At 41.9% G+C, this 144179-nt stretch overlaps 3 protein-coding genes across 5 annotated transcripts; all 3 read right to left on the bottom strand.

The window, feature by feature from the left end:
* Nucleotides 1–57763: 57763 nt before the first annotated feature.
* On the bottom strand, nt 57764–86716 carry dbpa (D site albumin promoter binding protein a). Its single transcript, XM_051391081.1, has 5 exons — nt 86255–86716; nt 80963–81231; nt 80598–80808; nt 64353–64606; nt 57764–62119 (listed from the first exon to the last, which is right to left on the bottom strand). Exons 1-5 carry the CDS (start codon nt 86448–86450, stop codon nt 61904–61906), a joined length of 1146 nt encoding a protein of 381 aa, XP_051247041.1. The 5' UTR covers nt 86451–86716; the 3' UTR covers nt 57764–61903.
* A 7384-nt stretch (nt 86717–94100) lies between these two features.
* LOC127358177 (zinc finger protein 865) lies at nt 94101–105548 on the bottom strand. Its single transcript, XM_051391082.1, has 4 exons — nt 104906–105548; nt 104475–104576; nt 96199–100006; nt 94101–96076 (listed from the first exon to the last, which is right to left on the bottom strand). Exons 3-4 carry the CDS (start codon nt 99515–99517, stop codon nt 95379–95381), a joined length of 4017 nt encoding a protein of 1338 aa, XP_051247042.1. The 5' UTR covers nt 99518–100006; nt 104475–104576; nt 104906–105548; the 3' UTR covers nt 94101–95378.
* A 4881-nt stretch (nt 105549–110429) lies between these two features.
* shisa7b (shisa family member 7) lies at nt 110430–142364 on the bottom strand. 3 transcript variants are annotated; one of them, XM_051391075.1, is made up of 10 exons: nt 141975–142364; nt 141506–141584; nt 124597–127951; nt 122856–123098; nt 122561–122677; nt 121590–121735; nt 119838–119906; nt 116934–117176; nt 111643–112021; nt 110430–111036 (listed from the first exon to the last, which is right to left on the bottom strand). In XM_051391075.1, exons 3-10 carry the CDS (start codon nt 125010–125012, stop codon nt 110559–110561), a joined length of 2091 nt encoding a protein of 696 aa, XP_051247035.1. In that variant the 5' UTR covers nt 125013–127951; nt 141506–141584; nt 141975–142364; the 3' UTR covers nt 110430–110558. The 3 variants fall into 3 exon arrangements, with proteins under 3 accessions (XP_051247035.1, XP_051247036.1, XP_051247037.1); XM_051391076.1 differs by lacking the exon at nt 141506–141584; XM_051391077.1 differs by lacking the exon at nt 119838–119906 and having other exon boundaries at nt 141975–142362.
* Nucleotides 142365–144179: the final 1815 nt, after the last annotated feature.

The following is a 144179-nucleotide window of genomic DNA, read 5'->3' as shown; positions in this document are numbered from 1 at the left end:
TCCAACAACTCTCTCCAGCTTGACTGTGATTTCACCATGTGGAGGGGGCTCAAAGATACTTTAATCACAGAATGTGACAAGGTCCTGGAGCAGAAATGCTGAGTGTTGTGAAAGTGGGCTTGTAAATTCAACATGTCGTTTTTTACTTTTTGTTTTATTGTAGCTTCCCTGCTACCCTCCTTCAATTTTTAAATTCTTACGTCAGTACTTCTTTCTCTTTTCTACCTTTCCTCTTGGCATTTTAAAATTCTAGACTACTTTCCTTCTTGTTTCTTCTTCCTATCCCTCCTCTAAATCTTTGTCTTTCTGTGAAGGAATTCACACCAGCTCTATGTGCTAATTTATTCATTTCTCTGTGGTCCGCATAAAGAAATAATATGTAAATTACTTGCTTAAGTGTAGAGGGATTTATCTGTGTGTGTGTGTGTGTGTTTTAAGTCATGTGTTTGTCCTTGCACATTCCCCACATGCATACGCAGTTATTAAAAGTTGAATTTAGCCCATTAGGATGCCATTTGCAAATACAAAAACTAATTCCATGACCTTTGATTGTAGGGATTCTGTGTGTGTGTGTGTGTGTGTGTGTGTGTGTGTGTGTGTGCTTGTAATTCTTTGTGGGGACCCTTTTTTTAACCTTGAGAGTGAGGACATTTTGTTTAGTTGTCACTTTATCGGAGGGCTGTTTAGGAAATGGTTTTAGAGTTAAGGATACATTTATATGACATTGTGGAGATTTAGGGGACTCATGACCCTTCTGAGGACAAAAATCTGATTAACTATGAATTCCAGGGTTAAGTCCTGTTTTTTTTAGTTAAGACATTAGAGTTGGTTTAAGACTAAAGTTAGAGAACGGGTTGGGTTTAGTCATGTATCTGTGATGATTACCGCTAGGGTTAGAGGCTAAGGACTAATGAGGTAAATGTCCTTATAAGTGTGTAAATACAATTGTGTGTGTGTGTGTGTGTAATTGAGATGTGAGATGGTGCAAAAATAAGAACCAGTGTGAGAATTATGCTGCGAGCAAACTCCATCAATGTCTGTCAATTAACCAATAGCTCTGCCTCTTCTTTAATGAAACTCTCTCTATTTCCCCTCCAGCCAACGTCAGGGATGATGGATTTGATTTCCAATGAAGTGGTCGTGTCCCTGACAGATTGGCTCAGACGCTTTTTTGTAATACTCGGCCAAGATGTGGTCACAGATGTGGATCTAGTCCAGACTCAGGCAAAAATGTACTGTCATAAACGTTTTGAATAAAACATGAGGCATGCTTGATTTGTCTTATCTTGTAAGCGGACACAGGCAGTTTTTTGAAGCTGCTTCAAAGTCGGGCAGAGTGGAAAACATATATTAGGGACGCTTCCCTTGTATTGATTCGCGCTGCCTTTGCATGATTACAGTCTCACTTGTTTTCTTAAGGCTTAATATCCTTTTGAAACAGATTTTCTCTGCTTCATCTGTGTCAGCGTGGATCACAGCTCTTACCTGGATACACCTAAAAACTTTGAAAAAAATCCTTTTTTGATGAAAACAATCAAAATGGCTCAACCTTGGGAGCAACTCTTCTATCGGACGTACAGTTACGTTAATCGGAGTATAAACAGCTGCATGTAAAGGGGAAAATTAGTGGACTAATTATTTTAATTAGACATGTAAACAGCATAGTAGGAATATGGCAAAACATTGAATACTCTGTGCAGGTAAATATTGTCAGTGTTGCTAGATAGAATGTTTTAAATATTTTATTGAGTTCTGCAAGCTCCACAGAGTTCTACGTTGAGGATCGTCTGTGTAGGTCCGCATTTTGATATACATTTCATCATGTCCGTCCTCTTGCGGCCCAAAATTTGAGTGCACACTGTATGTGCAGACTGTATATGTGGATTGCATGTGCTGACAAATGTGAGCATGCCTACCTATGCAGACACTCAATATAATATAATTAGATCATATAAATGCTGTCCACATCCATTTTTGAGCTTTTAGCAGACCTGAAAGCAGATGATTACTTCAATCAGCAGTGTAAAATAGATACAATTCCCAATACGCCTCAGCAAGATCCATCCAACAAGCTCGAACAAAATTCCATTTACCTCCACGATGGCAGAACAAATGAATAGTTTAACAGTTATTTTGAGTTATTTTCAAAATTGTATATCCAGACTGGTGACACAAATGTAAAACCTTTATAACTAAAGCTACTTTTTGAGATCTTTACATTATAAAACTGGTCATTTTTTATTCTTTCAAAAGAGATCTGCATGTAGCAGGCACATGTTCCCAGTAGTTTAAATATACTGTATAATTGTACATTATATATATTTTTCAGGCTAGTTCTTATCTGCTTCATGAGCTTCCTCATCTTGTCCTGGTATTAAAGCATTATGGTACTTAAATTAGGTCATAGGGGTTTTATTTATCCATTGAAGATTGTGTGGGCACATTATTACCTGCCGTCAACTCAAATCAGATTCACTTATTTGGGCGCAATTACTCCCCAGAGCTGCCTGGGTTCGCTATCGTGCTCAGTGGCACTGCAGAAGCTTTTCATTGTGAATAACCTACATTCTTGTAGCTGCTCTGGGACTCAAATGGACTCTCTTTCAGTCATAAGCTCTCCTCTCTAACCTCTGTGTCAACTTTATAAAGATGAATTGAGCACCAGAGAACAAATGTGACTCCACAAAAAAAAAAAAACACATTTCCCTTAAGGAACATGTGTCTCTGCCATTTCGTTCCTGCAGTCTCACTCGATTCCCCCTCTCAAAACACCCGTCGCTGTTCTCTTCTCCGGTCTTTGGTTGCCTGCTCCCTTGACGCTGCTGCTCAGGATGTTTATAGATCTGAGGGGACTGCGTGGATCTGACAGCCATAGGGGGATTCAGGAGAGAGCGACTGAAATGGAGTCCCGACTGGAGCGACGGCTATAATGGAATCAGTTCCCGTCTCTGTGGAATAATGATCGCAATTAGTGGTGAATAAAGGGGAGATTACTGAAGGAGCTGCTGCTCTTAAGAGCATGTCTCGTTTTCAGCAGACTTCTGTGAGTTTAGAACCCAAACGTGATGTATCAATTCAAAAAGTATTTTAGATTAGTTTCACCTCTTAATTATGAATTTTAAAGTCTGGTGGTTGGTGTCTTATTCCCTGACTAGAAATGCGTCAAAACACGCATTGCTCCATCCACCAACATTAGATATTTTTTCCTCTCTTGTGCCTTCGGTTTGCTTTTTACATGAAGCATCAAAAATCAACCATATAGTGTTGAGGTTCATTTTCAAAGTTACTTCTCGCTGCCACCTGGAGCTACTAGTGTGTGAAGTTGCCCAGCTTGAAGTTGCTGTGTATCTTCAATCCACTCCAGCCCCAGTGGCTCAATCATTGTAAACTCAACACATCAAATATAGGAGGTTAATCTCAGGTAAAGGTGCAGAGAAGTAACCACAAGCATTTGATGTAATGATGCTGCCATTAAAAAACATGATGTTTTGCGTTTGAATGTTTCACTAATGTAAGCATCCTAATACAAGGATTACCGACCAAGCAAAGTCTTCCCTGGCACCCGAAATCTCCACAGGCCCAGAAAGGACCAGGCTTACTCATCAGTAACTAGTTTATGCTAATTGGAATTTATATGGTTCTTAAGAAAAGCCTTGTATTATTACCTGGTCTTGAGGCCCGGACTTCAAGAAGGGCGCCATGTTTTAGCTTTATGCTTACATGCTGCATATTCCTAATAATAATAATAATAATACTTATACCACATAGGAAATATGGTGCCAGGTAGTATTCCAGGGTGGAAACATTGATCACAATGCACAGAAAGTAGCATGGGGGTTTAACAGGGGCACATCTGTTCATTTTTGCCCTAGCCCCCTAGCAGGTTAATCTGCTCTCATTTCAAAGCAATTTTATGTTTTAGTGGATAGAGGATAGATAAATACATAGTTGTATGTGGTGTTACATGTGTACAGTTCTCTTTTTTAATTACTTTTCATTTTTACATTACTTTTTTTAACTTTACATCATTTGTCAATGGTTCTTTGAGGGGCTTAGAGACGTTGGGCTTGGTCAGGACCAGTTGAGGCCATGACGTGTTTGAGATTTCCAGAACAATCCTGCTTGCCTTCCGGTCAACGAAGTAGTCATAATAAAACAGATTAAATGGATAATGTAACTGTTTTAGATTTAGAAGCATGAAGGTATCTGGATGTAAAAGAGCCTGCAATCGCAGCATGAGTCAGTCTGAGGTCAGTTGTTATTCATGGAGCTTCTGTACAGTGTGACATCAGAGATTAGAGTATGTTCTTGCTTTCTACCTTTGAGAGAGTCCTTTTCTGGCTTTAATGGTATTACACCACCATGTTAGGTGGTGTTCAGCTCATCAAGACCTTTCTCACAACGTCACGTAACCTGGCAACGACTAAAGTGATTTGGCATTTGGCAATCTCTCATTCAAAGCAATTACTAGTATTCATGGTTTCCCATCAGATCGAGGGAAAACTTTTGTTTCACAGTAAAAAAGAAAAAAAGAAAAAAGTGGTCATTTCATTTAAGATCGAGCTGTCAAAATTATTCTTAAAGGTATCATGGAAAGTTCCTGAGTACTAGTTGTGCTATGGAGCAATGTTTTTTACGATGGTGTCCTTATGTCGTACATCCACAAGAACCGTCACATATGTACTTACAGCAACGTCATTCCTCTGTCTATGCGTGTTCCTTTGATTGGTGGTTAATGGCAGGAACATGCCAAGAAACTTTAACAATGGACCAGAAAAGGCAGGGAAGGACATGACTGTTGTGGGGGGAGTAAGACACAATGTGTCTGGTGAGAACCATTTAATGTAAAGAGGAATTTTACTGTTACCAAGATAATACCCAGCGTACCTTAAAAAGAGAAATATCCTATTTTGAATATAATAAGATGAGCTCCATTGATCCGGTTTAGTTTCCTTTGACAGAAATTCCAAGAAATTGCAGAGACCAATGGACCAATGGAAAAACAATAAAATATTCTCACACAACTTTTTGCTTTTGAGTTTGCTTGTTTTAAGTTCAAGGCTAGACTACATGTTAAGATTCCAGTCATATTTTTTTAGAGGCAGAATAGAAAACACTAAAGACTTCCATTAAGAGAAGAGTTTTTTTTGGGGGGGTTAGGGTTTGCACTGTACACAGATTCTTTTTGGCACATAATGTTACATGTGATTTTTTTCCTACAAAACACATTTTTGCTCTTAATTAACTTGGCTTGTCTGCTTGGATTTGAAAGTCTGCTTCTCTCACTCCTCCTAAACTGTGACGAAATAGGCTGCTTGGTCTATTACATATGTTGTCCCCCGACTGTCATAGAAGCTGCTATGCCAAGTATAAAGAGCTTGGTGGAAAAACAACCTCATTTATTATTATTTTTTATTCCTGATTTATTCCTTTTCAGTGGCAGTAAACACAACACATGAGCCGGCCAATAACTGTGCTATATTTAAAGCTTAACAAGATATTTAGGGCTGACCAACAATGTACAGATACACCACCAGAGAGCCTTAGTTGCAAAGGTCTATATGACATTTTCAGTTGCAAGGACAAACGGACATCCATAGCCCAAAGTAGAGCCCAGACACACCACTTTGGTTCTGCTTTCTGCAGTCTGTCAAAGAAGAAATTAGCATCACCTGGAAACTAGTTCACAGTTTTCAGCCAGCGTGTGGGCTGATGACTGGCTGGACTGGATCCCACCCTCATTTGCTTCCTGTCTGTGCAGAATTTAAGGTGTGTTTTGATCAGCTTTCCAGCCATAATCTCAGCATAACAGTGTTTGGCCCCTGACAACTTTGTCATGAAGTGTTGGTCTTGCTGCGTCTCCCACGTCCCAGCAGCGAGCTGATGACGATATCTACTGGTATTGACTGACATCTCTTTAAAAAAAAGGTTCAAATCCTATTTTTCTTTTTTTTTTTTCGAACTTTATTTCCAGGTAGCTTCCGGCACCAAGTACAGTCAAATGTTTTTTTCCCATGGCTTTGTAGGGGAGTGATGATGTCAAATATGCATGGTTATAAAACTGATAGCGTCTATGCGGCAACGTATTTCTGCCTTGTAATGATATAGTTTCACATAATGGATGGATGTAATTTTTTACTTTTGTTTTTTTCTATCAATCAGAACTACAATCATTAAAAGTTCTGGGGGCCTATAGATGGAAAAAAAACATGCATATTTAACTCCAAACCGCTTTAAAGAAACTTTAATAAACTATTAACAATGGGCAAGTCATGCAGTTTGACCCAAGGCTGATAGTCATCATACTAACAATCTATAAAAGAAGGCTACTAGCATCTTGATCACAGGTTCAGCCTTTGCATCGACCTCAATCACGCCCAAGGCATGTCCTTTTAGTGCATTGATCGCTTGCCCTGTAATGGCACCTAATTCACAGTTTATTCATGTACAAAGCACATATCCAAGCAATGGCCAAGACGCGATCAAAACAGCCAGATAATTTACAATCATTTTCATTTGAAGTTTTTTATCGACTTGACACAACACACAGTGAGAAATCAATGCAGTAGAAAAGTGGAAATGACAGAAAAAGGAAATGTTTAAATTAATCTAGATATTTTTATATACAAGCGACTGAAATGGGTTTCCTCAGGAGGGTGGCCGGCGTCTCCCTTAGGGATAGGGTGAGAAGCTCTGACATCCGCGAGGGACTCGGAGTAGAGCCGCTTCTCCTTTGCGTCGGAAGTAGCCAGCTTAGATGGTTCGGACATCTGATGAGGATGCCTCCAGGGCGCCTCCCGAGGGAGGTGTTCCTGGCACATCCAGCTGGGAGGAGGCCACGGGGCAGACCGAGGACCAGGTGGAGAGATTATATCTCAACACTGGCCTGGGAACGCCTCGGGATCCCCCAGTCAGAGTTGGCCGATGTGGCCAGGGAAAGGGAAGTTTGGGGTCCTCTCCTGAACTTGCTACCCCCGCGACCCGACCCCGGATAAGCGGATGAAGATGAAGATGAAGATATTTTTATATCTTATTTATTCATCAGTATTCATCACCTTACACTTAATGTGTTTTAATACCCATCAATTTTATGCCAATTAGACTGTAAAATAAGCTAATTTAGTCATTTAAAAATGTAAGATTATAAAAATGTAAAATAAAGCATAATGCTGAGATTATTTTTTTCTCTTTTTTTATATGACAGCTGTGTCAGATTAGGCATTAGAGTGATAAATTCTTGTTGGACCCCGACCAATCATAGCTCAACATCTTTCATGATGCACAGAGATGATCTGTAAGGTGGCAAAGAAACTACAAACTGCATCCTCTCATCAGTGAAAATGCTATAGCATGATGTGGGACAGGTGTGTGAATAGGAATGTATGCATCGTACAAGTCACTACTGTCACGCCCAGATTTAATCTATGTTTCCAATACCTCACATTTGTTGGGTCTGGACATTACTGGTCTGATACAGTATTGTGTAGTCTGATCTCAGCAGTCAGGTTTAACTTCAAGAGAAAAGTCACCAAGACAAGCATTCAGAAAATATTATTTCCGGCATTTTGAGCCTTTTAGATCACTAACCATCTGTTACATTATCATTTTCTTCATTAGCATTTGTTGTAAGGCTAAGGTTGTAATCCATGCAGCAGATCCACTGTGCAGAGAACTCTATGGTAAATAATGAATATTCATGTAATCAATAAAGCCATCACTGTAATCTGCAGATTAATCAAAACTGACTCTAAAAAAGAAGAGGAAGGTAGTGATTGAATAAAGCACACAGGTTTGTGAGGGCTAATAGAATGAATGACTCTCGGGCATTTAGACGAGTCCCTTCTTTAATCAGAGTACAAACTAATAACATGTCTGCAGCTAAAGACACAGGAGGATGAAAGGCACAACACCAACCTCTTTTGTTTTATTCCATCACTCATCTCGTCCCCCGGCACATTAAGGCACTCGACGCCCCTAACAAGCTCTCCCACGACATTTACTCGGGCTTAATGGATAGAAAATGTGTGTCTAAGAGTGAAGCACGTGTGTGTTTGCTTTTCTCTGATAATGAACACTATGACTTACCTAGACAGTCTAAAAGCAACATCTGAAAAGTCATGAAATCAGGGTTTTTCAATTACCCTAAGACGACCTTTGATGTACAAATAACAGCCGCACTACATACAGTTTAGTGCTAGGGATGACTTTTAGCTTTCTGAAGAATGTCATAATGTGCATCAACGTATTAGTAATAAACAGTGAGTGAATTTATCAAAGCTATAACATTTTTAAGAACCTGTTTTGGGCAATGCAGTCGTAGGATGAGAAGGCTCTTAATTCTATCTCTTCTGATACAGTCTTTAGCTTAGCACTAAAGGTAGCCACTGAAACTGCTAGCCTAGATTACAGTAACGATCACAGTTTCATGTCAATTCCGCGACCACCATCCAAAGCTTACATTATATAACTGCAGCTTGCACACCACAGCAGAAGGAAACTTAAATTTCTTTTCATTCAGAAAGTCTTCCAGCTGGCAAAGCGGCCAGTGAAAATGTAATTTTCCAAAACCTCCCAATCTCAGATCTGCTATCAGCCAGTGATAAGCTGGAAAGCTGTTTTCTAGGATTCCCATTCAGGAATAGAAGTTCTGGCTCCGGATTAATCGCTTTCTACTCCCTCAGATGGCCTGTGATAAAAAAGCAAACTAATTCAAATCTCTGCCGTGAAAAACCCTGGAGTTTGTGAATTAAATATGAAGAAAACCTGCCACACGGACAGACGGGTGGGCTGAAGAAGAGGCTGACAAGTTGGAGATGTAACCAAAGATTTGGACAGACAGACAGGGGGACAGGCAGACAGGCAGCGGCAGAGACAGGAAGACATTAACGGGGTGAATGGAAAACCGGCAGAGCGACACTCAGAGGATGGAGCAGCGGTAGGGAGGGAGACAGTTTGACAGACTCAAAGAGATGGACAGGCAGGCAGGCAGACAGACAGACAGCTGCGAAGGTCGACAGGTTCGCTTACAGTGAGACCGCGTTACCCTGGCAACGGACAACCGATCAGTCATTCACAGACCGCAGAGTTCAGTTCAGTCAATCTTTATTGTCCCCAGGGGATAATTAGGAAGGGCAAACCGGCAGACGCATGGACAGAGAGACAGAGAGGACAGACAGACAGAAGGACATGCAGAGGTATAGTGGCTCAACGCACTGCTGGACACTCAACACACACCATGCTCCACTGCTGTCATAACAACTGAAATTTAAATCCCACTTCAAAAGTCGTTACGGGAGGTGAAACATTTTGAGAGGGAATGAGTTTTTTCTGAGGTTACACATGTTCAGCTTTGTGTAAACTGCTGGGATAGCAGACGTAGGTGAAGAAGAAGAGCAGGGATGGGGTGAAGAATTGCTTTGGAGTTCTTGGTGCAGCCAAAGAAACATCCTCAGACTCTTAAACTCTCTTCAACGGTCTTAAAATCTGAATCCCATTCTGATTGAGAAACTGCTTCCAGGAAGAAAATAAGCTGCTCGTAGCCCTGCTAGCTATGGTTGTGTGTTGTGTCTACCTCATTAGTATGCCAAAGATCCCAATGTGATTGGTCGTACAGGCGGTAGATTTGTGTTGACGTTCCCTTAGACATTTGTAGGAGGTTTCAAAATGGCAAAAAAAGGAGAAAGAAATCAATAAAATAATGAAAAAGAATGAAATTGGTCTCCTGTGTGAAAGTCCTGTATTTGACCTACCTTGTCCCTATTGGACGTCTTCGCTCTTTATACTGCGATTGTGCGATCACGACCACGATCTTTTCCTAAACCTAAGCAAGTAGTTTTGGTGCCTTAACCTAAGCAAAGTGCAACCCTTTCACATTCTTAACACATGAGGTCCTTCTTGTTCTCGGGGACTGTGTTCAACAGATATACCTCTAATCCTCTGAGGCGATGTCGGTCACCACTGTTAGTCCACTGAGATATCTTAACAACTATAAGATGGATTGTCAAGAAATGTTGTACAGACATTTATGGTGCCCGGAGGATAAATCCTAATGACTTTGGTGATACTCTGACTCTTCCTCTAGCATCACCATAAGGTTGATGATGTGGTTCAGAGTGAAATGTCTCGACAGCTGTTGGATGGATTGCCATGAAATTCTGCACAGATGTTCATGGTCCCCAGAGGATTCAGGGCTTTAGGGATCCCCTGACCTTTCCTGTAGCGCCACCATGAGGTTAACATTTTAGTTTTATAATGAAATATCTTCATAATTGTTGGATGAATTGGCATGAACACACATTTCTGTTCCCCAGAGTATCATTTGTTAAAAGCATTGATCCCCTGACCTTTCATCTAGCACCAATAGTGAGTCAGTTTTTTTTATTTATCCTAAACTTTGGTAATTAGCGAATGTGAGCATACTAACATGCTAAACATACTTAAAATTAAGTTAAATGTAGCTCTCCTTTTGGCTCTGGGTCTCCACAGACTCCTGAGAAGATATTGTTCTCGTGTCTTCAGCTGCTAGATGTGGCACTACTCTTCAGCTAGTTGCTAACTTTGTCTCACATTTGATGCTGAGCAGGTAACGTATAGTGGCTTTATCACAGCTTCTTCCACTGAAAACAGTGGACAGCTGCAGGGTGGATGAGAGTGCTGAGGGTGAATTAAACAGTAGTTCAGGCCAAACAATAACCCAATCTTGATATAAAATAATACTTTTTATACTTATTTAATGTATTAAGTATTGTAGCATTTGATGTATGTTATTGCAAATCCTGCAAGCTTTAAAACGTGACACTTTACTGTTCTTAAATAACTTTAATTGTGCCCATAAATGTTTATCTTAGTCCAACATGTGTCACGAGTTAATGTAGACGCAGAGAGGTCTGAAGGTTAATGTGGGATCTGACAGACAAGTCGATGAGATTGACAGCCACAATGAACCATCGTCTGTAAATACATTATCTGACCTTTCACCCTGCATCGCCTGCGGGTGTCTATGACATCCTAATGCGGCATGGAAATGTAATCCCTCTCATTAGCATGCTGATACTCTGCTGACACACACACACACACACACACACACACACACACACACACACACAAAGTACAGTAAGTAGAAATGTGAAGTGACACACATGCAGGAATACCTCCACACTAACATTTGGAGGATGTGCACACAGATGGTTCAATGAAACACACACAGACTTAGCAGCACACACACACACACTTTCCCACTTGATTAGCATGAGCACCTGTCCGCCTACAGCAGCACACGCTTCGGCGTCCATGTTTACTGCTGCCATACGGACAATACACAGAGCTATTATAGCAGCTCGCTGACGAGCGACAAGGTAATTTCCTCCTCCCTCAGGCCTCCTATGAAGAGAAAAATAAACAATGCATGGATGCCTCTGGGAGCTCGATCTGCACAATAGACCGAAAATATTGTCTCATTCCATTCGCTGCTTGTTTTTAACATGCAATTGAGTTTAGATGGTTTTCCTACACACTTTTTTTGTTCTGTGTAAAAATAAAAAATACTTTGATCAAATCACTTGCTTTGAAGTTATCACCCATCAAGACCACTTTGTACCCATGCTCAGGATGAAACAAGTTGTACACCCACTCCTCTCTGCTCCGGACGCAGAGATGCTCTAATACACAACCATAACACACACAAAAAAGACCAGAAAAAGGTTATACCCATACAATATGTACCTATGAGTTCATGCACATATCCAGTGTAAATATTAAAAAAATAATAATAATGTAAAATATTTTAGTAACATTAGTCCTATAACAGTTAGAAATTAGCTCTATCTACAACAGTTAAGTAGTAATGATATAATATTTACTAGTATAACACACAGGGACATTTCGCTGACAGACTTTGTTGCTGTGTGATCTAGGTAAAACTGAGAATATAGGTTCAATGTATGTTTTGCTGTACTTTTTGTCCTCCATTTATGATGATTTCTTTTGGCTTGATGATTCTGAAAAACTTGAACTGTGCTTCAGGAAGGGAGCCTTTCCTGTAGCAAACGTTTTGTGCCGAGCTTGGGAGAGAAGGCAGAATATTTTGTTGAAGACCGAGCCGTATAATCATGTATAATTTGTAATTTTGTGATGGAATCAAATGTTGGATCACTGCAACTGTATTCTTTTTAGTGTCTTGTAAGCCCATGCGGGTTTCCAATCAAATCAAATTAAAAAAACAATTAGTGCTTACTCACTTAAGTAAATGAATATTTCTTTGGCCTCTGCTGTACATGGGGCATAAAGGACTCACACTAAACTATGTTTTAGCTAACTGGAGTAATGAGGTTGAGGTAATACCATAAAGTGAATCTTGCAAAACATAAATGGAGGAGGTATGAATTGGAAAGAGACAAAAGAGGCTTTGCCGAAGCAACGGTGTACACACACTGTTAGAGAGAAGTGTAACAACATTTATGGTTCATTATGAAACTATGGCAGGGTAAATCAGACCATGGCGGTCCGCCATAGTCTGATTTCACCCGCCACAGTCTTGGTAATTAATGAGAAATGCAGTTTTTGTGATCTTAGAATGAGCTGTTTTCATCTACAGAGGCCGCAAGTAGCCTTCCGTGGTTCTTTAAATACAGACTGTTTATCAGAGGTCATGTTGCTGTCTTTTCCGTCCATGTTTCCCTCTTTGCAGTGAAACTCAGTTCAGCTGAAGTAGCGCTACAGCTATGTGAACAACTCTGCAGCGAGTACACTGGGGATTGTGTCTCTTGTAGAGCCAGAACAAAACAATCTGCCCTCCTCCACTATGTTGTTGTTAGAAAAACATATAAGGGTTTTTCTGAACACAAAGCCTCATTAAAAATAGATCCAACAGCAGCTTTCTGGGTCTAACATGATACGAATGTTATTCTACAAGCAGATAACCTAATATATATTATTTTTGCCACAATGTACATGATTTTGAGTTAGACATTTCGAAGGGCCTACTGATCCACCCAAACTTGACAGGCAGATATATTTTTACTCTTTATATTGGAGCCACAGTCGTATCACATTCTTCATTTCATACCATGAGGACAAATAATGTAGGTGCCATATTGCTACCTCAGTTGGAAGACAGATTTACGCACCCCATAAAGCGACAGTCCATGATTCTTGAAATGCAAGAGGGTGTCAACATGTCCGTCCTTGGCTGGCCAAACTCCCCCGTCGAGCGAGCTCTGCATGGACTTTGTGCCGAGGCCGGCGTTTGCTACGCCTGGTTGGTTTGCTCTATTGTCAGGCACCACTGCCTCCTGGCCGTTCTCACTCGTTAATCATGATTAACATTCTGCTGGAAGCCATTCATTACCGGCTACCTCCCCAACACCTGTGGTTCTGGACCCCCGACACATCTCCATCAATTCCCCCTGGCTAACAGAGAGGATAAAAGGAGGCAAGAATGGAGGGCGAGAGAAATAAGAGAGGAGGAGAAGTAATCACACATCTATTTAAGTCGTCAGAAGAGGCAGAGTAAATGGTTACCTAAGCTTTAGTTTTAGATTGAAGCTGACAAAATCTAGTCTTTTTGTACTGTGTGTTCATCTTTTACCATTTTCATGTACAAGTGTGGCAAAAATTTCACCTTTTTACTCACAGATGTTGGAAGACTTCACTGTTTTCCCAGAACTATTTTCTTGTCAGAGTGGAAAAGCCTCTGAACACATCTGTCATGGGAAAACAAAACTGTGCACTGAAACCCAGAGAAAAGAACATCTGGAAGTGAAATAAAACTTATTACTGTTTTACAGACTGTTGTGCAGCTAATAAACTCTAATAAACTACTTTGTGTGGACTCCAGATAGGGGTAGTGGACAAATCAGGCATCAGGGACATTCTACAGTTTTCAGGCTTTTAGCTGATACTGTCACCCTGAATGACTGATAATAAGTCAGTGTATGTCAAAGTTGCTCGATAACACTCAGGATGGGACACAGAACAGAGATTTTTAGGTCCGTGGACACCTCCAACTTCAACTCATGCAGACAGACTGACAGTCAGTCAGGTAGACAGGTAATGCAGACCGACTCTGAACAACAGACGACTGGTGGCAGCTTCCAAATGGCTAAACTGACTGGCTCTGCAGTCTGGTTTAAATTTCCAGTCAGTCCACTTATACTGCAGTTTGATTTGCTGTTAAAGCAAATGTAATTGCTATTTTTATAGTAATATAGTGAAATTACATTGTGACAGTAACTGAATCTGCAGCTCCCGTCAAGGCTTTTAGTGGGTTTACTTATTTACTTCACTCATTGTAGCTGTCTGACCCACAACTGTTTTGGTTTACTCTCATGTTGTTTTTGGCTGCAGCAGGCCCTGAAAAAGCCCTTAAAACCCACAGTAGACTGTCTGCCTGCTGTGTCGTGTTGAGCAGGTACTGTCCACTAGACTCAAAATTTTGGTGCATTTCTGTATTTCCTTAACGGTGGGTAACTGAAGGGTATTTCAAAGCCATGCACTTTTCCATAAATATAATTATATTGAAAAAAACAGCAAGCTGGTAGTCAGACTGGAAACACAGAGTGTCCACTAGAGCTTTTACAGTCACTAGAAGCACATTCATACTGTTTGTGAAAGTTTCTGTGCGGTACCTGTGTTGTAGCTGAGCTACTGGCTCAAAAAGACTAACTCTCCAGTATGTGTCAGTGTCGGTCGGGGACTGTCGCATTGGAATCGAGGTAAAGTTTGCAGTCTGTTGGTGCTTCTACAGTCATCTAAGGCACAAGTCCCTCCTCTGACTAGACAGCGTTAACATTATTTTCATATAAATGTCATGATGTAGAGTCGCCCAAACGGTCGACAAGGTTCAGGGGGATTTCAAGCAGTAGATGGTATGTTGAGCCAACCCACAAAATGCAGATTTTCATAACTTTAGTAATAATGTAAATTTTAACACTAGCATTGATGTGTTTCATCACAGTATAGTCATATAATTCAGTTTACAGCTCGAAAAACACATTTTAATCATGTGGGGAAATATTAAACACCTTTTTAATTCACTTTTTTTAACTGTGTTTCTTTTTTTATCAACAGACAGTCAAATAGCCAAATTCTGAGATTATTGATGTACCACAATATGTAAATATCCCCTCCAGACAGGTATTAAGACATATATACAAATGGTCAATAATGTGTGCCTCAATGACATGAATACATATGAATGATGGCCTCATTAACAAAGCCCGGAACCCCCTTTGACACTAACTCTTATACCCACCCTGTATATATGCATTACATTAATGCACTCCCGTCTTCTGCACAGTTTTCTTTCTTTCTTTCTTTCTTTCTTAACTTATTTATTTAAGTACTTTATTTTTCTGTGCGATTTTTGTGTGATTTGTATATTTGTATATTTTATGCACCAAAGCACACACATTCCTCGTAGGTGTAAAAACCTACTTGCCAATCAACAATTCAGATTCTGATTCTGAAAAAAAATTAATTTGACTTCAATCAAACAACCAGAGTACAGAGACATAAAGGAGACGAGGCCCATAATCAGAAACCCCATGATCCTCTTCACTGTGCCTCCGGTTGTGGTGGTTACATTTTGGCATCATCCTCATCAGAGAGTTCTTCAGGTGCAGCTAATTGGACTGACAAAGAGGATGGTGATTAGTGATTGGCTCCTGTGTGGGTAGGTGAGAGACGAGGTCGCTTTAGGCCTACTTGACTGGATGAAGTGAAGCAGGAAGATGCTGCCTATTAAACATCTGTGCTACAAAGATAATAAAGGAAAGAAGGACAATGAATGAATAGCAGAGGTGTCACTAAGACGGAGGGATGAATTAAGGAATAGGATAGAGCAATATAATTATGTATAATCCTGTTGGGATATTGGTGTGTGATGGAATACTGTGAGTTTGTGTCTGATATTGCTTTTGACACCATATATGCTGTGTACTTTAAGAAAGGACAGCCTGTAGACTCAGCTTCCACCTTTTTGGTCTATAGAAAATATATTTTGTTGAATTATATGTTGTATTGTTTTCTACAGTCTTGGTTTGTCAAAAAATGTTGTTTTGCATATTTGTTAAAGATCAATATGCAAGTAAATCTCATTTTAAAATGTAGTTTGTGACAGAACGAGGTCAGAGTTGGTAGCAACTGTTATCGGTTCAGTTTGTTACAGAAAATAAACCGGATTATGTGAAAATAACTCTTGCTCCGGTTGACAGTCAAACTGCAAACGATTTTCAATCATCACTATGTTAAAAAATGTCAATGCCCACTCGTGTTTTATTCTCCAGCTGGATACACTCCATGCACTGTCTGGCCCAGTAGGTCAATGGGGTTTTTAGAAACATGTCAGTTTTTTGAGAGGTGACCTCTCACAGTGCACACAGGTTACACCTTTTCACTCCTGCATATGAAAACACTCTCTTTGTTTCAGTCAAACAGAAGATGAGGCTGCACATTCAGAATGGGTTTAATTGGCAGGTGTGTTTGACGTGTTTTGCCCATGAGACACACACTGTTTGACACCCACTCACAGAGTGACTGATTGCAACCAAATTCTCAGGGACTCTTTAAAACCTTGGCTTGGTGTCTTTTATATTGTAGAGATGCAGACTCATTACTTTAAGCTAAGGTTTGAGAAATAAATAAATGTGGAAGAGAGCATTTACAAGAAGTTGTATTTTATCTGACTTCATTTGAGTGGGGTGGAGTTGGAGGCGAGGGATGGAAGACTGGGGGGGAGTACAGGAGAGTGGATCTCTGGTAAACTCCTTTTATCTTCTATTATTAAAGTATATTATTTTCATTCATTTTATATATTTTTTTATTTGTAATTAGATAGTTAATTCTATTTGTTTGACATTTTATTTTAATATCACCTGTGTGCCTATTACTTACCCGTTTCCTTTTAACACCAATGGCACATGTCTTATTGTTAGGACTATGAAAATGAGCACTGGATGTACAAATGTAAAAAATAAAAAGTTGTTTGAGAGACTTGATTTGGTTTTAGGATATCGTACATACTGTGGCTGCAGCTGAATATTGAGACAATACCAGACAAAAAAGAGGAGCCGAGGCATTTTATTACAGCATACACATGCTAATACTTCCACCCATCCATCCATTTTTAATCTATTTTTAATGCTTCTTGTCTGGGCCACAGTCACGGTGCCAGCAGGGCAAGCAGAACAGCAGGCGTCCTTTTCCCCTGCAGCCTCCACCGGCTCCGGCACCTAATACATTATACAACATATACAATAAACACAGCAACACTATCCACAAACTGACAGCACAGATATATTTTGAGTTGAGCGAGATTGTGCAGAGGTTTGCACTTCTCGGATAAAAGGAGAAGCAGAACAAGAACTCTCCAACAAGTTCCTGACAATAAAACGTCATTCTTTTGTTCTTTTTTTAAAACAAGTTCAACACACTCGCTCGCCTCGTGGCGTTCACAGAAGGATAAAATCTCTCATTTGCAGTGCATCCCGGAGCCCATTATTACCTCCTCTGGGCAGAGGTAAACCAAATGAGACACATTCCTGTACATACCTTTGTTTAATCTTGGGAAGAGAAATGGAGAGAAAGTGCTGATGTGGGGAACTAAATGAATCCTATACATAACAGCTCTCCGGCCTCTGAAGGATCTCTTGTTCTGTGCCAGGAATAATAAGTTCTATTTACAATGTGTTCAAGGAAAAAGAGTTTCTTCCACCTCTTAACCCCTGCAACAAGACTTATACAACTCTTGCACATAAACCTGCATAGACACTCAGATACCTCATTAAGTTGACAAAAAACTGAAGAGAACAACGCGGCACATGAGTTGGTCAGAAAACGGTAGCTCTGGAAAATCATTGTTCTATACATCTTATTGAACTGAGAAATATTTGTGCTTTGCTTCAGCTCCACAGCCAACTCATTCCACAATTTTACCCCACATATCAAAACACGCATACTCGTCAAAGTAGTACGAACACAAAGTTTCTTTAAGTGAAACTCCAATTAAGACCACCCTCACTGTCAAAGAACAACAACGACTTAAGAGTCGGTTCCACAAAACATTTAAAACTGGTCTGACTGCAATGTTGGTTGAATCTATGTTGTGCTCTCAGATCTAATGCATGCATGCAGTTTCACGAAAATAAAGAATCACTTACTCTTAGCCTTAAAATGTTAGCCACCCCACCTACCGGCTAACACAGAGTTAATGTTTCCATTTATAACAATGTATGAAAACATGGCTAGTTATTTCTTGCTTGGTTTGCTAACAGTGTTGTGGAGTGAGTAATGAGAAGAGAGAGTTCATACAGAGCGCAGTAACCTGTTGGAAATATACAGCAGTGAAGACACAGTCAGTCAAGGAAACCGTCCTGAGCCTGACGAGTTACTGTTACACCTCACCTGTTCAGTTCGGTCTATTTACTACAGGTTCATTTGGGCTGCTGTGAGAGCTGTCAGTTGAACCCTAACAAAGAAAGAACCGAACCGAGACCGCTTGATAAGGTGTGTCTGGGTTCAGTTTGTTTGACTTCATTTACTCCTTTTGATTTGCTGTTGAAAAGCTTCTCTGAACATGAACCAGACCAGAACAAAAATGTTCCCTTGGTCTGAATCAAATGAACCTAACACCGGGTGTGAACGCACCTTAAGAAGCTCTGCTGCAGGTCTGTCTGTATGCAACTGGAACAACACTCCTTAAATGTCAAGTGAAATGTCCCTGTAACTGTTGAATTCTTCCAGAAGACATTTGCTGCTGGAGTGAACAGAACTCAGCGCTTTGACATGGTTGGTTGGTCAACAAAAAAAGTCAAGAATTCACAGCAAATGAGTCCCACATACGATATCCAAGAACTATACAGCTTTGTGCAACAGATGGATTTAGACTTCCATCTCTCTGAACTTGGACCTGAGCTCAGGAGTCAGACTTAATTCACAAAAAACAGGACTGCTGTGAGATTCACTTGGGACTTGACTTCCTAAACACCTGACTTGACCTGAGAAATTTCAGAGCAATAAAAAATAAGAGAGCATCAGTCAGAACTTGCGTATTTAAACATTTGACCAATGCAGGAAAAGGAGCTGGTTTCAGCTATATACAAATATTGTGTCATTTTAGTGACTTCTGACTTGACTTGCACACAATAGAAACACTCTCTGCACAGGTTTTTTTTAGCCCTCAGTGCACTTTGAAAGATCCATCAAATCCACAGCTTCTGCAAACCAGTAATTGATATAATCAATAAAACCACATTTTTTAAAAGAGGGGAAAAGTACAGTTGCAAATTAAATGAAGTGAAGAGGTAATTTATCACCATGCTATTTGCCAGAATAATATAACTGCTTTGTCATTTGCTTTTTGGACCAGACTTCAACACGTTTTAGCCTCGGAAGCAGAAATGTCTCCAGAAATGTCTCCACTTTGTAGCTAGGCAACTTCATTTTGTACAGCACATTTCATTACAGTTGCTTTACATTTTAGTGTATACAGTAAGACACAGAGTCATGGTGTAAAACAAAATGTATTAAATTATTTAATGACCAAATTAAGAGGGAATACAGCTTTAATAAAAATGAAATAAAAACGCTGAAAACAGCAGCTGGAGGTGGAGGTCGAGTCCTGAATGCTCACGTTTCAGCACCTGGTGAAGGACTTTGTTATTGGTCAAGAATTCCAGCACAGTCCACGGATCCTGCCATTTTGCCTGTGGTTTTGCTGAGGGCCAGTTTAAACCTTTTTCTTTTATATTCTGGCGACATTTTTAAGTGGACATTTTTTGGTGATTGAGGGTGTTGTGCCCGGCAGCTGACGTACGCTCTCTGCATATTTCTGATAAAGGGAAAATGCCTCTGAGGGGACTCCACCATTTACAGCAGGTTTGGGGATTCCAGTTAGAGTGGAGGGGCGGATGGGCAGGTGTGTGTGTGTGTGTGTGTGTGTGTGTGTGTGTGTGTGTGTGTGTGTGTGTGTGTGTGTGTGTGTGTGTGTGTGTTGTAATGAGTGCAGCTGCCCCGGGCCCTGAGCCCAGAGGAGCACACAACACAGAATCAAAATCACTTCATTCGACAAGCACAACTAATGAAGAGTTTCATTGAAAAAGAAGACATCTGCCATTTGAATTAGTGTGAGCATTTTGCTCATTCTGCACACATTTGTAAATCAATGTTGAACACAACCACAACATGTCAGACTTAATCCATTCAGTGCCATTTAGTTCCACTTTAGCCACCTTTACTTTGAAACTTTGAAGACCCAGTCAGGGAAAGTCGTAAAAATTCCTACTATTTATAGTAATAATTTTGTGACACTTTTTCTTACCAAAACAGTGAATCTCTCCTTCTCCCACTGTCCACCGAGAAGTCAGATTAAGAAGTATCACCTCAGGTGCTGTGAGAGATCCCTTTTGTGGACACTGCAGGGCAAAACAAGAGCTTGTGTTCAGGCATTGCATGCTGGTGCACTGTTACACCCAGAGGTGTAGTGATGTCTGCAGAAGTGGGTATAATCTTAATTTATGCCCCCAGAGCTCCCTGTCCAGAAAAGGATAAACAGCACAGACGTGTAACACTCTTCCATATTTAGCTCAGAAAATAGTAGTAGTATTTTTACATTGTTAATGTCTGCTGCTTGACTTCAGGGAGTAATGGTCATTATGAAATTAACATTAGCCACAGAAGAGGGTCCAGATTTCAGTCATCTACTGGTCCACAGACTATAGGATAAGACAACTATAATAATGCATTTTGAGTAAAATATTCCTTATTCCTTACTCGACAACCCATGAACACTACTGAATTCTGGGCATCAGGGGGGAGTAGGTCCTCCGTATACCTGCGTAAGCATTACACCACTGCTTCCACCGAATGCACACAGCATCCAACCGACAGAGCGTCTGTTCTTCGGCAGCCACATTTAATAAATAGTTTAGAGTTGTTTTTCCAACATCTGTTGTGTTGTACCAGCGTAAATAAATGTTTGCAGCTCATTTTGATGCAACAGATGCTTTCTGGCTGAATTCAATATGACAACCTTTTGTTGCTTCACACCGTTCGTCATTAATCATTTTAAATGTCAGTATAGCCGATTTGACGGCACAGCTGTTATTAGCCTGTATTCTTGTTTATTTTGTCTGACGATGTTGTGATCAGTACATAATGATTTTACCTGCAGCTCAGCAGTGAGAATGATGGTCAACATAATATGTATCAGCCACAATCAAATTTCATACCCGTTCCTTTGTCTGACAATAGGAAGATATGTAAATGAGAGCAGCTACAGTATATTGACTTACATAGAGGATAGCTGATAACTGAGTTTATCGTAAGTTCATCATCCCCCCGCATCTCCCTGCGTTACAGGAACTGTCACACAACCTTCTGCTGTGGGACCGAAAACAGATCGTTTTAAGCGTGTGAACAAACAATCAGTGCTGCTGTTTCTCCGCAGCGAAACCGCCGGTATGGCCCTTTAAGATCGGACTTCCAGCTCAGTGTTTCTTCTTCTCCCCGCTGGATTTCCCATAACACCTGTGGAAGTGAGTCGTGCTCAGAGTTCTTGTCCTACCTGCTGTATTTACCACCAATGTTGATTTACAAGGACATCAATACTCCACAGCATGCTAATGCTCTCAGCTGAGATTTACACTGATGTCAATACACAATGCTAATGAGGTTGGGTGATTGTTTACCGACAGCATGTCATGACGGCTCGCAGGAGATTATTTCAGGGTAATTTATCAAGGTGTCCTCTATAGCTAAACAGTCGAAGCAAGACTGTAACATTGTTAGGGTTTAGGTTCAATTCCCTCCGTGTAAAAGTGTTTTTGCTGCTGGAGGGTTCAGCCTGTGTGGACGTGCCCATGAGGCGGTAGAGCTTTCATTAAGCACTTCTTGAACTGTACATCTGAAATGCCTGGGAAATTAATTTCTAAAGGTCAGCAAATGGTCCCAATTTGCTGCTCTTGCAGCTACTTTTCAATTCAGTTGCACTGGAAGATTGATTTTCCATTTCACATTTCCCTGCAACAGAGAGTGCTGCTGGAAACTTCTCTCTCGTTAGTAGAATCACCTCACTGCTTTCCTCAGAAAGCTTGTCATTACCATATGTAGATGGTATGGTTTTATCAGGTATAACTACTTAAAAAGTACATTTAAAATATATTTGGATTAGTGTAATGAACATCTTCTGACATCTAGAAACATTTTAATGAACCATATTTTGAGTGCAGAAGTTCTCAGACTAAAAGATGATGACATTTTGGCCAATTTAGGTAAAGTACACGCTGTATCTGACAGGATGTCAGTCCGTGGGACGAGTTTACTTCCTACCCAACTCCCCCGACCCTCATCTATCTGTGGTAAGCTGAGGGCTGTGAGCAGACAGGCAGCCAGTCCCATTTCCATTTCAAGTCTTTGGCATGATTTGGCCTAAAATGGAAACATTAGCAGTGTCAGCACACATGCTGAAATTTACACAGTAATTGGAAAATTACCTTCCAAGATACACAGATGCTTGTCTTCCTACACGAATGTCATCTGTGGACATCCCAGCGCTTAAAACAGCAGAATGTGTTTTTTTGTGTGTGTGTGTGTGTTTGTACATATTAAATAAAATATTCCTGCAGCGTTTGTGTTATTTTTCAAAAATACATATTAGATGTTATATATTTGAATGCTATAATAAAAAATATGGTAGTTTTGGACATCGTTTTGGAAATATATATATATATATATATATAATTGTACGTGGACAATTTTCCTCTTTTTAACAAGTTACCCGTTAGTGTTGCAAGCCGTCAGTCTCTCAAACTGCCGGCCTGGGTGTTATTTTTATTATTTTTGTAGTTGTTTTCAAACTACCCCTTCATTTACAATTAAAATAAAAACACTTCTGTTTTAAAAATGTATTTCATTTGGTGCACAATAATGGCAAAGGTCTGCTAAAGTGCCATAAGTTGATAAGAAGAGAGCAGGTTGTGGGTCTTCATTTGTTGTTTGGCTGTAAACAACAAGATGGTATAAAATTATTATTTAAAAATGTATAGAAACTACTGTTTGATTTTTCTTGTGAAAAATGTTAGAAATGGAAATGTACGAATGAATGAAATGGAACAAATGTGAAGTTCCTAATTGTTTTCTTTTTGATAATTATAACTATAACTAAAGCACATATACACTAATTTCTTAACAAACAATTTTCAGAGATTCAAGGTCAGGAGAATTAGAAATAAAGTCTTAATTATTTGACAATTTAACTTATAGCTGTGATGTTTTTGAAACTTGAGTGCCCTCAACGTTCCAAACAAGACATCACAGTGTAATTTGCATGCAGTGAGCAGCGAGGATAATTATCTCAATCATTTCGTCCATAAGTTGCGTGCACCTACACACAAATAAGCAACAAAAACAAAAACAGAAAACACACTCTACCCAGTGGCAACAGTCTAATTTAAATCTAAAAACCCCACACACACGCTCACGCACACATTCCCCGACTGCGGTCCTCTGGTAAACAAAGCTATCATCTCCCATTAGCATCCTGTTGACCTGCTCATATCTGATATTAATCAGGCGGTGATTATGTGATCAACTGAAGAGCGCTCTCCTGCCAAAACCAAAAAAAAAAAAAACCCCAGGGCTCCCTTGGGGTTTTTCAAGGTTGCTTTCCCAAATGTTATCTGATTCTACATTATTGACTGTGTGTGATCCGGGCCGTGGATTCTTTTCTGCGCCGGTTTGCATTAATACACTTTTACACATTTACACATATGCAGTACAACCCCAGTATAACTGTATAATGAACCAGTGGTGGAAAGTACCTAAGTACATTTTCTTTAGGTACTAAAAGTTTTGGTCCTTTTCTGACAGTTATTTCACGGATATAGTGTTGTACTTGTAATCAGCTACAATTATCTTTTAGATACTTTCAAGATTTAGATTGTTATAAGGAGTTTGGTCTTGACCTGCTCTATTTGAAAAGTATCCTAATATAACTTCTGTCATGAATTGGCAATATACAAATAAAACTGAATTGAATTGAATTGAATTGATTGCACATGAGCGACTGAGCTTAAAGATTAAACCTGCGGTTCCTAGTATAGAGCCTAGTTTGTGTCTTCTCCTGTCCCAAAGGTAAAAAGACGTTATTTCACTGTGTCAGTAACAACTGAGAAATGTACCCAAATGTCAGACCTGCCCTTGCCACGCTGTTGTTTTTTTTTTAAAAGAAGGTCTTTAATCTTCTTTTCAACCTAATTTATTGACTCTGTCTCCATCCTCCTGGCAAGCAGCAGTTAAATCCATCTCGGGATCCACAGTTTATCTTTTGACCGCCTGCAACAAAGTCAAAACCGTCCCCTCCCGCAAGGTTTGTGTTGGGTTCCAGTCCCAGTGCAGCCCTCTAGCTCCTAATCTTTATTGGCTTGTGACCTCTTACAAAAAAGCTCTATCTACTTGAGGCCCATTGTCACCAAAGACAGATTCCCTCTCCAAACTTAAAATATCATAGTAAAATAATCACATATTTCATAAAAAAGCAACGGTTAGTGACTCCATCAACTATTTTAGATTCATCTGATGAACATTTCAGGTCTAAACTGAACTGTATAGAAAGTAAAAATAGCTCCACCTCCAGCCGCTCTAACAGTAAAATGCCTCTTTCACATCTAATAACAAGCGGGGACACCCTGGCCATGGCCCCCTTATACAATTGCTGTTCCCCCTAGTGAGTCACACAACCATATTATGCTTCATAGTAATGAGTCATGCATGCATAATATTCTATTCAAATTCATTTAAATGTATTTATTTTTCCGAAGGCTTCATGTGAAAGAAAATAATAAATTTACAGCCAGTGGTCCTTATGAGGATAATATGGGGGCGCCATCATTATGCGCACATTATTTTGCATAGTGAGTACTTTTACTGTTGCTACTTTAGGTACATTTTGCTGATGATACCTAGTTTTACTCAAGTGAAGCACTGAATGAAGGATTGTATTGCACAGGCACTGTATAGCTCTGGAATCGGCTATCTAATGACATTTAAAGACAACATTGTACTCTCCATTTGTGTTATCATGTACAGTAGTAATGAGCCCTAATTTCATGATGAACGCTTTCATCCCACAATCAAAACACTTTTACTCTCGTCCCCTGTTTTTCAGAGCAATTCCACAAATAAACCCTTTTTGAAAAACTATCGGTAATCCAATTTGATTACAGTGTAATCACGTTAGATGTGATCCACTGCTCACTGCCGCTGAGAGCTTCATTTTGTTTCACTGATTCAAAAGCCTCTCATCTTCCTCAGAGCACAACTGGAAAGGGACACCACTCATGTGAACATGTAGCTCTTTATTCCTACCTTAAAAGGGTCTTAAGGGTTGTATTTTTTCCAGCTTTAAGAGGTTTTTACCCTCTTAAAGCATCTCTACTTCAATCTCTGTTCATGTCTTTCTGTTTTTGTTTATATGAGCGTATGTGTGTGTGGTGTTTGTGCATGTGTGTGATATTTAATTAACCATTTTTAGAGCTGCACAGCAAATTTCATTGTACAATGTATGAGGACAATAAAGACATTGCAATGTATACATAAAGGAAGACCATGACATTTTAAAATCAATGTCCATTTTAAAAAGGTACACATTAATGTTTTCTGGTGAATTTAAGGTTTTTCTATCCTGTAATAAGAGCCCTAACACAATCATAAAAAACAAAGTCATCACAGACCATTAATTTGTCTTATATTTGGAGTAAAACAAATAAGTTATAAATAAACATCCTTAATTTGTTCTGGAATATAATTTCAGGCACAATCCCACCTATAATCACCTAAATAATCATTGAATATTAGAACAAAAGACTTCACCTGGATATTTTCAGGAAGGAGTACCTGTTTCTTACAGTTGCAGTGAGTCTCTACTTGGATTTGGAATCACAAAAAAAAAAAAAAAAAAAAAAAAACAGATCCCCAAGCTCCCTTAGCCTTCTATTATTAATTCTTTCCTCGGCCTCTCCCGGCTGCAAAAACCCCCTTTTTCTCTCAGAGGCAAATTCTGCTTTCACCAGGGCGCCATTCTGTGTGCGTTGCTGCTGCTGCTGCTTTGTGCAACATAGGCTAACCGCACAGAGTCCAGGGTAGATGTTTTTATACAACAAAGTTAAAAACAGGCCCACCCCAAGCCCCAGGCAGGTGCTTTTTTATCAGCATGGCACACTTTTCGGTAAGAAAACTCAAGCTGCCAAGAAGAACTACCCCTGGAAGTAACACACAGTACAGCGCCTGCTCACATTTATCCTCTGACTTACAGAATATTAGTGCCTTACATCAATATTGCATCACCAAAAAAATCATTCTGGGATAGGGAATACAGTTGTTTTTCGAGTTAGGATGGTCACACTGGTAATAAATATTCATGGAAGTAACATTCATGCTGTAATATGGTTAGTACACTGTTACTGTCTTGCAAACTCAAGCAATGTCTTTGGGGTGGAGGGAGTAGATTCTGGGCATTTATCCACTGTTATATTAACAAAATATATCAGGCATCGACCAAAATCTTGGGTCAGCAAGAAACCTCGAGTCTTTCAGGAACTGAGAGAAAGAAATCTTTAGTTTCTTTCACACCAGGTACGTTGTTCTCCTTAACAATACCAGACACGCTTTGAAAGAGCCTCGAAGAACTTGCCAAAGAAACAACATGGATTAACATTTCTGCATAACATACACTGCAAAAGATCGATTGTATTTCCAAAGACAAAGTTTTGAGGAACTTAGGGAATATTCTTGTTCCTTTAATCTCAAACTCTGCTATATATGCTTTGCATTATACAGTCTTGTGCTGACAGCTGCAGTCTGGCAGGCTCCCAGCAACACAGGAAAAATGTTGATTTTAAACTTACACTGCAAAAATGCTTTGAATAAACTATTCTTTATTTTAAGCATTGTATACAGGATATGAGTCCTGTGACGTATTATCGTTTTAAAGCTCACACTTTTCTTTTTTTTTTACCTGCATCTTTACTTTTTTTATTCTAATGGTGTATTAGTGTTGCTTTTATTTATTATTCTCTCTTCATAAGTCCTAATTTTTAGAGCTTGGATGGACTTTTATCTTTTATCGTTATCCTTCATTTTTTATCATTTAGTTGTTTGTTGTTTTTATATTTTTGTCAAGAGGAATGCCTTGTGTTTTACCTGCAAACTGAAAGAAAAAAGAAAGTTCTAAAAATCTTATTTTCTGATGTGAAGTGAAAAAGAATCCGTCAATGCAGAAACTGGAAATGAGTGTCTGCATCTTGAAACAACTTGAAACTTGAAACAATAAGACAGGTTGTTGCCCTAGAATCAAAAAAGAAAGTTGATTTGCATCGAAATCAAGTAAATTATTCTTACAGAACTGACACATTTGTTTCACTTGTTTTCAGAAAATAGTACAGAGGGACTCGAATCACAGACAGGAATGACCCAATGAAACAAGTTACTGCCGTGTATTTTTCAGGCAAAGCTGCAACTTTAACGAAAAGGTTTTGCAATAATGTACATCATCTTATTGGACAGGATTTCTTCATAAGGACAATAAAAAGGTGCAGTGTAATAAAAAATCAATATGGATTTGTGGTGTAATGTTCATGTACTGAAGGGTTTCTGCAGTGGCGAGAGGACACCAGAGGGTGGCAGCACTGTGCTGCAGTGCCACCAGAAATAGGATCAAAGGTACATATTGTGTGTGTGTGTGTGTGTGTGTGTGTGTGTGTGTGTGTGTGTGTGTGTGTGTGTGTGTGTGTGTGTGTGTGTGTGTGTGTGCGCGTGTGTGCCTGTGTAAGAAAGAGACTCCATAACTGAGACTTTAAAAGAGAAGCAAGGACAAAGTTGTTTTTCCATCATCAAACTTTTTCCATTTTCACACACACACACACACACACACACACATTCTTGTATATTTATTACCTTGTGTGTGGCACTCTGTTTGGGCAGGTGTGCCTAGATTTATGCACCTTCTGCACCTCCATTCATACATATTCCTGCACACTGGAGCATTAATACATAAACAAACACACACTGAAACCCTCCTGCAGGATTGATACGTTACAGGTAGGCTGTCGGGTCCACGAGCAGCACATCGGGGAGAGTGACTTCTTACACTCTGACACATTCACATCTGTGTACCGTGGCAACAGACTGACACCAGCACACGGCCACAATACACACACCTCTCTCTCTCTGTCAGCCACCTTCTCTCTAACAGATGGGATGAGGAGACGGGGCCGTTTGCCAGATTCGGCTTCCAAGCTGAAGCCTGACAATCTGATAGGTGTCAAAGATGAGAAATATGGTGAGGAGAGGGTAGTGTGAGGGACACGACTGAATGACAAAGGAGAGGAAAGACAGATCAGAGTGCAATGTCAGGGAGAGTGAGAAGGAGAAGAAGGTGATTAAAAAAGAAATCATCTGACTTACAGTTAGCTTGCTGCCTCCTAGCCCTGGTGTCTTCTCTCGTAGGCTTCTGATAAAGCAAAAATCTCTCTCTGACTCTTTTCCAAAAATTATTTCATGCATCCTATAAAACAGATTTCCAACCTTTGCCCCTATTGAGTAAACTAACGACCCCTAACAAAGTGACATATTTTATGGATATTTCATATTATATTCAATGCATAACATGAATATTGCATCAGAGATGAGTTTTTTTCTGATTTTAGGAACTTTTTCTTAAATATTTCTCTGTAATATGTAGCTTTGTTGTAATTTTTAACAATCATACATACCGACTAGGCTTCTTTTTTGTTAAGTTTATATCTTAAATAATAACCTAAATTTCAAAAATAACAATTTAATTAACAGAAGTTAAATTTTTTAAAGTTTTCTTATATTCCTTAAAATCAAGTGGGGACCAGTGGTATAAAAGATGAGTTACCTTCATGAATGTGAATGTAAAGCTTAGGATAATGTCACACCAGCAATAAAAATGTCAGTGGTGAAAACCAAAGAAATTGGCACCACCAGTGGATTTACTCATAGTGCAAAGAAATCATGCAGATTTATTATTTATCACCATGTTCCCCAGATTTATTTAATGGGAACCTGGTCCTCAGTTCTCAGGTTAGGGTTAGAGAACTTCAGACACTGGGAACATAGATACACTCCTGCATGTTCTTGCTGGCTGGCTGAATGTTAACTAATGTTAGCTCACCAAATACAGTGGTTTGCCAACAAGCCCTGCAAGTAGTCAGTGTGTGACCGAGCTTCTTGAACAACATAGGAAATTCTTGGGTGTGACCAGGCCTTCAGCTGAAACACTGTGAAATATTTGCTCATGGTTTAAAATATTGAGCTATAGCTGTTTTTCTGACAAGGGCTCAAACTCCAGTTTCTTGCATGTCGGAAATGCTACACCCCCATTCATCATTCCAGTCGTCGCACCATTATTATTTGCTTCTAAAGAACACCACAGAACCTTTGAATGCAATTTGTGCGGAGACTAGTAGGCTATTTTATTGTCTGTCGAGAATGTGTACAATTGCCACAGTTGTGAATAAATGAATAAAACAGGGATAAAGAGTGGGAGGTGAAGGTAAAATCAAGCATAAGTCAAGATTTTGCTGCTACTGAAGCTCCTGTGTCTTTCAGTAAACTGCACACTGTTCGTGTTCACCAACCTTGCAATGATCATGATGCCAAATGCTACGGATAGTCTTTTCTACCCTTAAAGAGTTTCCTCATTTGTTAACTTTCGATTTCTTACTTCCCGTGGGCGGACATCATTTCCCACTAGTGTTCCGACATTACCTCAGAATTTCATTTGTACAAATAGAGCAAATCTACAGGGTTTCAATTAGTTTAGAATGGACAATCTTTGCTGCTGAAGCCACAGTCTGTAATTTACGCTGATTGGATGGGTGTTTTATTTTACAAAACATCCTGCCTTCTGCAGCTGTAGAGGAAAGCAAGGTAGGAAGGAGAGAGAAATGAAAGAAGATAAAAAAAAAAAAGACACAGGAGAAATGAGACAGAGGGTGCTGTTTGATGTTAGCTGCTGGTGCTGAGGGTCCAGGAGGCCCCAGATACATTATAGAGATGATGAAAAACACGGAGAAGAGGCAGAGGACAGACAGACATATGGAGGGAGAAAGTCAAGGAGTCAAGGAGGAGAGTGACCACATGGGAGTGGAGCATTTTAAAAGAATGGAGAGGACAGAATCTGGCTTTGTTCGTGTTTATTGTTGTTTTATGTTCATTAATATTAATATTCTTATTCTTGGTGGTGCAGTAGTTGGCAGAAGGTTCCAGGTTTGAACCTGCCAAAAATCATGTTTTTTCATGGGAATTCAAGATTATTTTACCCGGCATGGAATCTATGTACAGTGTATGGTCTTAGACACTCTTCAAGTAAAGGTTTGTGTGTTTCTCATTCAGTTTATTCCAAAATTGAAGTTTGCCACAAATGTCAGAACAGCTGGTAACTGTACGGGTTCTTCACAATTTCCAAGACACCGTTGTAAAAAGATAGCAAAAAGTAAAAAACTGTACAATTCTTAAGACTGTAGGGAGACACTACTTCCCTGGATGCTGTCTAATAAAAACTATGCATCTTCAGGTTTGGTGCAGTGTTCCAGACAACCTGAAGGATTACGTGTTCCTTTTGCAGCTTAAGCTGAATAAAGCATTGAGTATGCTAAAAACAAATGCCACAAAAACTTTATCATGTTTGCCCTAAAGCACAGTGAGCTAAAGTGGCAAAATGTTGGGGACACATAGAAAGACAGTTCATGAAAGGAGAGGAGGGAGGCTTCAGCACCTTCATCTCCCTTTCAATCACCATGTTAGTGGCCAGCTAATGGCTTTGAAATGACAACCTCAGTGACACGCTCATCACACAGTCATTCAGCCACAGTTAGCAATGCAAATAAGGAAGGTAAGCAGGAGGTTGTGAGACAGAGAGGGGGGATCATTTACATGTTAAAATGTTCCCAATTGTCGAGATGTAGAATATTTCATCACACTGGAGACAGAGACGCCAGTGATGGAAAGGTGGAAGCCAGTTTAGCTTCTGAAAAGCCTAAATGAGCACAATTATGCACAGGCTGGTGCTGTGCATTAGTAAGCAAATGGGAGAGACAGAATTTATGCAAAGAGGGGTCCTGGAAATTATGATGGTTGCTGCAGAAGAAATACACAACGATGATGTGTTGACTGAATGTCAGATGGAAAGAGAGAGACAGAAGAATGTAGATGTTCTGTGGAGGACCCTGCAGCGCAATCAAATCAGTCTCATCACAATCGAATCATAATGGCTCTTCATAACAATGTGTGACAAAAGTGCAGCGATATGAAGGCAGTTTAATTTTGTCAGGAGCACAACTCTCATTTAAAAAGACGAGAACGCATCAAATGCAGCATAGGGAAAGGTAGCAGACAGATATACTGCAGCGAAGGAGGCAGTGGCAAACAGTAACCAGAAGAGGCGACCAAATGGGTTACATGCATTCATTCAGGCAAAACAAATCACAATGAAAACTAAATTGGAGACATAGATGTGAAAGAAACCAACTTGTTGACAGTGAAATCAACTTTAACTCAAGCATAAGTCCAACATTTCGGTAAAAAGGCTTATTCTCTTTCTTGCCGAGGAGGTAGATGGATGGATGGATAGATTCCTCATTTTCACTACTTAACAGAAGCAAAACAAAAAAAAGTGTTCAAAAGTGGCAACCTTGCGAGGACAACAAGACTCTGAGTCTCTTACTCATATGTCAGGTATCTGCAAAATCTAGAACAATGCACCCAATATGCCAATTGATTCCACTTTGACCACTACACACAGCTCAGCCAGCATTCCCATATTAATTACGTGAATGGCTCTTCAGAAGAATTGTTGAACAGCATCTAAAACCACCACCACCCACACCTTTCCAGTGTTGGATATTGGCGGGGATGTGTCTAACAATGTCCGTAACTTTCCGAAACCGACAATCCAACAATAATGGCCACTTCACAAAGAGGTCAGGTGTGTGAAAGTGAGAGTGTACGCAGGGTTAGAACTTCTCTCTCAACCTCACGTTTTATGTGTGCAACCACTATGAACTGATACTGTCTGCCATGTTTTTAAGAAACGTGAATGACCTACAAACAGTATTGTGCCTGAACTCATCGCATTCAGGAAGCTGGCCCCTCAACTTGTGCTATGACCGTATACGTATCTTTAGGGTCCCTCAGGAATTGTTTGACTTGAAATGTGGTGTCATTATGGAGTACATTTACTTCAACAGAAGATACAGTAATTGTAATGTTTCCACCACTGCATTCAGGCATAATGAGAGTCAGTGTGTGTACAGGACTGTGAGCAATCGTTCCGCAGATGTGCATATGTTTGGGATTATGTGTGTGCGTGTGAGAAAGAGATACAGAAACTATCTATTCATGGGTAATGAGCATCAGAAACATGTGTGTGACATCTGGCAACAATGGGCAGAACCCTCCAAAAACCCCTCTTCTCTCCTTCTCTCATCTGGCACCAGGCTTCTCCCATGAATCCTCTGCTTTCCACTCTACCACCCTTCCTCTTCCTCTCTCCTGGCATTCCTCCCCTCTCCTCCTCCTTCCACACCCCCTCCCCACCTCTCCTCACTGAACTCTTAAATCCAGCACTGGACAGATGTAAGCAGAGGGGAGTGACGTAGCCAGAGGAATGACGGAAGGGAAAAAGAGAGAGTGGAGGAGGCATGGTGGGGGGGACGTTGAAGAGAGGAGGTGGGGGGTGGCTTAAGATGAAGGCTAATGAGGCAGCATGATGAGAGGAGATGGTAAGAGTGAGGAGTCATTACTAGCGGAGAGCGAATGAAAGAAAATGGTAAAATCGTGAAGGGAGACGCGAGGAAGTAGAAACACTCAAAGGACGGGAGGCACTTTGAGGATCACAACAGGAGGAAAGTGGTGGAGTGAAAGCTGAGAGAGAGTCACACACATACACACCTCCTGTCTCCTCCCTGAAAGCGTACAGACCCGTAAATCCCTCCGAAGCCAGCAGCAATGCAGCTCAGCCCACAGCCACTGTATCCTCTCTCCATATTCCAAATCCCATGATGGTCTTATTACCATAATCGGCTCTGAACGGAAACACAACAAGAACACACACACAGCCAGTCACTCAGTCTACCAGCCATTCAGTGGGCCAGTCAGCCACATTCTCCATATTTTAGCTAAATCCCAAAATCCCAAACCAGGTCTCCCTAGAAGTTACGTACATGTCTGACAATTTTGTTATAGTTCAATGAGGACACGGAGTGAAGACACATTAACGTCATACAGTAAAAGTACGTAAGGTAAAAGTAAGACCCATGTTTGACGCATTATTCACAAACCTCCACCATGACATTATTACAGCCAGTCTGCAGCTGCACTGACACACACACCTCTTGTTAATGATTTCCTCTTCAGCCTCCTTCTAAAACACACTAGCATTCAAATAGCTACGTTTTTAAAGACGAGAAGAAGGTTTTTTTACCCGTATTTAACCAGGTGAGGACCCAGTGTGATCAACGATCTCTTTTTCAAGGAAGACCTGGCCAAGACAGCAACATAAAAAGATTACAGACAACAACAATGGCCTCAAGAAAACCTATAAGATATACATTAACATCTAAAGATTTGCCTCCTGTCGCTGCTTCATGTCCGTCATCACTGTAAATGAGAATCGGTTCTCAATTGACAAAAAGTTCACATTTGGTTAAAGTTACAGAGTAATAAAGAACAGTGCACAGCCACCTCCAAAAGCTTGTCTAACAGAAGCATCCAGGAATATAACCTAGGCAGACTAAGTATAAAGGAACCAGCCAATTGACACAAATCAAACCTGGGGGTTTTGGTCCCCCGATGGTCTGTGGCCTCGGGGCAGTCGCTCGCTGCCCCCGGTTGGTAATCCAGCTCTGCTCATCTCAAGCACAGAGTCAAGCACAGAGGTTTGTTAGGTTTTTTTATGTGAACAAGACTCAAGAAGCTGAATTCATTTCGATCCTGTAGGTGGCTGCGTTAAGGCAAACACTGTACAGCACTGTAGAAGCAGGTAAGCAGTTTAATGAGGCATGTGAACTCGACACGCTACATTTTCAGGTCCATCTTTCTGGCATGTTTTCTCTCTGAAAAGGTCTTAAGTCAGCCTGTGAGTCAACCAACCAGTCAGTCAGTCAGTCAGTCAGTCCATTAGCTTACTAAGTCACCACGATGGCCAAGCAGCCAGAGGGCCAAACTTTGCTCTGGCAGTCATTCTAACAGCTCACCTTGTTACACCTTCACCTTGGTGACATTACACACACACACACACAAACAAGCTCACACAGACTTGGCTAGATAACAAGGCCTGCAAATGAGGCTAACCTCGTGTAGCAGAGCAGGCAATTAAGACCCGGCAGCCTCGCGCTACACCGCCGCTGCTCATAATAACAATGATGATGGTGATGATGGCGCCCGCACCGCCGAGACCAAACAAGACGTGAAACATCGCCTGCCTCTAATCGCTCTTTGATTCCCCACAGAGACAAAAAAAACCAGAGGAGAGCAGGAAGAGGAGGGGTGAAGGGAGAGGAGTTGAAAGGGTTCACTGAGGCTTAGTTTAAAATATGCTTCTTTTTTTTCTCCCATGAACTAAATTTAGATGCTCACAGAGCTGTCTGGAGCTTAACACAGCGAGGTAATGAAGCATTCAAACCATCACCAACAGCTCCCCCACTATGTGATACTGTTATCTGGTAGCCTTTGGTATAGCCATTAACTGACTGTTAGTAGGTTATGGTGGGGGTTTCCAAAGATGTATATAATCTCTAAATATTTGAATCCTGTATGCCAGCGTTCAGGAGATGGCAGTCAAACCTCAGATTCAGGAGGATGTGGGTTGGTGCTTGTGGAGCACTCTTATGAGAACAATGTATGGGTCATGGGAGTTTGCTCCACCATTCTACATGTGCCCTCTTGAGCAGGAAGCTTACAACCACGTCCCTCTGGGTGTCTTCTGGGGATGGGAACTAGTAGAAGCTAAAGGGGTCTGAGCTCCCATGAAAGCAGTAAAATCATACATCTGTGGCGGTCGCTAATTTATTGCTTGGATTTAAATCCCAAAAAACGATGTATCCTCCGACTAGTGCCTAAAATAATAACACCGACTTTCATATGATACCAAAAAGGTTGGAATTGCATTCTTCCTTTGAGTGATGGTTGGTTTATTTCAGGATATTGAAACTTTATTGCAACATCACAGGGCAGTTTTGGGTTGTTTCAATCTACTTGATACAATTGTTGCTGCTGTGTGTATTTGTAAAAGTGTTGAACCACATCGAACCCTGTTTGGAAGAAATGATGCTGGGACTGTTGCTGTGTGCCATCCACTAAAATCAGAGTTAGAGCTGTGTCCACATTCTTGTCAATAAGTCAACGTCTTTTCCTGTAGTTGGGCTCGGGTACAGAATCTCAAGGGACAGGGAGAATTTGTTGACCACAAAATTAGATCTGCTTTTTGCAGATAAAGTTTGTATCAGACCACAAGCTCTGATGTGCAGCGGGACAGTTTCCCGTCAAGTGGGAAGCAGCTGGAATAAAAATTAGGACCTCCAAATTTAAGTACTCTGCCAGGAGCTTGGGTTGGAATCACTGTCTCTTTCGTGATGAAATGAGTCAGTTGAGGTTTGGACATCTCATTAGGATGACTTCTGGACACCTTCCTTTCCGGGCATGTCCAACTGTGAGGAGACCCTGGGTTAATTATGTTTGCAGTCATCTTTCACTACATTGCACCAACTGGACTTGCCTCAGCATTCTACCTGGCGACTCCCTGTGGTTTTACTGCCGGTGACAGAGGAGTCAGTCAAAAGCAACAAGGATAGAGACAGAAACAAGAGGATTGAGAGGATTACCAGTTTAAATACTTTTATTTATATGCTTTATTTGTCTCTCTTCTTTACTGCTGCTTGGACCAGACGTCCCCTCAAGGGAACAGTAGAGTTCGCCTAAATATTTCACACGTTGTCTTCAGTGTTTGCAGTGTTGGTTAACTCTTTAACCTTCAGGCCATTCTGTTCTATTCTTAAAAAAAAAGAACATGGGTGCTCTAGGAATTATCATACATAATGTTTCTACTTTATTCAGTTTTGGTATTATTAATATTGCAAGGCGCTCTCAATATGCACAAGGAAACAGCATAAATGAGTTGTTCTGCACAGATGGTTTCTCACTTTAAGGATTAAGGATGTTTTTGTTGTTGTACTTCTCTTAAATGTTGCTTTTAATCCAGCCGAAAGCATGAGTAGTGCTGTCATGGTCTTTAATTCTTTAGAATCCATTCTTAGCCAGATTTGCATTTTCTATCCATCCTTGTTTTTCTCAGATTGTCACCTCATTCTTCCCGTGGCCCTTCTCTGGCAGCTAAGGGCACGGTTACATGTACACACACACATACACACACACACACACAGCTCCAGCTGAGCTGCTCCCCGATGTGGAGAGGGAGCTTAAGTGTGTGTGTGTGTAAGCTCATCATGCCTTTAGCTAATGCCACCCACACACACCCACACACACACACACACACCTCACAGGCATGCAGAAAGTATGATTAGGTGGAAATTCAACATGTGCTGCAACGTCACTGACATGCATGAATATTGATGTGCGAACAGGCGGCTGCTGTCACACACACACACGTACGGGGCCAAAAACAGCTCTGCAGCACGCACACACAGACTCGCAACAGAATACTAATATAAAGGGATATGGTTGTCAAACGTGACAAACACACACACACACACACACACACACACACACACACACAAACACAGCTGAGCATCCAGAGGTGTTGAAAAGGCCCACACACTAGTCATAGAAGGTGACTGAGCAAATAATATCCTCTCTCTCATTATCTCTCCCTCTCACACACACGCTCATGGTGAGAAATCCATCTCACATGCATCATTACATGCACACACACACACACACACACACACACACACACACACAATACGCATGTCAAGTACAGCAGAGTTTTACACGCTAATCAAGAACAACCGTGCCTGAGCACTTAAGGCTTCACACACACACACACACACACACACACACACACACACACACACACGTGCTCATGCATAACAGAGCATCACCTCCTCCACCTCTGCAGGACGAGAGTCCCCCCCCCCGAACACCAACAATCCCCCCCTCCAGCAGCCGTTTCCATGACAGCATCCAATCGGCAAGCTGGTAAAGAGAAACAGCCAGTCGCCTTTGAGAGCAGAGCGAGGCTGATGAATTCCAATGGAGGGAGGGAGCGAGGGAGGTTAGGAAGTACAGAGTGCAGGGAGGGAGGGCGGGAAGGTAGGAGAGTAGAGAAGGGTGTGAAAGAGGGATGAGACCAATCAGGAAGGAAGAGGAAGTAAGGATGGATGTATAGGGAGATGAGAGGTGGAGAGGAATAAAGACAAATCATGAGAGAAAAGGAGGAAATTAAGAAGAAAAAGACAGTAGGGAATGTGGGGGGAAATCGGTAGGAAAGAGGAGGATGGAAGAATGAAAGAAGGAAAAGAGGAAGGAATAAGCGTGAGAGAGGAAACAGCAGGAAAGGAGGGAGGAAAGAAAGTTATGACGTCTAGAAGAGAGAAAGGGGAGAAAAAGTAATTGTGCATAAAGGAAGGAGGGAAGGGGAAGAAAAGCGATGAGGACAGGTAGAACAGGAAGGATTTGGGAAGGTGAAATAAGGGACAGGAGCAGAGGATGAAGCAAGCAAGTGGGGAGGGGGATGAAGGAAGAATGAAAATGCTAGGAATTTGAGTGTATACAAGCAATAAGAATCTGACAGAGAGCAGGGAATGGAAGAGTAACAGTGGGAGGGAATGTCGGGTCAAAGGTCACGTAAAAGCTAAGAGAGAGTTAAGTAGATGAAGGCGTGGAGATAAAAGGGTAAAACCTGTGATGTAACAGAGTAAGGCATGACTGGGCAGAACACAGGGGCCTTGTGTGTGTGTGTGTGTGTGTGTGTGTGTGTGTGTGTGTGTGTGTGTGTGTGATCTAACATGTGCAGAACATATTTACAGGGGTCCCTTTTTCCTAGAAAACCTTCGGCCCTTTCAGCTCTTAGAAAGGTATTTTCAGGAAACGTGCCTCTGACCAGCAGTGGGTCTGCTGTGTGTCTTCACCTGGCAGTTAACTCCTTCTTTATGTGGTCTGGGGCAGCATTAGCCACAACAGCAACGATCTATATACAGTACATTGAGACAAAAATCAATAGAAAATGTAAACTATACAAACACTAAAAGTAAACGGGAGCAGATTATTCCCATTTTCCCATGAGCTTCTGTGAGCTTCTGTTGCCATGGAGAAGAAGCCGTGCAAATCCAAGCTGAAGTTCAGAACACTTTGTCTTTTTGCTCTTCAATTGACGCAGAATCTGAAAGATAAGTGATTTAAACTGCTCAATGTTTTATCAGGTAACTGCGAATTGTGAAATGTCTTTTCTTTCATTTTTATGTCAACAGACAGCATCAAAGAGCCGGATCATTTTGAACATCTTTGGTGGCTCGCCTGGTGGGGCTGGGTCCCATCGGGTGGGACTGGGTCTTCACTGCAGCGGCCATGGGTTTGACTCTGATTGGCCCTTTGCTGCACGTCATCCACGCTCTCTCTCTCCCGTTTCCTGTCACTCTTCAGCTGTCACTATAAATTATTACAATTATAAATTAAACACTATAAATGTCCTGAATATATATATATGAAGATGCTTAATATTAAGACTCTTATGTCCCTGCACAACAAAACATTTATTCATAGAAAATAATGTTTAAAAACAGTGAGAACTACTGACTCATTTCATATTGCATTAAATTATACAATCAGAAATGTGAATGTCACCATGTGACATATTGCTGTGATATTATTACTGCTGTGATGTCCTGATGAAGCCTTGATGTTTCCTTCCAATCTCTCCGGCTCATGAAACCAATTAAACAAAGTGCAGCAAAGCACATCAAGCGAGCACATTTGCTTTTTATTCTCAGTCGTGACATTTTTGGCCATCACATGTTTTCACCCTACAACGACGACGATAAGCAAATTTGATTTCAAGAACTTTTCGTAACAACAAAGTCCTGACCTGCACCACTCCTCTCCTCGTTCATTTCGTTGGGCCGTGACGGCGCTGTAATTAGCCACAGAGCACGCAGTGGTGATGTAGAGGCCAGCGACTCTCTCAGAGGCAACACAACGTTAATTAGAGTGTGTGGAAAAAAACCAACACGATACACAGAGAGATATGGTTCAGTGGGCAAATGAGACGGCAAATGGGGCATACCAAACTGGATGAAGAACACTCAGCATATGTGTGTGTGGGTGGGTGTGTGTGTGTGTGTGTGTGTGTGCTGAAGGGTTAGAGGCCTCTATTTGTATGTTAATTTACATGCAAGCATACATACACATGTATCTCATGTTATCTGAGAGTGTGAACCAATGTAATTGTGTGACCATGTTATGTAGCCCTACTGTTACTGTATACTTTCCATATATATGTGTGTGTGTATGTGTGTGTGTGTGTGTTGTGCATGTGTTCGGGGGCGTGCGAGGCAAAAGCCAAGCTGGGCTCTTGTGAGAGAGCCCTTGTGTTTGTAGGAGGCAGCAGCTTCTTCAAAAAGCTTTTCCCATAAAGTCATTAACATTCATTCACACAGGCAGCCTTCCATAAACAGTCATTAGAGGAGGAACACTTACTGTACCGCCGGATCGCTGAGCCTGTTCACACATCACATCACCGTCTTATTCCTAAGTCACCAATTTAATTCGAAAATCTATCAGACGCTGTATGAAATAAATACTTTCAGCCTGTGGTGGAGCTCCAGTTTGCAAACTTTTTACTTGTAGAGCTGAGGACCCCTGGATAGAGACATTTCATGCTGCAATCACACTCTTTGTTTTCTTTGTTTTCCAGAGAGGAAACATTTATTTTGTTGCATTTCTGTTTTGGGCTTGTTAGCCTAATTACCGCCTAATTTAAAGTGAATCAGGGCTTGTAAACAGAGTTTTAGTAATTTCCCAGCGTTTCAGCTCTGAATAGAAGAAGATAGAAGATATACTTTATTAATCCCAAATGTGGAAATTCTGTTTTTCGCAGTCATGCACACGCAAATGTGGAGAGATAGTGGAGCGATTGGCGACGGCGCTCCAGGAGCAATTAGGGGGATAGGTGCCTTGCTTAAGGGCCAAGTACCTACAGACTGAGCTACTGCCACCCCTACATAGAAATAACTCTTTCTGAGTGTCTATTTACACCTGAGTGAAAATATTCATCTATTTACACCCGTCGCCCTAGTTTAGGTATGAACAGAGACAAAGTCCTCGTAGAGAGGAAGTTGTGGGGGGTGAAAGGCTTAAACACAGAACTTTAGTTTTGACTCTTATATGAAAACACAAGTTGTAATAATAAGTCATTTTTAGAATTAATTGACATTATTTTCTGGGGTTTTCTTTCAGTTTTCAGTCACTTTTTTGATTCAGTATAGGCAACAAGACTACTTGGTAAGGTCCAGTGTTTTAGGGGGCTCTATTTGCTGAATATGGCAGAAATTATATTTACTATTCATAGGTATGTCTTCATTATAATCTACAGAATGCGCAGTTCTTCTTCCACAGAGGCTGCTATGTTAAACCACCACGTTTCTAGACCCGAACAGACAAACCCAACACTGGCTTTATGTAGGACCTTTCTTTTTTTGACTGCTGTAGTTTCTCTTATAAATTTCCCACATGCCCCAAATACGTACTAGAGCGTCAAATGTGGATTAATCTGCTGCTAAAAATAATGCCCAACACTTGCTAAAAACTTAAGGGACCAGTTTAAAAAGACATATTTGTGAGGTGTTTTTAAAGATTTACATCTTCAATAGGAACCAGTTGGCTTCAGGGAAGTCAGAAAGTGTCGGTTTTAGTCTTTTCCTGGGTTTTGTTGACAATAGAAAAGATAGAGCAGTCGAGCCTCAGGCCAGATTTGATTTCATTCCGCTCAGCTCTCCAAGCATATGGACGAAGGTGTCAATAATCCATCATTTTCTACCCATAAACTCTTGTGTTTTGGGTCATTTCCTGCAGATGGCCTAGATTGCATTATCATGCCAAACAAACTTTTTCTTGGAAGCAGGCTGGGAATCACATTTTATACAATCTTTGGTGCTGTTGAGTTTCAGATGGCAGTGACCTCTCCTGAATAAATGAACTTCTTCAGTGGAAGTTCACAGGTACCATGGGGCTTTTTTTAATTTTGTTTTCATGCTGATTATCACCAAACAAATTAGTCATAAATTAAATTACTACACACAGCTAACCTAAAGCCTTGCCACTTTACCCAATAAGTAATTCAGCCTTGGTAACAGTATAAAACACAACAAATCTGCTGCTACAAATTGAAAAAAAATAAAAAACAAGATAGCACAAATAGGAGTTAGCCCAAAGGTGTTGTTAAAATGAATTAGTATGTTGACAAGGAAGTGAGATTCATAAGAGTATTGATTAACTGTCAACTTAGTTCCTTTATCCCTCCAGGCAGAAAGTATCACATCAGAACAACATGACAGTAATTAATCTGGTATAGATTGCAGTGTAAATGTGAGTAAAACAAATCAGCCCCACAGTAAATTAACAGCTGCAATGCTTAATAAGCAACATATTAGCCTCATAAATTAGTTTCAATTGGAATACAGTTGAAAGCTTAAATAATAAAAAAAAGAGCTACTTCCTTCTGCTCACGTACCTGCCTCAATCAAATTAGGCCCCTGTTGCGGTTTAATTACATAATTTAAGATAACAGACATTTTTAAACTCTTAACAAAAAAGGGCACCCACTGAAATTCAAGAACTGTTGTCAGAAGGAAGAAGAAACCAAATTCCACCCAAGCAGTCCTGGAAGCCCCTTTCAGCCTCGTTAAAGCAGGTGAGTGTTTTAAATGATGTTAGAAGCTCCTCTGTTTTTCTAAAGCTTGTTTAAAGGCCTCTTTTTCCACGTGAAGTGCCCCTGGCAGCTCCCTGCAGACTCTAACTTGGAGAGTGTATCCTCCCTCTCTCTCCGCTCGGAGCGATCCCTCTAGCCCCATTTACTTTCACTTTATTTAACTAGGATAATCCACTTGGTGTTAAATTGTTTCCCAGGGAGCTGTGCTCCAAAATTGGTCAGCTTGAACTTAAAATCTGCAGATGTGGTAAACAGAATAATATTGATGCGAGTTAAATCTTTCAGTGCTGCAGAAAGTGTTCATTTATCATCATATCAGAGTTTATAGCCTTTGGGAGGGAGAGCCTATAACACAGTGAACATATTAATGTATTGATCATATACAGTCCTTTGATATGGTCAGGGACTGAGACATACACCACTGACAAATGGATGTTTGTTTTTATAATGTTTGCTATATGTTGCTATTTCCATAACCAAACCGGCATTGACTGCTGGACACTGTATGTATCCTCTGGCGTATTTTCTAGACACGCAGGGCTCCGCAGTCGAGTTAGCATTAATAAAGCGACTTCCTCTCTGCTGTGTTTCCTGGAAGTTAAAGCAACCAGAGGTGAGCAACATACCGATACCTGGATAAAATGACTTCCTTCTCTGGGTTTGAACATTGTTGGAAACATTTTAGATAATGTAAATACAACTCAGAAAAGTATATAACCATCGTGCATGAACACTTATTGAACGTGATCATGTTTTTTGGTGAATGAGTGAGCTGAACGCACCAGTTTGCATTTGCATTTGAGTTAGAACTCAATTAAAACAGTACACAACAAAACGATTCCAGGCGGAACTTAAGTCTCACTTAAATTTTTCGCAGTGCAGTTATGAGAGGAAAAACAAAACAGTGGATCTTTAAGTGAATGATGATCACAAGCAATTGTTATTAAAACGTGAGTCAAACTTACAGCATTCTGTAAAGTGAACTACTTCATTTTAATCTGCGTTTCAGTCTTAATCAAGAGCTGGTGGAGACCCAAACAGAGCTAAAAGGAGAGTTAATATTGGACTCTACAGGACACGGCTCTGGTTAAAGTTTGCTCGTGTCTACTTCATGTGTAAACAGTCAACTGTTAGCTAACAATCTTTCCATATCAACTTTAAAAAGGTGCTATTATAGCAGTGTTGTGTTTCCCAAACAAATGTTTTGCACTGCCCCCAAGAAGCCAAAAAAAGTAAATAAAAGCAGGGCTTAAACTGTACATGGGTGGGACTAACATTTAAGCCTGATAGGGGTAATCAGAAGTTATTATAAGACTATCTACAGAACAGCCCTTAGAATTAAGCTTTCTGAACTATTATTGAATCAATATTTTATAAACCTAAATGAAGTTCTTGTGCAGTAGTAAAATATGTTATCTGCACCGGATGTTAGTTTCAGCCGAGGACTCACTCAACCATTACCACATTTAACCGGCTGTAGGAAACAATGTGATTACTAGCATCTTTTTTGGCCAGAGTTTGCGTTTTTTTATTCCACACATGGTGGCTTTACTAAACTGTCTGTAAGTACTCTATGTGCTGAACACCTTCAGCGCTGTTTAAAATGCAACTCAGCTGTCGGTCCATCACAAAATGATGCCCAAAAGATGCCCGCCGGGGGACTAGGCAGGAGTTTAAAGGCTTCAGCTGACAAAAACAGCAGCGTTTCCATCAGTTTGAACCTCTGGCTACTAAAAATATAACCTTCTGTTTACATTACAGCCTGAAAGGAATCAGTATGCCACCTTAAATCTCTTTTAAATCCCTTTCTCCAGAGTTTAAAATCAGTCTATAGCTAGATTTTATCTTTTAGTTTTTAATTAGATTCTTTGGTGTTATTATGTGTCAGGGTGGATTTTCACAGCACCCACACTATTATACATTATTATATTTAATTACACTGTATATAGCTTAAATCAACCTTAATTTAATACACTATAATAGAGAAAACTGAAGCTAATTAAAGAACTCTCTCTCTCTGCTGGTTATTTGCACACATGTACTTAGCCGCGCTTGATTTACCCATTTTCCTGCGTATAATAATGCTTTAAAACAAGTATTGGCAATATTCACTGTATATTTGGACCATTTTCAGCGGTGCACCTAATGAGGATAAATCAAGCAGAACGAAGCCTCCCACAGTTGCAGCGACACACAAGTGAGCTGCTCCATCACATCGTTAGCGGCCTCCGAGTCAAACCGAGTCAACGTTGTTATGAGGCTCAGGGGCAAAAGTTAGAGAGCAGGAGAGACAGGAGGACAATTGATTTATCTGTGTTCACATGGAGGGATCATATAGGGGCAAGACTGTACGTACGGGTGAGTTTGATTCACTGTATGTGTGTCCGACCCGGCTAAAGCCCTAATGAGCTGTGTTTGATTTTTCTGTCAGTTTGCTGTGGATGAAACCTCCATGGGGGAAAAAACATCTCTTCCTGAGCGTGTTTTTCAATATTTAAAGCCGTGATAAGAAAGATTTTATAACCAGAATACAGCAACACACAGTTTGAAAGGGGTTTTGATCAAAAACTCAAGCTTGACGTGATCTTTCACAAAGTGAGATTACGGGGCGAGCAAGGTAACTTTCATCTTAACCCCAGATGATTCTCTCTCTGATTTCTGACCCAGGTTAAATCACCATGGTAACCTTGCACTGTACGGCTTACCTGCTCCGAAGCAGCTCAGTTCAGGGGACCAGATCCGTGTTTGGACTGGAATAAAAAAAACAGTGTCCTACGTTACATGCACAAGCAGAATTTAGGGAAATGAATCTAGACTTTTTAAAATGGAAGACACAAATTAAAATATCCAGCAGTTTTATATTGTACCTCACACAGCTGCTCTGATTGCCTGAACAAGATATGAGCCTGTATTACCTGACACTTACAGTAACTATACCATGATGAGTGGCTACAGCCATGAGCAGTGGAAGGGCAAAAGTGGTTGCAAAAGAGACATCACAGGGGGCCAAACTCTTGTTTTCATTAAAGATAAACTCTAGTGTGAGCGTGCTGTACATCGCCAGGATCCTGCACTGTGCTCTTATTATCTGTGGTCTCACTCCAAAGTCGTCACATTCTGCTGCTCGATGTATGATCCAGAAAGTCAGCATACGGTGGTGGTGGGGAGGATGGATCCAGGGACTGAATCCAGGGGATTGCTGCTTGTGTCCTGGGTGAAACCAAACATAAACTTTTAAATAACATACTTGAGTTATGTCAGGTACGTTCCTGATCCTAACCTAAGTAGTTCCATTTGTGCTTAAACAAAACCAAACTGTGACCTTACTTTTTGTTGCTTTATTTTTAAAGTGTAACTGGACGTTGTATATTTATTATTGCTCACTCGACCACGGAGCTCCGAGCGTCCAGAAATGACACTAGAGGGGTCATATTTTGAAGCGTGAGGCCCCTGAACAAGGAGCAGTATTTGAAACAGTTTTAAATAAGTAAGAGAATTGACTTTTTGAATAAGTTAATTTAATATTGGTGATCACTGAATGAGATAATGAGTTAAATGTTTGACTCATATGAGAAAAGTATTCTGAAATGGACAAACATATAATAATGTCCAATATTGTAAATGTGTCTGGCTTTAGAGGTTGACTTTTATCAAGTAGAAAGTTGATCAAAGTTATTCAGTAATTTAATGTAGTGCTACATTTTACTTCCCCATTATCTCCAGCAGTGGTTGGTTGATCATTGCGTAATTATTAGTGTGCAGAGGGAATCTTTTGAATAAAGAGTCTTATTGCTGAATGCCATTAGGAAACAGTGGGCATGTTCTTTTATGCAGACAGTTTTTCATCTCATTAAGTTTCATTCTACAAAATTATTTTTTATTGAAACAGTCAGCACATGTCCCTTTGGGCTGCTGGGATATGAATGTTTTGGTCACATAAACTTTCATTTATGTAATCTGAAGTTATACAGAAGGAACAGTGTGACTTTATAATTATCTCCCTCTAATATAGTCATAATAACAAATTGTTCTTCATGATAGAATAATACAAATATCTACATTTACTTGCCATATCAGCAGTGTATATTAAAGGGTTTTTGAGGTAGGTTGAGGCTGCATGAGGTAGTGTATTAGCTGCATTAAACAGGGAGAAGCAGACAAGAGTCCCAGCAGGAAAGCAGAGCACCATACTGCTGAATTCAGGGTCAGCAGAAAGATGCATTTTAGCCACATAAAAAAGCTCTCTTTCACCTTAAAAATCAATAATAGTTCTCTCTGTACGCTATATTAAGAACATTTTTACCACTTTACCTTGCCTTTAAACAGCCCTCATGTATCCAGTGTACCCTCAGTATCAATCTGCAAAAGGTCTGCAGCATTTCTGCATCATAATCACTCATTTTTGGTTTCTTGTATTTGTTTTCTCTTCCATAAACCGCTGTAACTCATGTCCAAACCGTTGATCTGCAGCGTAATACACTGTGCATGGCACAGTTGGGAATACGGTGGTCAGAGGTTGAATACCTGAAAGGGAAGGGCTGTCTGACAGCAAGGTAGCATACACTTCATACTGACACTGACTGTCTAAGGTGGGAGATTTTTTGGGGGGGTTTTGTGGCTAAAATATGTTTTCCTGCTGACCCTGTGTTCAGCAGTGCGATGCTCTGCTTCCCTACTGGGACTCCTGTCTGCTGCAAGTAATACACTGATAAGTACCCTCATACAATCCCACTTCAAAAAACCCAAACTATCCCTTTAAGGCTTATATGATATAACCAATACTAAAATAATATGCTAGAACGTATATTATATGACTGAATTAATTCATATTTGTCATATTTGAGGTCTTATTTTCTCCTATATGGTTTAGTTTTGCTCTGTTGTCTTTAGTCTTTTATTGAATAATGTTATTTTTTCTGCAGCAACAACTTATCTGCACAGGGATCATATTTAAGGTTAAACACCCTCGTCTGGCTCTGATTCATTTGTTCTGTGAAATCCAGGGTTAAATGGAGAACCAGCTCAACAATTTAATGAAGTCATGACTCAAAGCTGGCCTGACAAAGCTCCCCGCAGTGTGAGAGATGCCGCTGCTGAGGCTTCTGCCTGTTTAAACTTTCAGGCCCACACTCTCTACTTTTCAGGCCGGCACTGTGTTTGGAAATAAAAATTCATGACCTATTGTAATTTTAAGACACTGACACTCCCCAGACTCTGCTGCACAACACAGCCAGACTGCAGCTGAAAGCATCCACATTTTATGTCCATAGTCTTGTGACACAGAAACGATCTTTTAGAATCGTAATAAACTTTTGACTTGAACGGGCAAAATCTGCATTTTTTTGGGTGTTTCATAAACATAAGTAAATCTTACACTGAGGATGAGTCAGGAGATAACTCCATCACTGATGAAGACCTGGAGATGCTGCTGAAAGCTAGTAAGTTCAACTCGAGTTGAGATTTTTATTTAAAACAAACTGCTTGCTTGGCTGAGAAGCATTAGCACTAAGGATAAGCTCAAAATACAATATATTAATATAAGATAATCCTTTATTGATCCTCCAGAGGGGAATTTCAATTTGATTGATAAGTAATATTTAAACCTGGTCTATCACAGTGTGGTTTTGCTCTGTCACTAATGCCATCTTTGCTCTTTGACTGATGAAGGGAGTTTACTCTTCTGTTGAAGCTTCCAAACTCACATCTCTCCGATTACTTAAACCTCAGTACTTTACCAATAACTTGTTGAATTAACCTTTTAGTAAACTACAAACCCTATTTTAAATTTATATTCTCTGTTTTTGTTGTACGCTGGTTGTCTGAAGGACGCCGCCTTCCTTTGTCACAGCTCTCATCAGTTCAGGGTCCATTTAGCGTAACCTGAATGAAGCTCATACAGCTCATGATATCCTCGCTGTGTACACGTAGGCGAGCGGCTGCAATGCAGAGAGTATTGTTCACATACTTTGCTGTGTACTACTTTGTGTGTACCAGGAGGAATAAAACACCTTTACACACGGTTAGGGACCAGGGCCGAATCATCTCTGGACATAATAATTCAATAAATGTAATGTTAATAAAGTGGTTTCATGGAAGCTTTACAAGTTACTCTTCAGTGTTTTCCACAGTGGTAGAAAGTACATTTACTGTAGGCCAACTTAAGTACAATTTTGAGGTACTTGTATTTTAATTGAGCATTTATACTTCTACTATATTACATGTAATGTGCAAAAATTTACTTTTTACTCTAATACATTTATCTGTGTAGTTACTTTTTAGATTGAGATTTTAAAAGCAAAACATACAGTTTTATTCAACACAGTGTTAAATGTTAAACCAGTGGTTCCCGACCTTTTTGGCCTGCCAATACTTAATAAGGTAAGGTAAAGTAAGGTAAGTACTCTTCGTCTTCAGATATGTGCCTTTTGGATGCCGTCACCAGTAAACAGTGGAATCTGATTTGTGTTACATCCTGAGAGAGAAATGGAGTCGGTGTTAATAGCATTACTGTGGCTAAAAGGGCACATAGTGAGTGTGCTCCTCTGTCAGGACAAACCACAGCGATCACATCTGTCTCCTCTGCACATCAGCACTGACGCCCTGCTGTTTCAGATTCACCTCCCCCTCCACCCCCCATCCATCTTCTCATTAATCACGCTTCACCTTTCTGTTAACTCTTGTCCTTCCAGAGTCTCCAGAGAAACCAGGAAATGTCAGCAGGCCCCGACGAGGCCACATCGCCACAGTGGAGATGAGACTGGGCTGAAATCACAGGGCAGTTAGGCTGCTTTAAAGCTAAGACTTCACTCTGACAGGTTGCTCGTGTCATTAAGATCTGACACCTAAATCTTAGAAATATTGAACTTTATCACACCTCGGACCTTATTTCTATTAAATAGAGTTGTTAAGTCGTGTTAATGATCGTTCTTAGACGTTAAGAGTGTTTCTTCAGTTTCTACGAGAGATTCCCAAAGCACTTACTCATAAGTACTTACACACACACCCACACGCCGCCGGGAGCTTCTTATCGCCGGCTGGCTGTGGTGCTGGAGATGATGCTGATCTCCGAGTGCAGCTGCAAACAGCTGTTCACGAGAGAGTCACCCGTGCTTCCTCTCCATGCTCTTCACAAGTTAGTCAACAAGGAGAAAAAAAAGTTGCATAATTAAATTATTACTCAAATAACGAACTGTTTACCCATGGGAAGTACCTAAAATCTATATCCATATCTATGCATTCTTTCTAATGGCCAGCAGGGGCTAATCTACTTTTCAACTGATTTATTACCTTTTTATTAAGTGCTGATCAAATATGAGTCAAGATTATGTTGCTGTGTAGCCCTTTTCTTGCCTAAAATGTTTTCAGGAACTTATTTTAGTGTATCTGTAACGCAAGAAGGTTTTTGACCAGGAAAGGGGAGTGAACACCAAGTCCCATCCGCAGTACTTTACACACCAGGTCCACACCCTCGTCCAGATATGGTCACTTCTGGCTCCAAAACACGAAGATGGTGACGGGAATAATGCCAGACTTGAGGCTTCAAAGCGGTTGTCCACAAACTAATGGGTTACGTCATAGTGGGTTTACACTTTACACTCACAACTCGAAACATTCTCAGGACTCTGTTATGCCCGTGTGTTCATCCTAATTATTAAAGTACAGCTGTTTTCATATTGTCACATATTGGCTGAGGCATTATTGCTGACATTTCAGGTATTGTCGTGTTCAGTTTTACTTCAAAATAAGTGGTTTTAAAATCTAAACTGTTTGTTAAAAAGCTGTTTGATGTGTTTCTGCCCCATCGGACTTCGCTGTATCGATGTTGCTGTGCTCCCAGATCTCAGCAATTATTTTAATGAATACAATGTTCATCTTTAACAGAGAGAAATAATGGAAAAAACTGCAAAAGTGGAACCAAAGATGCAATTAACCACAATTACCTGAAAATATGAACTCCTACTCCTCCTAATCACTTGCAGAGTGATTGCCGCATTGCATAAGATGTGTTTGTTTGTGTTTGTTTGTCAGTTTTATTCTGTCTCCACTAGTCTGATATTGGAGCAAACCCTTAAAGTTAACCCAGTTTCTCATCGTCTCTTCAAAGAACTTTACTTTATATATGTTTAAACCCCTCCACAGATTGTCAGCAACTAAAAAGGAGAGTTTTGTAGATTGTATGTAACGTTGGCAGTAGTATGCAACACAACTACAGAACATGTGCATACTGTATGTGAGCACAGACATACATTACATTGCCCAGCTTCTAACAATGCACGCATGGTGGCATTCATTAGCGAGATATCAGTGTGTAGACCTCACACTGAAATCACTGTGATCGAGGTCCCACAATGCATTTCTGTCTAATAGAGACCCCACAGAACCCCTGATAGCAGCAGCCTGGAGACAATTAGATCAGAGCGCCTGATTCCCTCATCAGTATGCTGCCACTGACATTTCACTGCCTGTGTGTCACACACACACCCCAAAACACCAGAGCTGTCAGGTACGGAGGGAGGTGTGTGTGTGTGTGTGTGTGTGTGGAGAGAGAGAGAGAGAGAGATGAGCTACTGTCTTTGTTTTTAGGATTATATTTCAGTATTTACTATTTCAACTGGAGTGATTCTTCTTTTCTTCCACTCTTGATGTTTCCCCACAGTTCACACTCTTAAATAACTCAAGAGTAAAGATGGCCCTGCACACCTGTGATGTTTCCTTTTCAGGTTGCACATGTTCCTGGTTGCTCGTGCCAATAAAGTCCCTTTCAGTCAGGAAGTTAGTCAAGGAATTGAATTGGTTATCCAGTTGATGTCTCTTAACAAACACACATGTAAACATAAAAGTTTAATTCAACAGTATGATATATACCACATAAAGAGGAGGTTCGGTTGGCGTAATTAGAAGCATAACATTGATTAAGTATCAAATATCAGGCAAAGTACCTTGATACAAGGGAAATATTCTACAACTGAAATGCACCTAGACTGTGAACAGAGCCAGGCCTCCTCTCCCATAAAAAGATTAGACCGTATTAGCAATAAGCAGCTCAGCTGTTGATTCTATTACGATACCAACAACCATAAACCAAGTTTGAGTAAATTCTCCAGCGATTAGCTAAGTAGTTTTCAAGAACCCCCTAAACTAACTACAACCTGCCAGAGGATACAGGAGTATTCAGATGCATCTCTTTGCACATTAGCAACAGAAAACACTGCAAGAACTGTTTTAGTTTGTTTTTCTTTGAATGCATGTGAATATAGAGAGTAATATGGAACATACAGAGACCGGACAGCATAAAGCAAACTGGGCAGCCAGCAGCAATAACACCTTCAAGCATGCAAACGCCATGAATACCAATAAGTCATGCTGAACAGCAACATCACAGCAGCGAGGCTGAACCGAGAACAACAACAACAACGCAGCCTCAAAGCTCACTGGCGCTGCCAAGCACACACAGACTGTATTGAGCCAAAACATGCAATACCACGAGTAATGAATGAAAACACCAGCAGCACAGCAGCAGATACTCATCTAAGAGCCCAAATCCAACCGCTGACTGCAGCCCTGTCCTGATATCTATAACTGTTGGACCAGCTGATCGCCGCAGGCAGCACCGCCATTTGTTATCAGAGCATCAAAGCCTTTTTATCATTCAAATGGATGAATTATATTAACTTTTTTTGTTACTTTTGGCTTCATTTGCCAGCCACAGATAACACACATAACTGTATATTCACTGTTCACTGTTAAACAGGTTCACCCATCTCAGAAAGGACATTTTGCAATACATTAGCACATTAAAATAAAATAACAAACACAATTACACAATTCAAGACTTCAGGGTTTGTTACAATGTGGGTTTTTTTCTTTCTTAAAACAACATTTGGTTTTATAATCTATGAGATTGTCTCACCATCAGTTGCTGAGGTCTGGGTAATGCAGCATGTCTGCAATGCAACAGACCTGGAACATGGATGATCAGAGAAGAAGCCCAATCTAACAGACTGAGGAACAGCTTCTTCCCCAGAGCTGCAGCCATAGCGGTGCAGACTGAAAGACTGTGATATCACCGAGCTTCTCTTCCACTTCCAATCCCTCCTAAATGAGGGTATTGACATGATTAATAGGGATGATGTCTAAATGTACCTAAATAAGACCCTGGTTGTAATATTCCTTTAATAAATGGGGTTCATGTTGACAGACTGATATTAGACCATATGACATGTTTCATTTTTATAAAAGTAAATAAATAAAACCCTTGGAGAAGCAGAGGTTAGTTCAAGGTTTGTGGCTTTTTATATTCCTTCACTGTCCTGCTGTTTGTGGGCAGTGAATACAAACACTATTTTGTTTGTTCCCACACACACACTCACACTCACACACTCGCCCGTCTGTGGACCTCACCGGGTCGGAGGAGGCGGTTAGTGATTGACAGCTGGCTGGGATCAGGTGGAGCTGCTGCTGAAGGTTTTTGAGGGCAAACGGAGCCTCAGAGAGACATTTAGAGTGACGTCCTCACAGCGAGACGGAGAGCGACACAGCAACAGATGTGACAGTTAAACCTCAATTTGACCTGCTGTCTGCGCGCACACACACACACACACACACACACACACACACACACACACACACAGTGATGGTATTTTTGATAATATCCATTAATGATTCAAGAGTCTCTCTCTCTCCCTCGCTCCCTGTTTTGGAGAGAAAAACACGTTTGCCAAAGGTTGACGTGGCCTAAGACAGCAGCCTTACAAAGTCTGTGCATTTGATAAAAATTCTAAAAAGGCCTTAACAGTTAGGAAATTAAAATATAGCCTTGAATGTGTCTTTCAAGTGTCTCGTCTGGGTTTCTTGCCTTGAAACCAAGAAGAAAACAACGTCTGCGTCTGATTAATTTATTTCTGCCAGTCCGGTCCATCAGGCTGCCACACAACAAGACCTTGAGCGTCACCACAAAGTGAGAGCCATCAACACATTTTAACACAAGCCTTCCATCTGTGTACACAATTTAAATGTGTATTGTTTAGTTAAAACTCACATTTTGGCACTTTGACAAAATCAAGTTCCAAAAAGCTTCAATTTTACTTTTTAATTTCATTCTGTTTCATTCAACAGTCATTCAACCTTCAGTTTCTGGTCAGCACAAAAATATTATTTGCCACCAGAAATGTGACTTAATGGTCATAATCGTAGAAATAAGCAGGAAGAACCTGCGGAAAGTCAGTTGATGCCACGCTTAAAGTTGCACTAATTTTTATATCAGAAATGACTATTTCACCAACCAAGAATTATCTTTCAGCTGTTTTCTGGTCCACAATCCTTCTTGCTCAGCACCAAACGTCAAACAGACACAGTTAGCGACTAGCTGGTGGACACAGTGGAGCATTTAGAAGCTAAAAAAGACAGATGTGTTTTTCTCAGGAGTTGGTGGAGACTAAAACAGAGCAAAAATGAGAGTAAATGTTGGACTTACACTTATAAAGTAGCCAGAAACACAAGTCCAAATTAAAGTTAGTGTTGCTTTGTGTCTACTGGATGTGGCTTTATAAGCCCGTCTTGTGATTACAGGTTGTTCCGCTGCCCCCAAGTGGCCAAAAAATATATTAAAGCAGCTTTAAGTCTGAAGACGAGTGGAGCAAATTATCTCTGGACTTTTGTCAAAAAAAAAGGGTATTACTATGAGAAAGTACCTCATTCATGTCGGGGGTGAAAAGTAGTTTTTAGGTGGTAAACAAAGAGCAGAATCAATTAGCCTCCAGTTAACAACTCACAGCTAAGGATGGGCTTTAATCCATTTCATTTGCAGTTGAGTTGATTACATAATTACTGCTGCTAAACTGCTCAAACTGCTCCTGAAAATGAGCCTGTCTTTAATTTCAGTTTAATTGCTGGTATATTGGCTTTGATGCAAGTTCTCAGTAATGATCTAATAGAGTTCACATCTCACACATCCAATTTGTGGTCTAAATTTAAACGAAAGAGCCACCACATTAGTCTAATTTTAAAACTGACACCCTCCTTTTGACTCCAGTATTGAACAACAATTCAGTGTTTGATGCTTCTTCTGTTTCCATCCTATTGTTGCTCTGTCCCGTCCTACATCTCCTACATGTACTAAATTTCTCAACATTATACTCAATTCTATGTGTTTTCCAACCACCAGGAGGCACTGCAGCTCCCCTGCATGATTTCAGTGTACGCTGTCTACGCTGATGATGACACTTCTAAGGCAGTAAAGTGAGTGGAAATTGGGGTGGGACATTTCTTAGAATTGGAGGGAGGATGAAACACACACACACACACACACACACACTCACATATATTGCCTGTGTGGTTGTCAAGGTAACCAAGGGGACTAGACTGATGACAGCAGAGTTTAAAGGAGGCAAGGGAAGAGAAGTGTGTTTTCTGTGTACAATTAAATGAGTTTGTTAGTGACTTTAATTGATTTTACTGTCCAAATTTGTAATTAAATCTTCTTTGTGGCCTGATTATGTCTCGTTTCCCCTAAATATATTTTAAATTATACTAATGAACTTGTTAAAGTAAATAGAGTTACAGGCTGATAGGGAAAGGTTGATGCAGATAAGCCTCGCTTAAATGGAACTAACTAGCTAAAAAAAGGAAGAAAGGCATACAGAGCTGCCTTAAACTGTGTGTGTGTGTGTGTGTGTGTGTGTGTGTGTGTGTGTGTGTGTGTGTGTGTGTGTGTGTGTGTGTGTGTGTGATCTTTACATCCGGGGGAGAATTGGGTGAAAGGTGAGTTCAATCTTCCACCTCGAGTCTCAATGGAAACCAGATGGCTGACATCCCTCTCTCTCTCTCTCTCTCACACACACACACACACACACACACACACACACACACACACACACACACACATGCACACAGACACGCACACACACAGGTGGACACACTTTCATAGTAGCGTGAATCTCACATGTATCTCCAGTGTGGTTCTAATTTTTGCCCATACTGACTCTCTGACTCTTCCTCGACACTCTCTACACATGGTGTCACTTTCTGTCTCATGTGTACACACACACACACACACACACACACACACACACACAAAAAAAAAAGAGAGAGAGAGAGAGAGAGAGAGAGAGAGAGAGAGAGAGAGTCATCATGACTCTTTTTGTTATTTTACTTGAAAAGCTTACAAACCTTTATATAAACTTTTTACATTGTAATGCGATTGTTTAACTCAAATGTGTTGAAAAACTGATCACATCAAAATAAAGTTTGTGTTATGTAACAAACTTCTACAAGTTATTGATTAAGCACCTTTAGTAGTACTTTTAAGTGACACTGATTAGTTTTGTAAGTTACTGTAAAAGTTGTGAAATCCCTGACAGACACAGCTGATACCACCTCAGTAATGTTTCTATCAGTCTCCTTCTCCACTCATCTATGAACATGTGATTAAAGCTTTAACACTGGAGGCTATTTGTTGACTGAGCAGTGATGTAAACTGTGGCTGAATAAAAGAAACAAAAGTTGAAACTTTCCCAACAGAACTCTTCAGGAATATCATTCATGAATATAAATACTGTTGCCTGGTGATTTGTGCCAATTAAATTTAGCTTAAAGGACCAGTGTGCAGGATTTAGTAGCATCCAGTGGGGAAGTTGCAGACTGACCTTCCTCTTCCAAGCGCAAAGGAGAAACTACGGTGGCAAAAAAACCAAAACGATTGCCCCTATCTAGAGCCAGTGGTTGGTTTGTCTGTTATACTGTGGTTCAACATGGCGGACTCCATGGAAACCTTCAGTGTCTGTAGATATAAAAGGCTCATTTAAGTAATAAAAACACAACAATTCCTATATTCAGGTGAATATACAATAATTAAAACATACCTTTTAATATTATATTCCATGAATGTGACACCCTGGACCTTTAAAACAAATAACTGAGAGATATAGCTGCATGATATGAAGTGGCCTTGTTCTCTGGGACTCCCCCTGGTCTAAATACATTCAGCAGTAGGGTTACAGGGAACTGGCACCACCCGGCACAGCTCGGCACAGTGTGGCACACAGCAGGCCGATGTAGCGCGCTTTGGCTCGGGGTATCGGCACCAGCTTGGGCAGATGGTCTGCGGCGTGACAAGGGGGGAGCTGGTGACGCAAACATCGGCGAACAGCTGAAACAACCCACTAGATACAGGTGGTGAGGTGATCCACTCCCACACACACACACACACACACAGAGGGGCGCACAGACCGGGTGAGTGTGTGTTACATAACTGAGGGTGAGGGGCTTCGCTGTCTTATCTGTGCAGGGAACCTACGATTCATAGCAGTAGTCATGGAAACACACACGTTAGGACACGCAACCATTCAGACACACGTGTTCAGAGAAAAAGCTCCCACGTAACTGCACTATACTGTACGCGCACTAACACAAACACACTGTCACTGTGGAGCTGATGTCTGGACATAGAAGCTGTCAGAAGGGTCTGAGTGCCTCCCAATGGTCTGCTGTTGCACTTTCTCTTCTTTATTATGAAATATCTCACACATACAGGCAGACAGAGGGCACAGCACAACATCAGAGGAATTAGGTACTATAGATAAAATGAGCATACTTCATGAAATATAAACTCAACTTTAATCTCAACTCGCACTGGGGGGGGACAAGAGGAAATTAATATTACATGTCAGGCTGCAGGAAAACGTGGATGTAGCATCTGTGGGGTTTTTGGGGGGGGAATTTACCACCCTCCACCGAATCCGGCCTTTGGCGACAGTGTGCAGCCTGGGGGGAGCTGAAGAGGGATGAGCACGCAGCAACCATGACGGCTGACTGTGATAGGCTGAGATACCACTCAAAACGCCAGTCACGGCAAAATGATGGTTATTAAAGGAAAAGGTTTTTTGAGTTGCTGTCAACAAATTCCATGAAAAGACCAAAACCACAGATGTAAATCCATCTCTCAAATCTCTCCAAACCCATAATGTGAATTTAGTTTATTTATTTGCATATTGCAGTAGATATATATATACATATATATATGTATGTAGATATATATATGTATATATATGAAAGTACCTCCCCTTTATAAATAGAATCATACTTTAAAAAGAGAAAAACAGATGATACTATAACAATGTTTACCAGATGAAATATATTAAATCCATGTATTGTTATGAATCTTTGCTAATTCAAGACCCTTTCATATAGTTTTATGAATAAAGATAATGTAGATATTGATTGTAGTGATGGAAGTAGTGTGATATATAGAAGAGAAGATAAATGTTTGTATTTTCTGAAGAGAGGAGCAGATGAGAGATTTGGGGCTGCTGGACGGTGTATTGCCCATTCACGCTAAAGAAGGAACGTGTTTCCCAGCGCAGCAGTGTGGATGATTGTGTTTTTAATAGTATTTGGACAACAATACAGCTATATGGCACAAGAGGAATAAGACACACAGGCAATATTTGTACAATTATTTGTTGGTTTTGGTCATTTTCTGGGATTTGTTGACAAGATGAACCAGTCTCATCTTTTCTTTAAGCCTTAATATCTTCCTAATGGAGCAATACACGTTATAAACCATCAGAAAACACATTAGAAGACATTAGCTAATGTAAATCTAACTTATAGTGTTTAACATTGTTCATTCATATTTTGTGTTACCTTTTGTACGCACCTCTCTGTGCTGTTGGGAGGGTTTTTTTCTACAGTCAACCTCTAGTTGCCAGGTACAGGTAAAAAGCACTTCCCACATTAGCTTCAACAGTGTGGCGGGTGCCGCCTGGTTTGTAGTTTCATATCACACAGCAAGACACCAGAAAAGCTCTGTCAGTGAGTAAGGATAAGCCTTTATTGGTGTTTGGAGGGAAAAGAAGCCAGAACACATATGCCATCATCCCTGTGGACAGCACACAATACTGGTGAGGAGTCGGGGTAGTGTTGCGCTCATGGGACTTGTAGTTCATAACAGTCACAACATGGAGAAGTTATCTGAGAATCCACAAAATTGAAGGAGAAATAACATGGCTGTGTACATTATTATTCTTGTCATTATTACCCGCAATGCTGTTTTCATCGTACAGCAGTAAATTGTCACCGCCACCATGTGAAGAGTGGGCCTCAAACGGCCGCCAGAAAAAGTTGCAACACGCTCAACAACACAGTTACATAGAAAAATAGCACTGTCAAAAAGTTTCTGAAACGTCTGTGAATCAAAAATCCCAGATATCAAAAAAGAAAAAAACACATGGCTTTCTTCTTCCACCAACAGATGGAGACGTAAGAAGCTCTGAGACTTTTCTTCCAGGGATTTAAATTCAAAAGTTTTTGTCTGTGTATCAGGTTTAAACAGACCCCCCCCTCCCCCCCCCCCAAAAAAAATGAATCAAACAAGAAAAAGGAAAATATATAGTGTGTAAATATATCGGGGATACAACTACAGCTCCCATAATACACCTGGGGTTCACTTAAGTCTGCGGATGGTGCCAACAGCAAACTCATGGGAAATCAAGTGAAAAGTTGTTCTGGGGAATCAAAAGGGGATTTATGCAAGAATCAAATCACAGCTTACTTTGAAGAAAACAAGCTGTTGCATGAAACTGAAAAGAAACGTATAACAATAGCAATTACAACACCAGCAACCGTAAAGCAGGCAACAAGAACTTTTAAACCTTTAAATAAGGTTTAGTTGCCATCTCTAAATAAACCGTTCACTAAGCCCCTCCCCCAAACAGCAACTGTCCAATCATAGCTCAGCGACGGCAACTTTTAGGGCTTTTTTTTAATCTCCTTTCCAAAAACTGTAACATTAGCAAGCATGGTTAACTACATAAAGAAGTCATTTAGAACTTTTTAAAGGAAATACAATAAAGCAAAACCAGAGCAACACTGCTCCGTGTCTTCCTGTGGTAGCCTCAGTGTTTCAGCATTACAGCCTGTATGTGGTGCATATTGATGATCCCTTTTAGAGGGGTCTCACCGACCTGGAAACATTAAAGGTCAGCCGGAGACAGAATAATGTTTTGCTTAATTAACTGATCTCCATCTTTTCTGTCTCATCACACATCATTACAGCACATTAGCATGATGTAATGCATGTAGCCGTTAAATGCATGTTTAAGACCCTTTTAAACATTTCTCATTATGCATATGAGTCGGTCTCCAGCTGCGTTTTTACAGTTTACGGCTGAGTAAATGTTAAAATATGTATAATGTATGTATAAAATCTAATGAGAGGCTGCTTGTCCACTTGTGTCTAAAATCAAGGTCCTCTTGTTTCAAAGAATACTAATGGTTAATCTGTCGCTGTGTCCAAAATCAATCCCGTTACCGATTGGTGTCCAAATTCTGAAAGTGAATTTTATTTTTATTTATTTAATATAAATTTGCACAATGAAATAGAAAAAGTTGCTTTCTGTATTGCGTCAATACATTTTTAAAGATGTCAGTGATGACAAAATTCATCCAAAATCTCAATTTCTTGCTCACTATTGAGTAAATAATGGAGATTTTATTATGTAGGGAATGAAGTGAACAACGGAGAGATTTCAGACGATGGAGTTGAGTTCTCATTTTAGCCGGTAATAAAAAGATCGTGGACTAGATCGAACAAGCTGCCTGTCTGACATTAAAGGAAATAATTTAGATTTTCGAGAGGTAAAACCGCCACTAAAATGGAAAGCTTGACGGCCGTAGCAACAGTAACTGAAGGGGGCGGAGCTTAGTGAACGGTCACTTGGTCTGAGGAGAACGTTTTCTGCCCCGTAGTGAGTTAGTAATAAACTGGGGTTTAACAGAGTCATAACAATAAATCCCAACAGCTCTGAAATGCAACAAGAAAAATAAAATATTACCCCCCCATCCCCAAAAAAACAAACAAAACAAACCACAGATTCTGTGATCCAATCAAAGACTTTTTTGCGTGTTTTTTTTTTTTTAATACGTGTATTTAATACCTCAGACAAAAACACCTGAGAAAAAACTGACAAAATGATTCAGATGGGTTTCTCTGTAATATATTCAATTATGTATATTACAACTATAATCACATAATTCAAGCATATATCATATACATATATATATATCTAGTGAGAGAATAGTTTAATATTCAATAGTACAGTTGTATGGTACAGTAGCAGTAGGGTGCATTTCTCGTTTCTCATTGGGTAAAGTTTGAAGGAGAGGTATAGACAAGTGTTGTGTGTAAATCTATATACGATTTATCGATACAATATGCAACAAAAAAAAGGAAAAATAAACTAAAAAGAAGGAATAAAAGACAAAGAAAGGGTATAGGCAGTTCAGTACTGTGTTTGAGATGTAGGTATGTCTGCACGTGTGTGTGTGGTTGGGGTTTTTGTGTGTGTTTGTGTGTGCGTCAGGTGAAGGATCAAATCAGATCAGCACCATAGAAGTCCATAACAACATCAACAACAACAATAAGGGTTAAAACCTGGGTGAGGACTGTGTGTGTGTGTGTGTGTGTGTGTGTGTTTGCTGTGTGTCTGCATGCTGAAGGTCTCAGTCACTGTTCAATCTGGGCAAATCAACCCTAAACCAGTTAGTATTTCATTTTTGCACTTCCTGGACAAATTCGAGGAGTAAATAGAGAGAGAAAGACCGCAACCGTGTCGTATTATTGTTAACAAATTGTGTGTCCGAGTGTGTGTGTGTGTGAGCAAGACACCAAACTAAATGCAAAAAACCTGCCAGCGAAATCCTCCACCTTATATTCCTTAAAAAACATCTGCTCACATCCAGCTGTTCTGATGGCTAATTACTTCCTTGCTTTCCTCTCTCTCTTTTTCTCCTTCACCTTTGAAAATAAAAAGCCCTGCGATTATTCAAAAAAAAAAAAAAAAAAGAATCAGACACGGAATCAAATAGAAGATAACGAATCAAGTTCTTCAACGAGCCCACAAAGAAAAACAAACGAACACAAAAATTTCTTAAATCTATACAATTTTTGTTTCACCGTCTTCCTGCTAACGCCCCGCCCCAAAGATGCCGAAAAACAATCGTTACTAAGATACCTGGCCTCGCCTCACACCTTGTAAAATACCTGATTCAACCGTGATACATTCTCTGTTGCGCCTCCTCGGCCTCCCGACTAACCAGCTCCGTGAGATCGAAAATAGATTATTTGTTGTTTAGCAAGAAACAGCTGGGAGGAAAAGCGTTTCGTGTGGCCCCGTGACTGTCCAGCTAACAGCCCCTCCCCGCCCCATATATAAAATATACAAAAGATTATCTCCAAAATCCTTCTCCTGACTATCTCTGCTAATAGAAAAATATACAATAATCCTATGTCAAAATCTCTTTGCGTTATGGACGAAAACCCTGCACCTCTTCCTCCTCCTCCTCCTCCTCCTCCTCCTCCTCCCTTTGCTGGACTAGTCTTGCCTTCCTGCCCAGTTCAAAAATATACATGTTTTTTTTTTGTCCTATTTATAGAAAAAAATTACACATCTGACCTCTCCTGGCTTGTATCCGTGCCTTGAGCTTAAAAAGTGAGATTTCACTGGCATAATGTGAATTCAACACCCTGTTTGAACTGGCCCGGAGCAGCGGCCGGGACGCACTACCTGCAAAAACGCCGTGCGACACCGACCGTAAGCACAGCACCGAGGGTGACGTAAAGCTGCCGAGGTGACACAAGGTGTGATACAGTACGTTGTGTGGGTTCAACGGAGCAGCATGTACAAAGAGAGTCAAACTGGAAAAAATGGTGTCGCTGTGCTTTCCTGTCGTGCCATCCTGAAGCACAGCGCTCACACTAAAACACACTTTTTTCGTGTTTGCGCCCGGTGTCGCACAGCGCTTACTGCAGATCTACGTCGGCCTCCTCCCCCTTCGCCACTTCAACTAAAGTGCTGCTGTTGTTGGGTTGCCTTGTACCCTTTTTCTAATTTCCTCCTCCCCTCCCGCCCCTTTCCTCCTTCATCTTCCTCTTGTTGTTCTTCCTCCTCCTCACAAGTCTCCGTGTCGACTCTCGTACTTGTTGATGATGTTCCTGCAGCGGCCCAGCTCTTTCCTCATGTCTGCCACCTCCTGGCGAAGGGCGGCGTTCTCCCGCTCCAGGAAGGCGGCGCGCACAGAGATCTGGTTCTCCTTCAGCCGCCGGGCGTCCCGCGAGCGCTTCGCCGCCTCGTTGTTCTTGACGCGTCGGCACCAGTACTTCTCGTCCTATCATCGGCGGCGGTGTATGGTATGTTGGGGTGTGTGGGTAGGAAGGTGGGGGGAGGAGAGAGGACAAAAAAAAAGAGGAGAGAGCGGTATGAGAAGGGTCAGTTGTGTGATGAGAGAGAAAGAATGAAAGAAGAAGAAAGAGGGAAGGAGGAAAGGTAGCAACAGCTCAATACTCATAACTGCAGAACACAAACACTACAAGCAGCTGCCCGAAAAGACCAAATTATGTAATTTTATACCATGGCAACGGAAAATAGTCAAACATACCTCTTGTCATAAATTACAGTGTGTTAAAGAAATACAGGTTGTGTGAAGCTAAGGCTCTTTGCACCTGTAATTGGTGGCCATGGTATAAGAGCAATAATACACTTAAAGATGTTCTAATCTAGAAAATAACGTACTCCGCCTCATCCGTTATTTTCTCATATTGGAACACCTCCTCGTGTTTTATTGCTTTAAGTACATATTGGCTGTCAACATGTGTGAACAGACACTAAAATCTCACATACACACACACAGACACATAAGGAGACCAGAGCTTAAAACAGTTTAAAAGTTCTAAAATCAATAATATTCAATAATTAATCAAAGGTGAGATGGAGAATGATAATGACTCAAGTAAAAATAGTATTAAAACATCTTCTGTCTCAACGCCGCTGTACAGTCCCGCCCTTCTGAGCTGCTCAGCTGAATGAATAAATACTCGGCGCTGCAGATACAAACACCCTGCAGCCTCACATAAGTCTGCAGCATTGTTATTTTCGGGGGCACGAAAGAAATGTGCTGGCGGATGAGGGTCTCACGAGAGGAAGATTGGAAACCACAGAGACTGTTGTTTTAAACTTTTGAACTGCGAGAGCAAAATACAAGTGCAAATTGAAAGTAAAACCTTGTAGAGATCTCTATCTGAAAGATTTATGCCAGTGGAATGACTGCAGGCCCGACTGCTTCGTAGAGTTTCCTCAGAGAGCCTTTTACAGGATCTGTTTACATCTGGCAAAGTTCACATCATTCCATAATTAAACTACATCATTATCCTTTGCATTTTCCGAGGGGTGATCGGTGCTTTGAGGTGAGCTTGTGCGCACTAATGTACTCTAATTCTCTTTAATGTTGGGATCCTGGAATACCTTTCACCTTTTGATCATAGCCAGAGTTTCCAACTCCTCAGTAGAAGGTATTAAAAGTGTTGAATCTAAAAATCATATTTATGAGGAGCTGCAGAGCAATCTGAGCTTCATCTCTAACTTTGGTCCAAGATCATTTTTCCAAAACCAGCGAACAAATGATTTATAAAAGCGGCTACGGCTGAACGAGGCAAGGTGATCGCCTTCATCTCTCCATAAATTACAAACGCCTCAGGAGCTGCAGCTGCTCCGCGCTGAACTATGAAAACATGAGCCATTGATCAGAGCTTCTCCTATTGTGCAATGAGCTGAGCATAAAATATTTTAGGACTCTCATCAGGAGGCATCAATACTAGTGGGCGTCACGCTCCTTTAGTTTTTTCCACATCAGTACGGGAGCTGTCAGAGAGCTGTGGCCTTTGTCGTGATGAACTTCTGGGTTTTTAAGCTTCTGCTGTGGCGTCGGCCTGAAATGAATCCTGAAGGAAAACGTTGACCTCTTTTGATCTGTGAGTGAGTCTCTATCTCTAGAAAACTTTAAAACACAGCGTCTCTCCCTGGGATCTCTTATTTTAATTTAAATGTTTAAATGGAAATTGCCATCGATCTTGAAACACAAAAGATTAAGGGAGGTGAAAAATGAAATTCAATTTTATAAAATACCCAATATAACTTCATATTTAGACTTTATCACTGGAAAAAGTTGTATTCTTGCTCTATTGCATTTTTTTATCCCAAGTAAATAAGATTTTAGGGTCTCAAATTACAGATTTCATAATATTTTTGAAGCTTTAAGACAAAAAAATCCTAAAAACTGAACATTAAAGTGCTATAACGTATTCAATTAAATATGTAGATTTCAAACTAATCATGAATCTTGACAAAGTTTGAAACAAGAAACAGATTTTCCTGAATCATCCATAAATATAAAGATGAGATCATTATCATTTCCACCTGCCTGTATTTGCCTCAGACAGATCATAAAACCTGTAGAGGCACAGATATGCGAACCTTCTCGATTACTGAATGGACAGTTTGTATTTTGGAGAATAATCACAAACACTAGTCTGTAGAACAGCAAAGAATTGTGGGAGATGTAGTACCTTCTGCTCATTCGGGACCAGCATCTTGCGGGCTTTCTTGATCATCGGCTGGGGTTTCAGCTCCTCGTCGGAGAAGCGGTGCCGCCGCGGGTCAAACGCCTCCTGGCCCGGCACGCTGGACAGCGCCAGGTCTGCCGGGTCGGGGTCAAAGTTCACCATGATGTCGCTGCTGCCGTTGGCACCCGCCGGAGGTCCGGGAGGTCCCGGAGGGCAGGTAGAAGTGGGTGACGGGTCCTGAGGCACCGCCTGACCACCTGAGAGGGAGATAGAGAGAGAGGACGACTGTAATTACCTGCAGAGTTCAGCACAAAATGCATAAAGCTTTCATCTCAGCCTCCTCCTGTAGGGTCGGATTGACAGAAGACATTACTGTCATGGGATTGTGTCTTCTTAGATACGACCAATACGAGCTGCCAGAGTCAAACTAAAGTGCTAAACTCGATAATATTCAGTCATTTGAATCTTGCAGGATGGGGAGTGTCAGCAATTAAGTCGAGTAAATGCAGTTCGAACTTGAAACGATCTCCTTGGTCATTCCCCTGATCTGCTGATTATTCTGTGCAGGCTGTTTTTTGTTATTATTGGCAATTTCTGATAGTCGAATCAATAAAAACACACATAAATCACAAGAAAAGAGAGAAGGGGGGGGAGGTCAGGGTTAGGTTAATTGCTGGTTTAATTGTCTGTACAGTTCCAGTGAATTATAATCTGTTTGACAGTCCATTTGGATGCAATAAACACGGAATCAGCAGGACTGGCTTAATTACTCGTTTAGCTGTCCAATCATCTAGTTTTATCTGCAGATTACAGCCCATCTGCCCTCACCAAGGACGGTTACATGTCAGTGGGCTAACACGCTAAAGATGGCGTGCTGATCACATCCAACCTCGACTTTCGGACGTGATCTCAGATTGTGTTTCAACCAGCGGAGCCAAAACATGGTAACAATGTTGGTGTGGTGTCATTTCCTTTTTACAAGGACTACAGCTGGCAACTGGAAAGGAGCAGGCTGTACAAAATAAATATAAATATTGTTTAAGGGCATTAAAAGTACTTGATTTAAATCTATTCTATAACAGCACAAAAATAAAAAACTGCCTAAAAATGAATAAAACAGTTACATAAAAGGCAACTTGTTCGTGTTTCGGGTCCTACTCAGATCAAACTCTGTACTATGAGGGTATGGGGTTGAACTCATCTACAGGCCGCTGGCTTCAAAGTCACATGTGCTGCATACTCGAGCCAAGAATGAGGCCCTCTGTGATGAGTTGACCATAAAGAGGATTACCCTATAGACAGCGGACAATATGTTCAAATTGAATTCAAAATGGAGGAGAAGGGGGAGGAGGAGGAGGAGGAGGAGGAGGAGGAGGAGGAGGAATGCGAGTGCTTTTGCTTTTCCATCAAATCCGCCCACATCTTCTCCCTTAAATGTTTTTTTTTTGCCCGTTTAATGACAAGTGAACAGCGTAAGGCTTCATATTCTCACTTTAAGGAAACTACCAGCTTCTTCACTCTGCTGCTGCCTGCAGTCGCCGCAGCGATGCTGACTCGCCACCGGGTGGCGGTGTCGAGCCAGAAACGCTCAGCAGGGCAGCGGGTTCACATCATGCTGGATTTACAACAGCAGGAAAGATCAGGTTTGTGTTTAACCCTTTGTGGTGCTTCATGGGAGAAATGGTGATCATGTCTGAACCACAACAAGGAAATAAAAGAAATCTGATCTGGAATCAGATCCCTTGTGCCTGCTGAAGCATTTAGCTCTATATATAGAAAATGTCAGAGCTGTTTTTTTCCTCATCTGTCAGATTCCAGCAGGCTTTAATAGGAAGATGTTTCATTTGTGGCACAATAATGGTGTTAAACATCAGTGCTATGGAATGAAATAAAATAAAGTTTACAATAGGAAGGATGAAGTAAAAAGATGATGTGGTGCATTATCAGTGTGACATAAAGCTAAATCAGTGCAAGCTATTCCTGAGTGCTGCTACTAAATAGTGTAGCAGCGAATGTAAAACTCCTCTGTGATGCTTTTACCCGGAAGCTATTCTGCATTAGTGCTGCTTTTCTTTTCCGAATATAGAACCAAGAACAGCGAGTCTATTCACAGTCGTACCTCTATACCAGCTTATACTGCTGCTAATGCTAATTCAATTTAAAGGTCTGATAACTGGGGGGAGGGAATTAATACCAAACAACAACAACAAGAAAACCAGATTTTTCCAAACATTTCCTCTTTGGAATACAAGTGTTAGTTGAGCAATCATCCAGAACCAGTCTGAGCTCTATTGTGGCAGCATTTGTAAGACGCTTTTTTGGAGCTCCGGGCTCCGAGCCACAGATTATAAATAACTGCAGAGCTGGTGACCAATATCGACTGAAACTGTAGTGGAGAGATTTCAGATACTTGAGCAAATTAAAACAGAAAAGAGACATGTTTACAGCACATAATTTGACTAGTTATTTTTTTTACCAGCAGAGATGAGAGGAAGTGATGTCGTCTCTTTGACAAACTCCTCCAGAATCCCTCTGATTAATGATGGACTGTAAAGATTCAGCATGAGTGACGCATCTTTATTTAAAAAAAGATCTAGTATCAAATCACAGAAGCACAGAAATGTCCTCAGCCGTCAGGGAACCGGAACGTTTCGTTAAATATCAGTCAGAGCGGCACGACTGGCGCTGATTTGCTACTTGACTGCTGCTGTGAGCTGTCAGTCATTTTATTATGCGCGTCGACCGCAGATACCACAACCAAAACCTCCACAGGCTCTGAGGAGTCAGACTGATGCTCCGTGGCAGGCGGGGGGTGGCACATTTGAGGGGAAGTAGAACGGTCGAAACACCCCCGTGTTCCCCCTGAAATCCAGCTGAAAACACTTGATTTCACACTGAGCGTGCAGTGCTTGTATAAGAGTGGGGAATTCTGGGTATATAAACTTTGTGAATGGTGGTTTTTGAGTTCAATCTCTGAGATAAAATCTGTCTCAAGTAGTGGAAAAAAAGCTGGACTCCTCAGAGACAAGCAAAGGAACCGACATTCACAGACACTTTTACACAATTTGTAAGTTTTGTGAGCAACTAAATAAAAATATAACCACGTTTCCTACTTGTGTCGACCACTAAAAGGTATATCTGAATGGTTTGTCTCCCCCAGGTGAGAGCTTGGATTTACAGAAACTCCAGTGTGACATGAATGCACCATCCTTCTCTAGAGTTATTATCCGTTATAGCTGGTTTTGGTCAAAACCAGAGTGGAAAAATTGACTTTTTTGTGTGTGTGTTGGGGTATTATGGGCTCCCGGTTGCAATTAGACCGGGGCTTGTCATCAAAAGTCACATGCACTCAGAAATACAGTAGCTTGATGATTGGCCAGAGTCTTGGCAACCTGTCGCCCTGCAGAGTTTGAGATTTTGGCAGAAGAGTCTAAACCTGATTCCTCTTCTCTTGAAGAGGATTTCCGAGCATTTCGGTGTCGTAATCAGATGCCACCGGCGTTCAGATGCTACTGTTTGTGCCAAAAACAAGAAACTGAACTCTGCAACCTGCAAATAAACTGCCCATGTGATTCTGCTCTTACTGGTCAACTTACTCCCAAAAAGTTACTGTAAACACTTACTTATTTATTTCACATGTTAACCCATTTCAGTCCTGAAGAAGAGAAGGAGACCTGAAAGCAACTATGACCCTACTACCCACCACTAGTGTTACCATATGAAGGTTTTTTAAGTGATTTAATTCCTCTGGTAACAATGTTTCCTTTATGCATGTTCCTGTTGTGGAAATTAAAATTAACTTTGTCCAAACTGCCAGAGTTTTTAGACACAACGCTCTATTGTTACAGTGAACTCAACGACATCTGCAGCAAGCATCACCTGTTTTTATTTTCTTCCCTGTAAATAATCTGCCCATCTTGAACCTGAATCTCGAAAGAAATCAAAAAAATATTCAGCAGCAAATTCCATTAAATTGAAGCTGCTGTAGAAATAGTTAGGAATGCACTGGATGACTGTGTATGTAGAAGGGGTAACTCGCACTGAAGAGCAGTAAATGTCTTATGTTCCTCTCTGCTAGCATTTTAGCGTCTTTCAGCTCATTGTGCAACTGTTTTGGCTCAGTGTTCCCGCTCTCAGCAGCCTCGTGTTCAGCAGCTGTTTTAAGCAAAAAGAAAAGCTCCCTGCTGAGCACCAAGTAGTGTAGAGTAGCTTGTGAACACAGTGGAGCATTTAGCAGCTAAAGAGCCAGATACTTCCCTCAAGAGTCGGTAGATACCAAAAACAGAGTGAATGTTGGACTTGTATTCATCAGGTGGCCAGAAAACATGACTCTAATTAAATGCTCGCGTTTCTCTGAATCTGCTGAATGTGTAAATAAGGAATTTGCACAAACACTTTTGCAAAATCAGATTCATTAGGTGATATTATGTCAATGTTAAGTTGGTTTCCGCTGCCCCGAAGTGGCCAAAAAAAATCCGTTATCGCAACTTTATGGCCTTTGTCAAGCAACATTTGCTCATTTCCAACGTGACTGTGAGGATTTTCTGCTCTTCTCTCTTCATGTACTTGGAAATTGAGCATCTTTGGATTTTGGACTGATGGTCGGGCATTTAATGGATCAAATAGTAAAAAATATATATATATAATAATATTTTAAAAAGTACAAACTGTACACATGTTTACGTGCATATTCACAAAATCACCATGAACCTCCCATAATGCAATGCGCCATATATCCCCCTCTTTATCCGTCCATACGTCCCCTGGTCCATCTGTTTGTACGTGAAGCAGCGACTCCATCGGATGAACTGCTGCTGGTTTGATCTGACTCTGGCAGCTGGACGGGGCTGATCCTGGATAAGTCTGTCCTAATAACAACCATTTTGGGCAAAAAGTTGAAACTGATCCAAGAACACGGATCCCGCTGCTGCCGGATAAACAGCCGCCAAGCGCGGCTTCGCCTGGCTTCATTTCCTGTCTGTGAGCAGGAGCCATTTGGACGAAGCAGCCGCTGACTCTCGGATTCTCTCTCTGCTTTCATTAATTTAGCTGAGATTATGTGTTTTTCTCTTTTCCGCCTGTCACTCTGCCTGTCGGTCTCTGCTTCTCGCCGTCTCTCTCTCTCTCTCTCTCTCTCTCTCTCCTCTCTCCTCCAGTCTTTGGTGTGTCTGTGAATTTCACTGAAAGCCTTGTTTATAGTAATATATTTGGATTAAAGCAACAAATTCTCGATTATTTTGCTTGTGTTGCCGTTTTCGTACCAAAAACATCGCAATGAATCCAGTGTTTCTACCAGAACTGCAACACTGAATTTCCCATATTAGCTTTGACGCCCCTCAAGAGTTGTCAAGGTCGTTTGAAGGTTTGGTGAAATTCAAGGACTGTACGGGTTCGAATTAGAGCCTTCATTTCTTATTCATATTCTTGTCAAGTCAAGAAATCCTGGTTGAAATCCTTCATTTTATAACGTCTGCTGTATCATCTAAATTCTCCATCACAGGATTCGCCTCAGGACGCGAATAGTTGATCCTCAGATGAAGCAAACGGAGGCATGCTGATGAAGTTGGACGATATATTTAAAACGGGAGGAACTTTTCCAGTCCTTTATCAGAAACTTTTTTTAAAAAACCCTTGTGAAGGTCCAACAGAGTTTGATGTCGTTAAAATCGCTAAAATGAGGGAAATGTTTGGGTTTGGTTTTTCCGTCCTTCAGAATCAAACAGCTTCTCTCTTGAGCTGCCTTTTTTTTTTATTGCAGTGTTCACAAAGCATGCAGGGAGGAATCTGCTGTAGTGGGCAGAGACGCCCACAGAGGCAGAAAATAGACAGGTTGAGGTTCGAGAGTCAGGTGAGCAACTCTTCCTCTTGACTAATCGCTCGCTTGATCTAACTATACACTTTTCACTTGATCCACCTACACACGAAACCAACGGCTGAACGCAACCAAACTCACCGCTGTTGCTTTCTGGGGGTCACGGGCAAGGCATTTTAGGGAATGGAGGAAAACGAACGCTTAAGTGGAAGTAGGCGAAGCAGGTAAAACAAAAGACGTAATTATAGCACAAAAGCCTCCTAAAATAACGCCATCATCATCCTCAGCTTTATTCCAGCTCTTAGAGCAGGCCCGCGCATTTCCCTTCAAATCTGTTTAAGCCTTTTTCCTGTTTCAGTAGGTTCTTATTTAATAAAGGGAAACAATGCAATTAGTGGGACGATGGTAATTATGTTAATTACGGAGGACAGAGGTAACAGTTAACTTCTATTGTAATTACTGTAATTGAGAAGATTTTGTGTACTTGTATTTTTTCCATCTCTTTTTTCATCTTCAATTAGTTTTTTTTACAGTGAGTACTTTTAAACTGCAATTACTGATTCCATTAGCTGTGAAACTGAGGCGTCCATTCAGTGTCTTTTGGCTCTGACTCGCTTTGTTTCATGAAGAGAAAAATGACTTTATTAAATCTCAACTATCAGATGAAATGCCTAACCCTTTCCCAAACAAACACTAATGTTAGGACTGTCATTTTAATGAACTTAAATGAGCTATTTTTTCACAACAAGTTTTTCAAAAACAGACCAAAATAACTGGAACACAAAAGAAAAGATTCAGAGCAGGTGCAACAATGGAAGAACAAACACGATGACGCACTACAACATTCAGCCATCAAGCACAACATAATGGGTACAGTTACATGATTGCTGGTGTCATCTAACCTTAATGTTGAATTGTGGGAAAACAGACTGACTCACGCTCTGCTTTAGTTTATACAGCCGTGAAGAGTCAGAGGAGTAACATTTCACACGAGCGACAATATTATTAAACAAAACCACTGATGAACCGCGCTGAAAACGGGTGTTATGTTTAATTCAAAATCAATATAAGACGGGCATTGACATTGGTGACCATGGTAACCATGGCGGTCCATGTCACTTGCAATCGTTTACCTGGATGTAAAAACTCATCTCATTGGCAAACACATTCTTTGTTTTTTCTATCTCAGTCTCGACTTGAACTCGAAACTCTTTGGACTCAGTCTCGACTAGTCCTGGTCTTGGACTCAACAAAGCTGGTCTTTACTACGGCACTGTTATTTACAGTAATGACAGTGCACCACAGTAGTATATTGGTAGTATATCGGTAGTATATCGGTAGTAACAGCACTACAAGTATTAGTCGTAGCCTTAGCAGTATCAGTATTAGCAGTAGTAATCTTAGAGGTTGCAGTAAAAGCAGCAGAACTAATAGAAGTGGTCATTTTGGTATGTTGGTGCATAACAAGTGCTTCAAAAGTCAAGAATCATAAAAACAGACAGGCGTGCAGTGTCCATGGGGCGGGATAACAGTATTATATAATAGGAGCAGTCGTCTGAGTATTAGTAGCAACATCAGCAGTAGTAATCAGACAAAGAGTCGGAGCAGCATTTCATTTCCTGTACACTTTGTTTCTGTCGTCTGACGACACGCAGATGAGCCGGGAGCTCCGCCAGCAGCTGTTTGTGCCGAAAAACACCGAGTGGAAATACAATACAGAGGTGGAATGTGATATAGGAAGTGTGTTACATAAAGAGGGCTCCCCTCCCTGTAATGTAAACACGGGCCGTGGCTGTGTGCCGCCATGTTTGGCTTCCTCCTCTCTATCTTAAACACATCGAATCCTTCCTCCACAACAGCGGCTATAGGACCAACTGTGAGCTTTTCCTTCAATTATATGTGCAAACAACAATATGGGAGAACAGCTGACCACCACCATGTATAGTAGAAACACTCAGTCAGGGTGGACAGTAATATTATATGCATTATTGATTGATCTTCCATTAGGTTTTTGATTAATATTTATTGTTCTGGTCAATATTAATGTATAACGCCCATAAAGGCATCTTTAATTTTGGTTTGTTAGTTTTATTTCAAATTGAGCTACAGTTTGAGTTTTCTTTTCTTTTAACTGTTGTACTATTATGTACTAGACGCCTGATTGCAATTCAAAGAAGCAGACACACACACACACACACACACACACAATAATAACAGCACTAGCAGTAGTACTAGTCGTAGTATTTGTAGTCTGTAGCTGTAGTGCTAACAGCAGTATTAGTGGCATTTACAGTAATAAAAGTACTACAACTATTAATTACTGCTGTTATTAAGTAGCACCAACAGCAATATAAGTAATAATAGTAGCAGCAGTAGTAGTAGCACTAGTATTATCTTTTTGCCCAGAAGCTGTCTTAATTCTAGTCTATGTGATCATTTTAAATAGTTTTACTGCATCTTTAACATCTGTTTTCAGTCTCAGTGTAACTTCAGTTCACAGTTACAGCACACATGTACACACCCAGGCAGGCTCGGACTCGCCTCTGCACACACAAACACACAGACACGTGCACCTTCACATGAGTGTGCAAGAACACCAGTGGACACACACACACATACACACACACACACACACCAGAAACAATTCAGTCCAGGTGACACGCCCCAGGAGACTAATGTTTCTAATGTCAACACACTGACTGGGAGTTGTGTCAGCACACAGATAGTAGTGACCTCCTCCCTGTTTCTCCTCTTTCTAAATCACTGCTCGCACTCTGCCAACGGTCAGATCACATTATTATGAGACCTGGTCACATGACCAAACGAGACATGTAAGAAGACCCCCGCCTAGTATCACTGCTCTCCATATGATGCAGGTTACACATTTTAAATATGTTACTAGTTTTAATGTAGACGTATAAGTATGTGCCGCATCAGGACGTCCCTGCTTTAAACTCTTTGACTTTCTAACAAAGATAATGAATTCAAACAGAAGATCTGGCTTCGCTCTGTGCCCACCGAGTCTATCCTCGCCAGAAAACATCAGCACTGACCGCCATTACGGCGTGATGTGAATATGAATGTGCACGATAAGTCGGGTAAATACTGTCAGTCAAACACTATCCGGACATACTGAGGGTCTCCTGCCAACCGTCAACATCGGTGTCTTTCAACCGTGATCCCGATTTCTCCCTAACCTTACCAACTAGTTTAAGTTACCATAACCAATCCTAACCAGGCGTTCAGACTGAAAAAGCCACTACGAGAGGACGGCACTGGGTGTTCCAGGTAGCAGTCAGATGACAGACAGCCCAGGAAGACCAGTTTGAGCTACAGATCCACGAGTCTGAAGACTGTTCACATTACAAAGTGATCTACCAGAGATGTGTGTCTGCATGTATTCGATTGGCCAGCACAGTGCGTTGTTGCAGGAGCTGGATTCAGCGAGACAAACCTAGTGTTGTGTTTATTTTCTGCGGTCAGTGGTCACACTGACATGAACGAGGAGGCTGCGTTGTGTTCATGCAGCGCTACTGCACACGTTGGCGCCCCGTAGCACACACTTGATGCGTAACACAGACGGAGGAAGTAGTACAGTAGCCGAGTTGCGAAGACTCGGGATACAAATAGCTGTTCTCTGGAAGAGCTAATGCACGTTGCTGCCGGGGGGGAAGAGCACAGTGGCCTCCGGTCAATCCTGCTTTTAACAATAAAGCTGGCAGATCAAAACAAAAAAGGTCATATGAGTCATTGTTAAAGGTCATATGCATTTTGGAAGACACTGACAGGGCACACACTCATGAGGGGCGAAGCTGAACCATTTATTCTGTTAGTCTGGAGGAGGTGAATGATGTCTAGTTATTCTTTGTGTAGATTCTGTGGCAGAGGAGGAGATTTAATATAAAGCTATATACAGATCTGCTTTAAAATTCAATTAAAATTCCTCTTCCTAACTCACTGCACAGCTTTGTCTCTTTATTTGCTTCGTCCTCAGTGTTTATTCTCTCTGTAATCTTCACTGTTTCCTCTCTCTCTCTCTCTCTCCCTCCCTCTTTATCCACTTTCCTCCTGCCTTGCTCTCTCTTTCCTCCTCCCGCCCCTCCCTTCCCCTCTCTTCTTCCCTCCCTCCCTCTCCCCTACTCCCTCCTTCCCTCCCTCCCTCTCACTTGCACGCTGGCTCTCTCGCTCTGATGCTTTCTGCAGCGGCACGTGACGTGGCGGCCGCACATGGCCTGAGCGTGTGAGAGACAGAGAGAGGGAGAGGGAGAGAGAGAGAGAGAGAGAGAGAGAGAGGGAGCGAGAGATTTCAAAACATGCAAAGCGAACACTCTTGACTCGCTCTCTCCCTCCAGCATTGCTCTCTCCCTCTCTCCCTCTCTCCCTGTGCAGTGTTACAGAGTGCAGAGTCAGTGTCTTGTTTAACCCTTCCCTCGCTGGGATTAATCACAGCCCTGAATGTTAAATCACTGACTGCCTTAGCCTGGCATTATCCTGCACTCTCTTTTAAAGAGACAGCAAATGAGTTCTCTCACTGTTTAATCAATTCACAGCCAGATCTGTCTGAATTCATCTTTTAATACCTTTATGCTGGAATTAAACTCTTCACTGTCTATCTCATCTCACGGGTTGATGATTCCTAGAGGGTTTATCTTGGATTCTTCCAGTCTAGACGCTGGTATTTTGGTTTCTGTTTGAGGTGAAGCTCTGTGGTTAAAGGACAATACAACTCAGCTGGGGAAGTCATATGCCGTTCCTACGGCCAAGGACGGTCTAAACAGAGGTTGTTTGTCTGCGAGAGAAAGTGACTGCAGCGAAACGGGCTGCAGGAGTTTGCCTAATGAGCTTTTCTACTTAGGCTGCTTAGTTTTGAGATGTTTACCGCTCGGCAGTGAAAGCAAACACATGCAAAAGATCAAACATCTATATTTATTTTGAGAAATGCAAACAGGTAACGGAGCTGCTCTCTGAGGCTGATACTCACATCAGCATGCCAATATGCTCACAGTGTTAATGCCAGCGTGCTGATGTTCAGCAGGTATAATGTTCATCGTGTTAACTGGGTTATTTTAACATTCGCACCAAACAGAAGGTGCAGCTCAGGCTGATGGGAATCGCTTTCATTTTTTGGTTTAAGTATTGGACAAATCATAGCTTTGACCTAATGATGGCGCTAGAGGAAATCCTGAATATCTGCAGCAAACTGAATGGCCAAATTTAATGGTCCACGTGATAGAGTTTGAGATACTTTAATAAAAAACACAAATATCAACCACACAAACACATAGATTGAAGCCTAGCGAGATGGATTCTTGTGTTATATTGTGATCTTGCGAGTCTAGCTGCCTCACAAGGTTAATAATTTAACCTTAGGTCACCTTAGAGTACTGACTTTTTATTATACTCAACCTGCAGATGGTGCTAGCTTTATGAGCTAGACTAACCTGAGTAGCTAACAGTCAGCAGTTGAATTTATGGTTCGCAGACGTAGACTGTAACTAGGTTGTATGAGACTAAAACGACTGTATGTGCCATACATGTGTCTACTTTTAATCCTAGACAGCAGAGCCTCAGACTTTCCCTCCATACAACCCTCAAACATATTGTGGCCATATTTGCTCAATAGATAATAGAAACTGTTGTACAGGACTTGGAAATGACTGCGAAAGGTCTGAACTAGTGGATACATATAAATATAGCTTAAATAGAGTGTACCGTACTACTTGACAATTTTATATTCCCCTTGATTTCTGGGTATTGAAGTCCATTTTAGTTACTGTGGTTGATCACAGACGACTTGAGGGCAAAGAGACATCTGACAGCTGAACATCAGCACATTCCCACTGAAGATCCAACTTTGGATCAGCCTGAAAATGTTTTGAAGAAGAGGCCTGAAACCTAGCCGAGGATATAAATAAGTAACACCAAATCAAATGTAAACGTCAGTTAAAAGATCCTTTCTTAGCTGCTGTGTGTAACCTGTGGTTTGTTTGCCTCTTTAGGTTTCCATAAATGTGTAGAAGTATGGAATCCATATTTTCATGTTTGTTTTTGTGTGTAGTTCCCACTGAAGCTTCACCACTTCTGCTTTCACTGTCAGTCTGTCAGCAGGATTTAAAAGCTGTACAGATTCCCATGGACAGATCAGCCTCGGGGCTAAGGAACGACTGAGTGGATATTCAGATTCGGGATTGCTCTCCAGGTGACTCGTTTGACGTCAGTGAGTCAAAATTTCTTTTTTTATTCATGAAATTCTGTTCCTCGTGTATATTTTACGTGCGGTAATGTCTTTGCGGTCTTCAGTCCGATAAGTGTGACCCCCCACCCCCCCCCACCACCCCCATTAAGGACCGCTTTTTTGCGATTGCTGTGAAAAATTAGTGCAGCAGATGCTTCCTTCCAAACACAGGTCAATGAGTTTATGCGTCCCCCGGCATGCAGAGGCTCATGGGAATCTGAGGTTTAAAAGCTGTTTTCGATTAGGAAGGTTTCTGACTGAGTGAACTGACCTGAAAGTGCTGGAGCCGAAGCCCGATAACAGCTGATCTGAGCTACAAGTAAAGACGACTCGCGTTTCCTTTCCGAAGAAGACAAAGGGCTGATCTTTAGGGGGAAACGGAAACAAATGATCTGACTATATAATATAAGTCACAGTCATGTCACAGCGGTCTTTCTTTAACTTCTAATGAATTCTGCCAGTTTAGCATCATTAGTGAGTGTTACAGTACAGACTTCAACCTCCCAAATTCTCTCCTTCACTTACTAAAATATCAACACGATCGCTTCATGCAAGCAGAAGGGACAAAAGCAGAACTGACCGTTCTGGAAATTTCCTCTGAACTACCTAAAAAGAACATCTATACTCCTGAGAAATAAGCCATGCAGGTAGAGAGCTGTGTTTTATTTCACAGCTAAAACGAATAGGACAATAAAAAAATCCAAGTATTGCATTTGAAATCAAGGGGAAACTGCAAATGATAAGCTTCATTCGTGATGTTTGGGGGATTCGAGAGAAAGAGAAAGACATCAAAGCGCCGTTCTCCTCTAGCTCCTCGGCTCAGCTGATTCTCAGAGGAGGTTTTGTCGGGCTGATATCTCTTGTAGCAAATACTGAGCTTTCTGGGTTTAAGTCTGGTTTTGTGAGGTAAGGAAAAACAGAATATCTGTGTCCAGCTCGTACACTTTTATCTATGCAGCGTACGTCCGCTAGTCTTGTCCACTTTCAGCTACAGACCTCAGTTTGCATCATCACAAATTTACACAACAAACAGAGGGAAACTGTTATCAAAGCGACTTATAAAACCACAGCTTCATCCATGGTTGTTTGTGTTTTGCCTCCCCCTCCAAGCTGTCCATTTTGCCCAGAATGAATTAAAATGAAACCAAACATGCATGTGGATCAGATTATTAGAACCTGTTTATTTTCCATTTATTTCTCTGGTTGATTCTCTCTCTCTCTCTCTCTCTGTCTCTCTCTCTCCCTCCCTCTCTGTAGTAACACTTCAGCTCTACAGCGACCTGAGGGATTTCTGGCTGGATGCATCATGCTCAACCCAGTCACGTGTTTATAATTTAGAATAAAGAGCACACACACACACACACACACACACACACACACACACACACACACACACACACACAAGAGCATGCTCACATTAAAACCCAAACAGTTTGCATGCAAATGCCGAAATAAAGAGGACACTCTCATATGCATGTTTGAAGTTCAGCGTACTGCACAGACACACACTGATGGTGTATATTCATGGAGACTTGCAGAGGCACTCAGGCAGATAGGAACACACACACACACACACACACACACACACACACACACACACACACATACACACACACACTCAGAGCCTTGCAGCAGTATCCAGTGGTATTCGCTCCTCTGTAGCAGCTCTATCCTGCTTTCTTTCTCGCATCTCTCTCCTCTCTCCGTCTCATTTTCCGACAGTTATTTTTTTCTGATTTTATTTTATTTTTTCCTTCAAGCTACTCTGCATCTCTTTTTCGCAGTGAAAGATCTTCTCCTTTATTGTTTACGACACCGAATAAAAAAGACAAACACAATGTTCCAGTCAGATTTCTCAGAATGAGATCCTGCTGGGCACTTTATCTCTCCTTCTGCCTCTTTCTGTTCTACTCTCTCTGCTCGTAGCGTACACAACTCTGCATACTACATAATGTATTAAAGGAATGCAAATATTGTGAAAGCCATGAGTTGTCAAAAAGACCGCTATGAAAATATGAAGTGCATAGTCCCTTGAGTTTTGTGTCGAGTTGTTCCCACAGCAGTGACCCAGTCAGGTGACACTGTCTAAACAATGTGTCAAACAACAAAGCGGGAGGAGCCGCATCCGGTTAACATCCCAGCAGGTGGGTCCACCTTTATATATCGAGCCTGTGTATAAAGTGATGCTAGTGTCAGTTACAGTGTAAGAATCCCATAGCTTCAGTTACACAAACAAACAATGGCGTTTACACACATCAAAACACCAAGCCGCAACCTCGGTGGCTACAAATGAAGCCAAAAACTGCAGTCCCTCAAACGGCCACTTGAGGCTGGCTCCAGAAGTGAGTCATTCTCCAGAAGAGCCCATATTAAACATTACAGCAGAAATAAACATGTTTACAGCCACTTCAGACCACTTTACAGGGGGGTGAGTTTCTATATAACTCACCTGTTTACATTTTATAGAGGCTCAAACATTGTTGTTTCTTTGTCTTCATGTCATCATTTGTTGTTGTACATGTGTACATTAAGCAAAGCTGCTCTAATCAATATATTTGTATTAACACTAGATAAAGTGACTGTTAAGCTCTTTTAGCATCTTTCAGCTTATTGTTTTGGTTTTCCAACCAACCATCAGGAAACTATTTTCAGTGAAATAGCTCTTTAATATAAAACCTACTACCCAAATAGCAGAAAGACAAAGTTAGCAGCATCTAGCGACTAAAGAGACAGATATTTCCCTCAGGAGTTAGCCGAGAACAAAATGTACTTATACTTGCTCGGGTGGGTAAAAACATGACTCCAAATAAATGCTAATGTTGCTCCTTATGTGTGTATGATGTGTAAAAGGGTGACTGTGTACTAATGTAGTAGTTTTATAAGGTAATAATATGTGAATGTTCTGTTTACAGTTTACAAAAAAACCAGTGACCGCAGGTTAAACTTTACTAATCCACTGCATGCTTGCATATTACAAGGACTTTAGTTCCACAGTCATTTATCATTAATCGAGCCTCTGTGCCATTTCAGCGCTGTAAACCTGTTGCCCGGCAGAAGGCACTTAAATAACAGTCTCCTATGAGAGTAAACACAACAGATTACATGAGAGACTGTAACATTATTCTCACGTGACCGTTCCTAGCAAGACTCTGAAGATCTGAAGAGATTCAGATCTTTAAATTCTGCCCACTGGTGTGTAAAGAAGCATCACAGCCCCGCCTCTCTTAAATGGGTCCAATCTGATCAAACAGTCCGAACACACTCTTTCAGTTGGTTCAATCCAATGACGACTCAATGTCGAGATAATATTCATAACGAAGTTTTGTCTCTTCCTCTGCGTCCACACATCGTCAATACACCACACACTCGAGCACTCATTGTCTCAACCTTCCTTTAAATGTCTATACAACCGCCAAACATTTACAAAGACATGTGGCAATCTGTCATCAATAAATCATCATGAAATTAGCTGGGATGATTCATTCGATGGCTCACAGGATAAAAAAAACATGGCAGTCAGCGTTATAAAGAATGGGCTTTGTGGTTTCAATTAGAATTGGAAGTTGTCAGCCTTATGAAATCTCGAACAGAAAGAAAAAATAAAAGAAAGACAGACAGAAAAGCTCTTCTGATGTTCTGGCAGTTCTGGTTCACATCAAAAAAGCAGCAGAGAGAGGAAACAATAAATTATGAATATATAACGGATGAAAAAAACAAGCTGTTGGAGGGAGCCGAACGGGGTGTCAGCCGTTTATCAGAGAGATAATTAGAGAAGACCCTCCTTTGGTTATTGTTGAAGGAGTCCAGTGGTTGAACTGGGTTAGTTAATGTAATGTATCATGAGTCTGTGTGCTCATTAGTGCCAGATCCCATTAAGGCCTCTGCATGTACAGCCTCATATATGTCTGACTGCATTTGCTGGTGCACAAATGTTCTCACGTGACGATGTCAATTTTAATCTCGCCATCAACTTCTCAGGAACTACAGTGAGAAAAACTTTCTGATTTCTCACCAGAAAGTTTCCATACATCCCTACATACTTCTCTTACCAGCTCCGAGTGACGGATAAAGTAAAATATTCATGGAAAAAGTATTAACTTGTGAAAAATTCAATCAAATGTTCATCTAAATGGGTTAAAATGGAATAAAACTGCACTTAAAATCTCTTCCCAGCCCTCTGTTGATGTTCACATTCACTCACCGTGTAGACACTCAGGTCCTCCCATCATGCCTGGCGGCTGCTGCTGAGGTGGCAGTGGCGGCGGTGGCGGCGGCTGCGGCTGGACGGTCTCCAGTCCCAGCAGCGAGGAAGAGGAGGACGAGGAGGACATGGAAGAGGAAGAGGAGGAGCAGGGCGGAGGAGAGGTGGGAGGGCACTGGGAGCTCTGGTTGGGCACCGCCGACTGGGAGCTCTGGGAGGAGAGGGGGGAAAATATTTGAATGCAGTGAGTGACATTTAAACAGTTTTTACCTCCATAAAGGAGTTGGGTGTTCATTTTGAAAGGGGCTGAGGTTTGGGGGGTTTGGGTGAGGTTTGCATGTGTTTTACCTCTCTATCAGTCTCACCTGGGAAGGGATCTGGGCGCTGGTGGAGCTGGGCCCATTGCTGTGCATCCCCATCCCGTTCTCGGTCAGGAACTCCTCCAGGTCCATGTACTGCAGCTGGAACAGGCCTCCATCACACGGCAGGGTCCTCTCCCACAGCAGCGGGCCCAGGAAGGCCGACTGGGAGTTGGGCCGCAACGCACCGGACGCAGGGGCTCCTCCCGCACCGGCGGGGCCTCCGGCGTTGACCCCCACTGAGTCCTCATCAGAGTCCACGGGCTTGTCTTTGTCTGGAGGGAGGGAAGGATGAGGAATGTTTTGAGAAGCTCTTTCTGATCGGAGAGGGTAATTAAACTTTTCCTCCTCCCCTTCCCCCCTGTGTTTGTGTTAAAGGGCAAAAGGAAAGATAAGAACTGATAACGTCCGATATCCACTCTGACAGTCCAGCAGATTGACTCTCACCGCAGAGAGAGACGCTGATTAACCTCATTTATGGTCTCATTTGTTTACTGTATTGAAACTGTCAGTCTCAAACTGGTGGTGGTTTATTGATGTTTGTATGTACCGTACATTAAAAAAAAAACATTTCATGCCATTTCCACACTGGACAACGTGTGTGACGATATAAATAATTTGCTGCACTTGTGGAGAAGTTTTCATGCAGATTGATTACTGGGAAATATTCCAGCAGATACATATTTAGATAAAGTCTGTTTATGGCGTCCAGTGTGTGTTAAAGGACCAGTGTGTAACAGTGAGGAGGATCTATTGTCTCAGCCACCGTAGTTTCTCCTCCACACTTTACAATACAGCCTCCTAAATGTTAAACTCTGGACCCTGTGTTACCTTATGGAGACATAACAACTGTTTTCTCTTACAAATTAAAAGTTTAATTCATTGTTTAGGTTAGGAAGTGGAGGGTGAAGGTGAAATGAATAAATTAGCCTTCAGCCACATTCTTTGGATGTTGGATGCATAAATGTCACCACCACCGAGCTCAAGATTAGTCTTTTAAAGGAATATTTCTCCATTTTAGAAGAGAATAAAGAGGGGTTTTTTCATATAAAAATACTCAAAAATGATTGTTATATACACATATTTACATCTAAGAAGAGGATATTGTATTTCACTGTGTCTTTAAACGCATCACGAGACGTGTCGAAGGATGACCGGAGTGCATTACTCTACAAAATGGACATTTGTTTCCACAAGCTCTGCCTCTTTGGGCTGATGTCTGACTGACACCTCGCTTTGTTTCCCGATGTGATCCACATCTGTGAGATCAAGAAACGTCTTCAGCTGGAGCTCAAACGCTAAGCTGCATCACAATCGTGTCTATCTTGTTCTCACTCTGTCAGAAAATCATTTTAAAAGACCGACAACAATCAACAGAGAGCTCCAGAGGGCTGCATTGCTGTTTGATAAACACCGGCTGAGGTCTGCGCTTTCTGTCGGGCGTTTGTGTCCTTTGCTCTCTGTGAAGCACTTAGCTGCAATCATTAAAAGGCATCTATAAATAAAGTTGACTTGGCTGACCCTGCACTCTGACCTCCCAGGCAGGGAGGGGGGTCTGATGGAAAGATAGATATAGACATCAGGCATCAATAAACCATCACCAGCAAAATAAATGAAATTCCTGCAAGTCGACCAGGAACCAGATTTAATCGCAGCGCTGCACGGAGAGAACCAGAGTGATTGTTTTGTACCCTCATCCTTGGATAATATTATTCTAAAGAATTATGCCTCCAAAAGTGCATATTGAATAAATGGCACGCTGAATAATAAAAGCCAATAAAATAGTAATAAAAGAGCATATTTAACTGGGCTGGGAACGGCAGAGAAAGAGAGAGTAATGAGAACGAGAAGAACAAGTGGAAGACTGAGAGAGAGCATCAGGAAGGCCGGAAATTTAAATTTAAAGGGATTAAAGAACATAAAGAGGGATTACAACGTGAAAACAGCAGAGGAGGGATGGAGCAGAGAGTCAAGGCCATCATATTCATGTCCCTCATAATCTCTCTACTGTCATCATCTTCCTCATCTGCCTGCCAGCTTCTGTTAAATGTCTGTTCTTTGCTCCATGGAGTGGATACTGAGGGGAGGGAAAGAAGGACAGAAGACGGACAGAACGGAAACAGCGGTATTAACTGAACGATCCAGAGGATTCGCTTGATACAAATCTCATCTTTTTGAAAGTGTGGGAGACATTTAGTCCAAATCCAGACCTCTAAATCACTGCCTCAGTGTCCATTGATGGCTCTTTCCTCAGTTGGGTTTTTATCGATACACCAACTTTCCCACCAAATCTTAGAAACCTTTTTGTGATATTTTGAAGGTTTTTTTTGGTATATTTCCGCATTAAAATGTCTAAACACAATAGACCTATTAGACTATAAGACTTACTATAGATACTGTGTTGTGTATTTACATTATCCTAAATGTTGCCAACAGTGTTCAAACAGTGTTTCATTGGTCCTCAATGGCGTCATATTGTCTTTGCACATGCTTGAGCGTTCTTGTCTGCCAAAAGCTGCATTCAATCAACTTTCTTTTTACAAAACCTTTTATAAATCTTGGTTATTTTTGACTATATTTGAACCGGATGAAGGATTTTAGTCATTTGACGTCTGGATCTTAAGTTATCAGAGAAACAAGCTGAGTTAACGTTAGCAGCAGCTCGGCTCGTGGCCCCTCCGGGACGCTCTTTGTCTGCTGAACATCGTCTGAGAAACACAGATTTTTAAAGTGGAACTGCTTTATTCAGTGATTTTACTAGTTTTAATCAGCGGGTTGTTTCTGAAACTTTGGCAGACAAAAACCTCCTGAACACTGAAGGAATCCTAACCGGGAGAAACTGACTGCAGTTGACAATAATGGTGGTGAAGACAACAACTCCCATGATCCCACGCTGCTTCACGACATCAGCAAACTCCGTATTTTAGTTAGTGTTTGATTGTAAAGAAAGTAGACAATAAGAGAGACGAGTGAAAAGATGGCAAAGATAACGGAAACTAAAGGTAATTACAGATTGTGAACAAATGACTGATTAATATTTCCATGTCATCTAATGTCCAACTCATCCACTGTTCATTGTGCACGGCATACAGCTACAAAGTGGTGCATGAACCCAGCAGATAGCAGATAACAGCCTCACTGTGTAACATCATAATTGTATAAAAGCTGTGCTGAGAGGACCAGGGAAACAATATCAACAAGGAAGGAATGAATTCACAGCTGACAGCCGGCCACTAACGCCAGCCACAACAACCTGTAACGTCGCTCCTGCCGCAGCAACCCGACAGCTGATCCAAGACAATGAAGTGAGTTGAGAGTATAAATTACTAATATGAAGGCACAAGTTATTCATTTCAATGCACACATGTTTAAAATAATAAAATATCTCCTGACACCTGCAGGCTTCAACAAATGGGGAGATCCCTTAAAGGGCAGGAGGAAGAGGAGGAGGATGAAAAGAGGAGCAGGAGGTGAGACAAAAGCCTTAGAAAATGTAAATCAGCAGAGGGACGAAGAGAGAGAGGAAGACTGAAAGGAAAAAACTCAAAGACGTGTGAGAGAACGACAGACAAGAGAGAAAGGAGAGAGAGAGAGAGAGAGAGATGTGCTAGATAGAGTGGGTGTTTGTGAAGGCGTCAAACAAAGCCAGCCAGGGGAAAAAAGCAGGAGGGCGAAGGAGTGAAACACCGACTCTGCGCTGTGGAACGGGGGGGGGGGGATCGAGAGAGCCAAAAAAAAACATCACAACATCTCTTTTAACACCCCTGAATGCATCACCTATCACTGGGAGGCTGCGCGCTCTATAGGCCGCTGACAATGAGGCTAGCCGGGGCCTCTGAGCTGCTTTCTGAGTCCATGGTGAGCCTGTCAGCTGAGCTCACCATCATCTCCTCCTCCTCCTCCTCCTCCTCCTCCTCCTCCTCCTCCTCCTCTAGAGAAAGGAGCTGCAGTTACACCGACAGGCCACCAGGGGCCCCCACCAGCACTTAGACTGTGTGATTGCTTTGTTTTTCTGTCTCTCGGTGTTCAGTTGCTTCGACTCTTTAGCGACAGAAATGTCTTTATTTTAGGGTTTTAATAGAAGTTAAAACGTGTGTGTGTGTGTGTGTGTGTGTGTGTGTGTGTGTGTGTGTGTGTGTGTGTGTGACAGCAGCTGACTGGGAGTTATAACATCCCCACAGCCAGAGAGGAAGGAGAGGCAGCCTGGTTAATATTTGTCATGGCAGCTGGTGGATGGGAAACAATTCAATCCCAACCTTTATTTAAACAGATTCAAACACACAAACGAACTGCTGCTGTACTCTGATGGCATCCACTCCAGATTGTGTGTGTGTGTGTGTGTGTGTGTGTGTGTGTGTGTGTGCTCTCCTTTTTAAACCCTCTCCTCCTCCTCCTCTTCCTCCTCCTCCTCCTCTTCCTCCTGATCATTTCATTTCACCACCAAATGCAAAAAGGAAACGTTTCATAGACAAAAAAAAAACAATCCAGTGGGCCAGAAGGAGGAAGGCTGAAGTGTGTGTGTGTGTGTGTGTGTGTGTGTGTGTGTGTGTGTGTGTGTGGATAAGCAGGGCCTCTGTCTTTTACAATCACACCTACCCACTCAGTCACATGCACACACACACACACACACACACACACACACCGATGAATAATCACTGTATGGCTGGAGTACAGGCGCTGTAATGAATGCACTTATTGTTTGTGTTTCATATCAGGGCAGCAACTATTGATTATTGATTAATCTGCTGCTCATTATAACGTCCCAGAGCACCAGCTGACACATAATAATGTCCTATTTGAGCAATAAAAGCAGCACATGATCACATTCGAGAAGCTTGAACCAAAGAATTTCCAGCCTTTTTACTTTTTAAATGTAAAAAAATGTATTTATTATCCAAATATTTACTGATTAATCGACTTATTGATGAATTAACTTGTAGTTTTAGCTTTATTTCACATTATATCACTGAAATATTGCTATAATATTGCTTCAAATGTCTCTAAGGTGCATTTATAGGGTTAATTTAAGGTTTAAACCATCTTTAATGCATTTAATGTGGATTCTTTTAATCTCATACAGCATACATTAACATTAACTGAATGAAACTGTATCATTATACATTTTAATGAGCTTATAGGACAGTACAGTTCTCTGTGATACTCCTACTTGTTGGCTGAGGTATTTTCCTTACTAGCCCTTTAAGAAGTTTCTTCTTGCCTATAGGGACCTCTCACACACACACACACACACACACACACAAGAGAGAGAGAGACACACAAACACGTGCACACGCTCACCTTTCATCTCGCAGCAGTCCTTGGTGCCTCTCTGGTCGGCCTTGATTGGCAGCTGGAGCAGGGACTTCAGGTTGGTCATGGAGGTCAGGTGTCCACCTTGGGGGCCACTTCCAGCCGGGTTACTGGCCCCAAACTGGGGGCTGGTGGCCCCGGCAGGGAGATCCGGCGGTAGAAGCTGAGCGAGGGGCCTTGACATAACTTTAGGGGAGGTAGGGGAGCTGGGGGGGGGGGGGGGGAGAGAAGGAGGTGCAGAGGAGCAACCTGCAGATGGTTGAGTTCAAGATCGATATAATCCAATTAGTGACGCTAATTGACAGGCGCGCTGTCAAAAAGGTGCGCGGGCAGGTGACGCGTGCGCGCGCTCAATATCTCCACCTGACGTCCCTCTGGTGTTCCCGTCCCATGAAGGATAATGTGCAAAAAGAAGCGAAATAAAAAAAGGACTTCAAGGGGAGAGGGGGAGGGGGGTTTGGGGGGGGGGGGGGGGGGAGTGTGTGTGGAGGGACTTATCTCCAAAATGGCACCATGTTGACCGAGTCTAGTTCATCCTCTCGGAACCGGCGGAGCCTGCGGGAGTTCACTAACTCAGCTCCGACACAGGAAGACCGGATCCTGGAGGACTGAAGTCCCGGTTTCTGCTTTTTTTTTAGAGAGTTTGTGGAGATTAAAATAAAAACGGTGGCTCACGGTTCGGGTCCGGGTCCGCTGGTGCGTCCGTCCGTCGGCTGATCGCTCGGAGGATAATATATATATATAGATTATATATTATATTCTGTTAGTCCGGAGGGAGAAACATGAGCAACAGAAATAAAAGCAGATATAAAGGCGGATGTCTGTCGTCCCATGCGATGAGTGCGGGAAGAGGATCGAGTCTCAGAGACACCAAATAATAAAGTTGGTTTAAATATGAGCGGAAAATATAAGATGAAGGAAATAAAGAAGATCCCCCCCAAAAAATAATAATATCCAGTAGAGTCAGATAGATGGGACTGATGGCTCTTATTTTCCTCCCTCTCTCTCTCTCTCTCTCTCCCCTCCCTTTCTCTCTCTCTCTTTCTCTCTCTCTCTCTCTCTCTCTCTCTCTCTCTCTCTCTCTCTGTCAGCTGGAACCAACACGGGCCGCGGGTGTGACGTCAGCGCTCACGGGGGAGACAGGGGCTTTGGGGGCGTGGATCATTTGCATACCGAGGCCACGCCCCCCTCCTTCGCTTTACATCCACTGGTCGGCGTTCACGGCGCACGGAGAAAAGCTGGTAAATATGAGCTTCCACGTAAATATCAAAAACACAAATGAAGTAAAAACAAGTTTATTTATCCGGTAGGCAACTAAAATAATCTATTGCTCCTGCAGGTAAACAATGAAGAACAAGAGGAGGGGGATATACTGTATTAACTCCCTCTGTGTTTACACATTGGGCTTAGAGACATGAAACATGTCTGGTGGGCTGCCATATTCCAGCACTTCAGGGGCAATTAGTGTGCCTTGCTCAAGGGGGCATCGCTCCAGCTACCGGTTCAAACTCCATACTGGACTTGAACCAGCGAACCAAGCCATGTTCATCTGGGTGGAGATCATTCAGATTGATCAGGACACAGCTGCAACAAGAGAAAAATAACAAAGCAAATAATGATTTATTAAGCAAACAGAACAAACCTTTGATGCTTCTCTGTTTTCTTTGCTGTATGATTGTTGTCTGGTACTAGTACTTGTGCAATGACAATAAAGTTGAATCTAATCTAATGACAGTACGATACTAAAACCTCTGGGTGTCAGTCAGAGAAGATGTTTCCTTTGGGTTGTGGAAATTATAAAAGGAATTCCTCGTGTATTTTTAACATTTTATAGACAAAAGTCAAGAAAATAATTGGCTGATTAATCATGAATGAATCTGTAGCTGCAGCCACAGAACAGAGTGTAGTCAGTCAGTCTTTCATTACCTCGGCACAGATAAACATCCAGTGAAGTCAAACCCTGTTTAAAGCATTAATATTTGTTATTGCTGCCTCAACAATCTTCTTTTTTCTCTTTTAAAATTATCATTATTTGGGCTACTTTGTATGCCTTTATTTTGTATTACAGCTTAAGGGAGACAGGAAAGGGGGGAGAGACAGAGAGAGAGAGAGAGAGAGAGAGGAGAACAAGGCCACAGGCACACACAACAGGGTACCCACCAGGGAGCACCAATGTTTATTTTCTCACCAGATTCAGTAGATCTAATAAATCATAGCTGTGTAACAGACATATTCTGAGCAACATTAAATAAAAGAGACATTTAATTGTAAGCCAAAGATCCAAAACAAGGTCAAGTGAACACCAATTCTTTCCAAACGTGTCTCCATAAAGATCATTAGTCTCACAGACATACCAGTATTATATTTATATTTCCATTTTATTTTTGTTTGTTATACTTATAGATACCTCTCTAATACATTTAACGTATTATTTACATTATTTAACACTGTGTGAGTAACTTGGATCAATAAAGTATTTCTCATTCATTAATCAATAAAAATGAAGGCTGACAAATCTTCTTTCCTCTGAGTGAAAAACTGTTGCAGGAGTCGCTCCGGGCTGGTACCTGAACGCAGCACACATTTGCATATAACGCAACACCTCCGCGGCGGCCTCGTCCAATGGCTGAGCACCCCCTCCTCCCCCCCCTTCCTCCCCCCTCTGGATGGACCCCTGAACGCACCACGCCCCTCTCCCCTCTGCTCTCACGCTGTCATTTTACACAACGAGGCCAAAACAACCTGACCGCAGCCTGAGAGTGACTCTGCTGCTGAGGCGTTTGCTTTGTTATTGTTGTTGTTATTGTTGTTGTTGTTGTTGTTGTTGTTGCCCCCCCCTACCCAAACCCCAGCCACACACAGCACCCCCACCGGCTGCTTTATCTAAGAAATGTGGGAAAATGTGATTATTTTTTTACCACCAACGTGACAGAATAAGCAGCTCAGATAAAGAGTGTGTGTGTGTGTGTGTGTGTGTGTGTGTGTGTGTGGGGGGGGTCAGGTGTTCACATGTGAGCGGACAGACAGTCGCCATGAAGCTGCCATTTTGTCCAGTTTTCTACACACTGACAGTGAAAACAGTTCAAACCTCCATGTTGTTTGTTTACCTGCTGCACGAGGCGACTTCAGAATCGATTATTGGAGATCAATTAAACGGTTTTTCTTTTTTTTGTTTTTTTTTTCATGCAGAAACAATTTGTTAGTTTAATTGTATGAAAGCACATAAACACAATAAGAGGGGAGGCAGGGGGAGGAGGGAGGGAGGGGAGGGTGGGGGGGGAGGAACCGTCTGTTTTTCCTCCCCGGTGTGTCCCTATCTCCCTCTCGCGCTCTCAAACACCGGAGAAAGCACATGGCTCCGGCACGCGCCGACTGCTGCCTACCGGTGAGTCTGCCGCGCTGTGATTGGCTGAAACTAGGTCACTCGCTGCGTCTCCCGGCCTCCCATTGGCTAAAAATAGGTCACAGTCTCCGCCCACAGGTTTCCCCATGCTATAGCCGCGTGACAGGGAGGTGTGTGTGTGTGTGTGTGTGGGGGGGGGGTTGTGTGGATTAGTGCTTTTAAAGGCTGCAGCAAAGATCATTTCTTTATCATAAACTACTCACATCCATACAGTCAGCACTGCAAGACACTCAGAGGAATTCAAAACTGCATTTAAAACTGCAGCGCTATTAAAAGATGAATAAACCTGACAGATTGTGTTAAATGCCTGAACCCGGATAGTGAGAATAACGTGTGTATCTTGCACATTAGAAATATAATTAAATGTCACATTTTGTACGTTTCTTCACTCACTTATTGAAGTCTCTGTCTTTATAGTGGCTCTATCTTTATATTTTATCTTTATTTAAATGTTTTCTTGTGTGTGTAAAGTCAATATTAGGCCTCTTTCATTGCTGCCTTGCTGTTATTGTGCCTGTGGCTTCTCTTTATTTCACTCTTTTATGTAATTATCACTATTTATTCACCTGTTAATAGCAGCATAATGTAACAGTCAATATTAACACACCTCCCTTTCGCTGTTTTAACTAACTATGCCTTGTAAAGTACATATTATCTGTACTGATAACTGTATTTACTTTTTATTATTAAGCCACACAGCATGCATATATCCTGTCGGTGGTCTTTTTTTTAGGATTACTCTGTAAAAAAAATCCTTCTGATAAAAATAAATCATTAAAAAGTAGTTCATGTTTTTTTTCTTGGCCTCCATCTGAAAGCTAAAACATCAATGATAACGGCCTGTACAGGAAATAAAGGAGTAAATCACACATAAACACACAGCCACATCATGTGTTTCCTGTTGATTCATGAATCAGACGCCAGCAGCTGCACTGTGGGAACAACAGTTCCTGGAAAGGACCTGGAAAAGCCTGCAAGTCCTCTCTGGTGACAGAGTGCTGTCAAACTGCATACATGACAGGAATGTGCCAGTAGTAAGAGGCCAAAATAATCTCTGTCACTCACACGCTGGCGAGAGAGAGTGCGTACGCTGGCATGCATTGGGGGGGGGGGGAGTGACAAACAACAGCTTGACGCCACTAATGTGTGATTCGAGTTTCATGAGCTGTTTTGAATTCAGATTATTTCCCCCTGATTCCTTTTCCTGCAGCCTTGAGACGCAGCCATCGCTTCAAGTGTGTTTAAATGGCTCCATCTAGTGGTCGTTTGTCAGTACAGCAACCAAAGTGGCACCAAAGCTGCTTTTACAGGTGAGAAATTAAAGGGAAAAGTACTAAAATAAAATGAGGAGAAACATACTGGATGCAGCCACTGCTCGGTGCAGTTAGGCAATAAACATGCCGAGCAGGTGCAGTGGATTCGGGGTGTTACCCCTAATAACCCCCTTCTCCACGAGTGCGTTGTGTGGCGTGCAGCCAGAGAGCGGTGCAGGCCTGAATGCTTGAGGGGACACTGAGGGGATCCAGTGGCTTTCTAGTTATGCTCTGGGGGGGGGGCAGTTTGCTGGCATGGTTTGGGCCCTTTCAAGCAGTGGTACTCAAACGTTTCCTGTCATGCCGCCCTCCAGAAGGCGGGAAAAAGCTCAGTTTTTAGCAGTAATGAACAAAGAGAGGGGGAACTAATAAGGAATGGAGGAAACTGGCAACCCCTCACCAAGTGACATATTTAATGGATATTTTATATTATATTCAATGCACAATAACAGCACAGAACAACTGATAAACTGTACACTGAACCCAAATCGACCCGATACACAGTAACAGCATCTTTGGAGCGTTATTTAACCCCCCCCTCTCTACGACACGCTAGCCTGACATGTTTGGTCCTAATGGCTGTGTTATAGGTCAAATAGGTCCAAACGTTAGTGGTATCTCCACCAACTCTCCAGAAACTAGCACGTCCATTTTCAAAGAGATCCCTTCATCTCTGACCTCAAGATACCTGAATGAAAATGGGTTCTACGGGAACCCACGAGTCTCAGTCTTTCAGCTGACCCAGGAGGGTTTTTAAAATACTTTATTTAGCCTCTCAGGAACAGAAGGTGGAGATGGTTTTTCACTGGACAGAAAGAGTAGGAGAGAGATTGTAATCTGAAAGGTAAGTAGCGGTACAAGATTAGCCTCTGAGGTGCAGTGGGATGGAAGTATACAGTACTATACACTCAAATAAAGTACCTTGAATATGTACTGAAGTAAATGAGTACATGGTTGAGTTCCACTCACCTGGCTGCGGGTTCCAGGTGCACAACACCTGACCTCCTGACACTGACGTACGCCGAGCTGCAGCTCTCACAACGTCTGCTCTTATTGTGTGTGTGTGTGTGGGGGGGGGGCAGGCTCCATGTGTCAGAGAGAGGGAACCACTTCAGCGTCCCCCCTCCTCCCCCCAGTGGGAGGAAAAGGGCGGATAAAAATATACACAGTGGATTAATTATGTGAAACAAGCTCCGAGGGGATGGAGGTTGTGGTTCGGGGTCGGAGTTAGATAGCAGGAGACCATTTATATCCTGTTAGTGCTGGAAGCTGACGGGGGCCACAGCTCAGAGGAAGGTTGGTGGAAACAGACGAGTTGTTCTAAGGGAGGCTGTGTCTCAGTGTGAAAACATGTTGAGAATATCTGATCCAAGATCCTTTAAACGCCAAACAAAAGCAGCATTTTACCAAACCGAGTACATTCACTGGAGTATGTGAGGCACCTGTAGAGTCTGTTTCTACTCCACAGCACTTCACAGGGAATATTTGTGCTCCACTTACTCCGAGATACTGTACAGATTCAGATTAATGATACAAATAAACAAATAAATTATGTTTATTGTTATATAAACAGACTTCATTGACCCCCAGGAGGGACATTTATAAGCTATAAGTATATAAAGTAATATATGTATAAAATATCATATAAATTAAACTGTTACATGTCACTTTTACCAGCGTCAACATTAAAGTGATGCGCACATTAAAAATCATAATCAATAACATTTATATGATTCTGAAATTCTGCTAAATGAGTACTTTTACTTTTTGGTACTTTAAGAACATTTTGATGTTAATACTTTTGTGCTTTTTTTATAATTTTTAAATGCAGAACTTTTACTTATATCAGAGTATTTCTGTGTTATTGTAAAAGATCTAAATCCTGCTCAACACCATAATACGACTATTTAACTATAAAAATTCAGCTATTTTAGGAGGATAGGATATAAAACCTTTTAGAAATGTATATATTTTGTATTTTTAAACTGTGAAATATATACGAAAATGTATTTTCTTTCTAAAGCTGAAAGTAAATTAAAGTTTAAAATCAGATTTGGGAGTTTTTTTCCCACCAGTGATGATTTTTATCTGAATCAAAGTTCGCCCACGTGAAAAATAAGCTGTCAACAGTGATGATATTGGGACTATTTCTCCGGTAAGGAGGTAGTTGTCATGAGAACAGTTCTGTTCACCTTCGTTGTGTATTCGGCTGCAGGCAGAAACGTCAGAAACAAAAAACCTGAGCTAATCAACTCACAGCCATCTGCATGGTTACAAACCACTGGAGGGAAGTCAGAAAGTGTGTGTGTGTGTGTGTGTGGTTGGGTTGAACCAGCATGAACTCACTACTGTGGTTAGACAGCCACATGAAAGAGGAGGGGGAAGCTGATATTGAACCTCTGGAGCAGCATCTGCCAAGATAGCATGCATCTAACAGCACAATGAACCCAGTTGAACCTTTGTAGAAGAACTTTACTGGATGAAGGTGAGCTCCTCTTTCTGGTGGCTGCTGTTCCAACTGCTATCAGATAACATATCAATTACAAATCACTCATCTGATCCTTTGGAGCTCATGGTTCCTGTGTGTAGGACGTCCATACTGACTAAAGGGTTAGACGTTTATATTTCTGTGGAGGCGATGTAAGCGGCTTAGAACTCGCTCGAGTGGGCGACTGGGTGGGCTTTAAGAGGTTTTATACCTCCATAAAACTCCTAGAAAATCCACTTCTATAAAGACCAGAACTCTAATTGAGACCTGTGTTTATTTGTCACCTCTTAATGGAGGTTTTTTTTTTATAAAAAAAGCTGTAATTTCTGAATATTATCTTAATATTTACCAAGAAGTTTCCTGGAAAGAACCATGTAACTTAATATTAACAGAGACTGTGTTTAATTAGTCGCCTTCTAATGAATTAATTCACTTAGATAGTCTCTCATTACACTGCTGAACATCCAAAAATGTCAGATTTGTGTATAAAAAGGCTCAATTCCAATAATAAAATGAATTAACTTGAGTTTAAATTGAGCCTTACAGTGTATTACATTACCTATATTCCCCATTATGTCTCACTACCAATGAGGGAGCCACATTAACAACAGAGGACAGAAACATTTCAGATTTTTATTTTTTTTTATTTGATTTGAGGGTTTTCAACAACTCACTTTAGGCAAAGAAAAAGGATAGTAATTTAGTAATAATATTGTTTTAGTTTTACAGAAAAAAAAAAAAAAAAAAAAGAACACGTCTGGACAGGACCTAAGTAATGAACTATGTGTACACGCTTGTTACAAAAAATTGGGGCATAACTGTGTCAATGAGGGAGCAGGTAAAAGGGGGTAACAGGGAGGGGGCAAAAGAATATCACATCGATACATATACTCATCCCGCTGTTTTACAAAGATAGTCCCCCCCCCAACTCGTTCCCTCCCACCCATACAATACCAACAATGATAAAAGAAATGATACTTGGAGTAAAAAAAACAGCAAATAATCAATATATAATAAAATATAATACGAATTGTACAGTACACTCCGGTTTTTAATTTCTGTTGTCCTTTTTAAAATCCTGCACACATTAACAGTTTCTGAGTCGTGTTGTCGTCGTCTCCGTCCACGCCTCTTTTTAAAAAAATGACAAAAAGTAGTGTACATTAAAAACAAGGTCACCAACATTTCTCTGTTTTGTCCCAACTCTTTTTTTTTTTGTCCTTTTTCCGTCGCTTTAGCACGTCGACTGGTATATTGCCTTTTTTATGACACGAGACCTTTTCAGTGGTGAGTCACTTTTCATGGAGGTTTTCTTGGACTTTTCAGGTCAGGATTTCCTTTTTCTTAAAAAGATTGAATTCATCTTGAGGGGCAGATTTAATCTCAGTATAAGAGAGAGATTCTCCACTCACTGGGGAGGGAGGGAGGGGGGGTAACAAATAAACACATACAGAGCAAGAGACACGGACTATACTGTTTAACTGTGAATAATGTCAAAACAATTGGAAAAATAAACTGGAAAAAAAAAAAAAAAAAAAGGTACCTCACTCCTACAATCCAAATCCATATTTATGAGCAAACACAAATCAAATGATGGAAAGGAAACTGGATTAATGCGTTTGTCAAACAGCTTCTACTAATCGTCACGTGGTCTAATAGTTCCTTATCGGTATCTGAGGTGGTTTTTTTTGGGGCCTTTTGAAGAAGTCCACCTCCGCTGCAGTAAGTTAGGACCGGGCTGTGGGGATATTACGGTAGTTACACTAAAACCCTCCCCACTCTCCCAACTGTTAAAAACTCGCTAGCTCTTCGCTTTCGCCTCTTGGATTATTTAAAAAAAAATAAAAATAAAAACTAGTCTAGAAAACTTTTTTTTTTTGTTTTATTCCATTTTTTTTGTTTTTGTTTTTACTGACTGTACTCAGTCAGAACTGTTGATCTCTCAGGCTGAACCAGAACCGGGACCGGCAGCTGGACTGGTGACTGGTCACTATCCGACTGGTCACGTGACGGCGGAGATTTCATCTTCATCAGTGCCCACTTGGCGCTGCTGGCGGCCGTCCCCCGACAGGAGAACCTGTGGCGCCCCAGGAGGATGGGGTTCCAGAAACGGTGTCGGCATCGGCGGCATTGGAACGCGGCTTGTTTAAGATGCTGGCCCCGGTGTTTCAAGGCTTTGTGTAACGAGCTGGTGCGTCTCCCGCACACCAGGCACCGCAGACGGGCGTGGCGGCCTGAGTTTCTCGGTGGGTGCCTGATGGCGTGGTGCACCAGCAGAGAGCCCTGCTTGGCGTACGTGGCGCTGGGGCAGATCGGGCAGGGGAATCGCTTGATGGGGACGTCCATCGAGGTGAGCCCGGTGACTCGGACCGCGCCTCCACACCACGACTTCACTTTCATCACGCCGCCCTTTATCCTCAGCTGGGCCAGCAGCTTTTTCTTGTTGAGCTGTGCTTGCAGTTTGCCCCTCTTCTTCCTCAGGATCATCAGCTTCCTGCGGGTGTCTTTACTGAGAGGGACGCCCACCAGCTTTCCGTCTCTCATGATGCTGTGGATCACCACTCGCCTTTTTTTTTTTTGTGCTTTCTTGTCTGTCCATGCCGCTTTTGGAAGTTTTTTGAGCGGTACTGAAAAGGGTGTTGCAGCTGTTGCTGTTGTTGTTGTTGTTGTTGTTGTGGCGGCGGCTGTGGTGGTGGTGGTGGTGGTGGTGGTGGCGGTGGTTGTTGCGGTTGTTGTTGTTGTTGTTGTTGATGCTGTGGCCCGGAGGCCGCTTGCTGCATGTGAGAGGAACCAGCGTAGTTGGGACCTGATCCAGAATCATAGAAGAGCGGCGAGTATCCGGAGGGTTGGGACTGGTTGACGCGGTGGCCGCTGCGGTCGATGCCGTGCTGAGACAGCTTGTGGCGCACTAAACTGTTGGAGTAGGCAAAGGCTTTACCGCATACTTCACAGCGAAAGGACTTCTCCAGCCCGACTCCACCACCGTGGACAGTCTGTTGATGTGCCGTCAGGTGGAAGTAGTGGCGGAAGGATTTCCAGCACACTGTGCAGGTGTAGAGCCTCTGAGAGGGGGTGCCAGATGTTGGAGACTTTTCTCCCTGGGAGCAGGATGTGAAGTAGTCAGCGTTTGCCGAGTTGGCGACCTGACTGATGGCAGCGGCGGCAGCACCTTTAATCCTCCGCCCCTGGTTGTCGATCTCGCCCTTCCGGTGCAACTTCCCGTGTCTCACGAGGCTCTGTGCATAGGCAAACATCTTCCCACACAGATTGCATTTGTAGTTCTTTTGACCGGAGTGCACGGTCAGATGCTTGGTGAGGTGGAACGGCTCCCGGAACATTTTGCCACATACATCGCAGGCGTGAGGTTTCTCCCCCGTGTGGACGCGGTTGTGGCGCCGCAGGGTCTCCGCTCTTCTGAAGCGTTTGCCGCAAATGTGACAGCTGTACGGCCTCTCTGACCCGTCCCCCGCGGGAGCAGGGCTCCTTCTTCTCCTGACGATGGTGCTCGGGTCCCTTTTCTCTCTGGGCTTCCTCGGCCTCCTGGGCTTCGAGTGGGGCTGGCTAGGGTGGGTCAAAGGCATGGTGGAACCGTTGAGGTTGGACGTGGATGACGGTCCACCGAGGTTACCAAACCCCAACCCCCCTAACAACCCTCCGATGATATCCCTCCTCTCTCCTTCGCGGCTTTCCGTGTTTAAGTCACAAGAGGCCGCGGCGGCAGCGGCGATGGCCGACATCGCACTGCTGGTGACCTCGTCCTCCGAATCATCCAACAGGGAGGAGAGGGGGAGGTGTGGCTGCTGTGGCGGTTGGTGGTGGTGGTGCTGCGGTTGCTGGCTCTGTGGGTGGGGATGAAGCGTTGGGGCTAAAGGGGCTTTGCGGAGCGTTTGGCTGTTCATTTCAGAGGCTAGCGTACTCTCTGCGGAGTACAGGGTCGAGGATTGTGATCGTCTGTAGTCCTCCACCCCGCCGCTGTAGGACGACTGGCTCTGGTAGCGACTTCTGGAATAATCTGTTGCATACTTGTCATTAGCCATCGCTGCCCCACCACTTATTCCTACCCGGTCCGCACTGCTTCCCATTTTACTGCTGCTCGGATTGGATGATCCACCCCCTCCGGCACCGGCCCGGTTTTTTGAACTCCGGGGAGGTTTGCCACAGGCACCTGAAGCAGCGTGGTTGAGAAGAGAGGTGCTCTCGCGGAAGCAACGCCCACAAGCCGGGCAGCGGAACGGCTTCTCGTCGTGAATCTTCTCGTGTCTCGTAAGGGACTCTCGGCGGTTGAAGGACTTTTGGCAGATGTTGCAGACAAAAGGCCGGTTTTCCGAGTGGGTGACGCTGTGTTGGATGAGGTGACCCCTCTTTTTAAATCTCTTCCCACACTCGCCACAGCAGAATATCCTCTCTGGGCTGGGAGAGTTACAGTCTGACTTCCTGCTTTGGCTTTCTGGTGTCAAGCCGTGGCTGCGGAGGTGCCTTCGAAGGCTGGAGAGGTGGGTGAAGGTTTTACCACATTCACCGCAGTGGTAAAGGGGCTCTGGTTCGGGCTGGCCAGACGAACTGTTACTGTGGCTTTCTTGAGATTTGGACAACTGCGGGTTACCGTTGGCTACGAGAACAGAGGTGGAGTTAGAGGGAGGAGCGGCGGACGAGGAGGAGGAGACGGTGGAGGACGACTGCTGCGATGAAGAGGAGAGGAGAGAGGAATGTTGTGGCTCGCTTCCGATGCCACTTATCCCAGATCCTCCTCCCACGAGGCCCGATGAGGAGCTCTGACTGTGTCCACTCGAGCTGCTGTTGTGGCTGTGACTGCTGTGACTGTGGCTGCTACTGTCTGCTTTCCTCTGGGGCAGGTATCCCGCCATCGCTTTCTTTCTCCTGCTTCCCCCGCTCGAAGCGGACGAAGACGAGCTGTCTCCCGTCTTCCCTCCATCGTCTTTAGAGAGCGACAGGTGCAGGGGCAAGGGGAGGGGGAGGCCAGCCTCTTGCTGCATTAGTGATGCTATTTGGTTTGAGGATAGGACTGGAATGCCTTGGAAATCAAAGCCACCCAGCGGGGCGGGCTGGGGGGCCGGGTGCAGAGGGTGCGGGTGGTGAGTGTGGCTGTGTGGATGAGATAAGGCATGAGGGGTCAGCTGTTGTTGTTGCTGCTGAGGCTGTGGAGCTGTGTGGCTGTGGCTGTGGGAAGAGTGGAGGGCAGGGGGAGGGGCCAGGGCCGAGTTTGACTCACCGGCCCCTTGGCCCAGACCCAAGCCCAAGTGGTTGTGAGTGCCTTGCTGGACGAGGAACTGCTCCAGGCTGCTGTTGGTGGGGACGCCGGACAGGAAGTACTGGTTGGCGGCGAGCATGCAGCTGAATTGCTGGTGTAGGCTGCGGGGGTCAGACTGGCCAACTAAGGGGACTGCAGTGCTGCCAGAGGGGTTGTTAGAGGCTGAAGAAGTGGAGGGGGAGGGCGAGGAAGTGGGGGGACCAGGGGACGGCTGTGGGACAGAGAGACCTGGATGCAGCGGGGGAGGCGGGGGCGCAGGTGTAACAACGCCCCCGATGACCCCCGCGCTTCCCCCACTGCTGCTCCCACCAAAGTCAAACCGTCCCATCCCAGAGTGGAGCTGCTCCTGGGCCAGCGCGGCCTCGGCCGGGTGGAACGGCCGCAGAAACTGGGGGTATCCCGACGAGGAGCTCCCGCTGCCGCTGCTGCTGCTACTGCTCATCTTGCTGGATTTCCTGGAGCTGTGGGACGACGAGGACGACTGGCTCTGGTGGGAGATGGGCGGGGGAGGGGCGCTCATTTTGGCGAATAACGACGAGGAGTCAGCGAAGGCATTGCTCCGAGAACTCTGGAGGGATCCCAGGCCGAGGCCGGACAGGAGGCTTCCAGAGGTGTCCCCGGGGGGCTGGTGCTGCTGCTGGAGCTGCTGCTGATGCTGCAGCTGAACCTGCTGTTGGTGGCTCAGTTGTCGCTCTAATCCAAGGCCTTTGAACTGGTGTGCTTGGTGTCCACTTAGCATCTCTAAAATGTCCATGGGGTACTTGCTGAACTGGAACATCTTCAAAAAACAGCTGTGACAAAGTGTCACGAAGCCACAAATGCCTCGTGCACTAAGTCCTTAATTGCTGCAAACAGCAGAAAACCCTTGTCAAACTGACAAGGTGGGGTTTTTTTTTTTTAAAGAGGTAGTCTTGGTGGGATTTCTACCCCAAGCTTCCAACGCGCCGATATAATCCACCAAAAAAAAGCCGATGCTCGGTTTTTCTCACATAAAATGTATCACTAATACTTTCACTCTCCATTCAAGGGTGAAGCCTTCAAGTGCTTCTGTGGGATGTTACAAAAAAAGGGTCATAAATAGGCAATAAACTAAGTTATACTAAAAAAACAGAGTCTGTAGTGTTTCTTTAAAGTGTTCCATAACTGTATGTTCATTTTTTAAAATCAGGTCAGCAGTCCCATGAAGTAGAGCGTGTCCGTTATTTCAACGGAGGAGGAACCATTGCTTCACCGCCCTTCTGTCCCGTCATGGAGCTCTTCGGACAGCCTGGAGGGGGGGAAAGAGAGACAGGACACTGTTAGTGATTTAGTCACTTGATACAGAAGGAGATTGAACAAACATTTAGGCACAGAGGGTTTGCCAACACTGTGGTGCTTTTCTTGCCCTCGGAGCCTCAAAACCCCGATGCTGGAGGCCTCGAAAGGAACCTGCGAATAAACAACTCTGCTCAAACACAAGTAATTGATTTAGCTGTACATGAAACAGCTATGTTAAACATATTGTTTAAGGTTTGGTAGTCCATTTATTGGGCTGGTATTTCTTTATATTTATAAGAATGTCTAATGTTCACTGTCAGGTCGTTTTTTAGAAGGCATTTCCCCAAAGAAAATAGAAGTGTCGCTGTGGCCACAACATCTAAAATATTTGGCTAAAAATACTCACACATTGACAATGTCTGACTCAGGCAAAGAGGAAATTGTGTCACTGCCTTCCCTCTTCATACTCAGAAGCTGTATGAGCTGTGAAAACCTTGGAAAGCACTAAAATGTTTCTTCTTCAGCCGGCTTTCTAATATCAGCCAACGTCAACGCGATGAACCCGACGCCTGCTGTAAACTTATAACTCGACTCTGTGCAAGGTGTTTGTCTGGTTGCACAGCTTGCAGCCAGACTGTATTGCTGTTTTGGATAATGTGTCTGTCACTATTTTAAGGTGAGAGCAGCTTTAATTAATTAACAGTTTAGTTAATTAAGGAAATATGAGGCACAAAAAGCTGGTAAGAGAAATCTAAACACAGAACAATCAAGGAAAATAGACAAAATGATGATTTGCAAAAGCACATTTTATCCACTGGTTTCCATTTATGAAACAGAAACATTGGTGCAATAAGAAGAAAAGATCACACAGGTTTACTATAATCTTTATATTAACAGTCAAACAGTACAGTGTGACAAACAGAGCCTGCAGAAGGAAAAGAAATCAGAGTGGTGGCTCAAAACGCCACACGACTCCTGTCCAGCTCCTGCTGGAGAACATGGCTGCCCGTCGACACACACACACACACACACACACACACACACACAACAGAGCTAAATGCCAGATTAAAAAAAAAGGTGGTCTGGTGGACGGTGTCTTTGTGTCGAAGGGAGAAACAGGCTGCTGTGAATCAACACTGAAGCTCAGTAAATCCCTGCTGTCCACAGATATTTAGAGATTGGCATTTTCAATTAACTTCACTGATTATGTTCCTGTTTTATTTCTCAATGTCCAAGGTTTATTTATTCATTTTTAACCAATTAGGGAGAACATGTATTCTTTAAATGTGGGTCACTACAGGGAGCAGTAGCTGTTAACCCATCGAGGAACGCAGTACGAATACAGAAACTGGTGCTTGTGTTACTGCTACAGTCTGATTCCCAATCAGAAAACATAACAATATTCGACAATATTCTTATAATTATACACCGAGTGAGTTTCTATGGCTGCAGTTTTGATCCAAAACAAGAAAAAAAGAAACAGGTGTGCAACATGACAGCAACTTCTGTGACATTCACCTGTCTTGAGAATAATTATGGCATTAATAAAGACGCCTTCGCCGCCCACACAAATCTCCAGTGCTTCATTCTTTACAGCTATCTGCAAATATAAACTGCGACATCTTAATCTGATTACACCTTCTTTCCGTAGCTGTAAGTAACAACCTGCTGCAGTCTCGTGTTCTTGTGTGTCTGTGTTGCTAGGATGAAAAATATCTTGTTAAAAACTGAGGTTAATTCTGCTCTTTACTCTGACCTTCCTCTCGCTTCGCAGAGAGAGAGAGAGAGAGAGAGAGAGAGAAGAGAGAGAGAGAGAGAGAGAGAGATGAACGAACGACTCTCCCCCCCGAGACAGAAACCAGAGGAGCCAAACATCCTCATACGTGCTTCTACATCTGCGTACAGTCTGGAGCTCAGCGGAGCGACACTGGGGGACGACGCAGGCCCATCCCGTGTCTGAGGAATCTCTGGCAGTAACTAAACTATAACTTCATGATTATTTTCCTCTTAACAACACTGGAAACCCCCGCTGTTACTCAAAAGCTCTGTATGTTTGTGTCTGTGACAGAGCAGAGGGGGTTTTAATGCGGTTAGACAAGCTGATGAACCACAAGAACAAATGGTGATATTAAGAAGATACAGTTGTGCAGCATCCTCAGGCTTCAATAAGCACATTTACCACTTATAGACGCTGTTTTTAAAGATAATTCTTGGAATCAATCACACTCCTCAAACGTAAACCACAGAACAAACTCGGAAGTCAATCTGTTGCCCAACTACTGAGTACAAAAGCAAATAAATCTGAATTCTGTCTCACTGGGATGGCTCAAAACCAACAGCACACACTGACTACTGTTATCTTTATACTTTATAAGTGATATAATAAAAGAGGACACGAGGCAGCGTGCTGTCAAACCTGTGTTTCATTCTAGCTCTTCTACCGGGGAACTACTTTACACCTGTTACACCGAGTTAATGCAGGTAACTAACGGATAGGTAGGAAAACCAGCAGGAGTCTGAAAGCGACCTGATCTCCAGAGTCTGCAGGGTTTATTTCCAAGCAATCAGCACAGCGGCTAAATAACCGGTGGCATTTAAACCTATGCAGAAAAACCAATTAGTGCACTGCCAGCTGCTGATTGGTTGACCAATAGGTATATATATATATATATATATATATATATATATATATATATATATATATATATATAGTATAGGATTCATTTAAAGCGTGCAATACTCAGCTCCCAAAACTGAAGTCTGTTTGCTACAGTTTGGTTGTCAGGAGCAACTTCTCCAATGTGTTAAAATACGTCCAAGGTGACAACACAAACGTGTTAAAAACAGACTTATTGCACCATAATAGAGCACTTGTTACAAACATATGTGTAAACCTTTGTTTTAAACGGTCTGAAAAAAGCAAAACAGTGTTAACTGTAAGCGTAACTACAACATATTTCTGCACCAGGATGTTCAACACACCAACGCTGATATTAAAAGTGGTTTTATTTGTCCCAAAGACAGAGGGAAAACCTTTCTACCTATTTAAATCAACAGACACACAACAGTTATAAAATGGTTTTTAAATGCAACCGTTGTTAAATTAAAGACTTTCTACAAACATTATGAATTAAATGTAAGACCTATTTTACGGCCGTACGGGTGAAATAAAAGTATGAAGGAAGATCAGTAGTTTCTTTTTGTAGTTCGTTACAGCACAATTAATACAAATTTCTCCCCAAAAACACATAAAAGCCAGACTGAAAATACAACTTTATACGAGTAAGTTCAATCTTATTTGAGACATTTTAAAAGAGCTAAAATTCAGATTATATGATTTCCAGTTATGTTGGAATAACAAACTGAAGCTGCTCCCTCACACACTTTAATACTTTTAAATAATGCTTCCTCTACCAGGTAATGGCACATTTATTCTCTAAAGCAAACATTATGGAGAAAAACTGCCTTTCTAACGTTATCTGTAGAATCGGTGCCAGCGACCACAGAGCAGCTTGTGATCAGTCTCGGAGACATGTGCTTATTAAAACATCTTTTCTCTGCGAGTAAAAAAGTGTCACTCTCGTCCAACTTATGAAGGAAGAAGAAGAAAAAAAAGAAGAAGCATAACTTGTCAAATCTTAGCTTCTCCAATTTCAGGTCCCAGAAATCCTCCTGATGAAAACAATTACAGAGCTGACAGGCTGTCATGTGAAATGAAGTGTGACATACTGCTGCTTTATATCTCCAGGAGCACGGAGCAGCTCCACGTGGATCCTAGTGCAATATATATCTATACATTTATATTTATTTACAACATATTTACTTTATTTTACTGCGTTTCAAGCGACCCCACGTAGGCTGAGACGGCTACTCTCTGCTGTATGTAGGTTTAACTGATGCACAGATACATAAAGACAAACAACTGAGAGCTACATGAAAGCCTTGTACGTACTTGGGATACAGTCCAGGGTTCTCACTCTTTTCCAGGAGTTTTTTCCTGACAACACTTGCTCATAAACCTTTTAAACGATGAAGGGTTCATGAAGTTGGTCAGGGTTTGAGGGTTACAGTTTTCCTCTAAACCCAGGTTCATGTGGGTAATATGGCTAAATAAATAATAGGACAACAGAGTATTTCCAGGCTATTTGGGTCATTTTAAATCAATTTCCAGGTCTTTTTATGCCTGGAAAAACTAGTCTCTAATCATCCAGGTTTTCCAGGACAGGTGGGACAAAATATCTGAGCATGCTGTTTTTAAATCTTATTGATTATTATAATTACAAACATCTTCAGGTTAGAAGAAAAAACAATTATCTTGCTTAAAATAAACTTTTTTTTACACACACACACACACACACACACACACACAGAGTTTAAATCTCCTCTAAGCACACAAACACAACAACAAGTGACAACTAATTAAGTAATTAAAAAGTTTTGACAATCTGGGAGGAGAGTGATGTTGTTCTGCATCTTACCGGCTGATCCACAGGTCTGTGTCTGAGTGTGTGTATCCGGAGAGAGAGGGAGAGAAACGGTTCTCTGTCTCCACCGACAACCGGTGACCTCAGGGCGACAGCCTGAAACAGATGCACCGAAAACCGAGCAGGTTAGACGGATACACAATGAACCGCTGCCAGTCAACTCACCAGCGTCCAGCCACAGAAAGAGTGTTTTTATTAGCTCCACTTCACACACTCACACCTCCAGAGTGTTTTTAACAGATATAAAAATATGTTTTTTTTTACATTAATCGGCGCTGATATTAACAACAATAAAGCCCCCCCTCCCTCCCCCTGCAATAGCTTAGCACACTGAAGCTAACAGCTTAGCCGAGCTTTAGCTTCGGAGGCTAGCCCATTAGCTCCACATCCCGCTGCTGGGAAACGGCTTTTGTTGTTGTTTTTACCTCGTAGCATCCGACGGCGGGCTGCGGGGGCAACAACGGGCTCCAGGGGGGGTAAACACGGGAGTTAAAGTGTGAGAGCACCGAGCGGGGAGCGAGCCGTGAGAGCGGGGTCCCTACTGCCTGTCAGCGGGGCCTTTTTCTTCATCCATGGAAAAACACTGTGAGAGGCCTGGTTCTCCATCGGCCCGGGAGGGCTGCTGCTCGCTCGCTAACAAAAAACTATTTCCGCTGGCCCGGTCCCGATGGGTCCATTGTCTGCCGCCGCCGGTTCTCTACTGCTCCACCGACCCGCTGCTCGGATTCGAACCCGAAACGGCGCCTTTGTTTAGTTTCCGTCGTGTTTTTCCCTCTTTTCTCCTCCACGGTTGGCTGTTTTCCGCCCTTGTCGGTGTGAGGTGTCCCCCTGTGTAGACGACGGCTCCTCCGATGCTGCTGCTGGCGTTAAAATGGTAGTTTCCTGTCTGCATAATGGTTCCGGGTACAGCCGGGTACAGGTTGGGTCTGTCCGGGGCCCCGCGACCACCACACCGCCGCCGCCGCCGCTCACATCCACCGCTGATCCTCCGGTACACAAATACGCTTTCTATCCGGCATGCTGCTCGTGAATGAAGAAACCGTGTGTGTGTGTGTGTGTGTGTGTGTGTGTGTGTGTGTGTGTGTGTGTGTGTGTGTGTGTGTGTGTGTGTGTGTGTGTGTGCGCATGGCAGTGTTTGCACACCATTAAGAGATTTCAGTGTGTGTGTGTGTGTGTGTGTGTGTGTGTGTGTGTTTTCACGCCAAGTGTGTGAAATGTTAATGAGTCAATTAAAGATATCATTAGGGCACGTGCTGCATAACATTACAAGGTGTGTGTGTGTGTGTGTGTGTGTGTGTGTGGTACACAAACAAGCTGTTACTATATTGAAAAAATATTTAATCCGACACATTAATTAATTAACTGTTAATTAAATGTACAGTAACCTTAAATCCATGTATCTCACTGTTGAAGTAACGTGATTACTTTCCGTTACTTTTTGATTATTTCAACATAGAAATATATGTCAATTAAAAATGTTAATAAGAGGAATTTATATTATTTATATTTTAAAAGATAACAGATACATTAAAACGTTAAACAAGTTAATTAAATTATTAATTGTAGCTGTAATCTGATTACTTTTTTTTATCTTACTGCAATGGATTAGTTACCTTTTTTTGTATCCTGATTACTCTGTAACATGTAACTCTCAGTGTACATACATTTAATAATGAGTGCTCAGTGGGGGCACCACGTCTCACACACACACACACACACACACACACACACACTTTAGCTTTAATTCAAGCTTTCTTTAAGTAAATAGTTTAGAGCAGAAAATACACGTATATATTTATATATTTATCCATAAAAACATCTTTAATATATTAAAATATATTAAAATGAAATGTCAAACAGTATACGGAGGGTTTTTAGGGCAGTTTGTATGAATTGATTAGGAGATAATAAAGGTGTAGTAGATTATTAAAACTCTTTTAGATATTTGATTAATTGTTTATGACAACAGGTTGTTAAAGAAGTCACATTGGGCTCTGGGAACTTTTAATGTCAACTTTATACAAACGTTAAAGGCTAAAAATATGTAAAATAAAGGTCGGCTGCAGCCCTGAAAGCACTGCTGTTCACTGTTAATTATTATTATTATTATTAATAGAGTATTTATTTCATTAAACAGTTAATTATTTTGCCTTAAATGTCAACGTAATGTCTTAAAAATACTCATTTGGTCTAAAAAAAACAGTCCAAAAACTCAAATATTCAGTTTACAATCATATAAAACAGAATAAAAGCATCAATAATCAAAAAAAATAATCAATAAATCAGCTCTACCTATCTCACGTGATCCTCACACACACAAACCGAAAGGAGTCAAAATCTCATCACATAAAAAAAAACACACAAACAAGGTTTAGTGGGATTTTTTTTTTATTATTGTTATTATCAATTAAACAGTATGATGATTTCTACAAACGCAAGAATTGATCACCAATAACAAAAAGGGTTGCACATCTGTGAGACCTTCGTTTGGATATTCTTGGAAATAGACATATAAGGGGATGTAATAAATAAATGTATCATACAAGTTTGAGGTATGCAGAGTAATCCCCCCCTCCCCCAGTGGTTAACACACACACACACACACACACACACACACACAAAACACAGGCACACAGTTTTATCAGGGGAGCAATTAACTGAACATGGATTACAACATCTGTATCAGACCGCTGAAGGTGTGAGGAGAAAATGAGACATTAAAAATACAACGTGTCATTTACATTTCACCCCCTCGCCTCACCTCGCCTTTTTTTTTTTTTTTGTTGTTGCCTCTTTTCTCTTTTAAAAGATGTTTTCATTGTAAAAACCACAGAGCCTTTCCAGCCACAATACATTCTCCTCCAACAACAACAACAACAACCGGCTCAAACAACAACAACATGACTCTTTAAAAACGCTCTCGACACTCGGTACCTTTGAACTTCTCGTGCCCTTAAAAAGCTCCGTGGAAATGAGCACAAATGAGCAGCTGGTTCGTGGAAAAAAAAAACAAGAGTCGACTTTTGCAGATACATATTGAAGTCAGAGGGCGGCGGCGCGGGGATTTCAGGACGTCGTGAATGACTCGAATACCAAAAAAAAAAAACGCGACACGGCGTAAAGCCTTCAAGAATTTACATTTTTCAAAATGTTTGGAAAGTCCTCGCTTTGGTGAACGTAGCTCGACAAGAAAAGCTGTGATTGATCGACGTCTCTCTCTTTGTTCTTAAATTAAACAACGACAGGCCCTTTCAGTCTTGATATGAACACGTGGCGACCGCGCGGGTCTTTTTAAAAAATCGGCTCCCCCCCCCCCCGGAAGTTTGGTCGAAGATGAGGTTTCCGCAATGCGAAGAATAAGAAGACACCGACAGAGTTACACACACACGGGCAAACAAATGAAAACAGACGCATGTTACATTTACACACACACACACACACACACACTCCGTGACAACATAAGTCAGCGCTATGACATCATCGACACTGGCTTCTGTCATGCGGGTTTTTTCGTCTTTTCTCGTTGATTGCATCGACTCTTTTTCGTTTTTCTTTAGTCTTTTTTTTTTAATTCCACTAGAAAGTTTTGAATATTGAAAATCCAGGATTATACATTAAAATTCACAAGAGATTTAAAAAAATAAATACATGTTTAAGTAAAAGAAACAAAACAAAAAAAAAAAGGATCAAAAACAAAATAGTCGATTCATGATAAAGAGAGTTCATAGTCTGATCAAAGGGGGGGGGATCATAAACCATTAATGTGAACACATGTATCGTAGTAAAAGAATGGCCGGCAGGAAGCGTCGCTCAGTCATCAATCATGTCTGTCTTTATCGAAATGCAACTCCGAGGGGACGCTGAAGACCTCCGACGAGGCCTCACGAGTCCCTTAAACCCCCATAGAACGAGGAGATCCAGCCCTGGGAAGGCCAGAAGGTCCGTCTCACAGCCAGAAAAACAAACACAAACCAAAACAAAGTGTACAAAATATGACATCATCATGGCCACCGTTTTCTTTTCCCCTCCCACGACAACATAAAGTAACCATGGGTCGTGTGTTTGTACATGTTGGCACAGAAGTTCCTTTTGCATGTTTATATATTTTTCTCTCTCCACACAAAAATAATAAAAACCCGGTGAACACGAGCACGCCTTCCCCCGACAACCGACACGCTGAGGAGAAAATGAAAATGAGAAGCAGACACTGTACAGAGCACAGACACACAAAGATAATTCGGTATAGCCCTTGGTGTGAAGTGTCCGTTGTCCCCCCTGCCTCGAAACCCATACCCCCCTCCCTTTCCCCTTTCATATGAGGTGAGCAGCTGAACTTGCAGGTAACGTGTGGCGTCGTAGAAGAACGGGAGGGGAACGAAACCCCCCCCCCCCCCGTTGACTCTCCACGAACTCACAATGAGAAGTTTATAACAGTGGCTGAGGGATGTTTGGTCAGTCAGGGTCGGTTTTATAAAAATGTTTGCGTGAGGTTGGTGCTTCTTTGTGAGTGGTCTAATTCCAAAACATTATTTATTTTTTTTACAAATTATTACGCAAAAGGGTCACAGCACAATGTTTCATAGATGATAGACACCCACTTAGAGTTCACTGTACAAAGGCTTTAAGTTAGCTAAAATCATACTGCAAAGTCGATTTGACTTTTGAAGGCCCGGACACTCCAGAAAGTGGCACAGCGGAAATAAATCTCGCGCTGTGTTTTGCAACGTAAGAAGCTTGTATAGTGACTACTCGCAGGGCTAGTTGGTGAACTACTGTAACTCTAGCAAAGCAGGGAGACGGGGACAGTCGGTCATAATAGCTGCCCTAGCTTCTTCCTGTTTTCTCTGTGCTGCTGTGTCGTCTCCACTCAGTCGGTCTATAAAGAGATTTTATGAAGAAGAAAAGTTTCTGAACCAGCTGATTTAAAGTTGAAACAGTTCAAAAAGGCGTAGGCGTACCGTCGGCTCCTGTCCCAGAACCTCCCGTGGACCCTTTGGTGGAGCAGTTTCTAACTCCGACAGAGGAGGTACGAGAAAAGTGATTGGTGCAACACGTAGCTATAATAAGCAACAATGGCTTCCTCCGTTCGGCTGAGCTCGAACTCTCTCGTCACAGTCCGCCAAAAATGGAGGGACTGCAGCATTAATGGTGAAATTATTTAGGTTTTGGTGTGACTGGGCCTTTATAGCAGCAGTTTGTGTTGACGTTAGGTTTATATATTTGAATCTTTATCTAGAGTAAATCGAGCCTTAAAGGCAATCAAGTGACAGCTACTTGTCTACAGAGAAATGTGTTCATTACAGTCCAATCACAGCTAGAGAAAGAAACGTGTCCCAGCCTTTAAGTTACGAACCGTCTGGGCTGAAGGATAAATATGTTTTTAAACCAAGTATACACAAAGTCTTACAGGGCTCAGTACTGTTAATACTATTATCATTATCAGGTTAATTTCATACAAAAGCAACTCGTTTGGTTTTTAAATACTTTTTTTTTATAAATACAAAGACAAGCAAACCTGGTCTGTCTCTGTCCTCAGCGCTCTCCGTCATCCACAGTGGATTTAAAGACAGATGAATCTCTGTCAGAGCTCCCGAGGACTCAGAGGACAGTGCAATAAAACTCAAGGACAATTCAACAAATTTGACTCAGCAGGTATCCTTCAATAAAAGTCACAGCGAATACCCAGCAGCCTTTAAACTGCACTCGAATCGTTTCTTTTTTTGCTCTTTTTAAGTGGACATTTCTGTCTTCCCTTTACAAAGAATGGCTGAATATTCTTTTTCAATACACAAAGTGACGGGGAGAAAATCAATTGGCTATACTCACTACGAGATTAGTGTCGTCTTCCACCACTTTCTGTTTAATGAAGGGGAGGGGGGGCAGAGTGCCACCCTGTGAGGCAGCCAGCTCAGATCAAACCTCTTCTTCATCTCTTTTTATAGTTATAGCTTATCTCTCCACTTCATCTTCCTCACTAAATGCCTCTTTTCGGCTGTCTGTCTCTCCAGCTTCTTTACAAGCGTCAGCCTTTACCTCTCTACTCTTCATCTTCCTCTACTCTTCACCTCCCTCTTCCTCTCACACTGTCACCTCGTTCTTACTCCCAGTCCGCAGTCCCTGCACTCCTCCTCCTCCTCCTCCTCCTCCGGGGATGAAGTGCAGCTGTTCGATGGTGTTCTGCCTCTTGTTGGCGAAAGCCATCCGCCGGGCGTTGGGGTGGCCTCCGCCCGTCCCCGCTCCGCCTCCGCCGTGGCCCCCGTGGGGGTCCCAGCCGCCGTGCATGCCCATCCCGGGCATGGCGCCGGACCTGCGGTCGTCGTCGTGGCCTGGTGTCGGGTGGGAGTTCATCTTGATCATGTGGTGGCGGTCCAACGACGGCGTGGCGCAGATGTTCTGCTGCGACTGCGCCTTCTGGTGGTGGCTGAGCCGGCCCATGGTGGGCACCATCCCGCTTCCTCCTCCTCCTCCTCCTCTCTCGCCTGCTCCGACCATCAGACCCATCGCCATCAGCTGGTCCTCCAGCCGGTCAGGTGAGACCAGAAGCCTCTCGTGGGACCTGGAACCAGAGACTTATTTATCCTCTCTGATAATAAACTGTGCTCATTAAATGCTGTGTCACACCTGAACAACAGCTTCTTCAAAAGCTGTTAAAGGTTTTGTTTTACACATTAAAAGAGTTGTAGCTAATGTAATGTGAAATATAACAGAACACCAATTTAATGATTTATTTATGTTCTGATGTTTTATTCATTCTCACAGTAGAAGGTTTTTCATTGCCAGTGATGTTGCTGACAGTAAGTGGACCTCAGGTTGAGATGTTTTAGTCAACTGCTGTTTCCAAAGTCAAACATGAACTGTTCAGCTTAGCTTATCTGACTCATTTAAAAAAAAAAAAGAAAGTAAAATTCATAAAAAGATTACAGGTTTTAAATTGGACTGATTTAATTTAATATTGTTTATCCTCACCTTGTCAGACACTATTAAACATTACACACTCTGATTCATCTCTCCTCCATCCTCTCGTATCATCTGATATTGACATTATGATCTCCTCTCGTCTTTCATCTTCCTTTCTCTTTAGAATTTCATCTGCTTCTTTTTATCTGCTTTCATCTGCTCTCACCCTTCCTGCCCTCCGTCCTCTCCCCCTCTCCAGTCTTACCTGCGGAGCGTCTGTGAGTTAGAGCCCCTGCTGGTGCTCATCATGGCTTTGTAGTACTGGTGTTGCTGGTTCTTGGACAGGCGGGACAGCGTGCCCTCCCCGAGTGCAAGCAGCTGGTCCTGGGAGCGGACGCGGCGCGGCGGCCTGTCGAAAGAGGAGTTGGTGTACTGACTCTGGGCGGGCAGCGGGTACGGGTTCGGGGTGGAGGCAGGCATGTGGATGCGGGGCCGGGAGCCGTGGAGGGGCAGCGTGCCCCTGGACCCCAGCGTGTACTCGCCTCCCCAGGGCAGGTGGTGCTGCGAGGAGTGGAAGGAGGGCGGAGCGTTGTTGGAGCGACGTTTGGAGCTGTAGTAGCTGGAGTACTCGTCAAGTTCTTTCTCTGGTTCAGCAAAAGAGACAGAGAGTTGTGCAATGCGTCAGATTATTCTCTTTATTCACATGTCAGTTCACAACAGGTGTTTGATTGGTTGTAGCAGCCTGTGGCTTTAGTATAAAGATGTTTCACGTTGTAAATCTGATGCCTGACTGAAGTCCATCACTGAAATGTTGTGTCTCTTTTAAATTCAGTGCTTGCTGCTCGTGATTTCCTCTTGCTACACACCTGTCCACCAGGTAGATATATATATATATACAGGACACTCGGTTTGACATCTACAAACTGGGAACTGAAAGGTCCCAGCCCACCAGTGTCCTCAAACCAACAGTTCAAAACACAAAGATATTTAATTTCATCATCATAAAGAAGCAAATCCTGGACAAGGATTTTGTTGAACAATACTTTGTGGACTGTTTAAAATAAAGACAAAGAAAAGAGGAAGAGTTCTGAACATTTCCATGACAACTGGGTGATGAAGGTCATGCGATATGATGGAAAGCTAACGGAGCTAAATAGAGTTTGTAGTATGATTGTTTTCTCACATTTCTGACGTCAACACTGAACACTGAACCCAGAAATAAAAGATAAAAGTAGAGAGAAAAATGTCATAAAAGGACAGAAGAACACAGAAATGAGGTAGAAATTAAGACAAAGTGATGCATAAGAGAAGGATAATGTCGAGGATGTATGAAAAAGATTAATAGAACGTGAGCTGTCAGAGGCGGGGAAAGGAGGTGAAATACTTCCAAAGAATAAAAAAAGAAAGGTGGAATGAAGTGAGTTAGAGGAGCACAGGAAGTGAAGACGGAAAAAAGTGATATTAAAAAGAGAGATATGCAGCATATTGCACGAGGCATAAAAGAGTAAAGGTAAAGGAGTAAAGGCCGAGGCCGAAGAGAGGAGGAGCGACGGACCAAAAAGTGTTCTGCCTCGACAGAGAAGGATGAGACAGGTCGCTATAAACGACGTGAAAATAAAGAAACAGAGACGCAGAGTGAAGAGAGAGAGCGCAGACGGAACAGTTAGCGAGGTTCATTAATAGTGAAATATGGCGTTTCTGCTCTGTAGACCGCTTTAATCTTCAAAGCATTTCCATGGAAGCAGCTCCCCAAGACCCAATTTAAACGTGACCTTTAGCAGCCACCTCTCTACCTCTTCCTCCCCTCTTGCCTTTTCCTTTCTCTCTCTCAGTCAGGTCTCTTCCCCTCCTTTCTCCTCTCCTTCTGTTTGTTCCTTTGTCTCTTTCACTCCTTTGTTTTAATTTTTCTTTTTTAAACTGTCTAAACCTTTTCTTATTCCCTCTTCCTCATTTTCCTTTTTTCCCCTCCTCTCTTCCTCTTGCTCTCGAGGTTTTCTTTGTCTCTTTTTTTTTAACCACCATCTCTCTCTCTCTCTCTCTGTTTGTCTCATGTCCTCTCCCTCCTCTTGGTCTTTCTCCCCTCTCTCTGTGTACTCCCTTCCTGTAAGGCCAAATTATCTCGAGGTTTCTCCCTGGCTGCCGACCGCAGACAAAGAAGCCTTTATCAGTGTCCTTTATGCAGCAGCGTATGGGGAACTACATCAAAAGGACCAGGTTTCCTACGACGGCTGGTGAGAGGCTGTGCTCCCTCTCTTTGTGTCACAATGACAACATTTTACTTTGCTTTTGAAGGACCGTTCCAACAAAACTGACATTCAGGGTGGGTTTTTTCTAAAAAAGCACACATTTAATAATCAGAGAAGTGAAAATACTCCTCTGCTTTCAGTGCCACCGATTGAGTCAGTGCAACAGTGATTCAGCCTGTCTCTGCTGAAGTGATCAGCACCTGGTAGCTCTACTCTGAGAAATATCATCATCTGGAGCACAGGAAGTGATTTTGTCTGGTTTGGCTCAGCGTCATCAAATTAAGTCTGCGATAATATAAAATGTGCTATGCTTGTGCTATATATTTATATAAAGGCCTACCTATTAGGGATGTATATTGGCAAGAATCTGGTGATATTATATGTATCACAGTACGGGGTAATGATTCAATATTAAAAAATTAATACACTGTTTTTGAGAATCGATACAATATCACAAAAGAAAATATATTTTTGTATATTTCCTTACATACAACTTCCTACAAGGTTATAAAGATATATAAGCTATATATAAGTAAGTAGAACATGTCTAACAACACATTATGTAACACATTTTCACTTCATTACGTAATAACACCAATAGATTATTGCACTTTTTTAAATATGAAAATGTAATTATATGGTTTATTATGTAATAACCAATAAAAAGGGATGTCTACATCTGTACATGTTATATTATTAACAATTACCCTAAATTAAACTCATCTTACTCAAAATAAACACATACAATTATTATTATTATTAAAACTCCTGTTATCTTTTAAACTGATGAACAAGCAGACTCCTTGTAGACTTGATGAACTGCATTAAAAAGTTACAGCCACACTGACACCTGCAGAAACAGACGTTACAGCGTGCAAAATGTTTGCTGTATCTTTAAAAAACGTTTTTTAAAAATTGGCAGTGTGAAGTTAATTTGAGGTAGTGCAATTCTGTGAAGGAGAGATGGCGAGAGAGGGGTAATAAAGTAGAAAAATGTGATCACACAGAATGAAAGTGATGGCAAAAACAAACGAATGAAGGGAGGAGAATCTGTTCCTAGCTGGTATTTTCTTTAAACCACGACGATCTGAACCATAAAAAAGCTCCGGCAGGACGGCTGCGATGGATGCGACAGAGAGGCTGTTTCATAAAAGGAACAGATGAAGGAAGTGGGATGACCTCTGAAGGTCTGATGTGTAACGAGTGGAAGTCTTTTTTCCAAACGCTGCACATCGTCGTCCATCAGAGTGTTTCCTCCTTCTGATTGAATCGAAATAATAACGAGCCTCATCTGGACTTTCACCTCATTACTGCTTCCACTTCAACGTACGCGCGCGCACACACACACACACACACACACACACACACACACACACACACACACACACACACACACGATCCCCCATGTAGTAACCATCCATCACTCAGCCTGCAGAGGCGACTCCCCTCCCCCTGCAGTCTCCAGCAATCGCAGGGGGCGAGAGAGGTAAAGACAGGGAGAGGGAGGGAGGTTGCCAGCCACTGCCTCTCAAATGTCTTTTTTTTTTCATTTTCCCCGTCGAAGGCAGCCAGGCCCCTGCAGACCAGCAGCCAACGCCCCTCCCCCCCATCGCCACATCTCCCCTTCCCTCCGATCCTTTCTTCCTTTCTTTCCACCGCCTCTCCTTTCATTCTTCTCCTGCTGCTCAGTCGACCTCTCTGCATCTCTATCTTCCAGATTATCTCTTTTTTCTCTCTTCTCTTCCCGCTGTATCCTTATTTGCTTATCAGCTCTTTCACTGCCTCCCCCCTGTTCCTTCTCTTCTGGTCAACCAACCTCTTTCTCCCTTTCCTTTCTCCTCTTTGCTTTTTCACCCTTTTCTTTGCCCCTCCCTTCTTCATTACATGTCCACTCACTGTTTTTACATTAATGCTTTTATTTACTCCATCTTTCTCCTGGTCTTTTCCATTATTGCCTCCATCCCCAACCTCTCCTTTCTTCTTGTCATCCATCTCACACCATTTCTTCCTCTCTTTCTCCATCGTCTGCTCCAGTCCCTCCAATCCTTTCCCCCCCATTTTTTCTGTTTGAGTTTGTTTACTGTGCTGTTATGACTGTTTAGCAGAAACAGTTTACACATTCAGACTACACTGAGATGATTCTTTGGCTTCGCAGCTGAGTCACAAATCTCCTGGCGGCCATGCCTGCCTGCTGCCATAATGGAGGTTCGCTCGAGAACAGGCTGTGTGAAAGTCGAACTAACCGGGGCCACGAAAGGAGAAATGCCTGGAAAGGAAGTCATGTGGTGGGAGAAGACTTGAGAATAATCGACTCATAGTTTAGTTGGCAGGTACAAGGCCGGCGTTTGCGTGCTACAGCGAACCACTTCTAGGCTTTCTGACCAGATGCTGTGTATAACCCAACAGTAAGCAGACATTAAATATTATAGACATAAAGGTCAGTTTACCAGTCACGACGAGGACCACTCAGGCTTTACAAACATGTACTTATAATGTCCGATAAATAACGTCATATTGATGTCATCAGGGTTATATTAGAGCTTGAAGGATGTGGGTGTTTACAGGGCAGGTATGCTCTCATGAATCCAGTGTTACAGAAGAATAAAAGTCTCATCTAATAGTCACAGTTGCACCATTATAATGGATTGCAATCGAGAAAAAATGAGTGTAATCAACACTTTTTCCACAACATAACTAAAATACATGACTCACATCACCTGCTCATTGTTCCAAAACTCCACCAGAAGTAGCATATCTAATGTTTTTTTTAATTAGAGAGTGTTAAGAAATATTCCTGAGGTTCTGTAATACAGATATATATATTTAATGTGACCCTGGGTCTCCACTGGAACTGGAACTGCAGCTACCATCATTCACACTGAGTAAATTACAAGTTTCTCAAGAGCCGCCTTTCAAAGCTACAGGCAGTGTTTGGTGCTCAAACATGTTTGGTGGAGAATTCCTTTAAAACACACAATGTGTCACATTTTATGGCCACATGATCAAAATTAAACATGTATGTAATTTATACCTTTGAGTCGAGTTTATAAATGTAATCAGCGACTGTGTTTAGCCACAAGAACCCGTCACTTCTATTATACAACGATTAACGTAAATTAGATGTTTTAGGTCGCAAAAAAAGCCACGAAATCCTGGAGGGACTGATTATGGCTGCTAGCTAGTGTGGTACACCACATGAAAACCCTCAGTGGTCCAGAATAATTAATCAGTCCCCCTCCCTCTGTCGCGCTCTCTTTACCTCCCTTGTTCCCCCTTTGCCCCACATCCCTTAGTCTCCCCCCCGGCTCACCCAGCCTCTTCAAGGAGCTGTAGCGGCTGATCTCCGGTTTCATGGCCAGCTCGTAGGACGGTGGCAGCTGGGCCAGGTTGTGGAAGGAGTGGGAGAAGGAAGGGTGGCTGCTGTTGTGTCTCATGCCCCCTCCCATGATGCTGCCGCCACCAACGCCGACGCCACCGGGACCTTTACCACTACCCGAAAGCAGGGTGGGTCCGGAGGACAGCTGGGAGGTGTTGTTCATGCGGGGTCCTCGTTCTGGAGAGAGACAGAGAGAGGGAGGGAGGCAGAGAGGAAAATGGAGGAGAAAAAGGGGTAAAGGAGGGAAGAAAGGGAGGTTGGAGGAGAAGAAAAGCATGTGAGGAAGAGAAGGAGGGACAGGAGATTAAAAATGAGGAAGGGAATTAAAAAATACAGTGGGAGAAAGAGTTTAAGAAACAGACAATTAGGAAAAGATGAGACAGATGGAGGATGAAAACAGGAGGGAGGAGTAGAGGTGAGGATGGAAAAAAGGAAAAATAGGGAGAAAATAGAGAGAAATAAAGACAAATAGAGAGCAAAGAGGCAGAAGTATTTAAGAAATAGAGAAAAAGGAAAAGAGAAAACGAATAAAAAGACAGAAATAGAGATGGACAAAAAGGAAGAAAAAGAGAAGAAGATACAAGCTGGTTAATGATCAGTAAACACAGGAAGTGTCTTCGAGCTCCATGGCGACCATCTATTAATACAACTCTGTACTTTTCATCTGAGGCTCTAACACAAACAGCCACATGTAAATACATAGAAATACACTGATAGCATACGGGAGTGGGGGGTGGGGGGGAATCTACATACACACACAGTCACATTATGCAAAGTGCAAAAGCAGCACATCGATCAATACACATAAAAAATGATTTGTCTTATGTAAGATTAACAGTATGGGGGAGGGGGCAGGGGTGTCTGTTTTGCAACATGTAAACTCATATCAGTTACATCATACAGTATATGAGTACATTCATATTTTCCAAAACAGCAATTTTAATGACCCAAACATGTAGGCGCACTCAGCCCGTGACCTGACATGTGTAGGTTCTGTACATTTAAACCGGGACAATGAGTTCACATCCAACAAAAGGTACATCTGAAATCGAAACAAAACGCACGCCGCCCATCGCTGGAACCACCGAGGAGTTCTTACTGGATTTATAGAAAGAGAGAGAACAGGAGAAACTTCATTGACTGCTGGCTGTCAGCAAAACGGTTTGAAAATGTGAGAATGCAATTGGCCATTTGCTGTTGTTTCCTGTCTTTGAGGACGGACACAATCGATGGCGAGTCCATTCAGGGTGGTAATGGTTATGGGCTGCGATCTTGTTAAGATTACTGCTGGACATATCTGGTCATTGACCATTGACAGTAATGGGCAATAATGTCTCTGTTAAGCGTCACCCAGGGAACACACACCACATTAAACTTCTGTACCGTGCATGTTACGCACACACGGTGGGATAAAAAGCAATGCTAGCTCTGAGATCATATGGTTTATAAAGCATAAAGTGAGCACGAGGAAAAGGCTGTCGAAAATCTAATCAAATACTGAGCTTTTTTTTTTTTTTTGTGCCACCACACAGAATTAGCCCGGTCATTTCCAAGAGTGCAAGGTAATTGATTTTATTTGGAACACCTACGATGGCTGACAGAGAGGTTTGATAATGGTGTCATGGAAAAATGAACTTTGTCCAATGTGTGCAGAGTATCTGACTCAGAGAGCTGAAGTGTTCTGTTCTTGTATCCTCCCAGGAGGCCGTTAACCTTATCTAACACAGGAAGAGTGAGGACAAAACTAAAGAATGCCAAAAGGAACCGATCGGAGAGTTTCCAAATCTCACTTTCACGAATGAATTGGCCAATGAGTGAACGAGAATCATCGGCGGTGTTATTATGCACATTTACTGAAGAATTATACAAAAAATGTCATAAATAAATCATCAATCCTCCCATATAAATGTGTATTTTTAGTTAATATAGCAAAGTGGTGCTTCTAAGATTGAATTTCCAGCAATAACTAACACTTAATCATTAGTTTGGACTTTGACTTGCTGGTTAACATCAGTAACCGACCTGCTGACAGTCTTTTGCTTACAGCACACTTTAAAACTAAACTTTGGTTTAATCTGCCGGCTTGTGTAATTCATTCCCCTAGGGACACATGTGGGTGTAATGGCTCGGAATAACTGCCACTGAAACGACTTTATAAGTTCAGTGAAAATCATCGTCTTGTCCTCTTCGTCCTCGTCATATTTCCACGGCAACCTCATCCAGTATTCTGTGGCGGCCATGTTAGGTGCACCAAAATGAGCCTTCAGAAACAATGGTTTGATTTATAGTGACAGTTATTATTTATTTCCAAATTTCTGGGGGAGATAAATCATTTGTGCTAGCATTGCTTTTTTGTTTTCTTGGTGCAAAGCCTGGGAAAACACACTCAGGTAAGTGCAGTGACCTCGCTTAAGCCAAGACCCCCGGTAATCAGCTGTAAGCACAGTTGCACATCACTGCTACACAGAAAGAAGAAGAAGAAGCACATTTGGAAGCAGGCTTGTGGTGGTAGTGGGTGGGTGGGTGGGGGGGGCAGACAGGCTTGCATTAAGCAGAGGGCAGGCCAGACAACTTTTAGCTCACACTCTTATGAAAGATGTGTCACTCTCAACACAACCAATGTGCGTCAATACAAACACACGTAGATGTTTTAAACCACAAATATGTGTGTTGCCACGGGGCAGTGTTGAGAATGGCAAAGCCGCTTTAAGAGTGCAGGACAACAGGCCGTCATACTGACAACAAGACAGACAGACAAGTGTGGTAGTGAGGCCGTGAATCCGGGCCGGCGGCTCGTCGCCGCCCGCGCTGGACTGTGCTGCTAACCACGAGGCTTACCGATGGTAGCAGAGTGTTTGGGGCTGGAAGCAGACCCCTGCTGGTTAAAATGGTGGTGCAAAGTCCCAGCTGCGAAGAGAGCAGAGCCGACAAACTGATGGACAACCACTCCAGAGACACAAGAGCCATGTGTCGAGTAAGCATTTGTGTCAATAGAGAGAGAGAGAGAGAGAGGACAGAGAGGGACAGACAGATAGAGACAGGAGAGGGAAAGACAGTCCCTCCAGGAATCTTTTTTTCTTTGATAATTTTGCTTTACAATAAATTAAACTGCAGATTAACACAATGCAGCGTGTTCTATTCATGTCTTCCAAAAGATGAAAGACAAAGAGATGTAGTTTTATTCTCCATTAGAAGCTTAAAATACTCAACTGTACTGAACTCTGTGGTTCATTTAACCTGTTTGTTGTTCGTTTGCATTAAATAACAACACAGAATACCTTAAACAAACCTGGACACTTTTGTTGAAGTCAGTCCATGTTAAAAATAAATCATAGTTATACACAAAAAAACTAACTTTTTGGGATCTTTTTATTTGTACCGAAGTGCCACATTTTCCTTGAGTTGAATTTCATCTTGTTAAAAAAGCATAAAAGTTCTGCGAAGTCACGAAACAACTCAGCAAATCCTGGAGAAACAAGAGAGCTTGTTATGTGAGAAGTGAGAGACAGTGGCAGAGCGACAGAGCAGCAGTAAAGAGAGAGACAGAGCAGTAAAGAGAGAGAAATGTGTGTTCTGTTTTTGTGTTTAGGCTGTCAGTGCATGAATTGTTACTGTACAAGAAAACAAACACATTCAAAACAGTCTGATGTCCACCACTCAAAGGGAAAATGTTTGTCAAATGTAACCAGAGAAATCCTTCCCACTGTAAACTGTTAATGAGAGAAACAGCAGAGAGCTGGTGTGGGCAGCCAGAGGTGCACCAGAATGAGGAAAACTACTAATTAAATACAGACTTGTTGAATTTGTCTTTGACTGCCAAAGCCACAATTACCTCTCAAAGAAGTGCCAAAACCTTTTAAGCACACGTTGCTTGATTTAGCTCCGTTGTTCTAACTGCAATTAAAAAAAAAAAAAAAAAAACAAAACAAATACTGTCAAAACCTGAGATGGCAAACGTTTTAAAAAAAACTGCAAGATTCCTGGTTTCAGCATTTAAATAGGAACTAACAGATATGCAGACTCTCTTTTTTTCTGGCCAAGACACAACTTTAAGAAACGCTGCAAATGTCAGTGTTAAGATTTAGGTCCTCGGGGGGGTTCAGTGAGAGTGCCATGCTCAGTGTGCTAAGCTATGACTAGCTGAACGTCCAGTTTTATAGTGTGCCCAAAAAACTAACAACCACAAACAAGACTGAACTCTGCTCATGAATGAAGAGTTGTAAGTGGGTTTTTATTGGCACAATACATCACATATGTGGTTAGATTTAGATGTTCTTCTACACACAGAATAAATAAAAGGTGAATCCACATTATAAGCAACTAAAAGGATTATTAGATATTATTTCTGGCCCACTGAGATTATCTTTTAACTTCTCTAAATAGCAGCGTCTGGCAACAACTCACAACAAATGTGTTCCACCTGAAGTGTGATGTGTGTTACTGATATCGAGATTGAGTCCATGTCACCGGGGGACACGACAAGCTGGCTGGATTCAAACATTCATTTCACCTGAATATGACTGAATCCTTTGTGTTTTTTCCTCCCTGATGAACGTGTGAGTTTTTAAGGTCGAGGTTCTCGTCACTTACTGCGGTTGTCTTTGCTCTGCAGGACGGGGGTGTAGAGGTTTTTGGATGTTCGTCCGTCTGAGGTGGTGGCGCTCAACAGCGTGGTGTTGTTCCTCTCTCCCGGCTGCACCGGGCTCGACTGGTGACGTAAGATATCCACCAGTGATCTGACGCAGCAGTGGGTGGAGGGGGAGATGGGAGCAGCAGGAGGAGAAAGGAGAGGGTAAAGAGGAAGAGACAAAAGGTCAGACAGAGACAATGAATATGAATGTGGAGGAAACAAACATTCAGCCAGCTCCTAAACCCCAGACTGCGTTGTTTCTGAACTTGTCCTTTATCTTTTGTTGATTCATATCAATCCTTCAGATCTCTCAGAGGCCGACGGATCTAATCGTCAATACTCCAGACAGCTGCCACTTCCATTTCCTCGAATTCATGGATCTAAGATTTCTTGAAATTCCCTTCTTGCCTGCTAATATCCACACAGTCTAGACATTATTCTTCCGTATGCACACTCTCAAGTCTCTGAAGTTAGAAAGACTAGAATCAAATATTTCTGACTAACCCTGCAGCCACTAACAAGCTGTATGTGAGTCATGTGACTTTTGTTTACAAGGTCTGGAACTATTTGTTAAAGAAAAGAGTATCAAAAGAAAAGTAAAAGAGACCGACCCTTTTCAGACACGCACACATATTTGAATGATACACTACTCTTAGTCCAGTCTCATTTTAAGAAGAGTCATTTGTGTAATAGAGATCTAAGTTTGCAAGCCTAAATGGTGTTACATAACAGACAGATAAAGCCAGCAATGTAACAGTTCCCTGGACAGCTTGATATTGTCTTGGTTCGAACAAAAACACTGCCCACCGAGCTTCTCCTCTCAGCGTTGGTTCCTGTCTGATATTCTCCACTCTCTGTGTGCTGATGTTCTCCGTTCTGTCTAAATCACTGACAGTCAGGAAGCCCTGCAGACCTTTTCCTGTGCTCTCACCTGGGCATGTTGATGTCCCTGTTGCGGGGTCGGCGCGCCACCTTGCTGAAGGCGATCCTGACGCCCACCGCCACCACCAGCGTGAAGGAGATCACCCCTCCGATCACGTAGGCCGTACTGTAGAGGAAAACGAATGAAGATGTTGTTGACATAGGGTGTACAGCAGGGAATCAAAAATGTATACGTCATTATTTTAGGTAGTTTTATGCGTTAATAAGATAATGATACAATTCTGTGCTGCTCCTCAAATGGCTTTAATCTCTGCTAGCAGTCACAAACGAGTCCAGGTTCTGACCTGCTGTTCTGCTGCTGGAGCGTCTCAAAGTCCGGGTCGGGCTTGTTGCCCACGGGCACGGTGACGGGGACCTGTGGGTCGGCCCAGACGGGGGAGTTGTAGTTGTTGCAGGACTCCTGGTCCAACCGGCTCCTCTGGTGCTCGCAGCAGAACCGGTAGTGGCAGGTACCGCAGCAGTAGATGTAGCTGCCCTTGGAGCAGTTGAACGTGCTGTCAAAGTGCCCCATCACGTCGTAGTAACCCCTGTGGAACAACGTCGGTACCAAAGACATTGGTCACCTGTGACACAGTGTTTCAAGTCTCTCCAACTTCAACTACGCCACTTGAAACATTTAGTTTCTGTCAGTAGACATTTAAAAAAGACCAGTGTGTGGGATTTAGAGGCATTAAGCGGTGTATCTTGATATTGCAACTCCCTCACTTCACCCTCCCCTTCCAAGCAACTACTGTAGAAACAGCAGTTTAACACGATGACCCATGATGTCTGTAGATGTAAAAGACTCAAAGGTAACAGTGATTGTACACGAATAAAAACATCATTATTTATATTATATTCCAGTTCTGCCAGTAGATCTTCCTGAATGTTACACACTGGACCTTGAAGCCTTATTGATCCAGTATCTACCAACATGCTAGTACTTTTTCGGAGGCGGTTTTCCAATGAGCTAATGTGCACTCTTTTTCATGGCCATCTTTTTTTCCAGGTCCATTACTATCTGACCTTGATGAATTCTACATAGCACTCCTCCATAAGGCTCTAAAGCACTTTGGCTGGCACCAGTGGGAATGGACTCCTATAGATGACGGCATGGTGTCATCCACGCTAATGACTGCCAGGCTGAGGCAGCAGCCTTGTGTTTCATTCAGCCCGTTTGTCTCGTGTTGTTGGAGGAGCACTCTGAGCACCTCGGGTTGAAAGAGGTCAACTCCGAGCCAATGAATGCTCATCGTGTCTATTTCTCTCAACAGGAAGAACCACCAACAATCAACACCAGAAATAGAGGACAGGTCTAATGGTTCTTGTTGCCGAGCAGCCAGAGCTATGACGTAACCTCACAGACAGAAATGACAAAGTCATTAAAAAGAAACATCAGGTTTGGAAAAAAGCGAAACGTGTATGTTTGGAGCTTTATGTAAGTTTGAAATCTGTTAGTGCTGCATTGGATTGCCTGAACGTAGCTGCTGTTGATAGTTGTGGTGTGTAGCTCGCCTGCACACAACTGATTTAGAGCTGATTACATGTTGCCTAGCAACAGCAAGACGCCTCTCAGTGCAAAAAATATAAGCTTCAGTGAGATCGAGATCAGAGCTGCGGGAGGAAAAGAATCATGATGCGCCTCGTTCTTTATGGGCTTCCAGTGTGCTCAACGCAGCGTACGGATGGAAATAAATGTGTGCTATAAAGCAGATTGAGCCCCTCTGAAGGGAACCGAACGTCTGCAACCGTTAACTGAGCTGACTTTATACAACACACCTAAGGCTCATCAGTTTTGTTTTCTTACAGATCTTTAACCAACCCGTTTTTCTTGAGGGAGCAGATCTGTTTTATGTCCTCTTGTGTGCTGTGGGAGGACACTGATCCTGTTTTTATTACAGTTTTATGTGAAACTGTTCTTGTTTTATTATGTATTTCATGTGATCATCTGCCTTTTACTACCGAGAATAAACACAGATTCACTGATAATTTGATCAATAAAGAAATCACACCACGCCACAGGAAACAGTTTGGTTCTGGCCGTACCTGCACACGTCCACATCCACCAGCTGTCTGGGAGGTGGAGCCACCTGAGCCGCACCGAGCGGAGGCTTCAGGGCGTCGGCCGTCATGTTCCTTGGCAACATGGTCTGAGGGAGGGGCTTCGGAGGGAGTTCGGCCACCGCTGGTGGATCATCTCCGTCCTCCACCTCGGCTGCTTTCGGCGCCACTTTGGGTCCGGCGGGCAGCGGGGGCAGCGGCCGCTTGTAGCCGGTCAGGAGGAACATGGTGGTGCTCCTTTTACCAGCCGCAGCGGAGCCACTGCTGCTGGTCAGAGTCCTGACGTCGCCATCGACAGCGCGTCGCTCGGTGGTGATGGTTACCGTGGAAACAGCCAGGCAGGAGAAAAGCAGGAGAGCGAGGGACAAGCAAAACATCCCTCTTGAAATTGATGATTTCATTGTTTTATCACAAAGTTCTTGAGCCGTCGTTTAAAAAAAGAAATGAATTCACATTAACAGCTCCTAATGCGCTGTGACTTATCAGCGTCCTCTTCCAAGGTGGCGGCTTCTTGACTTATATAAAAAAAGTTTTAACTCCAGTCAGATGCACTAATCCCTCGTTGTTGTGCACGCACACAGCACAGGAGCGCAGGGTTTCTCTTGGAGTCGAGCAGATTCACTTTGTTCAAGCTAATGTATCATGAATGTGTTTGGCATTTCACTCTTTCAGCTTAATGTAAACATTTCTCTCTGTGTACAAATCCTTCCCTTAAGCAGCTTTTGTAAACATTGAGGTCTTTCAGAGTTTTTAGGCCCTATACAAACTGCCTGTTCTTAAATAATCAATTTAAATGAAAACTCCAACTGATTATAAATATAGAATAATGTAGGTTTGTTTTATGGCAGCGGGTGTCGGATATTTAAATTTGGTCTGTCGGTTTACAGTCCACTGGCCAAAATTCAAAATCTTTTAAAATAGGCAGTAAATTATTTTATTTTTTTTTACATTTCCTGTAAACAAAATGTAAACTAGTTTAATATAATGACTCCTCCTACTGAAGAGTTCTCCGGGAGTCGTTTTATGGCACGAAAGTTACGATTCACGTAAGAAAAACTTGCGATGGAAAATGTAGTCTGTAAACATTTAGCGCTGTATGTAAACTTTATCTTTCACGTTTGATGAGCTTGAACGGATGTCACGTGTATTCTGGTTTGTGTTTGGCACTTCTGTTGTCCTGTGGATAACTGATGTGTACAAATCATACATGGAAAAATAATTAATCAAATCAAATATTCAAGCTCTGTGTGTCTCGTGTCTGTAAACAACAGTGCTGGCAGCTTTGGAGATCTCAGCTTTGTTTAGTGAACCAGCTGAGAGGAAGTCACTCTGAATTTGGCACAAGCTGTGGCTTAAAATTTGTATTCCTTTTACACCATGCTCACAAATTTTTGCCAATAAACAAGCTCTTCCTTTTCAAAACAGTTTGGGAGGAAGAGAATCAGTAAAGGTCAATATGCGTGTAAATTTTGGTTTAAATTATAGCAGAACAGTGACTGAGTGGACGGTGAGTTCGACGAATAAAGGTGCTGCTAAATGAAAGCACTGAGCAGCATCAGATCTTTAAGAAAAGTCCTTCCAGCAGCTACCAGAGGACAGAGATCAGTTCAATAGATGAGCATGTCAAGGCATTCACAAAAGAGTGATCAATAGCGAGAAACAAAATTACACAAAGAAAAGATTTTCTTTTTAAAAAACGGGAGGCTCTATGTGCGTTCGATACCCTTGTGTGAGTGTCTTTGCTCTGAATTTAGCTTGGCCCAACAGAAGAGAACGAAGGAGGGCTTGGGCCCGGTTCTAGCAGGGCAGCGAGGTTCTGCCCACAGAACAGACATGAAAATGTCCGGATTCATCCGTCAACACAGAGGAACAACGGGGGGACGACGGCGGGAACTCTGCTGGGGGGGGGTTCACCTTCACTGCCACGGCTTAACGCTGCACCTGGTCCGCTCACAGATTTAGTGCACTCAGAAAGACACAGGTAGAAAAAAACGAGTTACAAAGCTGTTCTTTCATCCAAATGTATGAAACTTAGGGTTCTTCTCAGTTAGCTCCCTGAACGCGTATGTGCACGGATGTGTTTGAGGATCACTTTGTTGAAGAAGTCTTAAACATTGTGAGGTGTTCTGTAAATGTGAAAGGTATCTGTATGGCTGGTGTTCAGTATGGCTTAAAGGTTATGTCCTTTTGTTTCCCTTTTTTAAGTTTTTTTTTTTACAAACTTGAACTCCTTCCACAAAAAATGTAAATACAGTGAAAGGTTTTAAATTGCATGTTTCTCGTAGAATAAAAGGAAGAATGCAAAAAAAGTTTGAAGAGGTCACTGGGATTAGATAAAGGGAGGGTGGTGGTGGGGGGGGTTTTCAGGTTTTTTCAGCGTGGCGTAATCGAGCGCCAAACGTGGAAGAAACAGAAGACGACAAAGAGTGAGAGGCTTCTCTCGTATATAAGCGACTGGAAGAAGGAGATAGGCAAAGTGTCAACAGTGTTTCACAGCGCAGACTGAGACGGCGGTATATATCTCCAAGCGTTTGAGATAGCAGCAGCAGCAGCAGGAGCGGCGGTGGCGGTGCCTGTATTTATCAGTCAAAAACGCCGCCCTGCCGAAGCCTTAAAGTGTTTGGACGGCGTCAGAGCGCGGCGGCGAGTTATCACTGCTCACCACGCGCCTCCTGTGTGACACACAAGCCGACCATCAGCTGGAGGATCTGTTTGTAAAGCACTTTGAACCAATAATGCACTAATCATCGTCCTCGTGTAAGAAATCTCCGTTTCAGGATTAAGAGCAGCAACTATATGCAAACACTGACCGAAGACGACGGATATTAAGTTTTCACGGTTGATCTGTTTTGTAAAATATCTCTTCAATATGCTGTGATGAATGTGCTGAGATTAAATACGACTTTAATGGATGTCTTAATGCGTTTGTGGGTTGAAATAAAGCTGTGCTCTAGTTACAAATCAGGCTTTTTCAAAGATAAATGACTAAATGAACTCTTCTTATGATGATTTGGTGGCGGTTATTTTCATAGATTTTTTTTGCTTCTTCTCTTGACACAGTCAGTTTGGCACCTGGTTTTGGTCTCGCTTAGAACAAAACAGAGCAGACGAGGAGGGAAGAGGTCCGTGACCTTCAACCCCGACAACAACAATAAAGTAAAAATAGTGGAAAAGGAGCAGGAATAGTTATTGAGGAGCCTCAACTTTGAAAGAAGCTGAGAAAATCCCCCAGAAAACCTCCATGTGGTCCAGGGACAGTCCTCTTGAGATCCACCTTTTCTCTGCTTTCTTCAAGTCTTTTTGTTTTTTCCCCTCACAGGTTCACATCCACGTGTTCACACTGCAAGAGAAGAGCACAGCATGCAGAGAGTTTGTGAGGATGCATTGAGTCAGCTGTTGTTGGTGACGTTCATGTAAAGGTTTAACAAAGAATCTGAATGTTAAACCGCAACTGAACGCTGAACTGATATCTAGTATGGAGTATTAGGGCCATACTAAGAGGAAAAATAAAAAGATAAAAAAATAAATACAATTTTGGAAAATAAAGTCATTATATTACGAGAATAAAGTCGTAATAATATGAGAATAATGTAATAATAATAAAAGAAAAAAAGTCGATTTAATGAGAACCGTACAGTCAGCAGGTAAACTAACGTATTCATAATTTCGGTGTTAAACAGTTTTGTAACAAAAAACAATTAATCTTATGGATCCTCTTCGTTCTTGCTACAAATTTTGGACTGTTCAATGTTCATAAGATTGTGTTTGGCGTTATCCTTCACCAGGTGAGAAAGGTATTTACAAGAGGGGAATGAAGATGTGGATCGTCATGAAAAATGTAGTAATTTCGAGTCTACTGAGTTTTGTGTTTAATTGTGAATATTTGTATATTTATGTGTTTGATCCCTGTTGTGAAGTGTTTGTATGCTCTGTATACATGGAAAACATATGTGTGAGATGTTAAATGCTAATGGGAGAATGCTGAATGGAATCAATAAAATGTTCATTTAAAAAAAAATTTTAAAAATAGTTTTGGAACAGTTTTGCTGGCTGAGCCAACAGGCTGACATTTCTCATAAAATTACTACTTTATTCTCGTAATGTTACGACTTTATTCTCACAATCTGGCCCTAATACTCCGTCGTAGATATCTGATATGTTGTTAACATTAAAGTATTTGCTAGGGATTACGCATTATTAATATGTTAATAAGATATGTTTAACACACGGTATGTCAGTGGGGTTTTTTTGTGTTACCTGAGCTAAACTACCAGAGAATAAAAACACAAATATGTTGCTGTAAACAGTCGCAACCTTTCATTCGACTTACTTCCCATTCTTGTTCACAACATGAATTACTACAGTACTCGGGTTGTTTCTGACTTTTAAAGAGGATCTGCAAAATGTCACATTAGATTTTCACAGCACTTAACTAACATTTAAACATCCATTATTGACAACTACCAAACACAACAGCACAGTTTACTCAAAGTAAAATGTGTAAAGTGAGCCCTTTGTGTACCATACAGACCACCTCCGCTGTGTGAGGATGCAAGAGAACCGTTTAACTCCGGCACTTTAAGTAGTAAAATGCACATTGCTCATTCGGGTTTCTGGGAGCAGCTGCTCTGTGACGCCTTACTCCACAGAAAGCCAAGCAGGTGCACGAGAGCAACAATTTAATGCTGCTTTAGAATTCACTCAGACATTTTAGCTGGGTCACTTCCTGTTTTGAATCCACACACACACACACACACACACACACACACACACACACACACACACACACACACACACACACACACACAGCAGATGATAATTTGAGCACATAGGAAGTCTGTTATGAGGAATACTGTGATTTAGGCTGGGAGGTAATTTCATATAATATCAGTACAGCTTCTTTAATGCTTGGTTAAACATGAAATTCTGCTTTACTGAGGGATGTATAGCACATAAACTAGTCCCTTCCACACACACACACACACACACAGAGAGAGAGAGAGAGCGAGCAAGAGAGAGAGACCCATATATATATATATATAAAAAAAAAAACATCAGCTGACACAGGAGATGGGAGCAGCCGTGATCTGACTTTGATAAAAAGAGAGCAGGCGACATGACAGCTGCCATATGGAGTCATCTGACAGAAGGACAGAGGAAAGGGAGACCACAGATGTGTGTGTGTGTGTGTGTGTGTGTGTGTGTGTGTGTGTTGTTTACAGAATGAGGCCTGCAGCTACAGAAATGGGAAGGGCCGAGGAAAAAAAAATCTCACAACCCGATATTGATGTTTTCTTACTAATATACGTACTTTGGCTCCTGTAATAACTGTAATATGTGTGTGTGTGTACACTGTTACAGCCCAGGGTTTCTTCATTTTATTTCATATCATACATTTAATACATTGATAAGACACATTTAATAATTCACAGACATCTCTTCGGGCTCGGGTAACATTTATTAATCAATAGATTTAATAATAATGGAAACAGTTCTTGGTTATTTGAGAAGTATCCTGCTATTAGATTAAGAATCTACAACCAACATTACTGGACAAATCATCACATTAACATCATATTATCAGGTTTAGGGATGCAGCCATCCAATCAGCTCTCTATCAGCCCTCTGGTAATGACCTTAATCAGCCAAACATCACCATATCACATTAAATATAGTCTTCTGTTAAGCTCCATCTATTTGTTGTGGTACGATCGTTATGATGCATCAAACTGCTGCTGATACTCATCACACCCTCTCTGCATGTGCTTTATGGAAATGCTTTGTAACAGGGGAGCAGTGCTGGGGTTTTTTTTTTTTTTTTACTGTGAAGCCAGAAAATTAAAAGATCCAAGATCACAAAATGATATTTTCTGTACTATTTGTCATTCTGACACACAACACGGGCCTCATCGGCGTTATTACGTGTTTATGAAGCTGGATAAAGAGGAGCGGTTTGGAAAAACGTGCATTATATCTTATCAACAATTAACTTTAAGTGGCTGGGAATTCAGAAACACTATCGAGGAGCTATGGAAGGTTTTATGTTTCACGTTTTCCAGACTGTTCAGGGAAGATCCTCCATCATGATTGTCAGTGGCCGGTTGTTATCAGATAGTACGTGAAAGACATTAAGGTCTAACGATGACCTGCAATGATAAGCAAAGGCCGTCTCTGTCTGTTATCTCCCGTCTGTGAAAGAAACTTTTGTATTTCTAATCCTACGTCACTGGAGCAACAGCGTTACCTGCAGCTGACAGAAGCTGCAGTTTCAAAGACAAACAGAGGCTGATTATAAAAAATGAGAATAATTATCGAGTAGTAAACAACAGAAAAAGGGCGTTTTTGTTTCCAAAAACAGGAAGATCTGAGTAAGTGGAGGAGAAAAATCTATGAGAACAGGATGTTCTGATTCCGGGGGGTTGAGGAGTTGACGGGAACTATTTCCTGAATCACAGTAACCTAAATAGCCCGGTCCTCTCTCTGCTGGAAAGTTCTGGGTGCTCTGCTGCCCTGACAGCCTTGCTTCACATCAGTGTATCTCCACCCTCGGGGGGGGGGGGGGGCTTCTTCCAACCCGCTTCCTCAGATGTTGTAATTAAGAAACCCCTGCTGACAAACAGCTGAACTTCCACTGGCTTTTGGAGGCGATAAGCGCATTAATTCAATAAAAAATAAAAGACAATACAATTGTTAATGTGTGCACACAAACACAGACGTACAGGCTTGTGTCTGTTCATGGTTTATTTAATACACATTAAAACTGAATGTTACTTGCTATTGCTAATGATAAAGCCAATAAAAAAATGTATTTAGAGTTGCAGCTAACAGTATTTTGAGTGCATTTTTCTCCCTTTAATCTGGCGTTAAAGCGGGATGTGAGGGAGACAAACATGTCTGTGACAGTTTTATTGGCTTGGTTTAATTTGTGTTTTTATACTGGTACACAGTGAGGTAACACTAAGGATAACACTGTTGTCCAGGAAGTCAGAGTAGTGGGATTTTCATTTCATTATGTTTGTTAGAGGATATTCCTGCTTGTTATTCTGAATTAATCTGAGAGTCTGTGCATGTGGGTCAGACTCACTGTGAGAAAGTGCAGTGATGTGTTTAAAATAACACTAAAATTACTGCCAGCCCTGTTTTTACGCCTCCTAATGAAACATTTCTTACATTACATTTGCGGTTAGTTTACACACATTTCTAAAACTGCTCGACGTTGATGGATGGAAGGAGCATTTTATTAATCCCAAAGGTTGGTTGTTAGAGCAGCCAAGCCCACACAGTCAGAGAGAATTATGACCTTTATTAAGTCTTCCAGCTCCCCCTTACACTAACCTGTCTTTCCACCGTGTCTTTCTGTCTTCCTGTATGTGCCTTGCACTGTTCCTAGGTTTACATGCCTGTGTGCCTGCGTCTGCATAAACCCTTTGCCGGTCTGTCTCTGTCCTCCCGCTGAGCCTCGCCATTTGTCTTGCTGTGTGAGCTGCACACATGTATGGATTTGTGTTGCTGCCCATTTGCCTGCTGCTCTGCCTCCCTGCTAACACTATGTGCTAGAATACTATGGTATACTACAGTATGTGGTGAGTACTATAGGTCTTTTGTTGCACTTGGTGTACCTACCAGAAGTAAATGATACAAGACCTCTGCCAATCAACTATTTTCTTGATTAACTGTCAATAAAACGCCAGAAATGAGTGAAAAACATCCGTCACAATTGTTCCAGAGCCCAAGATAACATCTTCAAATGCATCATTTTGTTTAATTAACAGTCCAAAACCGGAAGATATTCACTTTACTACAATACGGGACAAATAAAACCATCAAACATTTACATTTAAGATGTTGGAACCAGGGAATATTGGGCATTTTTGCTTGAAAAAATGACTTAAATATCAATTATCAAAGTGGTTTCAGCACAAATGCTCATATATATATATATATTTAGATTTTGTATTCAGAGATATTCCTGGATCATTTCACCATCATCCACAATCTGTTTTACCTTTGTGAAGACGTGAGCAGAGTAACCCTGGAAACTAGTGTCCATTAACGGCACGCTGTGAATCTTATCCGATCTACAGGAAATTATACAAACTGCAGTAATCCCAAAGAACATCTACTTCAAAATGCAGTTATTTTAAGCACCGTGTGTTACAAAACCTAAACTGTATGAGTAATGCCTCCCTGAGTGATTCAAACATTCAGAGACGTGGTGCCAGTCTGTCCACTCGCTGCCATATTGAGCTTCATTTAGAGGGAAACCTGACAACCTATAGTTCAGAAAGCACATATGGAACAGATTCCTGGTGACTGAAGTTGTGTAAATTGCTGCTGGTGGTTGAACAAACACACATTATTGTGCAGTAAGAGTTAAATAATCAATTAAGGCAAATTCAGGGTAAATTGCAATTGAAATTCAGGTAAAATGATTTGAAACTAATATCTGTCTATCATCTCTCTTGATGTCTGTAGCACATATAAAGGATTGGTGATATTTGTGTAATGGTATTGTGATAATGTTCATATTATATTATCATTTTTATATCATTTATTATTTTACAAACTTCTGTTGTTGTAAACTGTAATAAAAAAGAACTAAACAAGATGTTTATGTTGTTGTTCCACATGTGTAAAGCTCACAGTACGGAAACTATTCAGTCAATTAAGACAGAATGAAAATAAATATGTATGTAATAATAAATAATAAATGTATAATAATTTAGATTACTAATTAACATTTTAGTAATTAATCAAACAAAACTGTCTAACAATCACTGTTTACAGTTACTGTTTGCTACTTTTCTGTTTTAAATCATCTTAAATTGAATCAATTTGAACACATTTTCATCTATTATCTGATATTTTATATACCAAACAAGCCATCAATTAATAATAAGGCTGACTGAAAGGTTAATCAATAATGAAAACAATCATTAGTTGCAGCCCTAAAAGAGTGTGTAATGCACAAACAGTAGAACAGAGTTCACTGCATTGAATATCATTGATTATTATACGTATGATTATGCATACATGTGCCATTTCGTGTTATATATTGATATTTAAAAACATTATGAATATCTTAACATTGATTTCAACCATATGTGCCTGTACAGCTGTCTCCATGCTTACAGTACACTGCACATGTGCCTGTGTATCTGTCTCACTGCTACATGCCTGTGTATCTGTCTCACTGCTACATGCCTGTGTGACCCCCCCCCGCCCATAACGCACACATGCACACTATCTCTCCTGACTCCATCCCTCCGTCCGTCCATTCACTGCCTCCCTCTCGAGCAGTGCGTGGGCCGAAGCGTCTCTCTCTCTGAGAATAGCACTGCAGCATTGAAAAGAGAGAAAGCAACAAAAAACAAACAAGGGGAGAAAATAAAAAAAAAACTACGTTTGTTCCCGTCGTTCCTACTCAGACCTCTGTGTGTGTGTGTGTGTGTGTGTGTGTTTAACATAACACACACACACACAGTCAGTCACTGCTGGCTGGCGTCCATATCGACACCGGCTGTCATCTCGCGGTGCTACCTCCTCTTCTTCATTCACTATCTTCCTCCTCCTCCCTCCATCTTCACTTTATCATTCGCCATCCGTCTCATTTCTCTTTCCCTCCATCTCCCAGCTTCTTTCTCTTTCTTTAACCCCATTCTCAACTCTTCTCTCCTTCCTCTCATCTTCATTCACCCTCCCTCCTCTCCTCCTTCCTTCCTCCCTCCCTCCCTCTCTGAAGCATGCTGGGAAATGTGCCAGTGCATAAGGGCATGTAGCAGCAGCAGCAGTAGCAGCAGCAACAGTATGGCTCTGTATTGTGATATGGACCGAGGCGAAGCTGGCAGAGCCGTCACTGCTGTGAACTCTGTCCGTAAAGGTCAATGCACTGCCCTTGGTTCCTGTGGTGGAATAAAACTGGTTTAAAAATAAAAATCCATTAATGCAGCCTAGTTTTCGAATGATATTGTGGAGTGAGGAGTATTATAGAAAGGCCCATGCGTCCATTAACGACACTACATAATGTCATAACGATTTATTTCAGCCAGAGTTGAGTAATCTGGTGTTTGGTGGGTTGAACCGTCACCACATGTAAGGCACACTAAAGGTCATTTACTGAGTTTCATTAGAAGTCCATACAGCTTTAATAAACTTCACTGAATGCCGCATATTTTATTAACAGTTGCTCAACACTACCTGGAATCAGATTTAAGGCCAAATAAAGCCCACAGGAATTAAATAACACCAACAATTGTTGCTAAAGCAGATATAAAGCATTATTATTATTGATTTACTCTATAAAATATCAGAAAATTATGGAAAACACACAGCGCACTTCTTCTTTCCCCTGATGCAACAGTCACACTCAAAGAGACATTACATTTAAAATGATTTAACAGAGACAATCCTCACATTTGAGAGACGGAGCTCAATAAACGACTTTAATGAATAATCGACTCGTCGTTTCAGTAAAAAATGCCAAGATCTTAAAGTGACGTCATCAAATGTCTGCGCCAAATAAAGTTCAGTTTACTCCAAAGACCAAAGAAAGCAGAAAACTCTCACACTGGAGATTATGACTCTTATTTTCTGGCGATCAACCGTATTTAAAACCAGTTGCGATCAAGTTAAATACGTTCTCTCTCACTGACCGATTCTTTTTAAACAATGAGGGAATAAATCTGAAGGCCATCTGTGACTTTGAGGCCGACTCTGTGCGCTCCACAAGGGGCTGAAGAAGTCCACAGTTAACCTACTTTGATGTCCTTCAGAGCAGCGAGAGACCAGCTGATCACCGGACGCTCTGCATGTTGGTGTGTTTAAAAGACACTGACAGAGTGGAAGGTGGATTGTTGTATGCAATGTTTCTGTAATGTATTAATAACTTCTGCTTTGTCACTCGGCCCTCCCGCCAGAACCTGTGGGTTCAACCCACATCACTTCTGCACAGTCTGCGTCTCTGCTCATCTTTTCTCTCCATGTCCTTATACAATGCATAATCTTTAAATTGCATATTAAATGTCACTGATAAAATTGATTTTGAAAATTAAAGGCTATTAAAAAGGCTATTTTCTTTCTATACTTCATACTAACAGAAATATTTGTTTAATCTACAAACAAGCAGTCGTACATTTGTTGGCAGAATTACTTGATAAATTATTAAAATGATAAATGAACTAATAAAAATGTCAATAATTTGTGTAGATGAACAAATTGATCCTGATGCAATAAGGAAAGAGAAGGTTTTGCTTATTGCATCATGGACTCTCCCTCAAACACAAACAGCAGATTTAAACCTCACAAACTAACTGATTGCATGACCCTCGCTCCTTCGACAAGAGTCAATATTTAGCTGTTACTTCGTGGTACGCCAGTAAGTTCTGCAACACTTTAACTTCAGCAACCATGTCACCCTTTCGAAAAGCCCTATTTCATTTGCACAAGAACACAACTCTCTGGTCCAAACTGGCCTACTTCTATCCTCGTATCACATCCCGCCCCAATTCCTGAAGACAGACAGACACAATTTAAAAGCCATTACCTAACATCAAGAGACTGACATGCAGTGTGTTTGGGGTGGTGTGAGGAGAACACAGAAACCTTTTTTAAAGAGAGACGGATGATAAACTCACTGACTTTTGCCCCAGAGCAGAAGCTTTCCGTTTTTATTGGCCACACATTTTTATTAGCTTTGTTGCTTTCGCTATATAATCCTGGAAATTTGTTGCATTGTTGACAAATACAAGTTCTTTAAAGTCCTATTTACTGGCTCATTTATAATCACTTTAGTCAGTTAGCTCATGCACCAACTAGAAAACGACGGGTCCAAAGACTCTGCAACTTACTGCGAGCCTGACAGGACCCGGAGAGCTTAACAAATCTGAACTGAACCTGTCAGGCTGAACACAACCGAGTAGTTAATAACAGCGTTAACTAGACACACACGAGTACACACACCACATTCAGGTTTTAAAGAGCTACTGTGGCAATTCAGTATTGAATTTCAGTGAAGTTGAGGGACTTCAGAGGGGCAGAATGCTTGAAATGAGGTTGAGATCCTGACTTTCAATCCCTGGGTCCTACATTTCCCATAAGGAGCCAAAACAACATACTACAAGTATTACTATTATCACGGCAGTCAGTTCTTCCCGTACAGAACAAACATCAATGATCATGTTGTAGCTGGTGTAACTAGAGAGGAGTAGAGTTGTGTTAAAAAAAAGGTGATGAAATAATAGCAGGTTCCGGTTTCAGTGTGGTGACAGTACTCACTAAATCACCTATTCATTAATTATTGTCTCTGGCTGTGCTGAATAAATTAACACAACTGGATGTCACTCCTGGACATTTAACGAGTCCTTGCTTGACTTCTGAGCATCCAGAACCCAAATCTTAGAAATCCATAGTATGTATAAAACAGCAGTAGATGAGATAAGTAACTTTAGTTCTAGTAAAATACTCAAACCGGAGTCGAACTACCTTGGCAAGTAACACGACAATACAATTTAATTCAGTAAAACAGAAAGAAAAAAACTGAGCAAGAGATACAAAGAAAGCAAATAATCATTCAGCGAATTGACGTCAACTATAAAGCAACTATGTGGAACAAGTGTTTAATCAATACTGAGAGAGCGTGTGTGTCCAGAGTTGTGATATGTGATATGTAAATGTTGTCATTGATTTATTACGACATACGCTCTCATCGTAACTGTGAAGCAGATAGTGACAGCCACTCTGTGAATGGAGGAAGTATTGTGAGACATCTCACAGATATCACACACACACACATTTCTTTGCTCTGTTAGTCCCGACGCTGCCGGCCTTTAAAATATTCCTTTCAAAAAGATTATCAGCTGTATAATTACTCAATCTGAACTAAGCGTTAATTATTCCCCTCTTCCATGGAAACTGTGGTGTAATGTTTCTCTGTGACAACTTTCAGAAGGCGTGAATTAAACATAATGTTCTGCTGTCATGTATGTGTGCAGCAGTGGGATGTTCCCTCGCAGCCAACTGGAAGGTGTCGGTCCAGCGAGGGGGCATTTTCAGTCCTCACCAAGTCGTACAGTACACAACTCCAGGCCTCAGTGCGATGACTAACCGCTCGGTAAATACTTTCAGTTTGAACAGTGGCACTCGGTGGCCGCTCGGCTTCGCTGAGAAAGTGACGCTGGCGAGCAGAATCGACAAAAAACAAGTCAACAAACAATATTTGTAACAACAATAACTGCTGCCAAGTGTCTTCCCGAGGAAAAAAAAAGAGACAAAAAAAGTTGTGGGAAGGAAGATTAAGTCATTACATGAGTTTAATGGAGGAGTTGCGCTGTGTATAATGTAATATGAAAGATCAAAACTCTTTGGATTAAATCAGAAATTACCACACTGCTGTACCTAGTAGAAATAGAAAATAGAAATAGTAATATCTGTTAAATGATCATAACCTTGATAGTAATAAATGTACCAATGTTGTGTTATTTACTACATCAGGGCATCATAATTCCTTCCTGTCTGCTCAGGTTTTATGTAATTTCATGCAACAACATCAATATAAAAACTGCAATATCAGGCAGCTTCTGGAGTTTTTGGTATCATCATTACCTGTGGTTGCATTGTCATATAACACAACCCACACCTAGTACCGATCGGTTGTATCAGGGCTCGCCCCGTTTGAATGGTATTGGCTAAAATGGAGCCGGATCAAAAACCTGATCCTTTTCTTTATCTTTATCTTTGTCCACCTCAGTCTGCTGATGTTACAGCGCCTCTCTTCCTCCTCACAGCCGGGCCTCTACGGCGCAGCATTTCACTGCATATGTGCGAGTGAAAATTAGACTGTGTGAATGTGAGAAAGGATGTGGTTGAACTGGTGCGACTGGGCTACGAGTTCAGACACCGATGGTTGCCAAAATTCATAAATTAACAAGGGCTCAGACGCTAACAGTTGTGTTACATTCCCTCCTATAAGCAAAACGGCAGCTTCTCATCTTCATCCGGCACAAACAGGACAAAATATAAACTCTGGTTAAAACTGATTTGTACAGAAAAAGCTTTTTTTAACGTGTTGTACTTTGCATAAGCCGTGCAGACTCTGATTATCCTCCAGTAAAAACTGTCTACATTCTCAAAAGACATAGGAGCAGCCAGCGATGAGCCCAACCAGGTCAACCATATGTCACCGTTCAAAGAGAAACTTTTAATTAAAACGTCTGCCGGGGCGACAAAATGGGTCATTCCTAAAATCAGACATATAACAATAAAAAAAAAACTCACATCCTGTCGCGTTTTAAAGCAGGTGAGCAAAAAAGGTTTCTTATTTTAGACAGAATCATCTATGGGATCAGACACATTAAAGGTTTCTGTCTCACGTCAATGACGCAGCGGAGGAGTCCCAGGAAGAGGAGTCACTGTACAGTACACATACAATACTGTTTGTTCCTGAAGGTTGTTGTGTACTGAGAACACCAGCCAGTCATACCCACGTCCCCCGCTGCTGACGTCAACACCTGAGACTCTCCACGAGCCGCTGGTGAAAACCCCCAACATCCAAGGGGGGGAGTGCAATGCAGTCAAGGCCGTTTTCCAGAGGACACCGAGAGCCTGGCCGCCACCTATCAGATTAATCACCGCTGACTCATAAAACAACCGTGATGGATGGGGAAGCTGCAGACGATCCACCTCCTCCAACCCCATCGGGTCCCCGGCAAACTCCGGGCGAGCTAAAGTCACATATCGTGCTACACGGGACAACTTCAACTCGTCAACTACACTTCCTTTCACGAAGCTTGACTCTGCAACTGAGGTAAATATCACCCAGAATAAACACAGTGGTGGATACTTTAAAGAAGCACCCCCCCCGACACTCTCACTGTGTTATATCATCCATCTGTGATGTGCCATGCTTTTGTCATCAACTTGGTATACCCACTTTCTCGTCTGCTTTCCACTTCAGTCAGTGATTCCCTCGCGTCTCCCAGAATGCCTTTCAAGCAGCCCCCAGAGAGTGGGCGTGAACTTGTTGATTTCACTCAAAAAAGGTAGGCGTACATCGGCATGCAAACAGCTTGAAAAGTGCGATCACTTTTGGCTGTAGGGGATCCATAATGGCAGCTATGCCCCGTACTCTAACACACAACATGTGCTGTGGCTGCAGTCTGGGTCTGTGGAGGCTGCTGTGGATGAGCTCTCTCCTCCTCCTCTGCACCCGGGCGTTAATGTTAAATGATGATGTGCGAAGAAGAAGAAGAAGAAGAAGAAGGCTCTGCTCTTTGATTTGAGAGGAGCTGACGCAGAAATCTTACATTTATTGTCGATGGTTTGTTCGATTAATCGGCTCACTCGATGGAGAAGATCGATCTGCGACGAGTCTTTTTTATCGAGGAGCCTTTAAAATGTGATGATTTGCTGCTTCTCTCTGTTTAATAAATAAAAATAAATAGAAATAACTTGCATCTCTACTCTGTTTTATCTCACTATAAATGTAACATCTTAGTTGAGTTGAGTTTTGGAGACATTAGCTTGGTCTCTGGGACACTTTTTCACTATTTCTGACGTTTTATAGACTAAACGATCAATCGATTAATTGCAAACATAATCCAAAGTTTAATTCGCGTGGCAGCCCTAAATAAAACATTTCCTGTCACCAAACTACAGAGAGGCTGAGATGTGGAGACGTTAGGTCATCCAGGTTTACGGTTAACGAATGAATCACGTTGTTTACTGTAAGAAAATGCTAAACATCCACTTCCTCCAGCTTCTTAAATGAGAGAAATTTCAGCCTCTGTTTTATATGATCATACATTTAATATCTTTAAACATGGCGTCGGGTTTTGGGAAACTGTGACAGACATTTTTCTCGATTACTGACATTTTACTGACAAAACAATGAGTCGAAAAAGTAACTGACAGATTGATCGGTTAAGGAAATAGTTATTTTTTTTGCAGTCGATCTTTAAACCCTGCAACCAAACGTCAGTGAAGCTGCTGGATTCTACATCCTCCATGTTTATTCACAATAATACAGCAGTGAGACTCAGACTGAATCCAAATTTTAAGTTTCCCTGAGTCACTTTTACTGAAAGTCAAGTATCACACCAGAGTTTTTACTCTTTTAACTCTCAAGTGTGTCAATTATAGAGGACGGGAAGCACTTCTCTAATGTACCCTCACTTCAATAACCCCCCCCGGTGAGGGCAGGTGTAGGTGTGCAGCTCTAAAAAATCCTCACACACACACACACACACACACACACACACACACAAACACACACGAACCCTGCAACCATATGCAAGGTGATATCATCCACAAACACAGCACCTACACACACACCTACACACACACACACACACACACACACACAGTAAGTTAGGTAAGGCCAGCCAACACCTGTGAGCCCATGAGGCAGCGGTGCAGAGGTGGGGGGGGGGTTAGTTGTGCATTAGCATCATGCATTTGCATTCATGAGGCAATTATGCTCACATTGGAGCCAGTCATGTGTGTGTTTGTGTTTGTGCGTGTGTGATCTCTAATGTAGCACACACACACACACACACACACACACACACACACAATTGCATACAAAAACCACACATTTATTCCTTCTTTGTTTTGTTTTAAAGCTGCTAGGTGAGTCCATACGTATGGCTGATGCTTGCTTGCTTGCTGCATTCACAGTGAGACACAAAATGGGAGGGTTTTTATGTGTGTGTGTGTGTGTGTGTGTGTGTGTGTGTTGCATTATGCCGAGGCGTTACTGTATTGTATGTATATGGCTGGCAGCAGATGAGAGACAGCACAAACCCTGTTCGCCTTGTCCAACTAAAAACACACTGCAGCAACCACAAACACCGAGCAGAAACAAATAGGAAGGCAGCAGCGTAAGAAATAAAACAAATACCTGATTTTCTTTTACGCAGGGGGCTCCACAGAGAGGATGCTGATCCTATAGATGCGGCACCCGTCACCATTTTCCCCCCCTTTTTTTTTAAAAAGAAACGGAGAATAAAAAAAACAGTGTCAACTAAAATGTGGTGGTAGATAATATATCTCTTCCTCCCCCTTTCCTCTCCTCTTCTCAATAAATCAATGGAGGCTCAACAATAAAGCGCAAACATTGCAGTGCCACACATGCGCCCTAGCAGGGGGAAAATGTGGCATCATTGACGCCTTTAAGTTAACATTACCCGTCAGGAATAATAATAAAAAATGACATTGATGATATAAAACACTCACATACCCTCCTCTTCCTCTTCCTCTTCTCCCCCCCTGTTAACCAATATGTGTCTTTGAAGTTACGCAGGGTTTAAAACGTTTGTATACGTGTCTCAAACAAGTGCTCAGTAGAAATACATATTATTTTTTTTTACCTGCTTTCTCCTTTTTGTCGTCTTCGCTTGTGTCCTGTTGTGATTCCTGGACTGTTAAAGAAAATGTCACCTTACATTTTTCATTGTAATTCCCACGTCTGGAAGAGGAAAATTGATTTAGCCGCAGTGAAGCCTCGCTCGCTTGTCTTCCAAAAAAAATAAATAATAAAATAAAAAATAACACAACGAAAGCGTATAAAATCAGAAAAGAGGTTTTAGAAAAAGAAAAAAGAAGATATATCTCGATGTTATTTAGAGTTTCAGTCTCCCCGTTGATGCTCTAACGGCTCCCACATACGACGCTGACGTTGCTCCCTCTGCCTCCCCAACGGAAACTGCTCTCACTGAGGTCCGCCGCGCTCCCGTGGTCGAACTCATTGATTGGCTCTTGCCCACGTTCGCGTTCCTTCAAGTGCGGGGAAGTGAGCGAACCAATCAGCGGGCGCGGATGGCTCTCGTCCTCGGCTCTGATTGGACGAGCCGCGTTCGAAACCGTTGGTAAATTCCCGGCACAGGCGCGCACCTGTGGCTGCTTACTGTTAACTGTGAAATATTAATGCGCTGACCGGTAGTGCGGCGTTTCTCAAAAATGTTAATGCGCTGACCGAAAGTGATTAGTCACCTCTGTTAGGAACTATATTGCTTAGCAGAAACATGACAGCAAGTCGTATATTTTTCATATCTCACTGAATATATTTTTTATTTTATTTTAAATATATATATTTTTTATATTTTTGTTAAATCACAACACAAAACCCTATTTGCTTTCAGTAGCTAACGTTACAAAGGCTAAAGTTTAGCTAGCTAACTTACGACCCCAGTTTTGTAAGATTTTACTTTTTTACTTGTTTTTAATCTCTTTTTTTTTTAATCAGGCTTTTCACCTTCAATAAAGCTTATTGTCCTGAGCATGCTCGGGATTTTGGATTCAACATGGAGTTATCTAACGACTAACAGCTAGCTAATGGTGAGAATTTGTTAGCCTCCAACAGCCTACGATAGTACGACGAAGTATTAGGGTCATACTCCGAGAAAAATATATTTATGGGGGGGAAATTACGAGAATAAAGTCATAATATTAGGTCTACGAGAATAAAGTCGTAATATTAGGTCTACGAGAATAAAGTCTTAACATTACGAGAATAAAGTCGTAACATTACGTGAATAAAGTCGTAACATTACGAGAATAAAGTTGTAATATTACGAAAATAAAGTCGTAATATTGCGAGAATAAAGTCGTAATATTAGGTCTACGAGAATAAAGTCGTAACATTACAGGAATAAAGTCGTGACATTACGAGAATGAAGTCGTAATATTACGAGAATAAAGTCGTGACATTACAAAAAACTAAATTAAGTAAAGTCGTAATATTACGAGAATAAAGTCGTAATATTACGAGAATAAAGTCATAATATTACGAGAGTAAAGTCATAATATTAGGTCTACGAGAATAAAGTCGTAATATTACGAGATTAAAGTCATAATATTGCGAGAATAAAGTCGTAATATTAGGTCTACGAGAATAAAGTCGTGACATTACGAGAATAAAGTCGTAATATTACGAGAATAAAGTCGTAACATTACAAGAATAAAGTCGTAATATTACGAGAATAAAGTCGTAATATTAAGAGAGTAAAGTCATAATATTAGGTCTACGAGAATAAAGTCGTAATATTACGAGATTAAAGTCATAATATTGCGAGAATAAAGTCGTAATATTAGGTCTACGAGAATAAAGTTGTGACATTACGAGAATAAAGTCGTAATATTACGAGAGTAAAGTCGTAATATTACGAGAATAAAGTCGTAACATTACGAGAATAAAGTCGTAACATTACAGGAATAAAGTCATAATATTACGAGAATAAAGTCGTAATATTACGAGAGTAAAGTCATAATATTAGGTCTACGAGAATAAAGTCGTGACATTACAAGAATAAAGTCATAATATTACAAGAATAAAGTCATAATATTAGGTCTACGAGAATAAAGTTGTGACATTACGAGAATAAAGTCGCAATATTACGAGAGTAAAGTCGTAATATTACAAGAATAAAGTCGTAACATTACAGGAATAAAGTCATAATATTACGAGAATAAAGTCGTAATATTAGGTCTACGAGAATAAAGTCGTAACATTACGAGAATAAAGTCGTAATAAAAATAAATATACGAGAATAAAGTCATAATATTAGGTCTACGAG

The sequence above is a fragment of the Dicentrarchus labrax genome, unplaced genomic scaffold (assembly GCF_905237075.1).
Source record: "Dicentrarchus labrax unplaced genomic scaffold, dlabrax2021, whole genome shotgun sequence".
Lineage (NCBI taxonomy): Eukaryota > Metazoa > Chordata > Actinopteri > Moronidae > Dicentrarchus > Dicentrarchus labrax.
This window is presented reverse-complemented; position numbering and strand designations above follow the sequence as displayed.

Bases quoted from the DNA above. Each gene is read 5' to 3' on its own strand.
- LOC127358177 (XM_051391082.1), bottom strand. From the start codon at position 99,517: ATGTTCCAGTTCAGCAAGTACCCCATGGACATTTTAGAGATGCTAAGT. The intron at 96,077-96,198 runs CGCAACAACCAC...AAAAACTTCCAA, and splicing joins ACAACAACAACAACAACAAC to AAGCGGCATGGACAGACAAG.
- dbpa (XM_051391081.1), bottom strand. From the start codon at position 86,450: ATGTCAAGGCCCCTCGCTCAGCTTCTACCGCCGGATCTCCCTGCCGGG. The intron at 81,232-86,254 runs GTGAGCGTGTGC...CCCTCCCTCCAG, and splicing joins GGACTGCTGCGAGATGAAAG to ACAAAGACAAGCCCGTGGAC. The intron at 64,607-80,597 runs GTGAGTGAATGT...TCTCCCTCTCAG, and splicing joins AGGACCTGAGTGTCTACACG to GTGGTCAGGCGGTGCCTCAG.
- shisa7b (XM_051391075.1), bottom strand. From the start codon at position 125,012: ATGAAATCATCAATTTCAAGAGGGATGTTTTGCTTGTCCCTCGCTCTC. The intron at 122,678-122,855 runs GTCAGAACCTGG...TTTCCTCTACAG, and splicing joins CTCCAGCAGCAGAACAGCAG to TACGGCCTACGTGATCGGAG. The intron at 111,037-111,642 runs GTAAGACTGGAG...CTCTGGTTCCAG, and splicing joins AACTCACAGACGCTCCGCAG to GTCCCACGAGAGGCTTCTGG.